Here is a 142,076-nt window from a genome sequence, read left to right as displayed (position 1 = left end):
TGATCTGGTCTGTTTGGTGTCCTGGAGGCCTCTTGCATCTTTATGGGAATATCTTCTCTAGATTTGGGAAATTTTCTGTAATTATTTTTTTGAATATATTATGCATCCCCTTTGCTTGCACCTCTTCTCCTTCTTTGATGCCCATGATTCTCAGGTTTGGTCTTTTGATGGAGTCGGTGAGCTCTTGCATTTTCTCTATTTCAAATTCTCTATTTTTATTGTCTTGGAATTTCTTGAGTGTCTCCTGTACATTTTGGTTGACCATATCCAGTATCATCTCTATAAAATTCTCATTGAGTACCTGTAGTATTTCTTCTTTTAACTTATTCTTGTGGGCTTCATTGGGTTCTTTGGCATAGTTTATCTTCATTTTGTTGGAGTCTGGATCTGAGTATCTGTTTTCTTCATTTCCCTCTGGTTCCTGTACTAATTTTTTGGTGTGTGGAAACTGGTTTCCCTGTTTTTTCTGCCTTCCCATCATTGCCCTTGGTGTTGTTATTGTCCCAGTACTGTATGCAATTAAGGATTTTCTGGCTTGTAATAATAGCACTAGTGATATTTAGAATGGAAGGGTGAGAGGAGATGAAAAGCAAAGAAGTTAAAGGAAAAGGGAAAAACAAATAAACAAGTAGAAAAAAACAAAGAAACAATTAGGAAAAAAACAAAGAAACAAACAAAAAAAGTTTCAAAGATATAAACAGGGAGAGACAGGGTACTAAACAACCATAAGCTGAAGAGGCATTAGCGAGACAGAGACAGGATTGAAAATAAAAAATAAAAAAATTTAAAAAATAAATAAATAAATGAAATATATATATTTATATATAAACAAAATAAGTAATATAAATAAATAAAAAACAAAAATTTAAAAAATCTTCAAGTTCAAATGCAATAAAGTTTCAGTCTTAATAATTTTGGTGTTCGTCCCTCAGCCTCCAATCCTGGAGATGGTGCCTCAGATGTTGTTCTGTACTTGTCTCATCAAAGGGGAAAAATAAAATAAAACAGAACCACACAAAACAAAAAAAAACCCCACAGTGTCCCAAGTTCAAATGCCATACAGTTTCAGTAAGTTTTCAGCATGCAGGTGTAGTTCAGTTGTTGACTCATCAAAGGTAGGGAGATAGAAAAGAAAAAAAAAAAAAGAGTCTGGAGACAGTTCTATGAATGGCTGTCTGTGACTGTGGCTTGCCTGCCTGCTGCTGTCAGCCTGCTGTTGCTGGAGGCTTTATTTATGCAGATCTCAGGGGTGAGCTTAGCACTCACCTAGCCCCGCAGGCTTTGTTTACTTAGAGTTCTCCTGGGTGCAACTGCCAGTGCTACAAGCTTTCCCCTTTTCAAGCACACTGGAGGAGGTGACACTGCACCCACTTTCTCAGGCCGGCATGTTTATTTACAGCTCACATGGGAAGTGAGTCTTCCCCCCTCTCCTGTGGAGTTTTCCTCCCTCTGCCACTTTTACAAGCTTTCCCACTCCTGGTTGCTGGGCGTGTGCCACCACTCCTGCCTTCTCCATCCCAGCTTGTTTATTTACAGTTCCGGAGGGATTCCCCTCCCCCTCTTCAGTACTCAGGGTGCCCCACCCTCTTTGCTACGTGTCTTTATTTTTCTTATTGCTTATTACTCAGTTTCTCTTTTTTTTCCCTGGGTGAGGGTCGTTCTGTCCAGGGGGCTATGCTGATCTGGCCCGGGTTGTCTATGGGAGTACTGCATACTGCTTAGATCACCTTGTGGTCCGTGTCTTCCCAAGCTGTCTGGTCACTGGCATCTGGCAGTGGCACAGGAGCCCTCCTGGTTTCTCTGTTTAATGTGAAGTGGAGATGCTCTGCGCAGGCTGGAGGTGTGGAGGGGTCAAAGTTTTACCTCTCCTTGATGGTTTTGCCTGTAAGGTGAATCTCCAGCATCTCTCCAAGATTTTACTTTAGGAGGCACACTTTCTGCTTCCTCCCTCTAACCACCATCTTGGAATCCTCCTTGCCTTTTCTTTGAATTAGGTATGTGACCCTTTTCCTAATTTTTTTTTTTTTTTTTGCTTCAGGCCTTTCTATATCCTTTTCATCTCTAATTTATTTTCTTGGCCCAATCTCTCACTTTGGTTGCTGAGCAAATGTCTTCTCACCAATGAGATCTGATCTCCCTAAGATAGATTATTTAGTGTGTGATAGCTTTGCAATGTGTCAACTTGAGTAGGTGGAACAATTGTTCCTGTAATTCACTTTCTTATATGCTTCCAATTAAAGTGGGCCACAGAGAAGTTTCTTGACACATTTGAAGAGCAGTAGAGAAACTGCAGCCATTGTGTAGTTCACACATATATTGTCGATGGTCTACTGACTTCATCGGTATGTGTCTGGTGTGTATGGTAGGCTGGGCAAGAGGCTCAAGTGGTAGAATGCCTGCCCAGGAAGCATGAGGCCTTAAGTTCAAATCCCAGTACTGCAAAAAAAAAAAGCACAAGTATATGAAATCTTTAGGAAAGGAACCATTTTCCTAAAAATTTGTGTTTTAGAAAAAACACAAATTGCAGAGGTAATGGTGGAATGAAAAATTAAATCTGTAGTAGAAGTCAAATACTGAAGGACTTATATATGCCAAAAAGGAATTTAGGCTTTATCTGACAAGTAAGCATTTACAAAAATTTTTGTTCATAAACATCCCTTCTAAAAATGTAGATTCAAAATGCACATTCAGGGCTGGAGATGTGGCTCAAGTGGTAGCACGCCTGCCTAGCAAGCACAAAGCCCTGAGTTCAAACCCCAGTACCACCAAAAAAATGCACACTCCAGGGGCTCATCTTCAGAGATTTTAATTCATTAAGTCTGTCATAGGGACTAGGAATTTGTATTTTTAATATACCATCCAAATGATTCAGGTCAAAGATGATCTAAGGACCAAGAGTTTCTTTTTTCCCATATAGAACTTCTTGTACTATAAATTAATTGTACAAAGGGGTTTCATTGTGATATTTACATACACACATTAATGTACTTTGACCAAATCCACCCCCTCCATTAATCCATCTCCCCAGAAGGATCTCTTGTTGTTAGTTTTTTTTTTTTTTTTGGTGGTACTGGGGTTTGAACTCAGGGCCTCATGCTTGCTAGGCAGGAGTTCTACCACTTGAGCCACTCCAGCAGCCCCAAAAGGATCTCTTGATGAGATCTGAATTGTCCAAAGATCACTCCAGATGCAGTATGCAAAATAGATATGAGGGATATAAACCTGGACACAAAGAGATTTATTAGAAGGTTGTTGTAATAATGTAAATGAGAAGTAATGGTGGCCTTGACTAAGGCAGTAGAAATAGCAACAAAATTTAGGGGATAGTGTATCCTGGTAATTGGGATGTTGGAAAGGCTAAGGAGGATCCAAGGTAAGTCCCTAAATTTTTCCCTCAGTAATTAGGTAGATGGTAAGACAGAAAACATAGATGGAAACAGATTCTGAAGTAGAAATATATTTAAAATTGAGTCTGAGTTCAATATACCATATGACTATTTTGGCAGGGGTAGGGCAATACTGGGGTTTGAGCTCAGAGCTTCGTGCTTGCTAGGAAGGCACTATTGCTTAAGCCATGCCTCCAAGCCTACCTGTATGACATTTAAGCAGATACATGGTTGACACTTACATGTAGAATATTAATCAGGAACAATTTTCCCCTATATCTGTTGTTTCTTTGCTGTGGAACCTATTAGAGTAACACTTAGTTCTCATTTCTTCTTCATTCACTGCTTTCAACAGAGAGAGGCAACTTATAGGTGAATTTGAAGGAAATAATTGAGGTCTGTGTGACTAACCCATTATTTCATCTTTCTTTGAGATCTGCAGCCAGTAAAATGTAAATGTGAATGTGTGTAACTATGGGTAAAAAATAGAATACTGAAGAAGGTTGGAAGACAAAGAACAAAACAGAAGCTATAAGAGTTTCCAAGAAGCCAGTATCTAAAGGAGACGATATCATTCCAGAGAAGGTGCCGGGAATGAAACTGAAAGAGGTCCTTAACACCAGAGGAGGACAAGGTGATTGAGAAGTACCTAGAGAAAACCTCACCTACCATCTCTAAGGCAGAGGCTACCACCTTGATAGACTCAACCTCAGAAATCAGGGCCAGACACAGTCAGAGGGAGAAGAGATAGAAAAAGCAATCCCTGCCTTCTCTTCAACGTGGTCTGTCAGTGTAATCCAGAAGAGGCAGAGAGGTAGAGTGAAAGAGCTGACTTTGAAGGTGCTTAGAACATGAGTCAAACCTCAGATGATAGAAAAGTATAGATGCAATTAGAGTATTAATTGAACTCTACTGGCTTTTTTAATAACTAAAATGATTGACTAAGCTGTGGGATCTTCATGATACATGAAGGACTTACCTTGTAAAGGAGAGATGAGAAAGCACAGCTGAAGACAGAACTGGGAAGAAAATAACACCTTTTTTTGTGATATTGGGATCTGAACTCTAGGCAAGTGATCTACCACTTAAGCTACATGTTCCACACCCCTTTTTTGCACCAGTTATTTTTCAGATAGGGTCTCATGCTTTTGCCTGCCTCTGGCATAGCTGGGATTACAGGTATGTACTGCCATGCAAGACTTGTTTGTGAAATAGGATCTTGATAAGTTTTGCCTGATGCCTAGAACCATGTTCCTCCCATCTCTGCCTTCCAAGTACTTGGGCTTATAGACTTGACCCACCATGCCTTTAATGTTTTTTATCTTATCAAATTCATTCTGTTCAATAAATTAGTGATTTTGGCTGGGCATTTTTATTTAATTTGAAGGTCTTCATGTTTTCAAAAAGCTACATGATCCAATAAAGGTAAAGAATGCATTGTGAAAAGAGAAAACTCAGAAACATACCAATATTAAAAGGGTCAAGAATGGGAAGAAGAGTCAATAAAGAACACTGGACAAAAAAAACAGAAGAGTCCAGCCAAAAGAAGGGCTCAAGAGGAAAGCAGTTCTACAGTAGTTTATGCCGTATTAGCACCACTGGACTGATCCCAACCCCTACCAGCCTATGGGTAGGCTATGTGATATTAATCTCCAAACTTCTCAGGCTCAGTCCCCATCTGTGCAAAGGCTATCACCCTTGTCCCCCAAAGTCTTCTTTCTATGATCCCTTTAAGAGAATACTGCTGCTTTGCTGCCTGTTAGTGTCCTGTTGCCCCAAAGACAAAATCCTGAATGAGCTAAAAGTATTGAATATTATTTATTCTTCCATGCTCTCTTCCCTACTCAAGCAGGGAGTATGATAGTAGCAGAGACTGCTAGTTTTCCCTCAATGTCTTTTTTGTTTGTTTTCTAGTCCCTGGCCACCAATAATAAAGTCTACATGATCTAGCTTTTCTTGAAGCTAGGTATGGAAATGTGATTAGATTCTAGCAATAGACTGTGAGCAGAAGAAGTGCAGGCAACTATTCCTTTCTTTCCCTTCTTTTGGCTGGCTGGAATATGGATGCTGAGGTTAGAGTAGGCATCATAGACCACAGGTGAACTTAGAAATGGGAGTGCTCACCTCTCCCTTCAATTATAGCTGCTGAGAGAGATGTCATAGTCATCCCACCCATTTCAGGGTGACCCATACCTCATGACATATCAATGTGAGAATATAAAGGCCTAGCCACTTGGTCTGACTCTTGACAACTCTGAGGGGCCACTTCAGCTCCAGTTTCCATGGGGCTGACCCTGGCTATCATTAAGCCTGCATCACAGCTCAACTTTCTCCTCTGCCTGTTCCAGCTATTCCTCAAACCAGGCAAACAGGCCTTTCCATGTGGCAGCTCCTTCAGACAGCAGATCTCTTGCCCAGATAGTCAGAGAGCTAATCTCCTTTATGTCTTCCTGGTCATTGTTCTAAACTCCCTTTTCAATGACACTTACCCTGACCACCTAACAAATACTGTTGACCATCTGCCCCATCAACACTCTTGATCTTCTTCATCTTGTTCCAGCTTTTCTTTTTTCCCCATAAACCTATCACTCTCTATTATGCTCCACAAAGTAGTTATTTGTTGTATTTTTATTTGCTTACTTTCTCCTGCAGTAGGACATAAGGTTCATGAGGACAGAGATGTTTGTTTTGTGCACTGTTGTATCTCATACACATTCAGAAATACCTAGCATAAAGCAGTGAATATTTATTGAATGAAGAAGTGAAAAATTCTGAATGAGAGTTTTGCAAATATTCACTTATCCAAGCCCTTGATTTCAAAAACAGCTTAAAAATAATTCTTTGACAGCAGATTCAATGAATGTTAAATATTTTATACTATCCAATAACAAAAGATTGGTCATATATTTTTATGGAGTGCTCTAAATCTCCTCTTTTATAGTATATATTCATTGACAGGTACACACACATACGTACCTGTAAGAATTCAGATGCCTTACTTCACAGGGGAGCCCTGTGATTTCTAGGCTGATGAGATGGCCATGAAATGAGCAATTTTTCCCTAGAATAGGAAATTTAGAAAAGACAAACCAGAAATTCTCAAGTGTGGTGATCCAGGACAAGTTGCTGGGTAACATTATAGGGTACAGTTACTTCTAACAGGGACTGCCTGTTCTCAAGTACAATTCATTGCAGCTGAGTTGCTGGAAACTTTGTTTTGCTTCATATTACCAGTTTCTGAAAGAGGTCAGTATTTGTGAGGTTTTAGGAAGTTTCCTTTGAAGTCAGCACTCCATAAAAACATGAACCAGATCAACTAAGCACCCACGGAGTCAGCCCATGGATTTATTTTTGTAGTTCTGAATTCTCAGGAGCTTTCCTCTCCAGGGCAAGTCTTTTTTCACTATTTATTAGTAAAGGTTATGTAAATGTCATTATGAGAATTAGAAAGGCAATCATACTATAGCTGAGCATCATTCAAGCCAATCATTTTTTATTAAAAAGAAAATAATTCTAACATATTTATAATTTAAAAAATCATTGGGCAGGTTATAAATAAAATTTATAGTCATTTACCATTATTTATTAACTAATTATTAGTTACTAGTAAGAGGTGATGGGAATATAGTTGTTAATAGTATTATTCTTTATACTTTTTGATATGTTAATGACTTCAAGGGAAAAAGTCAGATAACCCATCACTGAAGATCTTTTGTCACCCTTGGAGCAATGTTGCCCTCAATCTAGTGTTTACTCATTGAAACCCAGTGAATCAAGTAGAGTGCAAAATGTAATTTTAAAATGTTAAATTTAAATACCAAATGGAGTTTATCTTTGGGCAACTTTTTTATCCTTTCAATATATATTATGCAGCAAATAGTAAAGATTCATTAAGAGAAAGATTACCTTCTCTAAAATATATTAATAAGAATCAACTTTTAAAAACCTCAGTGAATTCATTTTGATCATGTGGCTTATATTGGTCTCCAACTGGTTTTCAATAAAACTTGATCATTACCATCAAATAGGTAATCAGAAAGTCATTTAAGGGTAACAACCCTTGAAAACTGTATTTTATTTCATGCAGCTACTATAAATGGTCTCTCCAGTTAAAATCTCAGAGAAGACTTTCTTGTGTTTTCCACCTAGTATCTTCTGGTGTCTTGATACTATTTTTCAAATTCCTTGGCAAGGAATATAGATTTTACTTATCCCCTGGCCTCAATGGACTCTTCTTTCATGAATAATAAATATTTGCCCTATTCATAAAACCATATTACTACTCACAAACCAACTTCTGTAGTATTACTGAATGGATGTATATTTTACTACTGAGATCCACCCTTAAGGCCAAAGTGTTTGTTTCCCTCGTTGTGGGAGCGTTGGCTATTATGTGCTCACAGCTGAGTTCCTCTCCAGGAATTGCTCCACTCCCCTATATCCAGGACAATCCATGTCCAAAAACCAGCCCATGTACAATTGTCCTGCATCTCAACTTGAAACAACTTTTTTATTCATTTTATTTTTAAATGTTTTTATTAGAATATAATAGTTGTACATGGAATTTCATTGTGACATTTCCATATATACATACAATGTACCGCAGTTTGGTTCATCCCTCCATTATTCTCCTTCTTGAAATAACTTTACCTAGCTCTAAAGCTGCCCATGGAACTGTCAGGGTCCTTTCTTGCCACTGTGTCATAATTCAACTTCTTCTGCCCAGTCCTACTGTTTTTACTGTTCTGCTGATACTGATCTCAAAGCCACTTTCCAGGAAATTTCCTACAGGTTAATGTCTACTTCAGAGTTTTCTTCTTGTGAGAAGTCTTTCAGTTACAACAAATCACCACTTTCAGTTATCGCTTAAAAATTTAAATTTTGGGGCCAGGTGTGGTGCCTGAAATTCCAGCTACTCCTGAACTGGAGATAAGAAGTTCAATGTCTGAGGCCAGCCCCTGGGCAAAAGCACAAAACCCTATCTGAAAGCAAAAACCGGCTGGTGGGCCTGGCTCTAGCATCAGAACTCCTACCTAGCAACAGTGAGACCCTGAGTTCAGTACTACCAAAAAAATAAAACAAACTAAAATTTTGATAGCAACTTACATATTGATGGTAGATCAACTTTTATAATAAATATGTCCTAGATGTTAGCAGTTTACCCCAGTAAAATTTTGCTTCTTACTCAATCCCACAGTGCATTTGCAGTCCATTGGAGAGAGAGGTGGTGTGGGGGAAGCTTGGCTCTACACAGTCATCAATCCAGACTCATTCCAGCTTTTGGACCCACTCTTTTGCAGGCATCCTATCCCTTGGCTGACAGATAGGAAAGGACATGAGAAAAGTCTCTGGGAGTTTTGATGACCTGGTAGGGCACACATCAATTCTAATATTCTATTGACCAGAAGTACTCAGTCATTACCCATGCTAAATTAAGGCAGATAAGCACTAGCAGTCTCTCTACATATTTATAAAATAATTGTGATTTTCAAATCTTCCATTATCCATGACCCATGACACTCATATACTATTCTTCAGCTTTTAAGAACTGGAAATTCCATATTTATTAATGATTCAAGCAGAGTAATGGACTCTCCAGTCCAATAAAAGTCTCCATAGGGTCTTCAGATTTCTTTGGTTTTATTGTTGATTACTGTTGTTAGGTCTTTTTGTATTTTTAACAAATACAGCTTTAAAAAAAAACAGAACTACAATATCATCACCAAACCTAATAAAACCAATGGCAATTCTTTAATATGTGTTTATTAAGGAATTGTGTACAAATTTCTCTGGTTATTCCTTTTAAGTCCTTTTTTGTGTTTCTTTTAATTATGGACATTTATGTATGGCATAGTTATCTGATAGCACAACAGTGGTCATGCCACTGCTCCATCTTCCTAAAACTTCTGCAGTACGTTAGTCTATTTTCTGCTCCTGTAACAGAATTCCTGATATGGGTAATTTATATAATAGAGTTTATTTCTTATCGTTCTGGAGGCTGAAATGTCCAAGAGCATGGGACTGGTATCTGGTGAGAGCCTTCTGGCTGCCTCATAACATGTCTGAGGGTGTTGCATGATAAGGAAGTGTGCAAGAGTATGCAAGTTCAAGTTTCTCTTCCTCTTCTCATAAAGCATCTAATTCCATCATTGAGGCCTCACCTCATGATCTCACTTGGCCCTAGTTACTGCCAAAGGCCCCACTCCAAATACCACCATTCGATGAATTTGGAGAGTAAGTTTCCAATACATGAATTTTGGGGGACACATTTAAACCACAGTGCTACAGTTTAAATATGAAATGTTCTCCATAGACTCATGTGTTGAAGACTTGGTCTTCAGCTGGTAGTGCTATTTTGGGAGGTGGCAGAATCTTTAGGAGATGGGTTCTGGTTAGAGGAAGTACATCACTGGGAGTGACATTAAAGGGTATCTTGTCCGTGGACATTTTTGCTCCCTCCCTCCCTCCCCCCCACTTCTTCCTTTCTGCCATGAAGTAAGCAGCTCTGCTCCACAAGCCCATAGCAATGGGGACAACTGACCATGGAACTTCTGTAACTGTTAGCCAAAGTAAGTCTTTCCTCTGTTAAGCTGTTTTACTCAGGCATATGTCATAGAAACAAAAAAACTGAATAATACACACAGTATATTTATCTCTTCATTTTGAACTGATACTACTGACTGTCACAATTATACCACATCATTTCAGATCCATAAACCTTCATGAGTTCTTTGAGATCATCTGGAGGTTTATCTGTGTTTTCTTTTTTGTAGATAGTCTTATTCATTTTCTTAGTTATTATCCTTTTAGCCATAGCATTGGCTAACCCCTAAAAACAACTCTTATAAATGCCTCAAGACCCAGGGCCATTCCTGCTACATTCTTTTCAAGACAAATACAATTTACAGATAAATGCTTCTGCATCCTCAGAGAAAACACTTCTTCAAAAAGATTTTCCAAATCCTCAAGTTCAATAATAAGGATTTGTTTCAAATAGCATCTTATCTCTTTATCGTAGTTGGCACATAATAGAAAACTGAAACTGAAACTAGATCTATGTATATCACCCTATACCAATATTAACTCAAAATGGATCAAGGATCTTAATATCAGACCACAAACTCTAAAGTAGATACAGGAAAGAGTAGGAAATACTCTGGAATTAGTAGGTATAGGTAAGAACTTTCTCAACGAAACCCCAGCAGCACAGCAATTAAGAGATAGCATAGACAAATGGGACCTCATAAAGCTAAAAAGCTTCTGTTCATCAAAAGAAATGGTCTCTAAACTGAAGAGAACACCACAGAGTGGGAGAAAATATTTGCCAACTATACATCAGACAAAGGACTGATAACCAGTATATATAGGGAACTTAAAAAACTAAATTCTCCCAAAACTAATGAGCCAATAAAGAAATGGGCAAGTGAACTAAACAGAACTTTCTCAAAAGAAGAAATTCAAATGGCCAAAAAACACACGAAAAAATGCTCACCATCTCTAGCAATAAAGGAAATGCAAATTAAAACCACACTAAGATTCCACCTCACCCCTGTTAGAATAGCCATCATCAGCAACACCACCAACAACAGGTGTTGGTGAGGATGCGGGGAAAAAGGAACCCTCTTACACTGTTGGTGGGAATATAAACTACTACAACCACTCTAGAAAAAAATTTGGAGGCTACTTTAAAAGCTAAACATTGATCTACCATTTGATCCAGCAATACCATTCTTGGGGATATACCCAAAAGACTGTGACACAGGTTACTCCAGAGGCACCTGCACACCCATGTTTATTGCAGCACTATTCACAATAGCCAAGTTATGGAAATAGCCAAGATGCCCCACCACTGACGAATGGATCAACAAAATGTGGTATCTATACACAATGGAATTTTATGCAGCCATGAAGAAGAACGAAATGTTATCATTCGCTGGTAAATGGATGGAATTGGAGAACATCATTCTGAGTGAGGTTAGCCTGGCCCAAAAGACCAAAAATCGTATGTTCTCCCTCATATGTGGACATTAGATCAAGGGCAAACACAACAATGGGATTGGACTTTGAGCACATGATAAAAGCAAGAGCACACAAGGTGGGGTGAGGATAGGTAAGACACCTAAAAAACTAGCTAGCATTTGTTGCCCTTAATGCAGAGAAACTAAAGCAGATACCTTAAAAGCAACTGAGGCCAATAGGAAAAGGGGACCAGGAACTAGAGAAAAGGTTAGATCAAAAAGAATTAACGTAGAAGGTAACACACATGCACAGGAAATCAATGTGAGTCAATGCCCTGTATAGCTATCCTTATCTCAACCAGCAAAAACCCTTGTTCTTTCCTATTATAGCTTATACACTCTCTACAACAAAATTAGAAATAAGGGCAAAATAGTTTCTGCTGGGTATTGAGGGGGTTGGGGGGAGAGGGAGGGGGCGGAGTGGGTGGTAAGGGAGGGGTGGGGGCAGCAGGGAGAAATGACCCAAGCCTTGTATGCACATATGAATAATAAAAGAAAAAAAAAAGAAAACTGAGTGAGTTGATTTCAAAATGAAAGTTTAAATACCACATTTTTTGCATCTTTAAATGTAGCACAAATTCTTCTCATCAAGAGGCTAGAACATAAACCTAAATTGCTGATTTGCATCTTTAGCACCACCTCTTCTACTACTTCCTTAAAGAGATGAGACTTGACAGATTTCAGAAAATATTCCTAGAAGCTGACTTGTAATATATATACTAATGAGACAATATTAAATTCTTCTGAAGATTCCATGTCCTGTGGAAATTTGAACTTCAGTGATTTTAGTTTCTCCCATAAACTATGCCAACACATAAATTCATGTCCTAACCTAAGATCCATTTATTGTGCATGACACATATTGACAATGTCCTTCAGAGCTCAGGAAAATGCTGATCTCCATAAATGTCTTAGCACTTGTTATTAGTTGAGATTTTTGGTTGCAGGTAGCAGAAAATACAATTTAAACTAGCTGAAACATTGAAGTGATTTATGAATTATCTTGCAGAAAAATAATATAGCTCTCACTTTAGATAAGCTTTCATTAAGCACAGGAGCTCATGTATTCAGTTTCCTTCCCCCCAGTTTTTGGCTCTGCTTCAATTTTGACTCCACTTTCAATAGGCCCTCGTCTTGTGGTCACAAGATGGTTGCGAACAAATTTGTAGCTATTTATTTTCCAGGTCCATTTTGTAGCAGAGAAGAGAGAATTTGCTTCTTCAATAACTCTAACCAGTCTAAGAATGTAGGCGAGTAGTACGGCATGTTTCTATCTATGAAGCAATCATTGGATGGGGAAGATGAAATTTACTGATTGGCTTATTAAGGCCTACTCTTGGAGGAATGGTACAGCTAGGAAAAAGAAAATTATAGGGAAGGCAATAAAAAGTACTCACTATCCAAAGTAGCTGACTTGCCTTTCTATCAAGATAAAATATAATATTGTGTATTCATGTATGAAAATGGAAAAACGAGACCTGTTAAAACTATTCCAGGAATGGGGTGGAGGGGATAAAGGAAAATGATGGAGAGGATAAATTCAGCTATAATATAAGAACTTTTGCAAATGTCACAATGTACCCCCAGTACAACAAAAATATGATAATAAAAATAAATTAAAAAAAGTAAAATACAAAATTAGATGTTGCTTCAAATAATTTGGGTTTTGCTTTGTATGCTATAAATGTGAATGATCCAGATATTTGGTGAAGACATACTTCATTTAACATTTGTTACTGGCAGATCATTTCTTCATGTAGGTATTAAATATGGATATAAAATTTCATGTTATCATCAACTGGTGTTGAATGGCAATATTCAATAAAAATCTTGTCTTCTGACATTGTATCTTTAATAGCTTTCTCTAAATTATTTTTGACTTCCATCTTGCTTTTCAACTACATTTTGTAGTGATGCCAATATGGAGTACTTCCTACTTTGTGCAATTACACACCAAAAAAATTCTAATTATCTGCTTATGATGACTTTCTCAATTTTTAAAGATCAAAGGACTGCATATATCACTCTCCTTTAGCCTCTAAATGTCATATTTTCTGTTTCCATTCTTGATATATTTTCTGTCTTTTGGTCCTTCCTCTTATTTCTTGTTATTCCACTATTGAAACTTCAACAATTTCATGACTGGTCCTCATGAGTCTCCTCCTTTTGGACCATCCTGATCAAAACTTTCTTCCATTGAATCAACTTGACAAAATACTTTTACACTAGTATTTCCTAAATAATTATGGTAACTACTTTTCAAGGACCTACTTTGTGTGAAGAGCTTTGTAATTCTGACAAGGGTATGACTCTCATTTTATAGATAAGAAAACTTATCTATAAGTTAACTTGTCAAAGACCACATGCATTGCAAGAAGCAGAACTGGTATTGGAAACCAGGTCAGTGATGCTTCAAAGCCTGAGCTCCTTCTATCATATCATGCTGCTGCTCCATGACATCATGTCATGCCTGTTCTCCAAGGCGTTCCTGCTGATGCCAGTATCAAGGGCAAGCATCTTTCCATGGTTTTCAAGGCCTGCCATAATTATGTTCTAACTAAGATTTTTCCAGCTACTTTCAATATACACATCTCTCATTAGATATTTCTCTCTGATTTAGTTGGAGAGGCATTTATCATCCTATACTTCTGAGGAAAAAAATCATGATTTTAATTATACATACTAACTCTCAAATGTCAATGTAACTAAAGTAGAAAATAGAAATCCACCATATTTGGAGTGAGCATTGGGGATGGAATATAAGTGATAGATTGTGATTGCACATGTTTCTTTAGTTTAAAAGGAAATGGTGATTTTCACATTTTGATCGGGTAATCCTAGTTGGCATGAAAATGTCCACATCAGAGAGATGATGTAAAAATGTCCTGTTACTGGTTTTTCTTGCCTTGTTTTCTTTTCTTTCTTTCTTTTTTTTTTTTTTGTGGTGCTGAGTTTGAACTCAGGGCTTCATGATTTCTGGTCTGGTGCTCTACCACTTGAGCCACTCATCAACCCTTTGTTTGGTTTCTTTGCTGCAATCTGCCTATTTAGATTGTGTCATCTTTTTCTGCTCAGCTGAAGCCATGGAAGTAGGGTCTCCTTTTGGAAACTGAACTTCCTTACTATCATAAAAAAACATGAAAAGCATTAAGAGAATTTAACACCAATAAATCTTCCCTGACTACTCATTGACTTTCTTCTACTCTTTATTTAAACCCTGTACCACGCAGTCAGTATTTAATTACATATTGTTTGCATAGTTTATTCCACATGTGCTAGAGTAGGTGACAGGATATGGGTGGAATTAGATTATGGGGATCTAGAATAGGGAGTGGACTCACAGAGTTAATGAGTACAAGAGCAGAGAGATGTTGGGAAAACAGTTAACTCCAGAAAATTATAAAAAGTACAATTATGAATTTACAGCATAGGTCTGAAGGAAAATCCCAAGGCAGAATTTGTTCATGAGCTTGAAGTCAGAGCAAAACACTATGTCCAGGTCAAGAATCTGGTTAGAAATTATCTTAATTTGTTTTGTGTTGCTGTAAGAAAACCTCTGAGACTGGGTGCTTCATAAAGAAAAGAGGTTTAGTTAGCATACAATTCTGGTAGCTAGAAAGTCTATACAGCTTGCTGCTAGTACCTTGTGAAGAACCCCCTGGTTCCATCAAACAGACCCAAACTTCTCTCTGAAGATCAGTATTAATTCCTTCTGAGGATGGTGCCCTGTGATCCAGTCATCTCCCACTAGGCCCACCTCAGTGTTTCTACTACCTCAATACGGTTACATTGAACCCTGGGGGAACAAACCATATCCAAACCATAGCAGAGATACAGAAATCCACAGGGAATGAGAAGGTATGGCAGTATGGGAACTAATAAAATATATGTGAAACATAATTGATGAATAACATTAAAAACATCAAAATAGTAGTAGGATGTGGTAGCCCATGCCTGTAATCCAGCACTAAGGAGGTTGAAGCAGGAAGAATGCCAGTTCAAGGCCAGGCTCAGCTACATAGCAAGAACCTGTCTCAAAAAATACATCAAAATATCAAAGCCACATTTCAAAAACTCTCAATTTTACTAAAATTATAAATGTGCTTATATTTTGGCTCTACAATTTCAGTTCTAGGAAACTATCCCAAAGAAATATTCATAAGAAACTATACAAAATATACATATTCAATATTGTTTATTGTTGTTTTTGATTTTCTTAGCAATAGTGGGGTTTGAATTCAGGGCCTTGTGCTTGCTAGGCAGGCGCTCTACCACTTCAGCCATGCCCCCAGCCCTTTTTGCTTTAGATGTTTTTTTAATAGGGTCTCACGTTTATGTCCAGGCTGACCTAGATGGAGATACAAGGACATAGTAGGCCTCCTTTGTAGCTGGGACGACAGTCATGCACCAACATGCCCAGCTTTTATTGATTGAAAGACTGTCTCAAAAACTTTTTGCCCAGGCTGGCCTCAAACCACTATCCTCTTGATCTCTGCCTTCCAAGTAGTTAGGATTACAGGTGTGAGCCACTGTGCATGGCCAATGTATTTCTTGTATGAGTTACAATTTGTGTGTGTGTGTGTGGTATGGGATTTGAAATCAAGGCCTTGCACCTGCTAGGCCTTGAATCACTTGCCCTGCTCAACATTGTTTTAAGAGCAAAAGACAAAATGGAAATAACCCAAATAGCTGTTCTATAAATGTTTTCTTATGCATTCCCCTAATATCTACACATACAGTAAAATAATAGCCATGTATCAAAACAGACTTAAAATCCATGAACACCAGCATGAAAAGAGGTTCAAAATATATTTTTTAAAGTTTCAAAGCAAAATTTAAAGGAATTTTTAAAATATTTTTTAAAGCATTGTCACATGACAACTTATATCAAAATGACCTGGAGGGTATGTTAAAAATGCATATTCCTAGACTTCAAACTCTAACGACAGGACCTAAGAATTTCTGGTGACAGGATCTAAGAATCTTCATAACAATCAATCCATATGAATCTCATGCCCAAAAAAGTTTGAGCATTGCTGGATTAACATGGTATGTAGCGGCTACCTTTAGGAAATGGAATTTAAGGGCCAAAGGGCTTTCCTTTTCAACATATTTTATACTCTTGTGTTTTTAAATTTTTATAAACATATGTTACATATATCATGACTTATATCCACTAGAAATTTTTGAGGTTTAGAAGATGGAAATGTTAAATGTGGATTGCCTTGAACACAGAAATTAGGAAAAATATTTCCAATTTAGGCCATTCAGGAAGAGGAAATTATGAGCAGATTTATGTGGGGAGCAGATTATGAGAAGCCTATGAGAACCTGACATAAGCACAGCTGTGCACAATGATCTACAGGCTGAGTTTGACACAGCCCCAGCTGCAGAAGGGGTGAAGGCAAAATGCAGCACAGCTGCTTTTCCTAAGTTGTTTATGGTCATAGAAGTAGAGAGCAGATGTCTCTTGTTACAGTGCCATGTCCCTCCCCCAGAACTGTTGCTCCACCTCCTTGTTTACCACTGGCTACAAAGGACTTGTTTAAGGAGGACAAGAGTTTTTTTTGATGGGTTGGTTGATTGGTGGGCTGCTTGCAAGAATGATGCTATTGTTGCTGCTGCTGGCTGTTTGAGTATATGCAAGTCTGAAGGCCAAGATTTTAAGAGAGATTAAGGAAAATATGGGACAAAGAGAGTCTAAGGAAAGAGACTTTAAAGAATAGAAAAGAAGAAAGACTTTAGAAGTGAGGTCTTAAAGAATAAGAAAAAAGAAGCAAAGTAAAAGAAGAGTTAATTCAAAAAATGTTTGCCAAGCCTTTGTATCTTAGGTATTGTTCTATGTGCCAAAGATATAGTGAAGAATACTACACAAGGTTTCTACCTTTGAGGGGAGGAGACAATCAAAACATAAATGAGCAAGGTAGGGATGTGGTAAAGTATAAAATGAGGGTGAGGGAATGAGGGAAGGGAAGGTTTTTCCAGGAAGTTTTTCACTGAGACCTAAAAGAGGAATCGGGCCTATGAAAAGTCAAACTAGAGCACCAAGCCCAATTGTAGAAGAGCCTAGCATTTGGAGTTTAGGAAGGTATTCTGTGAGACTACAGCAGGTGAATAGGAGAACGGTCCCAGATAAGGCTAGTGAAGACAGAGCTAGACCATATACAGCTCAGTAATTTAGATTTTATTCTAGAAAGCCAGTGATTGGTTTTATGAGGAAATAATATTAGCTCTTTTGTATTTCTACCTGATCACTTTCATGGCCTTTGACATTTTTTTTTTTTGGCGGTACTGGGGTTTAAACTCGGGGCCTCATGCTTGCTAGGCAGGTGCTCTACCACTTGAGCACTCTGCCAGTCCTTCTTTTTTGTGTTGGGTAGTTTCAAGATAGGGTCTTGTGAACGATTTGCCTGGGTTGGCTTCAAACCATGATCCTCCTGATCTTTGCCCCCTGAGTAGCTAGTAATACAGGCATGAGCCACTGGCACTCAGCATCCTCTGACCTTTGACTTAATGGAATTATGTCCACAAAAAAAAATGGTTTTACAATGATGTTCGTGATGAGGATTTTGTGTATAAAATTGAAGACAACCCAACAAAACAAGCAAAAAAATTAGAAATAATGGAATATTAGATGGCTATTAAAAATGTGTATGTGGATTATAAAACACATGGAAATAGTCCTAAGAAATGAAGTCAAGAAATGGGGAGATGTTGCTCAAAGGGCACAAACTTTCAGTTATAACATGGACAAGTTCTAGGAATCTCACATACAGTGTAGATGGTGATGGATGCATTAAGACAACATGATGATGAGAATCATTACAGTGTATATGTGTTAAATCACTATCTTGTACACCTTGAATATATGTCAATTATACTCAATTTTATATGTGAATTTCAAAAGAAAAAAGAGACGAGAAAATTCTATAAGTCAAATATGCTGGATTCTTCAACAGAAGAAAAATTGTAAGAAAAAATAGATGGAGAGAGAATACATAGACTTAAGTCAACTAATTAAAACTTGGAACAGAATAAACTTAAATACTTGAAGATGGTCATTAGGAGACAAAATTATACAGAAATGCAAAGAACTTACAATTATAAAAGTTAGGTCAATTGATCATTTTGGAGGAAAGCAGAGTTGGAATGGAGCTGGAGGTGCTTCTGGAGTGTCCAGCAAAGTTCATTTCTTAGCATATGTGGTGGTTAGGGGGGTTGCCTTATAAAAACTTATTAATGTACACATTTGTTTTAAACTGTTTTCTAGTTTTGTATTTTTAATTTACACTAAACAGTTTTAAAGAAGATAGTAGATAAATGTGATGAATATTATAACAAATATTCATGTGTACAAAATTCATATTAAGAACTAACAATTTACATTTTTAAAAATAAAATATTGTAGAATATATGGAAGTGAAGAAAAAAATCCTTTTGGGGGGCAGTATTGGGATTTGAACTCAGTGCCTTGCTCTTGGTAGGTAGTACTCTACCACTTGAGCCATGCCACCAGCCCCCAAAAACCCTTTAAGGGAATAAATATATAATGTTTAAAATATGTTTACATTGTTGTAAAATGTATTTACTCTATGCTTCTTATGTTCCATTGATATTAGAGACATGTTTTCAATTTTAAAAAGAAATTCAAACATTCATAAAAAGTATATGTATGTACATACACTAGGAAAACAAACTGTTTTAGATTTTAATATTTATTTGAAATGCTTTGTATAAAATGGCTTAAATTAATAACAAAAAAATCAAGTGTTACCCTTTAATAAGAAATAATTCAGGGCTGGGGTTGTGGTTTAAGTTGTAGAGCACCTGCCTAGCAAGCACAAGGCCCTGAGTTCAAACCCCAGAACAGCAAAAAAATAAAAGAGAGAAAGAATTCACTGAAACCCATTCTCTCTAGTTGAGCTTGACTTGGAACAGTACATTAAACAGAAAATTAACATTGGTCATAGTTTTCAAAAATGACAAAGATGCAAAGTACACAATTTTTTTTCCACTTTTTTTGGCAGTACTGGGATTTGAACTCAGGGCCTCATGCTTGCTAGGCATGCACGCTTAGCACTTGAGCCACTCACCAGCCCTAAAGTACATCATTTTATATCACTGATGCTCTATGACAAGTCTTCAACCCAGTTTACTAGGCTCCTGAACTAATCAAAACTACTGGTTTTTATTTTGACTACATTACTTCCACTTGATCCCAGGTCCACAGACTGTGAAGGCAATTTAGAATAAATTCAAAAATTGAATGGAAATGCTTCAAATTAGCAAGATACAGACAAGTAAGTTTAATCTAGGCTAGAAGTAGAGCTAGGTACTGTGTCTACTCCTCTACAAAGCAGGTAACTGGTTAAGGTGAGTACCATTTTTGGCCTCAAACCTCACTCACTAGCTTACTTGGAGGAATCTGTCAAAACTTATGTACTAATAAACCCAAAGCAGAGTTTCTGGGTGTTTTTTGTTTTTTTAATCTAAGCATAAGGAAATTGACTTGGTTGTATTACAATAACTATGATTTTTTTGAGATGAGTTGTCGTCTCAGAATTGGTAGGTCAACAGCAGCCACTTTAAATTGAACATGACCAGACAGAAATGATCCTTGAACAAGATTTTTCTGTCAGTTAAGAGTGGAGTGGACAGATTAGAGCGGGCAAAGAATGCAGAGAGATCTGTACAGTTGTCCTTATCCTTTTAACGTGAAGTGGTGAGGGCCAAACTGACAGGGTGTTTAATTTTTTATCACTAGACATAAGATTCTAATGAATAATTTGAGGATTATAGGAAAGTACTGGATTGATAGAATGGTAATTTTTAAATTGTATTTTACTTACAAATATTGAAGGATTACCCCATTTTATTCATTTGTCCTCACAAAAACTTTCTGGATTGGAGAATCAAAGTTACTATTCCAGGTGGATCAAAGAGATAACCGAAATACCATGTACTTTAAGTTAACTCATAGAACAAACACCTGAGTAGCTGCTATATAATGTCAACTAGAACAGTCGTTCTTAATAGAATTATGTATCTTAGTTATTAGTTCTAGAACTTAGTAATAGCAATAGTTCTAGCTGGTGTTACATTTCTTGCTAATGCCTGAGTCAGAATCATTATCTTTGAATGAGGATGTTGATGGCAACCCAGCCATGCTGTGTATTTTATGGCTACTCTTCAGAAGGTCACTTGAATACAAAGCTCATGATGCAAGTCTTGGTTAAATACATATGCTGTACCAAAAAACATAAACCTGTTGGGTATGACTTACACAGGAAAGGTTTTGGTGTTTAGTTTAGCAAGTGTCTCATACATTTTTATGGAGTAAGATGATGTACATATTTTAAAAATACCTTGTGTAAGGATTAAAGGTTAAGACTTTTTAATTATATAACCCACAGAGTGCAAGGTATATATATTTTATGAAGCAATTTTAAATTTAATAGCTGTATAGCTTGATTTCTTTGCATTCTTTAAATAATTTGCAAGCAAATAAATAGATGCCTTGTATCTTAGTCACAAAGAGATGAGCCCTACAAGACAGGAGTTCAAAGAGTTCAGATGAAACTCTTAGTACTGTAGAAAAAACCGGAAACTTCATTTGGTCAACCCTTATTTCCAAACAGAGGTCCTGACATGTGATGTCATTTCTGGAAGGTAAAAGCGTAAGTTATTTTTTACATAGTCTAACCAGTGTTTTTGTTTTTTTTTTTTCTATAGAAATTATGACACTTTAGCGGGGATTTAAGAGGCTTTGTTCTTTGATCTGTTCAAGTTACAACGTTCAACAGTTTTTTTTTTTTTTTAATCAGAGGCAGATTAACAATGACTAGAGAAAATTGGTCATGAAATGTGCTCAACACAAGAAGTCACAGGACGGGGGCTGGCAAGAGTGCCTGCCTACCAAGAGTGAGGCCCTGAGTTCAAACCCCAGTGCTGCCAAAAAAAAAAAAAAAATTCACAGGACTGGAGTTTTAAGCACGGCATTGCCCAGTTTCCGAGGTCCCTGTCCACATGGCCTTGCTAGTGCAATCAGACCAGTCAAGTGACCGCAGATAAGGCACATTCCTTTTCAATCGTACATCTCTGCCCTCGGTCCCTCAGTCAGTCGCTGCTCTGAACACTGCAGGTTCTTTCTGGGTGGCGAGGAGCCATGAGGTAAAGTCACAGAGAACTGGGTCTTCGCTCCAACTGAAGGTGTTCGTCACCCCAGTGGCGACTCATCCCCTCCCTCCGAAACTAGATGGGAAACCAAATCAGGTATGCCTCGCTTGGGAAAGTGACTTGGCCCAGCCACCTCTAAGTGGCAAACGGGGCGCCACCGACCAGCAGGATTAACGGCAGGTTCCTAAATTCGTTCCTAAGCCCCACGCGGGGACTCGCAACGCCCAGAAACCACGCGACCCGGCAGTACCAAAAATCCACACTAGTCCCAGCGAAAAGAGGCAGCGCACCGCTTCCCGCGTCTTTTAGGCCGCGCGCGGAAATCAAACGCCACGCGGGCTCGTTGGGGGCCTGGCCGCCAAACCGCGGCGGAGCTGGGCGGGGCCGTCTGGAGGCGGCGGCGAGGGCGAGCTGGTAAGACGCCGGCGGCGTGATCTGCGCAGGCGCGCGTCACCCCGCCCCCCCCCCCCCCCCCGCCCCAGCGTCGGCTCCCGGGCGGGTGGCGCGGGCCCTCCCACTCTGCCCAGCGCCTCCTCACGGCCCCGGCCGTCGCTTCACCCCGACGCCCCGGCGTGCACATCCTCCCACCCGCCTGCAGGCCCCGGGCCTCCGCCTGCTTTCCCGGCTTTGGCTCCTCGCGGCCCCACTTTCAATTCACGCTGTCTCCCGGGCCGGCGCGGCCGCGGGCAACCGCTCCCCATCCTGCACCTACCCCGCCCCCTCCCCGCCTTTTCCGCCCTCCAATCCCCCTCTCTCGGCCCGCTGCCGCTGCTCCAGATGAGGTGATGGCAACGGCCAACTTCGGCAAGATCCAGATCGGGATTTACGTGGAGATCAAGCGCAGCGATGGTGAGCCGCGCGTCGCTGACCCAGCCCGCCCGCCCAGGCCCGTGTCGGGCTGTGAGCCGAGTGGATGCGGGCGCCGGCCGCCTCAATGATTGCTCCGCGGGCTGTGGGGGCGGGAAGGCGGCGGCCGCGGCGCTTTTGTGTGTGGCGAGTGTGCGGGTGAGGCCGGCGTGGGGTCCGCCTGGGTGCCGCTGCAGTGCGGGGGGCCGGGCTGCGGGCGAGGCCAGGAGGGGAGGGGGCCCGGGTGTCGCGGCCGCGCCTCAGGGGCCTGGGCTGGGCGCCGCGGAGGGTCTCGGGCGGGGCCCCTCTGTCCTCCCGGGGACGCCTGCTCGGGGACGCCTGCTCGGCCGGAGCGGCTTCGTTAGAGACGACCCTGCTTCGCGCTCCGGGCCGCTGCGTGTTACCGGTCGGGTCCCTGGAGGGTGGGGGTGGGGAGCGTGCAGACCAGTGATTTCAGTATTTAGAGGACCGACCTCCCCGCCGAGGCCGACGCGGAGCGCCAACCCCGTTGCTTTACGCCGCTGTCTGGTTGTCAGGCCTCCCTTCCTTGGGAGAAAGCAGCGCTCAGCCATGAGTCGGGGTGGGGGAGCTTCGGGCTCCCAGGTGATGGCACCGAAGGGGATGGAGGGGTCCGCGCGAGGCACTGCTAGAGGGTGGGGGTGGCGGCCGGATGTTGATGTCCACACATTGGGGAGAGCTAGCTGGGAAAGTGTAAGGCAGGTGAAGACACAGGCTCAGGGTTTTTGGGTTTTGGTGTTTTTTTTTTTTTTTTTTAAAGCCTATAGGCTTCTGTATGTTTCTGTAGGTTCCTCTTAGGGAATATGTGTATGTCATTAGCTTGGGGTGCGGAATGAGGTAGACCAGGTTTGGAAATCATTTATATTGTGAAGGAGGTGATGCATAGAAGGAGATAAGTAAAATTATTTTCCTTCAATCGAATATTGAATGAACTAGACATGTGTAATACGTTACAGGCTCCATCTCTCTTATGCCCATTCTTTTTTTATATGACTCATTGATTATCCTTTAGTTAGTAATAACATGGCTATCACATCCACACCCTCTTGGTTTCTATCATGTTTGACCAAGTTGTGTGAACTGATTGACATATGTGAATTTCCATGTTACCTGTGATATATCAAAAGACCCTATAGATGCATTTTCCTTTATTGTATTTGAGCCAGTTTGTGGTAACAATTAAAAACATCATTATCCTTTATGTGAAAAGATAAATTATACCACTTAGAGCTTTTGAAAGTTACCGGTAATACTAGTAGAAAAGGGATAGTTCCTTTACTTTTTATTTTAAATGTTTCATCCTCAGATTTCTAGATTATTCTCATGAAAGAGTGTCGTTAATGCCATTTTATCTTTAGGTGAATATGGATTCCCTGGATACCAGTGAAAATTAGGTTTTCATATTATTTTTAAGACAGGTTGCAATACACTGTAAATTCTTTACACTCTTAAAAGCCTTTATGATTACAGATGTTAACTGAAATCTTGTAAAAATAGCATATGACATTCAAGAGGTTTCTATATTTTAATTTTTTCTAAGCTAACATCTTTTATTTAAATGTTTTGTACTTGAAGCAATTTTGGTTTGTTGGTGGTTCTAGAATACAGGCTTCTAAAGTTCTTTCATCCTTTACCTTCAGTCCATACCAGAAATTTCCAGACATACAAGAACTTTGTGTTCTTAACATAAAAGTTTGAGTAAACCTAAAACCTCATTTCAAAAACAGTTTTTCTTAAGAAATAATGGACGTCATTACAGTGCATATTGTTCTAATCTATAGCTATACATAATTAGTGCCTTGGATGTGAAAGGGAGCTGGTGGAAGGCAAAAGTAGAATTTGCATTGGATGGTAGTCTTCTACAGTTGAAACCGATGTCTTAGGGGATTCCTTCCCTCCACTTTCCTTTATTCACTTTGAAGAAGCTGTTTTGCTTCCTCCCACTTCTATAACAGATCTGTATTGAATAAAATTCTAAGTGGTTATTGTAACAAAAACTTTGTAGTTGGATGACCAGTAATGTAATTTCTGAGATGTGAAGTCACAGGAGTAAAGAAAAGCCACCTCAGACTGCCGGTAACTGGTGACTTGATATTTTTTCTGCATGCGTGCTAATGATGATCCTTGTCTCTATTTCAGACCATGCTTTTCCCATCAGTAATGCACATATATTGATTAAAAAAACATGTTCCAAAGGCAAAAGAGTAAGCCAGAACAGGCCTTATCTTTCAAGACCCTGCAAAAATATTAATCCCTTCTCACTGGTCATTGATAACATGACTAGTAGGTTTTAAATTCCTAAGTCATCCTGTGTCATCAGTGAGATAGCATATTTCCTTAAGTATTTATATTCAGATCCATAACTCTTAATAAGATATATTTGAACTGCACTGGGGAGATGTGATGTAGAAAATACAGTGGAGGGATGTCAGGATACCCACACCTACTTCAACCACAGCCTGCATTTTATAGGATTAAAATACTTAACTAATAGGCTCTTAAATACCCTGAATTCATCTGTGTATCCATTCTCCACCTTGTGCCTACCATAGTTGAGTGAATTATTTATTACTAGATTTTTTGTTTTCAAACATTTTAGTTAGCCATTCAGGCAAAATCTTACCAGGAAGTGACACTCTTCTATGAATGATCATTCTGTGCTGCACCTCTCTACTGTGGATCCCTTTCTTAGAGTCGATTGAAATGGAGTGGTCTGTTGAAGCCAATCTGTTTTTTCTCATAATTTAAGGTTAGAAGTCACAGGAGTTTCACTTGTACTCCCAGATTGTTGCCAGTCTTAGGAGATAACCTAGATATAAAATTGGATTAGCTTTTGGAAATGGATACTTACATATTTTCTTGCATATGTCTTGTTATTGCCTTCTGATTCAGGTCCATTTTAGAACCCAGTGATTCTTAAGAACTACAATCTTAGAATTGTGTATCTAGATAGCCTTTATTGGGAGACTTTTGAAAAGCTTCACTGTTAAAAATACTTCTTATCAGTTCCACCATAGCTGTGTCTATCTTTTAAGGACTGAGATAGGGATGAGAACTGTTGAATATTTGAAAGCTGCAGGTAAAATGACATTGGTCTTTGGGGTCTTTTAATCACATTGATATATGTGACCTGAAGGTAACCTTAAAATGTTTCAACCGGAAAAAAAAATCCTTGGACATGATCTAGTTCTCTCTCTCTCTCTCTTTTTTTTTTTTTTGAAATATGAAAATGAGTTCCAAGTCATCATAAGAATTTATCACTTTGTCACTGGCGACCAGGAACCTTCCTTGCATAGCATAGAAATCTTATCTATCAAGAACTTTGACCGTAAAGGAGGAATTCTTTTACTTTGGAACCATCTGCAACCTGATCAGAGATATAGGGAATTGCTTCTCACTCATGGAAAACACACTAGGGAACCATAATAGAGTCACATAGTAATGATCACTGATACAGTATAGTTACTCAAATGTCATGGGTCCCAAAATTATGGGAGGAAAATATTCTTGTTTCTTAATTAAACATTGGTGAAGAAAAATGTCTTAATTAAAGCATCTGAAAACCAAGAGAAATCGAAGGACCTATCAGAAATGTTGGAGTTAAGGCAGGCAATCTTTGTAAAAGATTTTAAGTGGCTTGATTTTTTTTTTTAACATGCTTTGCCACATGGGCTTCTGAGGAATAGTCTGAATTTAGGAAATAAAAATGAACCACATAGCAATACAGTTTTTCTTTACAGTTTTGTGACTGATGTAAGGGTAGGACAGAATGGAGATACTGCAGATTAATGATTTCCTTCGCATGGTGACCAGGATGAAAATGGTTTTGTATTATGTGTTTGTTAGGCATGGTTTTCCAGGTGCTTCCAAACATCATATAATTGGATCCTCACAGAAATGTTATGAAGTAGATATGGTAGAAAGGTAGTGGGTGCATCATTTCACAGGTGCAGAATCTGAGGTTGGATTACTTGCCAAGATCACATGGTTCATAAAGAACAAGAGTCTGGGCCAAAGCCTAAATCCATTCACTCTTAGCTGTCTATTTAAGTGCCAGCAAATATTTGCTGTTGATGGTATAAAGTGGCATACTTTGTGTATATTAATTTTCTTTTTGATACACACAAGCTCCTGTAATAAAATTCTTTCCAATATTACCAAAGAAGCTCAGAAAACTATTAATTTATAACTTAATAAGTTATTTATTTGCTTAATTTTAAAAATTGCTTAAATTTGCCAAATTGGTGAAATCAAATTAAATTCTTATGTTTTATCAACCTTTCAGCCAAGATTCAGCAATCACTCACTTGTTGCTTCCAGCAGTACCATAGAAAGCCAGGAATTAATATTCATTGTCTAGCCACTTGCTACTTATGACAGATTTCTAGGGAAAGGCTGTGTGTCAACTTTTTCTGTTTTCATAATTTTTTAAAATATGTTAGAGAAAGCAGTGAAGAGCCATTTAAGCCTGTGTCAGTATAAGTAGGGAAAGGGATGTGTGTATGTTTATAATCCAGAACAGGTTGGGAGACCGAGACCCATTCTTTTTAGTTGCAAGTATACTTGTCATCATCAGTATATTAATCTTTTACAAAGCTTAATTCTTAGGTTCGGCTAGCTACCCACTTTAATTTTATTACCTCTGTTATATAACATAAAATAATGTTTCAAGGTATCTGTTTTGAAATAATCATTCTTAAAGAATAGATGTAATTTTAAGTCCTGAATAAAACCAACTTTTACTCTTTTTGTCCACTTGTGGAGCAAATATAGGCCAGGGTCCTACCATCATATACCAGTTCTTTTAGCTAAACTAACACTAATAGTATACAATATAATAAATATAATATACAATATAACATAGATAGTATTATAATAATAATATAACAAAGGTCTTATCTTTAAATATGAAATCTTAAATGCTCCAAAAAGGGCCTGATGTGATGCCACAAGTAGAAAATTCTACATCTGACCTCGTGACTATTTGCAGTCAAAATGCAGGCACTAAAGCTACTGCATAAAGCCATGTATGTAATATGTATACAAAACAAATTTCATGTTTAAGCTTGGGTCCTAACCTCAAAATATGTCATTATGCATAAACAAATACTCAAAAATAAAATCTGAAACATTTCTGATTCTAAGCATTTCAGATGAGGCATACTTCTTGAGTAGTGCATAAGTGAAAATAGATATTAGAATTTCACCATATTAAACATTTAAGTGTTTAATTACACATAGTTGTTGTGGTGTATAGGTAATACAGAGAGAGCTAAGTAAGTTTTAAGTTCATGGGCATTGGGATCTTGTATTACACAAAATTGTATTCACAACACAAAAGGAAATGAGGCATTATCTAATTGTTAGTTAACCCTGTTTACTTTTTGTTGCCATCTTCCAAGAGTAAAACGAAGGAGCCAAGTGTCTTTTCTAAAAGTTGCATTTCCAAGTTGTGGTGTAGTTCAGTGGTAAGAGCACTTGTCTAGCATATGCAAGTCCCTGGGTTTCATTCCCTAGTACTATTGGGGAATTCCCAGTGGTAGAAAGAAAAACAAACAAACAACTAAAGTCATATAGTAGACCCTAGGTGTCTGTGGATGTATGGATGCAAGGAGACTTGTTGAGGAAAACCCGCAGTGCATAGAGCTCAGTACTATGCTGTGGATGCTGAGTTCGTTTGTCTCACAACACTACTCAGTTTCCTCTAAAGTGCCTTTCAGCATATCTGAAATTTTTACTTTATCATTTAAATTGAGCACATTAAATTCTACCTTGATTTGGGAACACCATTTGCTTTTTAGGAGACATATTTTTTCAAAATTAAGGGCAGAGAAACACTCAGCAGATAACATGATTTAAATACAACTGATGATGATGTGGGACTGACTGAGAGCTTCTCACCAACTGAACTGCATTGTGTGTGTGTGTGTGTGTGTGTGTGTGTGTGTGTGTGTGTGTGTGTGTGTGTGAATTTAAACTTTGTTCTTATTTTTATTTTTTGAATGCTTGGTAAAAATGCATGTAATAAATCCATGAATAAGGTAGGCTTACTATACTCCAAAATATGACTTTGCCTTAGACCTTTCTCGTTTTTTGTTACTACCTATTTTTATTCACTATAATGAAGCTTGCAGTTCAGACACCAGGATGTGGGATATTTTGGAATATAGACCTTAATTGATAATGGCATATCAAAGTAATGTCTCATCGTCTTGTTTTCTTATTACAGATTTCATTAAGTAAACTTTTATTCATAGCCTACTGTATCAGGCATTCTGATAGCTGTTAGAGATAGAAAATAAAAGAATAAAGCAAAAATAGTTCCTTCCCTCGCAAAGCAAGAAATAAATAATTCATATATAGGGTGATTAGTACTGGTTGAGTACTAATCTTCCATTCCATGTGTATATTACCATTTACCTTTTTGGAGTTAGACTTGAAGTTATTCTTCTAAATGGAAAATGTATGTTACATATGCTGTCCCTCTCACCTCCTCTAACCATTTACCATATCTTTTATCCATCATGGTGTGCTTTCCTGGAAGAACCCATAATCAGCTCAGAATTCTTCTTAATATAGTGCTATCAGTCCTGATAGCCTCTGTCACTCAGATGAAATTGGCCTTATTTGTCATTATTGACCTATTTTCTAATCTCTTAATATCCATTTGAGTTATAACTTGGTATCTTTCTGTTTTGATATCAAAAGGAGTAAAGTTTCTTCAGTTTTAAGTTTCAGGCAGACCAGCCCTAACAATAGGTTTCTGGATTGGGATGCTTATCAATGCAGAGACCAAGGAAGCTGAATATAAAAACAGGTAGAGCTGCTCAACCAGGTACTGGTACTTGTGTGTAGTTTGGGAATAACTTCCCTAGCATGGCCAAGGGACTCATGAGAATGAAGTGTGTCCCTGGGCTATGTTTTATTTACTTTCAAAGATTTTTTTTTTCTCTATATGTTAAATGGCTTTGCATTTATTTTAGACAGATCTCACCTAGGGTAATATATCTTAAAGGAAAGACAGGACTAGGAGGAGGTTATGTATAAAATTTGCTGAATGTGCTAAGAATGATCCTTTTGATCATAATTCTTGGCCAGCAACTATCTACTCAGCCTCACCCATATAGCTTCTATCCTCCACACTGCTATTTGACTTCTGTTTCTTATAAAGTCAATCCAGTTGTTACTCTTGATACCCGAAGAGATTTAACATGTGTGTTCTTGATAGGGTAGTTGCTTTGTTAAATGTATAATATATAGTATTTTGTTTGATTTTCATGACAACCTTATAAGATACACATTATCTTCTCTGTTTTACAGAAGAGAAGCTTAACCTCACACAGATTCCTATGTGAGCCAGGATTATGATTTTTTTGAGTAGCATCTCCTAATGGAATGAACTGACAAGGCCTAAGTGTAAAGTGGAAGAAAGATTATCCATAGATTGATTGCCTTAGGGGAAGGGGCTGCACTTGGCTATGGCACAACATGGGAGAAGTTTCTGAGCTGCAAACAGAGGATGGTCAGGTAAAGGGCATTTAAAACAGGCAGGTGGGAGTGTGACAGATAAGGAAGATAGGACAGGGGTAATCTGGGACACCTTCTTAAAGACTTGGAAACAAAGGTAAGAATCTTGGAATCATTTTCTAGGACACTTGGAAACTACTATGGGACTTAATCTCCTAAAAGCAGTAATAGGAGTTAGCTATGATTAGTGATAGATTAAGAGGGAGAGTAGTACTGAAAACAGAGCTGGCCTGGATAAGATTGCATCAGTCTAGGAGGATGAACAGTGCTTAAGGAACAGATAAAATGCAAAACACACTGCAAAAAGAATTGGTGTTATGGCAATACATCACTTATGCTGAATAAAGGACAATTGGAAAGGAATGGATTACATGTTTGGGAAGTCTGAGTGTAGGTTATAAAGTCTCTTCAATTTTGTTTAATCAAGCTAATCCTATTCCTGAATAGTGTAGAGGTCTGTAGAGCCTGTGTACTATATAATATCAAAGACACCACCCAACTCAAGTTGCTTATTTGCCACTTAAAAGTAAGTGAGTTTAAGTTATAGGGCACTTCCAATAAATGTGTACACGCAGCAAGGATTTACTTAAGCTATAACTAACTGTTTTGTCTTAAGACTAAGCCAAGACTGTCTTAGAATTCCTGAAACAGAATGAGAAGGAAACACAGTATTTAAGTAATCTGGCTTCAGCTCTATAAAGTATGAAGTATTTTGAAATGGGACAGGGAGCTGAGTGTGTAGTTCAATGGTAGGGCACCAGCTGAGCATGCATCAGGTCCTGGTTTCAGTTCCCAGCCCTGGATTCGATTCCGCCTTCCCTTTTCTTCCCCAAAAGTGGCTGTCTTTACTTTTTTCATTGCTCTTATTTTTGACCTCTTTTTTTTCTGTCCTGCCCTTTTTTGTCTTCAAGATTCTGAGTGCCATTTCAGTGTTTAGAATCTCTTAACTGCTATTTGCAATTTAGGAAGGAAAAGGAAATAGAGAAGGGATGAATAGGTAGAGCACAAAGGATTTGGGGGCAGTAGAATTCTGTGTGATACTATAATGATGGATACATGTCATTATATATACATTTGCCAAAACCCATAGAAGGGTCATCACTGGGTGATGATGATGTACATGCTGCAGGATGCTGATAGTAAGGGAGGTGGTAGGGATATGGGAAATCTCTGTATATGCCACTTAATTTTGATATGAACTTAAAAAGGAAGGATGGTATCTGCAAAGTAGGCATTGTAAGTGTAAGCCACTCTTGAAACAATGGACCAGTTAATGATAAAAACTTTAATGTTTTAATGCAATTAAGGTAAATTTTGCTCTCTGTTATTGTCATGTGTAATCTTTTGACCAATTCAAAAGATTTTGGGTATGCTGAAAAGAATAATTTTTAAATGAGCTGTGTAATGCAGTGAAAAGGATTCAGATAATGTTTGGCAACCTTAACCCAATTTCTTTACTTTACTTTATCCTATGGATGTAATGAATTTATAGTTCAAATGCTATGACAAATTTCCAAGCAGTGTGTCTAGAACCATCATCCTTGATATCAGCTAAGGTCTCATTTAAACAAGATTACCTATTCTAGTTGAAGATTAGGGAATTCCTTTTGTAAGATATGCATATGAAATCTGTTTAATGTCATGAGAAGTGAGTTGGTTGTGCAAACAAGCATGAAACTTGTGGAGTATTTTTGTTTCATTTTGCTTTATTTTTGTGACTTTTTTGTTTTTGCTATAGATTTTTGGTAGTAGTGTTAATTTTTGGTAGTAGTGTTAAGCCTGTAATTTACTATGGACCACTAAACAGAAGTAGATATAATGATTTACCTACAATATTTTTAGGAAATGAGATCAAGGTAGAGGTCCTAATTAGTGAGGTAAGCCTTGGAATTTAACCAGAGATGGCTCTTTGATGAAATACTGTTATTGGTCAAAACCTGCTTGGACTGTTACAATAAGGAAATTGACTTGTTCAAGGTCATCATAAATTAAATAGCAAATGTGAGCTTTAATACATGGGTTGGTTGTTTGCTTCCAAAGTTCTGCACTCTGATTCCTTTTTGAGTTCTTTGTGTGCTATGACTGTTCAGGCTTTGGAAGTCAGATCATTAATTATATGATGCTTTCTAGGGTATAGTTTGCCTTCAGGTGTTTTTTAGTTAATCCTACTAGTATTTGCTGGATGACCATTATGTGTCCATTCATCTGATGCCTAAAAGCTATTAAATAGCTGTTTCTCTAGTGTAAGTATTATGTAAATGTGTAGTTTCTTTTGAAATAGAAATTCTAGGGCTGAGTATATAGCTCAGTTTATAGAGCAATTGCCTAATATGTATCCAGTATGAGGTTCCATCCCCAGTACTTCAAGAAACCAAAAAATAAAAATTCTAGTTTTCTCCAGTCTCTTTGCCATTGCCTAAGTTTAGGCCCTTCTGCTAACAAGACTTTGGAAAGTGTAGACAGGAAGATAGCTACCATGCGAAAGGATGCTTCTTACTAGATGAACAGGGTATTATCAGGAAAATATGTTAGATTACAGTAGCAACTTGGTAAGAGTCTGTTTGTATAAAGAGTTTGGGAGCCTGTTCAGCTTTAGTGATCTTTATTTTTATAAACCTCTTTGAAATTATGTATGGGGTTGTGTTTTTACTTATTTTTTCAATGATAGCTGATACTGAGCATTGATTGTAACATAACCCTAAATACAGAGGTGTTTTCTTTATGTGTTCTTTAGGTGGCACCTTTATTGAAAGTGACACATTGCTTTTAACTTAACATACTCTTGGTTTCTATTAAGAGCCATTATTTAATTAAAAGTAAGTAGAACTTCTTGTTTTCCTTCTGCCCTTCAGCCCTTTCTTTCCTAATCTCTGCAGGTGCTTCTTTCTCCATTACCTTAGTAGTGTTGATGTACCTTAGCTCTTGGTCTTAACCCTGAAGTACTTTTCACATAGTATTCTCTTTGTGGGTAAACTAAATTCTTCTTTCAGCCTAGAGTGGCTGCAGACATACACTGTACATCTCATGGATTACTATCTCCACTTGAATGTCTCGTAAACACCTCAAATTTAGTGTGGCCAAAATTGAACCCATCCCCAAATCACTTCAGTATCATTCATTCACACTGTTGCCCAACTCTGAAACCTAGGTGTGTTTCTTGACGCTTTGTGCTGTGTTAACCTTAAATGCTGCCATGAGGTTCTGTTAATTTAACTACTCAAGTACCTTTTCATACACCTTTCCATCCCTACTACTTTAAGTTTGGCCAGGTTAGTATTATGTCTTCTTTGCGCTGTTGCAATAATTTCCTCATAGTTCTCTCTACTTTTGGTTAATAACTGTTTTCTCAGTAACTGTGAGCAATCTGACCTGCCTTTCCAGAATAATTTTTGCCGCTTATTTGAGGCACACTATACTCCAGACATACTGAACTTTCTTGGCATAATTCACTTCTTTCTAATCAGGCTAACAGCTTTTTTTTTTTTTTTTTGGCCTTTGTCAAACCATTCCATCCTTCTTTGAATCTTAGACTAGGATGAATTCCCTGTGAGCTCCCTCTATTCTATCAAAATGCTCATGAGATTGTATTAACTGTTTATAGCCTGGTCAGACTCAAGTTCCACTGCATAACAGAGGGCTTCTAGACAGTTTTTATATATTATGTATTTGCTGAACCAGTGATTAAATGAACTAACAGTGCTACTCTTTTTCTACTCTGTTCAAGTTTTGACATTCTAAAAACAAAAAATTTGATGTGTGTTATTCATCTCCAGACATGAAGACTATAACATGACAAAGTGGGTGTCATTGCTCTTAATGTACACTTAAAATTTTCTTCTAAAATTTAATAAAGTCACATAGATAGAAGTTAAGTTCCAAAAAGAATATATATGTATTGAAAAATCTGTATTTTGTGCTTCGCCTGTCCTCCCATCCAGCCATCAATTTCTCCTTTCAAGAGACTGGCAGTATTATCAACTTCTTATTTATTAACACAGAGCTCTTTTATTTTCAAAAAAATGTGTAATTGTGTGTGTGTGTGTGTGTGTGTGTGTGTGTGTGTGTGTGTGTAAATACACACCTCCCTACAGATAGTATGTATATACTGATTCTTAGTTTTTATTTTCACTTAATAAGAATATCTTGGAGAACCTTTGAGCAGTTAAATAATAGTCTCACTATTTCTCGTGGCTGCATTTTATTAGTGACTAAATATACCAAAATTTATATTTTGTATAAATGTATATAAAATATATTTTGTATATATGTAATTAATGCATAATACATGTGTCATGTCATACATAAGTATTTCAGTGGAATTTGCCTATTTGTCTTCCATAGAGTATGAATTTAACTTCTCATCTGCAAGAATACGTTTCCTCATACCCTTATCTACACAGTAATACATGCTTTTAAGATTTGCTAGCTTTGATTATGACATTCACTGTACCATTGTATAATGTTTTTTTTCTAAAGTTAACTGACCCATAAGAGATAACGTGCCTAATTTTAAAAATGTTTATGAGACCTAAACATACAATGGAAAACATTTAAGTTCTCGTGTTTTAAGTTAAAATTTATCTATGATAGCTATTGTACAAAAATAAAACATTCATTATGCCTTGACTATAAGAAAAAAGTGTGAAAAAGAATAAAACAGAAATACAAAACACAATGGAAGGCCACTCCAATAAACTACAAGCGGAAGACAGAATCTCAGAATTTGAAGATAAAATGAAAATTAAAGGGAAAACTGAAGAGCTATTAGTCAAACAACTCAAGACCTGTGAAAGGAATATGCAAGAACTTACCAACTCCATCAAAAGACCAAACCTGAGATTCATGGCCATTGAAGAAGAAGAGGTCCCAACAAAAGGGATTCGTAATATATTCAACAAAATAATGACAGAAAATTTCTCAAACCTAGAGAAAGCTATGCCCATTCAAGTACAGGAAGCCTCCAGGACACCAAACAGACTTGACCAAAATAGAACTACCCCACAACATAATATCATTAAACCAACAAGCACAAAGAATAGGGAAGAAATATTGAAGACTGTAAGAGAGAAAAAACAAATAACATACAAAGGTAAACCCATCAAAATCACAACAGATTTCTCAACGGAAAACTTAAAAGTTAGAAGGGCATGGAATGATGTATTCCAGGCACTGAATGAAAACAACTTTAACCCTAGGATACTCTACCCAGCAAAACTATCATTCAAAATAGAGCAATAAAAGTCTTCCACGATAAACAGAAACTAAAACAAAATATGACCACCAAGCCACCACTACAAAAGATTCTTCAAGGAATTCTGCACACAGAAAATGAAAGCAAATAAAACTATGAGAGGACAGGCAACACCAACCCACAGGAGAAGAAAAAGGAATCAGAGAGTAACATTAATTTAGCTGTACACAATTAAACTCTTAAACAACAAAAACAACTAAATGACAGGAATCACCACATACCTATCAATATTAACACTGAATGTTAACAGACTTAACTCCCCCATCAAAAGACACCATCTGGCAAGCTGGATTAAAAAGGAAGATCCAACAATCTGTTGTTTACAGGAGACCCATCTCTTTGAAACAAGCACTGGCTTAGGGTGAAAGGCTGGAAGATTTACCAAGCAAATGGCCCCCAAAAACAGGTAGGAATAGCAATACTTATCTTGGACAAAGTAGACTTCAAACTTACACTGATCAAACAAGATAAAGAAGGACACTCCATACTAATACAAGGGGAAATACACCAAGAGGAAATAACAGTTATCAACCTATTTGCACCCAACGTCAGTGTACCCGGTTTCATCAGACATGCTGTGAAGGACCTAAAAGCATATATAAACTCCAACACAGTGGTAGTGAAAGATTTTGATACCCCCCTATCACCAATAGATAGGTCATCCAAACAAAAATAAATTCTGGAACTAGATCACACCATAGATCAAATGGACCTAGCTGATGTCTACAGAATATTTCATCCAGCTTTGCACATTCTTCTCAGCAGCCCATGGAACTTTCTCCAAAATTGATATGTTTGGGTGCAAAACAAGCCTAAGCAAATATAAGAAAATAGAAATAATCCCATGCATTCTATGTGATCACAGTGCATTAAAAGTAGAACTCAACAACAGAAACAACAATAGAAAACATGCAAACAATTGGAAGCTGCTTAATGACCAGTGGGTCATTGATAAAATAAAAGGAAATTAAAAGGTTTCTGGAAGTTAATGAAAGTGAAAACACGACCTACCAGAACCTATGGGACTCAGGAAAGGCAGTCCTAAGAGGAAAGTTTATAGCCATGAGTGCATATGTTAAAAGGACAGAAATATCTCAAACCAGTGACCTAATGCTACATCTCAAACTCCTAGAAAAACAAGAACAAGCAAATCCCAAAACAAATAAGGAGAGAAATAATAAAAATAAGGACTGAAATTAATGAAATAGAAACCAAAAAACCATACACAGAATCAATGAAACAAAAAGCTGGTTCTTAGAAAAAATAAACAAGATTGACAGACCCCTGGCAAACCTGACTAAAATGAGGAGAGAGAATACCCAAATCAGTAAAATCAGAAATGTGAAAGGGGAGACAACAACAAACACCCTGGAAATCCAGGGAGTCATCAGAGACTATTTTGAGAACCTATATTCCAATAAATTTGAAAATTTTGACCAAATGGACAAATTTCTAGATACTTATGAGCATCCAAAATTAAACCAAGAGGATATTAATCACCTGAATAGATCTATAACAGAAAATGAAATTAAAGCAGCAATCAAGAGTCTCTCAAAAAAGAAAAGTCCAGGACCTGATGGATTCTCAGCTGAATTCTATCAGACTTTTAAAGAAGAACTAATACTAACTTTCCTTAAACTTTTCCACGAAATAGAAAGGGAAGGAATACTGCCTAACTCATTTTATAAAGCCAGTGTTACACTCATCCCCAAACCAGACAAAGATACCTCCAAAAAGGAGAACTATGGGCCACTCTCCTTAATGAACATCAATGCAAAAATCCTCAACAAGATAATGGCAAACTGAATCCAACAACGTATCAGAAAGATCATTCACCACAACTAAGTCGGCCTCATCCCTGTGATGCAGGGGAGGTTCAACATACACAAATCTATAAATGTAATACAGCACATTAATAGAAGCAAAGACCAAAAACCACTTGATCATCTCAATAGATTCAGAAAAAGCCTTTGATAAGATACAACACCACTTCTTAATAAAAGCTCTACAAAAACTATGATAGAAGGAATGTATCTCACATTGTAAAGGCTATATATGACAAACCTATAGCCACCATCATACTTAATGGAGAAAAACTGAAACCATTTCCCCTAAAATCAGGAACAAGACAAGGGTGCCCCCTCTCCCCACTCCTGTTCAACATAGTCCTGGAATTCCTAGCCAGAGCAATTAGGTAGGAAGGAATAAAAGGAATACAAATAAGTAAAGAAACTGTCAAAATATCCCTATTTGCAGATGACATGATCCTATATCTTAAAGACCCAAAAACTCCTAGATACCATAAACAGCTACAGCAAGGTGGCAGGATATAGAATCAACTTAAAAAAATCATTAGCTTTTCTATACATCAACAACGAACAAACTGAGGAGTATACAAAAACAATTCCATTTACAATAGCCTCAAAAAAAATCAAATAACTAGAAGTAAACTTAACAAAGGATGTGAATGATCTTTACAGGGAGAACTACAAACTCCTGAAGAAAGAGATTGTGGAAGACTACAGAAGGTGGAAAGATCTCCAGTGCTCATGGATTGGTAGAATAAACATAGTAAAAATGGCCATACTACCAAAAGCAATCTACATGTTTAATTCAATTCCCATCAAAATCCCAATGACATTCATCACAGAGATTGAAAAATCTACCCTAAAGTTCATTTGGAAACCCAAGAGACCACGAATAGCCAAAGGAATAGTCAGCAAAAAGAGCAATGCTGGAGGTATCACAATACCTGACTTCAAACTATATTACAAAGCAATAGCAGTAAAAACAGCATGGTACTGGCACAAAAACAGATATGAAGACCAGTGGAACACAATAGAGGACCTGGATATGAATCCACGCAGCTTTGCCCACTTTATTTTTGACAAAGGCGCCAAAGACGTACGATGGAGAAAAGACAGCCTCTTCAACAAGTGTTGCTGGGAAAAGTGGTTATCTGCCTGCAAAAAACTGAAACTAGATCCATGTTTATCACCCTGTATTAGTATCAGACCCAAAACTCTGAAGTTAGTACAGGAAAGAGCAGGGAATACTCTGGAACAAATAGGTATAGGCAAGGACTTCCTCAATAGAACCCCGGAGCTCGGCAGCTAAGAGAAAGGATGGACAAATGGGAGTACATAAAATTAAAAGGTTTCTGCACATTAAAAGAAATGGTCTCTAAGCTGAAGAGACCACCCACAGAATGGGAGAAAACATTTGCCAGCTATGCATCAGACAAAGGACTGATAACCAGAATATACAGGGAGCTCAAAAAACTAAATTCTCCCAAAGTCAATGAACCAATAAAGAAATGGGCAACTGAACTAAACAGAACTTTTTCAAAAGAAGGAATTGAAATGGCAAAAAAAACCCATGAAAAAATGCTCACCATTTCTGGCCATAAAGGAAATGCAAATCAAAACCACACCTCAATCCCTGTTAGAATAGGTATCATCAAAAACAGGTGTTGGTGAGGATGTGGGGAAAAAGGAACCCTCGTACACTCTTGGTGAGAACGCAAGCTAGTGCAACCACTCTGGAAAACAATATGGAAGTGTCTTAAAAAACTAAACATAGATCTGCCGTATGATCCAGCAATCCCATCATGGGGATATACCCAAAGGAATACATCTCAGGTTACTCCAGAGGCACCTGCACACCCATGTTTATTGCAGCGCTATCCACAATAGCCAAACTATGGAAATAGCCAAGATGCCCCACTACTGACAAATGGATTAAGAAAATATGGTACTTATACACAATGGAATTTTACTCAGCCATGAAAAAGAGTGAAATCTTATCATTAGCAAGTAAATGGATGGAATCCACAGGAATACAACTCAGGTTACTCCAGAGGCACCTGCACACCCATGTTTATTGCAGCGCTATTCACAATAGCCAAATTATGGAAATAGCTAAGTTGCCCCACTACTGACAAATGGATTAAGAAAATATGGTACTTATACACAATGGAATTTTACTCAGCCATGAAAAAGAGTGAAATCTTATCATTAGCAAGTAAATGGATGGAACTGGAGAACATCATTCTGAACGAGGTTAGACAGGCTCAGAAGAACAAAAATCGTATGTTCTCCCTCATATGTGGACTTTAGATCTAGGGCAAAGGCAGTAATGTTGTTGGACTTGGGTCACATGCTAAAGGGAGAGCACATACGGGAGGTCTGGGGATAGATAGGAAACCCAAAACTTGAAAGTGTTTGATGTCCCCACTGCAGAGGAGCTAATACAGTAACCTTTAAAGCGACAGAAGTCAACATGGGAAGGTGGCCAGGAAGTGGTAAAGAGGTCAGGTAGAGATGCATCAGTTCGGGTTGTAATACACTTGTGCATGGAAGCAATGCTAGGAATCTCTCTGTATAGCTATCCTTATCTCAACTAGCAAAAACGCTTTGTCTTATTATTGCTTATGTCTTCTCTTCAACAAAATTGGAGAAAAGTGCAGAACAGGTTCTGCCTGGAAGTGAGGGAGGGGGTGAGGGGCAGGCAGGAGAAATGACCCAAACAATGTATGCCCATACGAATATATGAAAAAAGAAGGTGATTTTTTAATTAAAAATTTTTTTAAACAGTAAGCATTATAGTTTTAACCTAATAAACTTGCAACCTGGGCACGGGGGAGAAATGACCCAAACAATGTATGCACATAGGAATATATAAATAAAGAAAAAAAGGGAAAAAGTGATTTTTTAGTTAAAAATTTTTTAAAAAAATAAGCATTATAGTTTTAACCTAATAAACTTGCAACCTTTTAAAGTACACAGTTTTAAAGCATGTAGTTCAGTGATTTTTTTTTTTTAGTGAATTCATGAAGTTGTGCAACAATGACCACGTCGTATTTCAGATATTTTCATTACCCCAAAACCCATTTAGTAGTCACTCTGTTTTCCCTATTCCAGTCTCCAATATCTGTTAATCAGCCTTCTGTCTTTGCCTGTTGTGAACATTACTTATAAACAAAACCAGGGCTGGGGATGTAGCTCAGTGGTAGAGTGCTTGTCTAGCATGTGCAAGGCCCTGTGTTGAATCCCCAGAACTGCAAATCATCATCATCATCCTAAAATCATACAATATGTAACTATTAATATCTAGCTTTCACTTAGCATAATCCATGCTCAAAGTTTATGTGTTACAGCATGTTTTGGTGTTTTATTGTTTTTATGACTGAACAGTATTCCATCTCATATATCCATATATCAACTTACAGGTATTTGTGTTATTTGCAGGTTTTTTGATCTTATGAATAGCATTCATATATACATTTTCATGTGGATACATCTGTTTTCTTGGGAATATACTTAGGAATAGAATTGTTTGAGCATATAGTAGTCTCAATTTAACTTTTCGGGAGCTGCCATACTGTTTTTCAAAGTGTCTACACCATTTTACACTCTATCAATAATATTTAAGGGTTCCAGTTTCTCCACATCCTTACCAGAATTTACTTATTTATTTATTTATTTATTTGGTTCTGGGGATTGAACCCAGGGCTTCACACATTCTGAGCATATACTCTACCAGTGAACTGCACTTATAGCCCATTTGTGTTTTTATTGTGGTCATCCCAGTAAGTATACGGTGGAATTTCATTGTGGTTTTGATTTGCGTTTCCCTAATGACTAATGTTTAGCATTTGTCCATGTGTTCATTGACCATTTGTATATCTTTTTTGGAAAAATGTGTTTACATTCTTTGCCCATTTTCTAAATTGGATTATTTGTCTTTTTATTGTTGAGTTGAAAAAGTTCATAAATGAAAGGTTCATTATGTATTTTGCATTATATTCCCTTCTCTCCCTTGCAGATACTTTCTCGCATTCAATGGTTGTCCTCTCCACTCCCTGCCCTCTAGCACTGAGGTTTGAACTCAGGGCCTTCACGCTTGCTAGGCAGGGCACTCTACCACTTGAGCCATGCCCCAAGCTCCCTTCTTGATACTGTCCTTTGAAGCACAAAAATTTTAAATTTTGATAAAGTCCATTTTATCTGCTTTTTACTTTGGTTGTTTGTGGGGGTTTTTTGGGTTTTGGTTTGGGTTTTTTTTTGTTTGTTTTTTATTTGGTGGAACTGGAGTTTAAACTTGGCTTCACACTTGCAAAGCAGGCATTCTACCACTTGACCCACACCTCTAGTCCGTTTTGCTCTGATTATTTTGGACATGGGATCTCATGAACTATTTCTCTGGGTTGACCTCAAACCCCAGTCCTCCCAATCTCAGCCTCCCAAGTGACTAAGATTTATAGGCATGAGCCATAGATGCCCAGGTGCTTGTGCTCTTGTTACATTTAGATCTAATCCAAGATGAGATCTAATTTATATCTTTCATGGACATAAGTTCTTCCTTGATCTTAGCATTCATTCTTGATCTTTTAACATAGAAAAACCAGTTAATTTAGTGTTTTTAACAAACATACTGCAGTTCTTTTGTATAGGGTGAGTAAGGCCTTGGAATATATTGGATTCCTAGTCTTGAAGTCATCTTTGTTACCAGAGTTGAGGGTGTGGGAAAGTTACTTCTTATCTGTGAAGATGTGTATATGTGGTATAATGTGTCAGGATTAAAGAGACCAAGGTAGCACACACAAAACCAAGCATAAAAGGATGCATGAGAAGTTAAGTGTGGGAGACTGAGGCAGGAAGATCTTTAGTTCAAGGTCAACCTAGGCTACCTTTTCAAAAAAAAAAAAAAAGAGGTACATGAGAAATGGAGTTTAAATTTGAACTGTGGTAAAGATTTTTTAATAATGATCATATCTTTGATGTTATTTAAAACATATCAATGATATGATTCAACTTACTGAAAATTGCACCAGCTGTACTAAAATATGTAGAAAAAGAAATACACTAAAAAGTTATGATTTTTTTTAAAGAAAAATGTTTAAGCTCCATAAAATTCTAGCTCTGTAATACTGAATTGATTGTGTGGATGAATTGATACACTATCTTGGGATTTGCTTCAAAATAATCCAGTTGGGGTACAAGGAGTAGCAGTAGGGTTAGCCATGTTTTCAAAATTAGTGAGGACTTAAAAGTATATTGTGTAAGTTTTCAATTTTTAATAGCTAAAAAAATTTTAGTGAAAACAGTTTTTTAAATGCTTCTGTAAACTTTTTTTTTTTTTTAAGACCAGGGTCTTGCTATATAGTTCAGACTGGCCTCCAACTGGTGATTCTTTTGCCTCTGCCTTCGAAGTTCTAGGATTAAAGGTGTGTGCCACCAGTGCCTGGTCCTAATTTTTCTCTTGAGTTTCAGATTTTCCTTCTAGATGTTATCACATGGATTTCCTTCTTTAAAAATTTTTGGCTGTAATGAGGTTTGAATGTAGGACCTTGTGCTTGCTAAGCAGGCACTCCACTACTTGAGCCATGCCCCAGCCTTTGCATTTCCTGTATTCCATGTGTACTTGACTTCACAAGGTACCCAACAGACATTGCCAACTTCCCTCATTTTTTGGAGATTTTTGCTTCTGACTCACCCTCACTCTTAGTAAATGACTTTGCTTGCTATTCCACCACTGTAAAATACAAGTGACCAGAAAAGAACTACCAGCCTCCAGCACCTGTCCAATAGCCAGCATCTGTTGCTGAACATCTGCATTCCTTACTTTGCTGTGGATGTGCAGTTCTGTTCTATTTTAAGTCCATTTCTTCCACTTACACACTAGAACCTAGCTCACTTTACCTGCTCAGAGTCACCACTTCAGTGGGTCTTTCTGTGTTGCATCTTTGGTTTTGTTTTGGTTTTTTTTTTCCTCCCCTTCTCTACTGAATCATTTCAGTCAACATGGTAGAATGCTGGTATTTTTCCTATTAAAAACAAAAACAACCCTTTGACCTCATTCTCGCTTTTAGGGTTTGCTCTTTATTGAGTTGGTAATAGAATTTAACAGTTAATTCACTCTTTCTTCCTTCAAATACCTTCTTCACTTAGCTTCTAGGACTGTTCTGTTGTTTTTCTTTTTCTCTGACAACTTCTAAATCTACTTTGCTGATAATCTTATTAGCTGCCTGACCTCTATACTTTGAAAGCTAGGGACTTCTACTCCCTCTCTTGGTGATCACATTCACTTTCATTGCCTTAAGTGTGGAATTTTTTCCTAATCACCCCTTCTTAGTGAAATTTTAATACCATAGATATACTATGCATCTGCTTATGTGCTATGGGCCTTTAGAGGGCTATAAACCAGTGTAACATCTAAGACCTCCCCCTCCTAAAAGCCAGTTTTTGTCCCTTTGTGACATTATCACCCTTGCTAAGAATGTGTGATCTAGATGTTGACAGTTCCCAATCTTCAGCTTGGATTGTCTTCAGAATATCAAGACAGTCTACTTGTTACCTTCACTAGATAGATACCTTTTGATACGTACGAAACCAAGCTCATAGTTTGACTTTAGCCTTTCTTTCCACACGCTGAGCTTCTATGACTCCACTCTTCTTTGTGTACCTTTTGCTGTAGCCACACCAAATTTGATATTCCAGCTTTTACTCTAGTGATAAAAGGAATTAAAGGTGTGATCATCAATTCTCCCAAGTCAAATTGACCAGACACTGAAAGTAGAAATTTGAGGGACTGGCTGCAGCTCTCACAGCTATCCATCCCATCTACTCTGGAGGTAATCAGGAGGACCACAGTTCAACCTAGGCAAAAAGTTAGCAAGACCCCCACCCCCCATCTCAATACACAAAGCTAACATGGTGGGGCTATACTGTAATCCCAGCTATATGGGAGGAATAGGTAAGAGAATGGTGGTCTGAGGCCAGCCCTGGCAAGAGTGAGACCCTATCTGAAAAATAACTACAGCAAAAAGGGCTGGGGGCATGGTTCAAGTAGTAGAGTACCTATCTAGCAAGCACGAAGCCCAGAGTTCAAACACTAGTACCGCCAAAAAAGAAAGAAAAAAAAAAAAAGAAATTTGAGAAAATAGCTTAGAGCCACTACCATTACAGGCTTTCATCTGTAGAGTATACAGATGTTAAATTACTGGGGGAAATAGTGACATTATAGTAACTTAAAAAACATTCCGCAAGCTGCCCTATCTCTTGTTAAAATGTATGTTAAGCATAAGAGAAGATGGTAGTTACATATAGCTATGAAAATTTCATAGAATAGCACTGTTGTACTTGTGTGGAATTTCCTTTTGAGTAAATAAGAATTTAAGCTGGGGAACAGTTAGATAAAAATCACTCATACACCCAACAGAGCCCCTGCGAAAGGCAGTTCTTCAGAACTTTGGGCTTCAGCAATGTTTTAACAACACCAGTATAAAAAAAACTGTGGCATTATAGATGGCAAATCTTTTATTCTTTAACAAATAAATAAAGTTATATTCTGGATACTCTATCACACAAGGGAATGTATATATGAAGATAATGTTTTAAAGTTCGTAAGTGTTGATACTTAGTTAATATGCTTTACATAGTTAATAAACTGAATTCTTTTAATGCTGTGTGTTTTTTTCTTTAAACTTCATTTCAACAAGAATCATAATCACATAAGATCATGATTTTAGAATTTCAGTTTTTATATTCTCTGTACAAGTAGTTTTGAACAGTTTTTTAATCCCAACTTTAAATACACACACACACAAAAATCAGGGAATTATAGTCTTTAAAACTTATTAATGGTACCATAGCCCCTTTATGAAATTTATCTTATTATCTTATGCAAATTCAGAATAGAAGTTTTCTAAAAAGCTGCACAATGAGCTTTTCTAAATGATAATTCTACTCACATTTTAGTGTACCATATGGTTCAGTCATCATAAAAAAAAAAAAAAACAGGTCTGAAGTTCTCTGTCACCCCAGAGGATCTGTGCAATATTAAATTTGTATATCCCTTTTCAGAACAATAGGAGATAAGGTAAGACTTTGAAAATTTGTATTTGTATGCAATATGAGTAGTTTGTGCCATTTTTCATGTTGTATTTTCTTCATGAAATTCTGAGCTCATCATTCCCCCTTTTCTCTCATCAGAATTCTAGTTTCATATTTAAAGTTTAAGAAAGAAAATGTTAGATCTTTAAATTTAGTTACAACAGTAACATCTAGAGCGTGATAAACCAAAACAGAAAGATCTCTATGTTTGACAAAATCACGTTCCCCAAGGATTTACTAAACAGCAACAGCACTGTTAGCAGTGTCAGCTGAGGCATCACGTATGTCCTTCTCTAATAGATCCTTGTTCACCAAGGCTTGTGAAGGTGTAATGCTTACATAGTCCTCATTGAGAATTCTTTTCATTGCTGCTTAGACTAGCTAAGAGAGTTTGACTTCTGCTGGATCTGCTATTCATCTCTGCTGTATCATACCCAACAAATGAGATTTCTCTCTGTTTTACTAGTTAGTGGCACACAGTAGCACACTGATGTTTCCTGTTGGAGCATAAAGTAGTAGCTCCTTTAAGGCATTTAGCAAAACCAAGATGTGATGTACGACTATTATTATTTTAACAGTGTCTTCCATTTTTTAAAAATAATGCTTATTGTAATAACATCCTTATATTTTTAAATCTCTATTTACCCAACTTTCCCCCAACTTACAGTTATGATTTTAGATCATTATATTGAAATTTATTAAAAAGGTAGATTGACTAGGGGCATAGTTGAAGTGCCCAAGAATGGGGGGGAAAAAAAAGCAGTGGCTTGTTTTCATGTTCCTGAATGAGCACCTTTTTAGAATCCTTTTAATAACTTGGGGAAAAGAATTACATCTTTTAAAAGACAATCTTGAAATAGACTGCCTTAGACAAAAAAAAAAAAAAGCTACTTAACATTTTGTTAAGGCTCTTCTTGGACAGATGCACTCAAATTTTTGAATTTGCATTCTAATCTACACTGGCATTTAGTTCTTGTAACTATATATATAATTGATTGGGATCAGTATTTTAGCCAGTACTTAATTGTTTATGAAAAATGAGAAGTCAGGCATGGTGGTACATGCCTCTAATCCTAGCACTAAGGGAGGCTGAGGCAAGATGACCATGAGTCCAAGGCCAGGCTAGGCTACATAGCAAAACCATATCAAAAAAAATAAATAAAAAAAGAAACTTACTGAATCAAGACAGTTTTTTAAAATCACTCACATGATAGAAAGTGGCAAAAGTTTTTAGGTCGGAGTGTTCTAAGGTAGTTTATCAGGATTCTCTTCTGGTAGGGACTGACTTGGAAGAAAGTACTTCTTCCAGATACCTGTTAACCAGCTACTTTGAGTAGCATGTGTATTTTATTCACTTTCTAGAAACAACATTGTTATGTCAGGTACTTGGTCTGAATGTGTGGTTATAAGATTATAGAATTTCATGATAAAGTTTAATTTGTTCTGAGAATGAGCATTTATGCATGCTTTCTTCCTCCTTAGTCCTTGCTTCAGAGGAACAGAGGATATAACTAGGTTTTATTAGCATATTTTTAAAGTCTATGCAAAAATTCTTTCAAATTATGCAGTTGTATTCCGATTGAAAATTGAAGGGATTAAGAATAGATAACACTGATGACATAGTGGCTCAAGTGGTAGAGTGCCTGCCTAGCAAGCCTAGCAAGCATGAGGCCCTGAGTTCATAGCCCCATTGTCACCAGAAAGAAAGGAAGGGAGGGAAAGAGGGAAGAAGGAAGGAAGGATGCACTAAAGAGAACCTTATATTTAAATTTATTGGCACCTAAACTAGATTTTTATATTAAGGTTTCATTACACAGCTATATATACATGAATCCCCAATGACTGGTTTTTTTTTTTCAAGATGTTGTAAAAAATTTTATTAAATTATAAATCATTTTGTCATTATTAAATTTATCGTACCTCAAATAAAACAGTAGATTTTTAACAAGTCCAGAGGATTTGAAAATCACCATTATAAACAATTTTATAATTCAAGTTTTATTTTTGCTTATCATTTAGTTACTTTTTTCCTTTTCCCCAATTTTTTGAGATGGGATCCGACATGTATCCCAGGCTGGCCTTGAACCTCTCAGTCTTCCTCTCTTAGGATGTGCTGGGATTGCAGGTATAAGTCACCATGCTTGACTTAGGTTATTCTTACATATTTTGGTTTTGCGAATTTTATTATGGTCTTAGTATATTAAAAGCATGAAAAAAGAAAATTTCATAAAGGTATCTCGAAGTACTGATAAAAATGTTTACTTTTTTAGGAAGACTTGCCATTTCTATACTCATTTATACCTCAACCCTATGATTAGGGTAGTTAGAAACAGAAAAAAAAAATTGAGATTGTAATCCTAGTTATTTCAGAAACAGCTGTAATCTTTTTTTAAAAAGCTGCTTAAATTAGAAAAGAATTTTTTATATTTGTCTTAGTGTTCTATTTTTATAAAATAAGATACTAAGTAAAATAAAGTATTAAATATTCTGATTTTTAAATACTTGTAATGAAATTTTATTAGTATTCTTGGCTGGTTTATTTTAGTTCTTGTCTCTCCTACATTTGCAACCAAATTATACTTTATATGCTAGACAAGGTTTATGCCAGCCTAATTGGTTGCTGGCATTTCTTAGCCTCACAGCTGCTGTGAATTCAGCCGTGAACTAGGAAACATATAATAGGATTCTGTTTTCAGAGAGCAAAACATAGTTGTCAGTGTGTAAAACTTGATTTTGACAGCTCAATAAATATACGAGCTCTTACAAATTAAATAGCACTAAAAACAATCATAAGTATATTAATTTTAAAGATTACAAAGTCCTGAAAAATGGAATCCATATATTTTTAGTTTTTTCCACTTGGACAAAGATTGGCTTGAATTTGTGTAATGTATACTTCTGATCAGTCATTTGTGGTTTTCTTTTAAAAAGAAATTATTTGTCTTAATATTTATTAATAGATATTTAAAAGTTAAACTATTCCCCCCCTTTAATTTCACCATAACAAAATTGAACCTTGGGTAATATAAAATTTTTTAAATGCACTAAGCATAAAATGACTTTGAAGTAATGGCTATGATTTCAAAATATTTTGCTATATATTTATATTCTTTGACTTAGCAGATAATTTTCTAAAGTATCTTAACATCTAGTTTTTTTCTTTTTTCTTTGATTTACTTACTAGCATATATTAGTTGTTCAGGGGGAATTCATTGTGAGTTTGCTTCTAAATTTGGGGTGAAATTTACTATCCTATTAGGTTGAACCATATGAAGTTTTGTTTTTTTGTTTTGACTTTGTGATCTTTCTTCTGAGAAAAACAGTGGGTATATGCAGAAAAAGAGGTCACATGATGACAGAGGGAGCAAGAAAAGGCAGAACAAGCTGAACCTATTTTTTAAAAACCCATTCCTGCAGTAACATCAGTCCTTTGAGAGAACCTACTCCTGAAGATGACAATGTAGTCATGAGGGGAACCTTCATGACCCCGACTCCTCCCATTAGACTCCAACTCTGAACACTCCACATGAGGAATTAAGCCTAACCATGAGTTTGGGGAGGACAAGACATATCCAAAGTAGAGCAAGCATCATCTTACATCTACATTTTGTATCACTTTGGTAATTTGCATACTTTTTAAAAAATAAGTCTGTATGTGATTCTGACAGTCTGAATTATATTGATAGAACTTTTCTCACACACTTTTGTTTAAAATGCCAATTGAGTTTTGGCATCTACAGATGTGAATGTTTTATGTAAATATTGGCCAAAACTACTTGCATTGAGAGACAAGTATGTTTTATGAAATTTGGATATTAATAAGCCGGAGGCATTCTTTTGGGGAAAAATAGTGATTGTGGACAATCATTATTGTAAACCCTCTGCCAGAACATCAAATAAATTGTCATACATCTGTATGACCCTACCCAATTCAAAGCAGTTCTAGAAAATGAGACCTCCGCCCCACTTAAATCAGGATTGGTTTTGTTGTTCTGTTGGGAAAATGTGGAGGAAAATTCTCCTTAAAGAGGTAGAGTGGGAACAAAATTCCAAAAGCCAGGCCAAATAAGGAAGTATAAGGGGTGAGTGACAGGCATGAAATTCAAACCATGTTGTAAGGAAGAAACAACCAATCAAGGCCCATGAAAAAGAAACAGCCAATCAGCAAAATCTCAAATAACACCCCCAAAGCCTGTCCCCAACCCTGTATCTGCGCAGCAACATTCTGGTTTTGCTAGACTGCCTTGGTGCTTTCCTAGCAGTGTATTAATAAAGCTTTGATTAAAAATTGCTACTGATCTGCTTCCTGGAGCTAGATTTATAGTTCATTTTCTTCCAGGGGAAAACAGTCCAGTGTAATTGAGGTAGAAAAAATCAGGATATTGAGCTAAGGCTGTGGCACCAGTGGCAGAGTACCTGCCTAGTAAGTGTGGGGACCTGAATTCAAACTTCAGGGCTGGGAAGGAAGGAAGGGAGGAAGGGAAAGAGGAAAGGAAGGAGGGAAGAAAAACCATGATGAATGTTTGAGAAGGATATTCAGCCGCTATACTGATTATTTGTGGCTTTTCTAGTCTGATTGATCAGGTGTCTCATGTTTAGAAATCATTAATAAGATACCTACCTACAAACCTGCTGTGTGTTTAAAATTTGAGAAACAGATAACTCATGAGTGAAGGAGTCAGGAGGAAAATTAGAAGATACTTGGAACTGAACAATAACAAAAATACTTTATATGAGAACTTACAAGATGTTGCTAAAAAGTTCTTGGAGAGAAATGTGTAGCTTTAGTTGCTTATGAGAATAAAGAAATGATAGTTGGGTATGGTGGTGGACACTTACAATCCTAGCACTTCAGAGTAGAGCCAGAGGCAGGAGGATTTTCAAGTTCAAGGCCAGCCTGGATCACATAGTTCCAGGCCAGCCCAAGCTACTTAGCGAGATTGTTTTTAAAAAACAAAAAAGAAAAAGATCAAGATGAATGAATCAAGTATTCACCTTAACATTTTTAAAGTGGAAAAAACCAGCAAAATAGGCCCAAAGTAAGTTGAAGGAAAGATAATAATAAGAGCATAAATTAAATATTGAATAACACAATCAAAGGTCTCAACACAACCAGGTATTCATTCTTAAGAAAGACAAAATTAACAAATCTCAAATGAGATTGATGAAGTCAAAATACAAGTTGAAAATTGTTCAATTAGGCCCTCCTGCCTTCTAGTCAGTAATCAGTTCCATAATAGTAACTAAGACAGTACACATTCAGAAATAAAGAAATAGACTCATGCATTTGTTTTTTTTGTATGAACAGAGGTAGTATTGCAGCTAAATAGGGGAAGAAAGGGCATTTTAGGAGATGATGCTGAACACTTTGTTTTCATCGGGAGAAAAAAAGGAAATTGTATTACTGTATGCAAATACCTAAGTGCCAGTAGATGAAAGCCCTAGATGTGAAAGGTTTTGTAAAACTTTAGATGAAAATGTGAACAACATCTTAATGATCTCAGTTTTGGGAAGAATTTTATATGCAAAAAAGGACATAATTGAAAGATATCTATTTGGCTGTATTAAAATTTTAAATTCATCAAATGACTATAAGTGAAAAGGTGGATAACAACTTTGAAGAAAATATTTGTAGTACATGTAACAATATTAATGCCAAGAATATAGAGAATTTCTGTGGAGAAATAGCAAGAAAAAAACAATAGTCAAAAGATCTGAGTGGCCAAAAAAATAGCTACAACCTCATTCAGTCAGAAAAATTAGAAGCACAGTTATGACACGTTAAATCTAACAAATACTGTGTTGGGTATGAGATAACTGCTGTGGGATTACAAATCATTACAAGTACGATCGCTAGGAAGCATCGTGACAGTAGAAAAATTATGTATGTCCATAATTGGTTATTCTGTAGCTTCTTTTATGTGAGAAATTCTTACACGTTTGTATCAGTACACATGTTTAAGAATGATTGTACCATTGGTCTTAATAGCAAAAACTACAACATGAATGAATCTTAGAAAAATGTCAAGCAAAAGAAGTCTTAAAAGTAGCATTAACTTATACATATGAAGTTAAAAGATGAGCTGTTGAGATATTATATGTATTGTATTTGTAAGTGATATAAAGAAAAGCCTGCGTGTGACAATCTTAAATATCAGAGTAGTCATCTCTTAGGTGGGGAAAGGAAGAGAGGGAGATTCAGTTGAGGAGGGGACATAAGAGGTTTCAGAAATGTTGCTTCCTACTACAGAACTCTGCTATAATTTCAGCTACTCCTTGAGGCCAGGGCTCCAGGTCAGCCTGGATAACACAGCAAGAACTTGTCTCAAAAAAAAAAAAAAGGAAAAGGTGTTTATTTGTTTGCTTTTTTTAACCTGGCTGTTGTTAGATACACAAGTGTTGGCATTATTTCATTTTTTTAATGTGGAAATATGTATAATATAACTCAATAATATAAATGGACAATCTGAGTAAATGGAATACAGGAATTTTCTCAAATGAACCAGAGAAATGGGGTGGTATTGGGAGGGCCATGTAGGAAAATTGGCCAGACTTTCCAATCCTAATTTGTCCGAGCTGTAGTTCTATTATCTTTTGTAGCCTTATTTACATTGGTACATGATTCCTATTCACAACTGAAACTTTGAATAAAGTTTTATTATTGTGTTGAGGCCTGCGCAGGTCCCAGCCTATCCATGGTTAAGGGCTGCTATCTGCCTCATAAAGCAAGTGGAGAGTTGTCTTCTGGAAAGACAAAATCGTCTTCTCCTCTGAAAAAGCCTCCTACATAGTTGGCTTTGACATTTGCCAGGGATAGAGACCACATGAGTTTGGGTTTTCAATTGAAGGTAAGAGACAAGACAGGAATTATGACCAGAAAATTCAGGGTTAGGTATAGTTACCTCCAGAACTTACCACTGTTAACTCAGCCTGGGCTTCATGACTGCCATAGAAGTAGATTCCTTACTAATAATAAATACCTAGTTTACAAATGTGCTCTTGTTCTCTTTCTCCCTGTTCCCCCTTTTTAATGTGGCCCCAAAGAACTTTCAGACATGATCAAATCATAAGAGAGGTATAATTGTGTTTTGAAAATTTTGCGACTTTTTGTATCTTTAAAATGCAGTTCATCTTAACCCTTGAGTGAATCTCTAACGAGTATGCCCCCCTCCTTGTGGCTGAGGCTCTCATCCCAACTCAGAAAACCCATCCTTGCTTGGAATATGCTGCAGGGCTCCACAGTGATTGCTATGGCCAAGGCACAGAAGCCTTATGGGGGAGAGGAGGATGTGGGTACAGTGGGCCTGGTTTAGGGCTGACAAAAAGTGTTTAAGTTTTTTTTTTTTTCCCACATTTTGCTTTCACATGGTCTCTGGACCCCTAAACCAAGAATTCTCAGCCCTATCCCATCCAACTTTCTCTTTTTTTTTAAATAGCAATTACTGTGAATCCCTCCTTTACTATCCTGAAATGAAATTCATAGCTAATATAGTGTATTTAAACATGTCTTGCCTATACTGTAAAAAAAGAGAATTAAAAGGAAAACATTTTTAAAGTCATCTTATTGTTCTACCTCTAGTACCATCATTCTCCCAGTCATCGAGGCTTGAAACTCCTTTTGTTAATGCCATATATTGCCACAATATCATAAACTTTTGCTTTGAAAAGTCTCCTATTTTTATTTTATTAGGTAAGACCATTAGCAGATGCCTAATAGCTGACTTTTGAAAAACAAACTATAAGTTTTCTTTATAATTAAAAAGGTATTTGAGCTGGGTATGGTGGCTCATTCCTGTAATCCCAGTGCTGTGGAAGGTCTGCTGAGACAAGAGGATTTGGAATTTGAGGCCAGCCTTGGCTACCTAGCAAGACCCTGTCACAAAAAAAAAAAAATTAATAAAAAGAAAGAAAGAAAAAGGGCTGGAGGTATGGCTCAAGTGGTAGACTACTTGCTTAGCATATACGAGGTCCTGGGTTCAATCCCAATCCCCAGTACCACAAAAGAAAAGAGAAGAGAACCTTTAACAGCATATTGGAAAAAAAGATTTAAAAAAAAAAATTCTTAGAGACATCTTTTGTTTTGGGGGTTTTTTTTTGTTTTTTGTTTGGCACTGGGGCTTGAACTTGGCCTCACACTTGCTATGTAGGTGATCTTACCATTTGAGGCACTCTGCCAGCCCTTAGAGACATCTTTTTTTGAAAATTAAAGCCCCATGCTACATAGATATTGCACATATTTCTAGTTATCAGCTAGCAAAAAGCAAACACTGACTTTATTTTACTCCAGCCTTTTTATTCATTTCTTATTGCTGGAGTTTTGTATTTATTATTCTTATATTGGATGAGTAAACTGGACTACCTATATACAAAAGCCAATATATTCTCACTCCTGCCCCTGCTTGGCATCTAGAGTTTAGTCTTTCGGCTGGTGGAGTGGCTCAAGTGGTAGAGCGCCCACCTAGAGTTTAGTCTTAGCTGATAAATCAGTCCGTTTTTGACTCTGCTAACTTGTGATTTAAGGCTTTCTGAGTGACCACACTGGCAATTGAAATTGTGGAGGTTCCAGTGTTAAGGAGACTGCTGATGCTGGTGTTCTTGGCTTTTTTTTTGTTTTTGTTTTAATCCTTGTATTGCTTGGTCTTTCTAGATTGTTTTTGAAGGTTGAAGTCTCTGAAATTGTGACCTATAGCCTTAATACTAGATAATTTGCTCTACTAGCCTACTTTATTTTTTTTCACATCTAGTTGTCAGTACACTAAAACACTGTTCCTTACTCAGGAAAGTTGGAGTACTGTGGTAGCTGTCCAACAGTAGAAATAGTAGCATTGGTCTTGCTTTTTGGAATGTGCATGTTTCACCATGATGTGAGCTGCTGTGCTCTGCCACGTCCTCCCTACCTCAGTGGACTAAAATCACTGAAACATAATAAAAATCTTTCCTCCCGTAAGTTGTTACTGTCAGGTATTTGATCACAGCCATGAAAAAAGTCTTGACTAACACATCCCCCATTCTCACTGTTGTGCTTATTGTGTTGCAGATTTCATGAAGACTTATCTCCTTACTCTTTTTTTCAACAACTTCCACCATAGCCTGTCCATTTTCTGCTGGAAGTTATTCTTTAGGGGAGTCTGGTATTCAACACATCTTTTCCTGTTGATGAAACAGTTACTTTTTTTTTTTTTTTTTGGTGGGACTAAGATTTGAACTCAGGGCTATTGTGCTTATAAAGCAGGCGCTCTACCACTTGAGCCACACCCCAGTTCTTCCTATTGACGAGACAATTATCAATGTCTTAAATTCTTTTACTTTTCCTGAAATTGTATTGCAGTAATATTCTTGTCCCCACTAGTGTTACTGTTATAAGGCTCTCAGGGCTAGTGGGGTGAGGGTAGCTGCCAGGTCTCTGTCCTGCTACTCACCTCATAGAGATAGTGATCGATCAGGGCTTGATGCAGCAGTGATAGCTGGCTGTGGTGATTTTCCCCAGCATGGCTGCTCATGGCTCTTTGTGAACCACTTTTTATTTCCACTAGCAGTTAAATTCATTTTCTTTCTTTTTCATGTCCAGTTACAGCCGTGTAGGAGCACTGCTTGACATCTCTCTAAGAACTCTTTCAGTTCCAGGGAGAACAGTTAATTGATAGCCTCCAATTGTTAGCTACAGGATCCTTATCTACATACAGGAATCATATTCCTCAAATATGATACTAAAAAATTTAGGTTTTGGCAGTACTGGAGTTTGAATTCAGGGCCTTTTGTTTGCTAGGCAGGCACTGTACCACTTGAGCTACCCCACCAGTCATTTTGTGTGTGTGTGTATGTCTTAGGTATTTTCAAGATAGAGTCTTGTAAACTATCCCTGGGCTGGCCTCAAACCACGATCCTCCTGATCTTTGCCTCCTGAATAACTAGGCATGGGCCACCAGAACCTAGCTAGGAGGATCCTTATCTTTTGAACTGTGACATTTCTTACATTTCCTATGAAACCTCTACCCAGTGGCAAAGTATGGCATGGATAATTAGGCATGCCTGTTTTAGCCAAGTACAGAACTCCTCTGGTGATCTCTGCTGTGGAGCCCACTGATGGGTTAGCCACAACCTTTTTGGGTCTACATCAAGGTCTGAGGCTTTCTCTGCTCAGTCCTCCTCATACCCCTTTGCTTCATGGATTTGAGCTTGTATCCTGATCTGCAAATTTTTCATCCCTGGTCCTCTTTTCTTCCTCTTTTTAGCTTTCACAATAAACCTCCTCTACTCTTATTTCAACTTCAGTTTCTCAGCAGACCCAACTGAAACATACCATTTCTGGTTATTTACCTAATTTCTCTCCAAATCAAACTGCAATAGGAATCCTCTAATTTCTCTTTTAAGCTTATCCCTTTTGATTGCTTCCATTATTTTATAGCATATCTCCCTACAATGTTTACTTATCTCAGTAAATGGCATCATTTACTCAGTTGCTTTCACACTTGTCTTTCACACGTAAGTCCTTCACTCCTCTTTTATGTTTATGGAGAGTGAAAGCAATATTATGTGAGAAAGGGAGAGTTACTCTGGTAAGGAATGAATGAAGTCATGTAATGAGGTCATTAGGAGATCATTGGAAAGACTTTGGCTTTGACTTTGAGAAGAGAAGCTATTGGAAGGTTTTGAGCAAAGGAATAATGTAATTTAACTTAGTTTTTAACCAGGAACATTCTGGTTGATGTAATGTAACACATAGTTACAAGCAATAGAATTGATAGTTTAAAGTGAGATCTGGCTTATCAGTCAGATTGATAAAAATTTTAAGATTAATAATGCCCAGTGTTGAAGATACAGAGGAATAGATCTCACTGTTAGGAATGTAAATAGAGGGCAATTTAAAATAGTTAAAATTCTGACATTCCATTTATGAAATGCTATGCACTTGTTAAAATTAATAACTAGGTCAAAATATATTGTCATGGAAAGATCACCTATGTGTGTATATTAGGTTTTTTAAAGCGGCAACAGTATATCAATTTTAAGTACTTATATCCTTAATATTTAAGGGTGGACTGTTTGAGTTTTATAGCATTATATTAATTTATTACTTTTGCAGATTTTTATATGACTCCATATTAGAAGAGGTAATGATTGACAGTAATTTCATACATAAATACTTTTCGAACTTTTATAGTATGCACATTTTCTTTCATGATATTCTATTTGTTGCTAAAATAATAGTGTTTGTCTTATATGTGTTTTGTTTTAGATATTTAAAGAGATATAAATTATCTTAAGGTAAATTACAGATGCTCCAGGAGTTTCATTTAAGAAGTACATATTGAAATTCTTTATTTTATTAGGTAATATTGATGGTATCAGTATATTACAAAATAGGTTTTATCCTTGACCAATAAGCAAATGGATAGGTAAAATGAAATAAGCAGTAAATATGTGTGTATGTATATACATACGTACATGTACAGAGAAACCTATTGGTCTGGTTCTAGGAATCTGTCCTTGGGAGATAATTATCATAACAGATATATAGTAGTATTCATGGCAGTAATTGTAATAGTAGAAAATTGCATAAGGCCTGGGGACATGAATTAAGTAGTAGAGTGCCTCCCTACCAAGCAGTGTACCCTGGGTTCAAATCCCAGTACCCCAGTACTATCAAAAAAAAAAAAAAAACAAATGGGAAGAAAAAAATGCACGTAACCTAAGTGACCATCAAAACATATGATAGACATAGTAAAATACATATTAATTTAAAATAATTTAACTCTGTAGTTATTAACAGGTAAGATCCAAAATCCATTAAGTGGGGAGCTGGGGCTGGGGGATGTGACTCAAGTGCCTAGCCAGCGCAAGGCACCTGAGTTCAAACCCCAGTACCACCAAAAGGCGGCAGGGGGCCGGGGAGGAAGTTAATGCATTCTGTATAATGCCCTCTTAGAATTATAAGAAAGACAATTATAAAAAGTAATGGAAAAACTAGAATGGTCATGGGAAATAAGAAGTAGAAGAGATTTGGGTAGGCAACATTTTAGATTAGCATTACCCTGCCTTTTTGAATTCAGATTCCTTTTCTCAGTTTAAATATAATTTCATCACTTTGTACAGTCTATGATTTAAAGTGATGTTTAAGTTAATATTTTATATTACCATAGTATTTAAATTGCCTTAATGAATGAATATTGGCTCTGTGTTCCACTGAGTTAATTTTGACTTAGTTAGGAAATTTTCTAATAGCTGAAACTGTTTAACAGTATAAAATTTTAGGCATTCTTTATCAGTTGTTTTTCAATGTCTTGAATTCCTGGACTTAATAAGTAATAAATTATTTTATGGATAAGTAACAAATTGATTTTATGACCCCACAGACAAAGTACATTCCCTAATCCTGAGTGTCTGGAATTCTCTTGCAAGAAAGATTAGGAGCTGAGGTATGTGGCGCAAGTCCTGGACTAATTGCCAAGCAGGCACAAGGCCCTGAGTTCAAAACCCCAGTACTGCCGGGCACCGGTGACTCACATCTGTAATCCCAGCTACTCAGGAGGCAGAAATCAGGAGGTTCATAGTTCCAAGCCAGCCTGGGCAAATAGTTTGCAAGACCCTATCTCAAAAATACCCATCGTAAAAAGGACTGGGGGAGTGGCTCAAGGTGAAGGCCCTGAGTTAAAGCCCCAGTACCACAAAAAAAAAAAAAGTACTTCCAAAAAAAAGCCAAAAGGAAGGTCAGATCATAAATGTATGTGTGCAAATAATATAACTTACAAATTGTACTTGACAGTGTTTAGGATTGCCGTAATTCATTGCTTTAGAAATTTGCTTTATTCTCACTTAGGCCGAATACACCAAGCAATGGTAACATCTTTAAATGAAGACAATGAAAGTGTAACTGTTGAATGGATAGAAAATGGAGATACTAAAGGCAAAGAGGTATGATCACTGGGTTAAATTTTATTTCTAGTTCTGCAAATCAAGATTCCTAATGTAAAACAAAACAGAAAACTACATAATGTTTATATCATGCATGTATTCCTTTTTTTTCTTTTTGTCTTTTCTTTTTTTTGATACTAGGGATTGAACCCGGAGCCTTGCACATGCTAGGCCAGTGCTTTACCACTGAGCTACATCCCAGCCCTCGTGCATGTATTCTTTATCATTTCTTGAAAAACTTTCAGACGATTCAAAATTTTTACTCAAAAAGTAGTCAAGTCCTTCTTACATGCCTTACATGACTGCACATGTCAATCCTGTTCATTATTTTGTTTTTTTTGATTACTGTGTTACTAGTAATTCATATAACGAAGAGCACAAGATGTTATTTTAATAGATTCTTTAAGATGAAATCATTTAAGAATTATTTACTTTGTAAACATATTTGAAAAAATGAAATATTCTTTCAAAATTCATGTATGTGTTTTAAACAGATTGACTTGGAAAGCATCTTTTCACTTAACCCTGACCTTGTACCTGATGAAGAAATTGAACCCAGTCCAGAAATACCTCCACCTCCAACATCCTCAGCCAAAGTAAACAAAATTGTAAAGGTTAGTGATGAAAATTTAGAGCACAGAGCTGGGCCTTGGTGGTACGTGTCTGATATCCCACCAGTATAGGGAGGCTGACGCAGGAGGATTGCAACTTTGAGCCAGCCTGAGCTACATAGCAAAACTCTTATCTCAAAAAAGGAAAATTTAAAGATGTTTGCATTTGTAGGTTATGGTTTAAAATCAGTAGGCTGTGAAGAGCATATTTTAAGTATTGATTAGTTTTCTTTTTTAAAAAAGTTCTTTTCACCATACATTCATGTAAATATATGCATATCTTCATGGATCCGGGTTGTCCAATTCATAATTGTAACAAGCATTAAGTAAGATCATAAAAATTCCTTTCCTAATTAGAATTTTTCCTGACACTGAGCTATCAGTGTTTTTTGAGTGAATACATTTGACTTTGACAAAATAGTTGTTTATTATAAATAATAAATACCTGCTCCCATAGTCTTTCAAAATTGTAATTCTGCTATTTATGTTTATTAGAGATAGATGAGAAATGGTTAAAAGTAGTGTAACTACTTGTGTATTGTCATTGGTAAAGATAAACTTAAAATGCAAGCTATATCCTCCCTAGCAGTTTTATCTTTGCAAAAGTTAAAATGCATTCTTTTTAATTGTTTTTAAAGATAATTCCTCTTCCATTCTCTCAAAACCCTTTACTGCTAAAACTTCATTTGAAAATATAGTTCTTAGTTGGGCATGGTGGTTCAAGCCTATAATCCCAGCTACTTGGGAGACTGAGGCAGGAGGATCAAGAGTTTGAGTCCAGCCCAGGCAAAGTAGTTTCCACTTGTAAATGGACTGTTTTTTTGTATTCAGCTTTGAAACCTTGGAGGATCTGCATAGTTTTATTTCCTCTGTGCCCTTGCTGAGATCAAACTCAGGTCTTCTCCCATGCTAGGCAAGCTATATCCCCAGCCCTACTTTTCTTGGTATAGCCGCCTTTGTTTTACATTAAAGTGCAGTTGAAGGATTTTTTTAAATACTTATTTTCAACCCCTACTTCCAGAGATTCAATTTTATTTATTTAATGGGAAGTCCTAGTATCACCATCCTTTCAATGGTACCCATTTGATTTGATTGTGCAGCCAGGATTGAGTATAATTGCGATTTGATAGTTTTTTAAGTGAATTGAATAAAATCTTAGTAAATAAATAATAGGACCAAAAGTTTGCTGACTGAGTCTGTTTCAAAGACACTATCCAAGTCTTTGAAACTCTTAATGGAACCTGTTTAGGATAATTGACAATGACTGTTTCATAGTATTTCGATATTTTAGTTTAACAGGGAGCTCTACTTTGTCTAGAACTAATATTGTGTTAATTACCTCCTGATATCCAAAGATGAAACTTACTACCTAGCCCTAAACTCCGCAAAGTTTCCAAGCACTGACATGATACAAGTGGAAAATTCCATACCTCTTGTGATGAGTTGCAGTCAGAATAAAGGTGCACCACAATATAGACAACAGTGGAAACCCAAATTCCATGTCTAGTGAGCAAACGCTCATAACCTTTATTATATTTCCTTTGTCTTTTTTCCTGTGTACTTTTTACATAGGTGATAGTGCATGTAAAAGCAACTTTATGATTTGCTCTATTTCCTCATGGAGTTTTAAATATCAAACATTAGGCAAAAAAAAAAGAATTAAGTTGCACCAAAAAACATTAACATGTTTTCCATTCATGGAGTATGGAATATAGTTCAGTGGTAGAGCCCTTGCCTAGCACACCTAGGGTTTTGTGTTTGATTACCCAGCACTGGAAGAATTACCTTCAGGCTATGTGTGTGTAATATATCCATGAAATATAAATAGATTTTGTGTTTAAACTCAGGTTCCATCCCAAAGATAGCTCATTATATAGAGAGATATTCCAAAATCTGAAGAAATCTGAAATACTTCTAGTCTCAAACATTTCAGATACGAAATACTCAAAAAGTTTTACCAGTATAGCTATAGTGAAGTTACTTTACTTCTTTTTATCCCAGTTTCCTCATCTATAAAATGGGAGCATGAATAATCACTTCATAGGGTTTGTGTGAAGATGAAATGAATTTATAATGTCCTCAGAGCAATGCCTTGCTAATACTAATTCCTGGATATTTTGTGAGAGGATTGGGGGAAGATATTATCTCATACAGGAACTTGAATATTGATAACATTAGTAATTCATTAGAGTATAGTTGTGTGTCTGCCTACTTTTGTTTAATTAAAAGAAGTTGAGATCGTGATATATATGTGAAGAGAGAAAGCACAGTGAACATTTTTTTCTTCTATAGAATCGAAGGACTGTGGCATCTATTAAGAATGACCCTCCTCCAAGAGATAATAGAGGTAAAGTAAAAGCTTTATCCCTTAATCTTGGCTAGTCTTTTTTTAGTATGTATTGGCAAGGTAAATCAAAAGTAAATATTATTCTTGATGTTATTCATTTAAACTTTACATAGCTTTTTTTTTGGACAGGCTTGCTATGTAGCCCAGGTTGGATTTAATTTTTTTTTTTTTTTTTTGGTGGCATTGGGGTTTGAACTCAGGGCCTTGTGCTTGCCAGGCATGCACCCTACTACTTGAGCCCCTCCAGCAGCCCTTTTTTATGTTGGATATTTTCGAGATAGGGTCTTGCAAACTATTTGTTCAGTCTGGCCTCAAATCTCAATCCTCCTACTCTCTGCCTCCCAAGTAGCTAGGATTACAGGTAGGAGCCACTAGTGCCCAGCTTACCTGGTTAAGTTTAAGATTGGTGTTTTCCTAATGTAATAATGTCAATAATAGAAAAAAAAATTGTCAGGTGCCTGTGGCTCATGAATATAATCCTGGCTACTCAGGAGATAGAGATCAGGAGGATTGCAGTTCAAAGCCAGGCTGGCCAAATAGTTTGTGAGACCCTTTCTTGAAAATAACCCAGTACAAAAAAGGGCTGATGGAATGGCTCAAGTGATAGAGTGCCTGACTAGCAAGTGTGAGACCAAGTTCAAGCCCCAGTACCGCAAAAAAGAAAAATTGAAATATGTGTAGTAAACTCCATGAAATATGTAATTTTTATTCACCTCAATAATTTTGCAGATTTGAAGAATTAGGAGAAAGAAGGAATGAGAAAATAGCAGATTGATTTCACAAGGTTGAATTTAAAAGGGGAAAGATTTATATGCTATGAAGAGAAACCGGGGTAGAAGGATAAATTTAAGTCATGTTTCTCTGTCCGTGTGGATGGTGGTACAGCATAGGCCAGAAGTATCCAAGAAGAGACTAGAGGTAGAGGATAAAGTCCTTCCTTTAAATACTACCCTTTGAGTCTTGTGAAAATTTATATTTCTTGGCAAAATTTGCTGTTCATATTTAACTTTCTGTTCCTTTTCCATTTTTATAACATCTACAATGGGAAAAATCTCTGCTGAATTTTTACATGTTTGATGAGCAAAGAATGGGATTTGGATAAAAGGAGGGTTGGAAGGAATTTTTACATTTTTGTTTTTGTATATGAGAATAGTGTGAATTTTTCAAAATGAGAATGCTCTTAAAATTTATGTTTTATACACACACATTTTAGGGAATTTCTTTTGTGGTCCAAAATCTTAAGACATGGAAGGGTTTACACACATATTTTTAAGTGACTATTAAAAACCAATATAGATCCAGGTGCTAGTGACTCACACCTGTTTTCCTGGCTTCATAGGAATCAAAAATCAGAAAGATCCCAGGTCTCATCCAGCCCAAACAAATAGTTTATGATGCCCTGTCTCAAAAATACCCAACACAAAAAAGAGCTGGATGAGTGGCTCAAGTGGTTGATCACCTGCCTAGCAAGCATGAGGCCCTGAGTTCAAACTCCAACAAAAAGAAAAAAAACACCAAGTTTGGGACTGGGGTTGAGGTTCAAGTGGCAGAATACCTGCCTGGTAGGGACAAGTTTAGCTTTGGTTTTTATGTAAATTGTTCACCTTGAGTTTTATAGCTAAAATTACATTGGTGGAAGCTAAGTCTGCACATACTACTATCAGTTTTGTTGAGGTGTTTGTTCCTTTTACCAAGGTTAACTTTTATTGATTGGCCATTACAAATTTAATTTTTTTTCACTTACAGTTGTTGGTTCTGCACGTGCTCGGCCTACTCAACTTCCTGAACAGTCTTCCTCTGCACAACAGAATGGTAGTGTTTCAGATATATCTCCAGTTCAAGCTGCAAAAAAGGAATTTGGACCCCCTTGTATGTAAATCATGTATCAAGGATTTAGTCACTTTAGGCATACATGTATTCTCTCTTGGTCATCCTTATAAGTCCCTAAATGATAAACAGCACTCTAATTAAAAGCAGATTTCATTTTTCACTTTGGAAAAATTAATTTTGTTCTTACTATGTTAGTCTGTTAATTCAATTTTTCAGTGTATATTTTGGAGAAAAATTTTATGAGTTTAAGATTAAAACAATGTTTTGGTTGTTTTAAATTTAAAATTCCAGCCAGGTAATAATTTGTCAGATGTCATAGAAAATAGTTTGGTACTTTCTGATCCTTTGAATTCAAAGATCTGTGATTCTAAACCAAGAGATGACATGTATCAATATGTTTGAGTCATTTTTCTGACTCATTTGTATATTGTCCTGTTCCTAGTTTCATTAAAGCAGCTCATAAGTAAAGCTCACATGGGTATTACAGGCATGCTTTTTGTCATGTGTACCTTTTATAGTGTATGTGGTGAAATTATAAAATTTCTGTGTGTGGGTATAGTCCTCTAAAAAGACAAGTATACTTCTACAGCTCATGTTTTTCTTTCAGCACGTAGAAAATCTAATTGTGTGAAAGAAGTAGAAAAATTACAAGAAAAACGAGAAAAACGGAGGCTGCAACAGCAAGAGCTTAGAGAAAAAAGAGCCCAGGTTTGTAACACAAAGATATATTTTGTTTCCAATCAAAAGTTAGACTATATTGGTGAAAGTGATTGACTTGTGAAAAATTGGTAGAGGCATTCATTTAAAATTTTTATTTTATTTTTTTTTTAATTTTATTATTCATATTTATATACAAGGCTTGGGTCATTTCTTCCCCCCTGTCCCCACCCCCTCCCTTACCACCCACTCCGCCCCCTCCCTCTCCCCACCACCCCCTCAATACCCAGCAGAAACTATTTTGCCCTTATTTCTGATTTTGTTGTAGAGAGAGTATAAGCAATAATAGGAAGGAACAAGGGTTTTTGCTGGTTGAGATAAGGATAGCTATACAGGGCATTGACACATTGATTTCCTGTGCGTGGGTGTTACCTTCTAGGTTAATTCTTTTTGATCTAACCTTTTCTCTAGTTCCTGGTCCCCTTTTCCTATTGGCCTCAGTTGCTTTTAAGGTATCTGCTTTAGTTTCTCTGCGTTAAGGGCAACAAATGCTAGCTAGTTTTTTAGGTGTCTTACCTATCCTCACCCCTCCCTTGTGTGCTCTTGCTTTTATCATGTGCTCAAAGTCCAGTCCCATTGTTGTGTTTGCCCTTGATCTAATGTCCACATATGAGGGAGAACATAGGATTTTTGGTCCTTTGGGCCAGGCTAACCTCACTCAGAATGATGTTCTCCAATTCCATCCATTTACCAGTGAATGATAACATTTTGTTCTTCTTCATGGCTGCATAAAATTCCATTGTGTATAGATACCACATTTTCTTGATCCATTCGTCAGTGGTGGGGCATCTTGGCTGTTTCCATAGCTTGGCTATTGTGAATAGTGCCGCCGGGTCTCTAAACTGAAGAGAACACCCACAGAGTGGGAGAAAATATTTGCCAACTATACATCAGACAAAGGACTGATAACCAGAATATATAGGGAACTTAAAAAACTAAATTCTCCCAAAACTAATGAACCAATAAAGAAATGGGCACGTGGACTAAACAGAACTTTCTCAAAAGAAGAAATTCAAATGGCCAAAAAACACATGAAAAAATGCTCACCATCTCTAGCAATAAAGGAAATGCAAATTAAAACCACGCTAAGGTTCCACCTCACCCCTGTTAGAATAGCCATCATCAGCAACACCACCACCAACAGGTGTTGGCGAGGATGCGGGGAAAAAGGAACCCTCTTACACTGTTGGTGGGAATGTAAACTAGTACAACCACTCTGGAAAAACATTTGGAGGCTACTTAAAAAGCTAGACATTGATCTACCATTTGATCCAGCAATACCACTCTTGGGGATATACCCAAAAGACTGTGACACAGGTTACTCCAGAGGCACCTGCACACCCGTGTTTATTGCAGCATCATTTAAAATTTTTAAAGAATTCCTTTAATTAATATTGAGGAATAATGTAAGTTTTTTTGAAAATAAATTACTGTAGCAGATTTTTATTGCATACATTTTTATTTTTATTCATTTTAATGAGTATGTAACCTTTGTTCCATTTTGAGTAATATGCCATTGTGTATAGAATTCTGATGTGTATGATATAACATTTAAGAATATTAGGTTTTGATCTTAAAAAGATCTAAAAATACATTTGGAAAAGTACCCCCAAAAGGTACATGAGTATATTTTGAAGTTTATTATTTTTTTTCCCTATGTTTAAGGTCAACATGGCATAGTGAAAAGGCAGGAAATTTCTGTATTTCAGTTTATACAAGATATCCTGAGAGTCAAGTCTCCTATTGTGTCCCTCTTTTGTTCCCTTCTTGTGGTAGCAAAACTATTTAATAGCAATGAAGAAACTGCATAGAAAACTGTTGATCTTTTATCCTTGTTAGATCTTCACTTACTAGAAATTTTGTTATTGTACCTATAACTTGTCCATTGTGCTTGTATTGTATTTATTTTAATCTCAAAACTTGCTTCCTATAATAAAACCTCAGGTTGTTTATTTAGCAGTATATTCAAATGCCCTTAATCATGTTAGGTTACCAGTTCATATGTTATATGGTAGAATTGTGGATCCAGTATAATATTCAACCTGAATAAATCAGCTTATATCTGAAAGTTACTTGAGAATATCTAGTTGAGTTTTGAAATAAATAATACACAAAGCAGGTATTTACTGATAGTATAGATGCCACCTGGTGTTTCTTGTGGGTACTTCATAATACTTAAACTTCTTTCTCTTCTCCCCTCTGTCCCTCTCCCTCCCTCCCTCCTCCTTGCCCACTCCATGCCTCCTTGCTCTGTCTTTCTTCTTCTTTCTTCTTCCTTCCTTCTTCCTCCTCCTTCCTTCTTTTCCTTTCCCTACTCCCCTCCCCCAGTTCTCTCTCTCTGAATGGAACTGGGATTTGAATTCCACCTGGCACTTGCTAGGCAGGTGCTCTCCCACTTGAACCACTCAGCCAACCCTTTCTGTGATCCCTTTTAATTCTCATTTTATATTCTGCTTTCAGTTGATGTAATTGGTATTATTTCCTAGAAGGTAAATTGAAAGTAAATGTCTGTAACAGTTTTGGAACTTATATTCAAAACAAATCTGAATATGATCTATGAAAAAAATCTGACTTAAAATGTTTAGTAATTTACTGTTCATGGCTGGGAGAGGCTGTTGACTATTACTGTTTGTAACTTAATCTGAACTTTGCCAATTTTAGAGCAAGAAAGTAAACTACAGTCAGCATGTAATCACTTATTGCTTTGTGGCTATTTTGCTATGCCACAAGATTTTTCACTGTTTTTTGAGTTTGCAAAAATAGGAAATGATCATAAGTGAATATGTGCTCTGCTTTGCTAAAACACTAGATGAAGCAATTTGAAGAACGTGAATCTGGAATGCATTTTTCTAGAATTTCAGATTTTTTAGACTTCTTTGCTAGTGTTTATATGAGTGCTGTTTGTCTTGCTCCATTTTCTGAGATAAAGTATATATAATAGATGATTTTTAAATAGGTACAGGTTAGTTTTAGTGAGGAATTTTGGAAGTTAGCAGGATGTGTGCAGACTAACAAGAGTTATGTTTTTACTATGAGAGTGATTGTTAACACATGAAACCTGAACTCTGAAACAATCACATTTTTCAGTTTAAGCTTTTGCATGGGTATGACAAATAGTACTACTTAAATTGCAATTTTGAAATCACATGCAATGTAAATGTGCAATATATTAGCATTATTGTCAATTATAGTAAGTGGAAAATTCTCTCTTGTTTTCTAATAGGACGTTGATGCTACAAACCCAAATTACGAAATTATGTGTATGATCAGAGACTTTAGAGGAAGTTTGGATTATAGACCATTAACAACAGCAGATCCTGTAAGATTCTTTGTAAACTGTTGCTTTGTAACTATTTATACTATAAATAAAAACACGTTGATACCTACTAAATTCATATTGTATTTAGATATATGGTTTTTCCTTTTCTCATGAGGGCTCATGCCCTGTATTATAAGAAGAAAATCAAGAAATTCATCTGCTTTTATGCTCATCTGCTATAATTTCAAATATTTGAGGTGTTTCCCAAAGAGGTGTTCTTTATAAAGCAAGCTTCCCTGTCTTTAGCAGGGCAGAGCAATAATAGTTACGGAGTGACATAAGAAAACCCAGTTTCCTTTCTGACCATCACTTACGCTGTGATCTCAGTCCCAAGCTCATTTTCTCTTTGGCTTGGACTATAGATCCATTCAATTGTCATTCCAATTTATTATTAGTTAATTTGTTATTTTTAAATAAATATTATTTGGGCTTCAACAATAAGTAATGGTTCTTGAGGGTTGCAGTGGACCAGAAATCCAGTGCTGAACATATTCTGTAGTCATTACTTACCTCCTTTGCTGTTGAAGAATGAGAATTTGTTACTCAGAAAATACTTTTGTGAGTAATGGTACTTGTAAAAAGTAATCCATCTGACCTTGCATATACAGAATGCATTGGTTACAAAATTATTTGTGTTGTACAGATGTATTACACGTGATTTAATAGAATGTGTATTCATAACACATGTATCCTGTATATTTTTAGGTCTTGCTATACCTCCATATGTTTTACTTACTGCATATGAGCTAAGATTTTAGGACAGGCAAAGTGGCAAACACTTTTTTTTTTTAAATGGGCTTGTTGAGAATAAAATTTTTTGACTTTCAATCCCTATTTTATGTTAATTATTATTTCATTTATTTTCAAAAGTTATTGAGAGCATAACTTTTATGAAAAAATATTTGTACATAAGAACTAAACTGTTCAAGCTATTTTGTTTAGTAACTTAAGAATCCTATTTTTTTGCCTACAGTGGTCTTTGCCAACAACTTTCCCTGTAACCAACTTGAATATATGTCATTTTGCAGAATAGAAATTTTTACTTTTGTACGCACCTTCATTAAGAACAACAGTACCTTCTATAAAATTATTTCTTAAGGTGGTAGTTCACCAAAAATAAAATAAACCTGTTTGACAACCATTAAAATTTGTACCAAACTAGTTTTTTAAGCTTAACTATCATATTTGTTCTATGCATAAATTTTTAGAAACCCTGGAAGAAATATTACATAGTTTATTTCCATTATTTTATGTACCACTTATTATCACTGACAGAAAGTATTTTTTATTTCTAGATTGATGAACATAGGATATGTGTTTGTGTAAGGAAAAGACCACTCAATAAAAAAGGTATGCTGCTTAATGAGCTTTATAAAAAGTTGAATTTAGAAGCCCAGCATGGTAACACATGCCTGCAACTCTAGCTCATAGGAGGTGGGGCAGGAGAATTATGAGTTCCAGGCTAGCCTAGGCTACCAATAAGACCCTTATCTCAAACAAAAAAGAATTTTAAAAAAATTTTATCTTATTTGTTATATGCTTTTATAACCACATAAACTGGTTAAGCGAAGTTAAATAATTTTCTTTCATTTATACATTGACTGTTACACAGATTTCTGACTAGACCTGTTGGATTGTTACTGCTCTATAACTCATTGCCTTTCCTGGTTCTTATTTTACAGAAATTTTGTTTACTTTTTCATTTTACTGACTGGCATGTTTGTGGGATATTTTATTTATATTTATAGGTCTTTCTACTAAGTTCTGAGTTCTTACTACTTAAAATAAATTTTGTGTATTAATTTAAATGTTATGAAAAATACTGGGCATTGATTTTCATTCATTTTTTTAGAAACTCAAATGAAAGATCTTGATGTAATCACAATCCCTAGTAAAGATGTCGTGATGGTACATGAACCCAAACAAAAAGTAGATTTAACAAGGTACTTAGAAAACCAAACGTTTCGTTTTGATTATGCCTTTGATGATTCAGCTCCTAATGAAATGGTTTACAGGTAGGTAAACTTGTTTTAAATTAGGATATTTGTTCTTTTACTGTCATCACCACCATGAAACTTACATTGTTCTTGATACAGCTCTCTGGAGGTATGATACACTTCCAAAAGTAGTTTTCATTGCTAGTTGATAATTAATTTGTTATGTACATATCACAGACACACATAGAGATTTCTGGAAGATGTTAAAGTAATTTGGAGGAATGGGGGAATTCTAATTTTTACATTTTAAAGTCTACTGGTAAAGAAACTTGAAATATCTGTTATATATCAGTCATTAATTTGCCCAAGTCCTTCTTTAGCATATATTATCACTTAAGGCAAAAAAAAAAAAGGTCTGTAAATCTACTTGCATTTGCTTAATTTTTACCTGTTTAAGCCTGGCGATAATTTAAATACCTTAGATTCTTAGGTTTGCATATTAAATTTATAAACAATTCAAATTTACATTTATTAAATATGTTAACAGCCCTAATTTTTATGTCATAACTAGATTTCTACACATCAGTTTGCACACATGTTCATTTCTACCTTTCTGGTTTTTTTTTTTTAAATGGTGCTGGGGATCAAACCCAGGGTGATGCTAGGCAAGCACACTACCACTGAGATATATTCCTCCATGGATATTCATCTTTAGAAATTACAACATCCATTTTACCAGCATTGCTATTTTATTTTATATAGAAGTTTTTGCAAATATTTGGATGCTGTGTTTTACTGCCTTTTTGTTTTATAAAATTACCTAGAAAACAGAAGCTTAGAGCTTATAAGAATCCTAAGAATTGAAAGTGTTCCAAATGAAATATAGTTAGAACAACTTCACTAATCTTAAACTAATAAACTGGGAGTTCATTTGTAAAGAAAACAAATTAATGAATGCTACACGGACATAGTGTGAAGAATGAATTTTAAAAGGGAATTGTAATCATAAATTGTATTTTTTAGCCTTTGGCAAACTGAATTCTTTCCTTCTCACTCCTTTTACCTACTCCTTCTTCATAAAATGTCTGTTTGACTTTTATAATAGTTTTCAAATAATCATTATGAAGGTATGTTTCTGTGTGTATAACAGATTTAGTTAATTTTCTGTTTTACCCTGTATTTATATTTCTTAACTTTATCAATTCTTTTCTTATCCTCTCTCTTACACTTATTGAGGAAATAAATTTTTTTTTGGTCCAGTCATTCTGCATACTCAGTTCTGCTTGATCAGAACTTTTTCCTGTATTTGTTGTTCTGTACCTTCTCCAGTTTTGCATTAAAAAAAACTTTAGCAGAGCTATATGAAGTGTTCTACCTATAGATTTGTTTTCTGGCACACTTTTTAGTTCTCTGATCAATGAAGTATTTCTTATTCCTTCCCCTTTTTATTTTAACTGTTACTTTAAAAAAATTTTTTTTGTGGTACTGGTCTCTGACCTTGGGGCCTACACCTGGAGCCAATCTACCAGCCCTTTTTGTGATGGGTGTTTTTGGGATAGAGTCTCCTGAACTATTTCCCCTGTCTGGCTTTGAACCTCCAATCCTCCTGACCTCTGTGTCCTGAGTAGCTAGGATTACAGGCATGAGCCACTGACACCCAGCTTGTTTTTGTTTTTGCTTTTTTTTAAACTGGAGTTTGAACTCAGAGCCTCATGCCACTTGAGCTACTCCACCAGCCCTGTTATTTTGACAGTAGATCTTACCAATATGTTTGAACAACATCCCAAGCCATATTTTAACATTCTTTTCCTAAACTGAGACATTCAGCTTAGAACTCAGTGTCCTGTAAGTTTTAATTTTCCCAAGTATAAATTGTCCACATGCAAGGTAATCATTGTTTTTCTACTTATTTAGAAGGTCTAAAGATAAGTTTTGGTAGGGGTGTTTTCCCTTTATTAGTTCTTCTGTATTGAGATTACACTCTTTTGATTCTGTTTCTGCTGAAACTATACTTGATATTTTTGTTTGTTTTCATCATACCTGCATTAGTACTGTGACCATTTATTACAGAATTTTAACTCAAAATGATGCTTTAAATAGCTTTAAGCAATTTAAGACATTTATTTAAAATAGTTAACAAAGATTTGTTTAAAGTCTTGCCATATGCTTTAAAATTAATAAAATACACTTTATATTGTTTGGCATTGCTTTTATTTATTCAACTTAAGTATTTGCAACACCCTTTGACATGCATTTTATTTTTAAGGTTTACTGCTAGACCACTAGTGGAAACTATATTTGAAAGGGGAATGGCTACATGCTTTGCTTATGGGCAAACTGGAAGTGGTAAAACTCATGTAAGTTAACTCATTAAAGTTACACTCTAGTATGATGCTATTGTTTCTTTCCTTAGAAACCTTCACTATAGGACCTAAATTCTTTATTTTTTTGTTCCAAAATGTAGACTATGGGTGGTGACTTTTCAGGAAAGAACCAAGACTGTTCTAAAGGAATTTATGCATTAGCAGGTAAATGTCTTTTTATATATAGTTTGTAATATATTAAGTCAATTGTAGGTTATCAGATTATTTGAAAAGAAGAAAAATCTTTATTATATTTGTGTCAGTATAATCTGGCACATTGTTGAAAATTAGTATAAATTATTGAATGGCTACATTGTGAAAGCTTCTGTGGGAGCGTGGCTCAAGTCACAGGGCATCTGCCTAGCATGCTTGAGGCCTTGAGCTCAAACCCAAGTACTGCCAAACACAAATAAAAATAATAAAAAGCTTCTGTTTGGTATCATTATGAGAATGATCTTGTTCTGACCACCTATAATTTTATGTTATTTGTAAGGATAAGTAGTAGCATCCTTTTATGAAATACAAAGAAGAATATAGCTCCTATTACAACTTTTTTTGTCAAGTTAATAATGAGTTGTTACTGATGCTGTCATCCTAGGAAAGGATTAACTGATTCTCTTAAAATTAGAAAAATTAAACTGCATTTTAAAGATTTATATTTGATGCATCTTCAAAATGTTCTTTATATGAAATTTTTTAACAGCTCGAGATGTCTTTTTAATGCTAAAGAAGCCAAACTATAAGAAACTAGAACTTCAAGTATATGCAACCTTTTTTGAAATTTATAGTGGAAAGGTATGTAGGACTTTTGATTTTTATTTTAAAAAATTGTAGTAAAATATAGGGCTGGATGTGGTGATACATAACTATAATCCCAGCCACTCAAGAGGCCAGCCCCTGGCATAAAACATAAGACCCTATCTGAAAAAAACACTAAAAGGAAAGGATTGGGGCATGGCTCAACTGTTATAGCACTTGTGAAATCCTAAGTACAAGCCCCAGTTCCATTTAAAAAATAAGTTGGTACAATACATGTATTATTGTAACCATTAAGTGTGCAATTCAGTTACATTAAACATATCCACATTGTTTTACAACCCCTACCACCTCAAACTTTATGTATATTTAGAATATTCTTTTAGAATTTATGTCTTGAGATTTTCAAATGTCAGTTAAAGCTCCCAATGTTGTGCACTATGAATATAATAATAAGGACCTTTATTTTCATCTTTGAAATAATTTTCAGGCTGTGACTTTATTTTTATAGAACTGATTTTTTTAAGCTAGTTCTCTAATTTGAATATGGTTTTTCATAGGTGTTTGACTTGTTAAATAGGAAAACAAAATTAAGAGTACTAGAAGATGGAAAACAGCAGGTTCAAGTGGTGGGATTACAGGAACGGGAGGTGAAATGTGTTGAAGATGTACTGAAACTCATTGACATCGGCAACAGTTGCAGGTAAAGCTCAGGAAAGGGAACCTTTAGCTTTAGATACTGTGGGGTTACTGTCAAAGCAAAGCTAAGATGTGCTTTAATAAAATGTCTTGGAAGTAAAAATCATTGTTCATAAAAACTTTTTGTTACATAGTGATTTATGTGATATCTATTATTAATACCATGTTACAAATAGATTAGAAGGGTATAAGATTAAGTTTTATGGATCTGGTTATATCTGTTACCAAATGGTTTCAAAGGTGAAAATTGGCCAACTAGATTTTGTGTAGTTGATTTTTTATAAATGAAAATATCATGGTTAATATGTAAACTAAAGTTTTTATGCATCAAGATGTCCTTAACCACATTGTAGAACATCTGGTCAGACATCTGCAAATGCACATTCATCTCGGAGCCATGCAGTGTTTCAGATCATTCTTAGAAGGAAAGGAAAACTACATGGCAAATTTTCCCTCATCGATTTGGCTGGAAATGAAAGAGGAGCTGATACTTCCAGTGCGGACAGGCAAACTAGGCTTGAAGGTGCTGAAATTAATAAAAGCCTTTTGGCACTCAAGGTAAATAAAATGTACTTAATGGTGAAAGGTCTTTGGCTTTAGTTTTGTTTGCTCAGTTACAAAAAAAATAGAGCATGTTTTACCTATTAAGAAAAGAGTTTTTCAAAATTCAGTGTGCATTATACATGAAGTTACAGATTTTATTGTACCTACAGTTTTTCTTTACATACAGTAGTCATTCTTTATAGATGGGATAAAGGATATGCAATTTGGCAGGCCAATTCTGAGGCTGCTCTCAGAATTATGGCCTAAAGAGCCATAATTAGTCATATTTTCTTAGGCAAGAAGGCAAGGGGCCACAGAATTGAGCTAAGAAATAGTTTCTTAGAAAAAATGTCAAGTGGCCACATTTTTGGGGACCAGGTAGGTCATCATTATCTTTTCCTTTACTAGAAAAGCAAAGGTTGGGAGGATTACAATAAAGGATCTGTACTTTTTCTTTTGGAATGCACTTTAAACTTTTAACTTTTATGGGCTGGAAGTGTGGCTTAAGTGGTAGATTACCTGCTTAGCAAACTTGAGGCCCTGAGTTCAAACTCTAGTACCATCAAAAAAAAATAACTAAAATAAAAAATAAAATTTTAATGCTTCACAGCTTTCCTATTGCCTGTCATCCTTGAACACTAGTCATAGTTTTCAGAGGTATTTTTTGGAATAATAAAGTAGGTTTTGTTTTTGTTGTTCATTTTGAATTAACATTTATGAGAATATGTTTAAATGCTGTAACCATACTAGAATTTTTAGAACGCATTAGGCCTTACCTGTTAGAGTTGTAGTAAGAGAGCTCTTAATATTTATTTAAGATCATTTTTTATAAGAAAGCCTAATCTCTCACACCTGCTTTCTTAACTTTCAGGAGTGCATCAGAGCCTTAGGTAGAAATAAACCTCATACTCCTTTCCGAGCAAGTAAACTCACTCAGGTATTAAGGGATTCATTCATAGGTGAAAACTCTCGTACCTGCATGGTAGGTATATTTTTGTTTTTGTTTTATTTTATTCCTTAAGAAATACATAACATCTGTGGAAAAAAATTTTGAGTATATGTTAATTCTAATAATTTCAATCCTTGTATTGTGAGAGTAGGGTGATGTTTAAGATGGGTTCCCTGCCAGTCTGACAGAAAGGATTATATTGCATTTATAATGCATTGTACTAATTTCCACATCAAAGTTACATGTATAAACATTATGAAGAAATACCTTGTAGAAGCTCTTCTGTTAATTTCCTCTTAAGATTATTGTCTTTACTTGTTTTAATAGACATTAACATGACAGAACTTACCCCAAATTCTTGTTTCCCTGGTTTAGGCAGCAGTTAAAATTGTAATCTTTTTAGACTTAGCTGTATTGCTTGTAGTTTGTCTTGTGAATGCCTACCTCAGGGGTCAGCCAACAATTTGGGCAGTTACATGTAAAATTTGGGTTTTCCCTATCAGTGTTTCTCTCCCTCCTGGGAAAGCTGCTGTGGTCCCCATACCCATATTATGCCCTTTAATTTCTTAAGCAGTAATACTCCAAGTTTCTGCTAGAGTTTTAGTTGTCATATGTGACAGCAGCCGAGCTTGCCCTCTGGCAAAAGGCTATTAAAAGAAAATAAATTGGGGGACTGGAGGTGTGGTCAAGTGGTAGAGCACCTACCCAGAAAGTGTAAAGCCCTGAGTTCAAAACCAGTACCACCAAAAAAAAAAATTAGACCAAAGTGCATAGTCACTCAGTGCTGTTCCCTTGTAAGTATTTACCAGCATTGTCTGCTGGATTTTTAATAATAACTGGTTTCTTCAGAGGTTTTTATTTTTAAATGGACTTCTTAATTATATGTTTACAGATAAGAGATAGCAAATTAGAGAAAAGAAATCACTAACAAATATTTTTAAATAACCACTATAAGATTAGACCTAAAGGAGTTATTTGTCAGGACTGTTGTCGTAATTATTTACATTTTAACTTTGCATTTTTTACCTTATAGATTGCCACAATCTCTCCAGGAATGGCATCCTGTGAAAATACTCTTAATACATTAAGATATGCAAATAGGTATGACAGATGTTTTTTCCGTTTTGAAATTTGAAATCTAATACTAAATTAGTGTAGTATCTAGTATGATTTAATATCTAATAGGCAGCCAGGTGTGGTGTAGTGCATACCTGTAATCTTATAGCCCTGGGGAGGCTGATGAGGCAGGAGGATCTTGAGTTCCACATCAGAATGGACTGCATAGTGAGATCCTATCTCAAAAACAAACAAGAAAAACCTAGTAGGGCAAACTTTACTACATTGTTCTTCGAATTTTCAAAACAAAATTTTTACATATATTTATGATGACAGTATTTAGACTCATTTTGTAAAGTTGTAACGAGTGAGAATGTATTGTGTGATTAGGGAAGTGACTGGTATCTTTAGTAAAATTTACCTTCTGTTCTAGAACATGATTATGTTTTTCCATTTCAAGAAGTTTTGTTTTATGTTTTACTACATTTGAGTCATGCATATTCTTCCTATTAAGACTTTAAAATGGACTGGTGGAGTGTCTCAAGTTGTAGAGTGCCTGCCTACCAAGCAGGAGGCCCTGAGTTCAAACCCCAGTGCTGGGGGGAAGCTTTTGAAAATAAGGTGCTTATTCTGTATTTCTTAAATTGTTTTGTTCTATGGGGAACCTAGAGTTTTAGTAAAAATACAGTATAATTGTATTGTATTTTATTATTCATGTCAATAGTATTTTCAACTTTAATAAACAACTAGATCATTACAGATGGAAGGACAAAATGCATTGTACACATAAGGCAGATTATTCCTTACAGTCATGAATAGCTTCAAATGCCCTGGGACTGGGCATTTATTCCATAGAGTTTTTGTACTCACTACTCTTGTTTTGAGTAGCTATTTACATAGTTTTAAATACATTTATGATTATAATCTAAAAGTAAAAATCTTTGTAATCTAATTCTAAAATTCCTCAGAATTCTAAAGTATACATTGTCTTAATTTTGCTCATCAGAACGTGTCCTGCTTCTTCATTTTAATCATAATGAAAATTTTATTTTCAGTTTTCTTAAAATGTAAAATACATATACATGAAAACTACTGTCATTAGATCAGGAAATAAAATATTACCAGTCTCCCAGAGTTTACTGATCTAAATTCAAAATAACTTGGTCCAAACCTGTTAAATCTACCCTGCAGTAACCTGACTTCCTTAGAATAATTTTCTCGTTTTTCTTTTTCACGTTTTAAAAGTAGGCTTACTACTGAGCGTATCCTTGAACAACATATGTAGCTATTAGATAATCCCCTTTGTTCTTTGCTTCTTTTGTTTCAACTGAGGAGAGGTGTGTGTGGAATTGGAATTTGAATTTAGGACCTCTTGAGCTATAGCTCCAGCTCTTGAAAGCTTTTTAATGGTAATAACACTGTTGGAAAGTATAAACCTATTGGCTAACTGATGCATAGCTCAGTGGTGGAGCATTCACCTAACATACATTAGGCCCTGTGTTCAATCCCCACCACAAAGACAAAACCAGAACATCCACAAAAGTGTAAACCTATTGACCTTTTGTATCAAGGTATTAAAATATAATAGCTTCTTCAAAATGTAATAAAATTTAGCAGTACTCAAATTTTAATTAATCCTTTTTAAAGTTTGAATTATAAGATCCTAGCTGCAAACCTTTATTGTTACTTCTGATTTGTCTTTGTATTAATATTTTTGGTATATGGGATTTTTATCATTAATTTAAAATGACTCTTACTTCAAGGATTATTCATGGGAGAGAAGGAATAACTTAATGTGGTATATTTTTGCCATGTTACAGAATTGAAACAAAATCCTCCTGTGTCCTAAAACTTTTAACTATAAAGAATTCCCTCTAATATGAAAGTGCAGTACAGGTCAAGCATTTGATTGAGATCACAGGTATTTCAGATTTTTTTTTTTTTTTAAATTTTGGGGTCTTTGCGTATACATAATGAGATACTGTGAGGACAGGACCCAAGTTTAAACACAAAATTCATTTATGTTTCATATACATATAGCCAGAAGGTAATTTTATAAAAATATTTTTAACGTAACTACATTTTGACTTACTCATCACAAAAGCTCAGGTGTAGCATTTTCTACTGGTGGTTGTCCTGTTGGCACTGAGAAACCTTCAGGTTTTGAAGCATTTTGGATTTCATGCTTTTTTGAGTTAGGGATTCTTAATCTATATCTAATTGTTCCTTTATTTCATTTAGGTCCAAGTATAATGTTTTGTTAGAGTTGACCCTTTTTATATGACTTGTACAAGAAGGTATCAGATACAAGAAAAAATTTTTGGATGAGCCTAATGTAGAGTATCTAAATTAGGAGATTCTGAGGCAGATGAGAAATAGGTTTGGGAGTAAAAAGTGTTTAAGTTAGTATTAGAAATTCATATTTATCAGCATGTGTATGGTAAATACACTTTCCAAAGTGATTGTGTTAAAGGATCTAGGGCTGAGCTAGGTGTGTTAGCACACATCTGTAATCTCAGCACTTGGGAGGCTGAGACCAGAAGGATCTTGAGTTTGAGGCCAGCCTGGAACACACAGCAAGACCTGTCTCCAAAAAATAAGGATGAAAGGGCAGATGGAGCTAGTATTGAACCTTTGATGGTAGATATTAGCAATAGATCAAAGAAAAATTGTAAGTAGAAAATATGTATGTGTCTATATAAATTTAACCTGTGTGAAGTTACTAGTATTTCACTGAATTTTGACATACAAAGTCAAAATTGCTGATATGTTCGGTTCAGCCTAAGAGAAGTCATGAGAAAAACAATTTAGTTAGTATACTGAAGTGTTTAAATAGCATAGGATTTATACTCAGGGCTAAGTTTGAATTTCAGTTACACCACATTTTTATTGAATGAGCTTGGGTAAGATACTTTATTTCTCTGAGTCAGTTTTCTCATCTAAAAACTGGAAATAATACTCTGGTTTCTCTTCAGATCATATAAATCTTTCATCTTTTTAAAAGCTAAATAATATCACAAGATTCTTGTAAGGTCTGCATTAATATACTGCCTAAAAAATATTAATTCTAATACCTGCTAAATAGGAAGTATTTAATAAATATTGCCTACTGATATGAAAGAGGTTAGACCAAAAGAAGGACAATAGGTATAGGAAATCACTTAAGATGGGGAGAGGAAAGTCACAGTTTGGTTAAATATAACTATTGCAGACATTAACAAAAACAGTATAAATTCCTTCCCCAACAGCTATTCTCAATCATGGTTCTTCATCTGAATCAACCACAAAAATTTGAGCTACTAGTTTCTCAATCATATGAAGGCTGTTTTGTAGCTAAACATAAGCAGAAGTTAATTCATTGTAAATAATGGTGGTCTTAAGACATTTAGGACTTAGTTCTCTTGTGTTCAATTTGTGGACTCCAAAAGTATTGAGGACTCACTAATGCTAACAAACAAAATATTCATGAGAAAATTAATTTGAGTGGTCACGGAGTTAAAATAAGAGGCGTTTTTAAGTAATGGCCTAGTTAAATTTCTAGGAAGCACTATGAGAAAAGGAGAAAATATACCAGAAAGGAAGGATTTAGGTTCTTTGAGTAGGAGATCAACAGGACTAAAAGGTTCAAAAATGTCTTAAAATGGAGCATTTGTAAAATAATGTTCTAAATATATTGTTACAATCATATTAATATCCTTTTCTAAACAAAAGAGTATTAAATGAAAACTTGAAATGTGCATTGCTGTCTTGACAAGAACATTTTCTTTTAATTTGTTGCTGTTTTGGTACTGCAGAGTAAAGGAGTTTGGAATTAGTCCATCAGACATTCCCTTCTCACAGGGTAGTGGCAGTCGCCCTGATCTCTCTCCTTCTTATGAGTATGACGACTTTTCTCCTTCGATTACCAGGTCTAGTTCTTTCTGTACATAAGATGTTTATTTTAATAGCGTCTTTGGAATTGTCTGCATACACACATTTCATTTACTTCTTTTGTCCTGAGCCATTTTTCATTTTCATTTTATTTGGCAGGTGAATTGTACTGCATGGTCTGCATTGTTATGTCCTTTATTAATTTGTGTGCTTTAAAATGTTGATTTATAATTCAAGCTTCCTATTTCCCTCATTTTTTGAAGGATGATGTCACTTTTGCATATTTACTATTATCTGCAAATGAAATTAACAGGAGTCCTCTTGTTTGTTTCCCAAATGTGTAAATTTAATATGATGAGTAAATGTTTTCAAAGTGACAGAAATTAAAATCGTATAATGTTTAAAACATTAAAATTTCATGTTAAGCTATTTTAATTGAGCATTAGGGACTACCAAAAATCTGTAAGGTATATTGAGTTCCCTGATTTGGACGTGCTCTATTTATGGATCTAAATGCATTTCTAACATTTTTGTCTTATACAAGTAAGGCAATAATAATTTGTCTGAAATACTGAATCTACATACTTTTTAATGTTCACTTAGTATATACAATTATTATACTTGAATTGTAAAGTTGCTTAAGTAAACTCCTAGAATTAACCAAATATCCCCTTAGTGTTTTCACAGAGTTCAGATAAATTTGATGTAGAAAGGTGACATCATCAGTCTTAGTATGTTAATTGAAATGCTTTTATATTGAATAGGTTGATATTTTCTAGTTTCTTTGCATTGGGTCGTAATTTTAGATTCTTATATATTTATAGGGTGAAAGAACTGACTGTAGATACTACTGCTGCTGGTGATGTCCGTCCAATAATGCACCATCCACCAAACCAGATTGATGACTTAGAGACACAGTGGGGTGTGGGGAGTTCCCCTCAAAGAGATGACCTGAAACTTCTTTGTGAACAAAATGTGAGTGACATAATTGTAACTGATGTAACCTTATTATCAGTAACAGAATGTAAATGAAAACTATCACCTAAAAATTAAGAAAGAAAGAAAACTATCCTGTAAAGCAGGGGTGAGTAAACTGTACCCTGTGGGCCAAATACCTGTTTTAACAAATAAAGTGTATTAGAACATAACCATGCTTACTCATTTATGGGTTGGCTTTCTTACCACAGCAGGGCAGAGAACACACGAATCCAAAGCAACTTTCTGGTTTACCAACACTCTAAACTATACTTTTTTTCAGATTTTATATCAGTATTCAAATTTTAATAACAAGTTTAAGATAAAACATCATTTACAAGGCTTAACAAAAATTATGACCACATGCATATGTGTTAAATGGATGAGAAAAATCAGACATGGCAAAATGCTGACATCCATTAAATCTGGTTGCTTTTCCATGTTTGAAATTTCTAAAGCATGATTTAAATTTTTGGTTTCATAATTACTTAAATAATATTTGCCTAAGAAAAGACAAATACATACTTTGATATAATTGCTTTTAATATACTGACAGGATTCTTTTCTGTATGGAATATAAAGTTTTCCTATGTAGTTTAATTTCATTTTAGAAATGCATATTCTGTATCATTCTTTTCTTCCCAAAATAATACTATGGTATTTTCTCATAATGTTAAATTTACTAGCTGCTTCTACATGACATATATTTGCTATGCATTTTATTTAGTTATTACCTAACTCAATATGGTGGTGCTGTATTTGCAATTGACATTTGAAGAGGTGTAAGCAATTTGGCCAAGATTTGTGCAAGTGGCAATTGCTGAAGCCTGAATTAAAACTTACATCTTTATGCCAGATACTATGTCAATTAAACTCATTGCCATCTGCAATACAGTAGTATTTGAAAACAACCTAATTAGTGGTTATGTTGTGATATTTTCTAAGTAACAAATGAAAATACTACTTTTTACTTTTGGTTACCATGTTCCACATTAGTCCATTACTAAAGCAGGGCTAACAGCATCTGTTCTCAACCAGAGGTGATTTGGCCTGGCTAGGGCAGAATGTGTGGTAATATTTTTGGTTGTCACATTGGAGTGATACTGCTGGCTTCTAGGCTAAGGATGCTGTTAAACACCATACAGTACAGTGTCCCCTACCTTATAACTTCCCCAAAAAATGGTCAGTAGTTGTAAGGTTGAGAAAACCTGGTTTAAATGAATTCTTTGAACTATGAGCTTAGAAGACAGTAAGTTCCTAGCCTTAGTCCATCTACCTCCAAAAGTTTTGAAAGTGACTGTAGTCATTCTTAGAATCATCAAAGCTGATTGGGCCTTCACAGCCTTAATTTGGAGAGGTTGGCTAGGTGACCAGAACTAATGCAGGCATTTTAAGTATGACATAATGAGTTTTTGTAGACTCATACTGCACAGAGTATAAATTTCTTCAGCTTTGGCACTTCCAGGAAACTAAACTTGAGATGATTTAGCATTAGACTTTGTGGCAATATTCTTTTAAAAAGGTATATTAAAATGGAATAGAATCTAAGACATTGCCAGAGATGAAAGCAATATACATGGATAATCAAATACATTAGCATTCCAGAAGTAGAAGTTTGTATAGACAAAAATGAAGTAAACACTATGTAGTATAGGAATTTGTATAGTATCTGTAAGCAAAGGAAAGGCAGAAGATACTCTGGGCTTAAAGAGGAAATAGTCAGAAAAAAACAAGTAAAGGTATGTTTATGTGTTTTTCAGAGAGGGAAAGAAAATATGAGAAAATGCCAGTGTGTCCTCATAAAAAGCAGATGCATATTTTCCCTAAGAAAATATAAAAGGTTTTTGGCTAACCTGATTGTGTAACTTTTTAGGATGATAACTTACTGATGAAAGAGTCAAATATATACTTACAATATGTAATCAAAATTTGTACATACATTTGGAATCGTATTTTATTTGAAGAATGCTTTTTCTACTCGTATTTTACAAAACAATTTTAGGCGGTCTTCTACATAGTTGTCTTTATCACTAAAGGCACATTTTGAGAAAATAAAAATAACTCATTGAGAAGAAAACTCCAAAAGAAAAAAACTTTAAGCCAAAAAATTTTTGACTTATTGTAAGATCATAGTACATGTTTTGTTTTTGTTTTTTGTGGGTGTGTGTCTGTCATTGTAAAATTTTGATTTGTCAATTCAGTAAAAACTGTCAAGCATGCCTGTAGTCCCAGCTACTTGGGAGCTGAGGCAGGAGGATTGTTTGAGTCCAGCAGTTTGACTTCATCCTAAGCAACATAGCAAGACCCTATCTTAAAACAAAATTCAAAGTCCAGTTTCTGAGTGCATACTTTCTTTCATGCCATCATAAATCATCAAATTTTAAGACAAAACATCCTTAAGTCAGAAATTATGTGTATATGCAGTAAATTGTTAATGAAAAGAAAGCATCTCAGGATACTTATAACCTGCAAAAAAAATTTATTTTTGAAAAGTTGGACTATTCCAAAAGAGATTGCTTTTTAGGGTAATTCTGCAGCAAAGCCTGGGCAAAATAAAAATTATTCCTTGCTCAAGGTAAAATTTGGGTTGTCTTATTCAGAGTTAACATTATTTTGACCCTGTGGCTTTTTCTCTCATGTATGTGTATTTTAGTAGTCTGCCATTCAAACTTCCTTATTCTAAGTGACCTTTAAAAATTGACACTAAAAAACCACTTGAGGGACTCAGTGCCAGACTGTGTGCTTTTTAGCATCCCCCAGGTTTAACCTCTAGCCACCCCGCCAAAAAAAAAATGCAAAAAAGATACTTTAATAACTCTCTGAAAATACGAGCTTTATATCATAATTTTTAAACTTTTTATTTTAAGGAAGAAGAGGTTTCTCCACAATTGTTTACTTTCCATGAAGCTGTCTCACAAATGGTAGAAATGGAAGAACAGGTCGTAGAAGATCACAGAGCAGTGTTCCAGGTAAAGTAAGAAAGGACCTTTTTATTAAGATATTTCTTGACAGACACTAATCAAAAGCTTCCATAACTCTTGCAATATAACATTACTCTTAAAAATTATTTATGTGTTTATGTAGTGTATTTGTAGGACATATGATGGAATTTTTTGCACATAGTATTTTTTTAATAGACTGACTCCAAACATTTCTCTGCACCATATGAAAATATCTGCCATCCCTTTTTAGCTCCCCTTTCTTTCTTTTGCAGTTGTCCATTTTTAGACAAGAGTTAAACTTTTGACCACCACTACTATTTTCTTTGTTAGCTGTTGAGGAAATGTCAGTCTTTGAAGAAAAGAGTTCATGAGGAGATGGAGGGTTACTGCTCAGACTGAACTACTGGTGGCAAGCTGAATGAGGGGTGTGTGTCCCTGCTAGAAGGGTTCAATTTGTGTTCACCCTATTAAAAGTGCTTTTATTGTATGATCGTCCCCTCTTTTGGTTTGTTTTTTGACATAGTCTCACCTCAAATTTGCAATCTTTCTTTTTCAGAGTCTCCCAAATGCTGGAGTTACAGGCATGCACCATCATGCCTGGCTTGATGTTTTTTTGTTTTGAGACCAGGTCTGGCTGTATTACTCTAGCTAGCTTTGAACACATAGGCTCAAGCAATCCCTCATTCCTCATCCTCCTTAGTAGACAGATATGTATTACCATGTTCTCTTTCTGTGTTTTTAGCAAGAAAATACCCTGGTGGTAGTACTTAGGAGGAAGTAAAGATACTATGTAGACATTTTTATGAAGACTGTACTGTCGCTTGTCTCTTCCCACCCCCACTTCTTGTAGTTTTTGATTTCCTGAGAAAAAGAACAATAACTCAGTCTTCCTTATCAACTTTATTTCTTCTTTGGTATTGAAAAAAATCTTTATCTGTAAACAAAATTATAGTACCTCAGTGCAAGGTCATTCAAGCATTTGGATGAAGGGCTCGATTCAAATTAGGATACACATTAAGACTGTCAGGGGTTTAGTGAAGCGCTATAAGAATGCTTTTAGAGCCCTAGGTATTTGGATTAGGTTGAGAATGGACAGTTGTAATTTAAAGTTATGTGTGCTTTTGGAACAAGTTATCATATAGGACCATCATTTCTTGCTGAGGTTTTTGTTTTTCCTTTCCTTTTTTTTTTTTTTCAGACCAAGCTTGACTGTGTAGCATTGGCTAGCCTTAAACTCAACAATCCTCTTATCTCAGCCTTCCTAATGCTGGGATCCTGCTTCAATCTGCTACCTTTATAGATGAAGTCTTGTATTTGCTTAATGACAGAATTGGTGTTCTGACTTTCAATCCAGTATTCTTTTTACAATTCCATATATTGTTCCTCTAAACTATGATCTGCCACTTCTCAAAATAGGGTTTTATTAAATAAAAATTAAGTGTATAGCTGAAGGAAAAGGGAAAAAATGGTAGTATATTTCCATTTTCTAATTGATACATATAGTTTTTCTCAGATACTTAGACCTAGGTTTGTCAGTTGTCTGTGGTATAGTTGTAATTAACCATTAAGGTGAATTGGTAGGTAAAACTTTGAGATCTTATATACCCTAAAAACCTACAAAATGCCTATTTCTATGTCGAAAAAAACCTTTCAGTTCAGATCCATCTGGCCTTGTTGACAATCTGTATGAGTTTACTACATTGATAGAAACTGAAACATACCCCAAATCAGTCAAGGATGAGTTCCTTGGCTGGAAGTGTGCCTCAAGCAGTAAAGTACCTGCATAGCAAGTACAAAGGTCTGAGTTCAAATGCCAGTACTACTCCCCAAAAAAGAAGGAATTCCTTGAAGCATTTATGAATAGTAAGTAGCTACTATTTAGTAACACATTTGAATCTTCTAAAATTGACTATCCATTGATCTCTTTTAGTCAGAAATTTTGAATAAGTAGTGTTTGGTATTTAAGATCACATCTTGGTCCAGAGACTTGTGAGGCTCTGTATTAGTCTTATTTTTGGTGCTGATTAACGTAATAGCACAAACTGGGTATGTTATAAAAGAGGTTTGTTTTGGCTCACAGATCTGGTCCAAGACTGATTTGGTAATGGCATTCTTGCTGGCAGAGATTGGAAGCAGCATAGGGCATCACATGATGAGAGACATTTGTGTTCATGTTCTTTCTGTCTCTCTTCTTATATAAAGCCACTAATATTCAACTATGGGGATTCCACCTTGATGACTTTAATCACCTCCCAAAGGACCCACCTCTAAACACCATGTTTGGATTAAGTTTCCACCCTCTTAATATCTCAAAATGGTTATTCAACTCCAAAATGAGTTTCGTAGGAGACAAACTATATCCAAAACATTGCAAGCTCCTCATTCCAAATGCCTTACAAGTTCTAGACTACCATAGCTCCCATCAAATTGCTCAATAGCTTTATTATGCCCATTCTTTCCTCATTTTAGAGACAGCTGTTAAGGTTTTGAGACTTACTTTGCTTAATGATGATTGTCTTTGATTCGCTCTCAGATCCTTACCAGGGTAGACTAAAGGCAGAAAAATGAAGCCATCTTGCTCGGCCCATTATATGTGTTTCTGTTTGAATTTAAGGAAAGACTTCTTAATTTTACTGTCTGTGAATAAAGATATTTTATGTCTGTTAATATATTAGAGAATAATAAGTTAAGTGTATTTGATTACATTTAGCAGGATTTGTAAATTGGTATGTGTTTTACGAAGTTTTTAGAATATTATTCTTTTTAGGAATCTATTCGCTGGTTAGAAGATGAAAAGGCCCTCTTAGAGATGACTGAAGAAGTTGACTATGATGTGGATTCATATGCTACACAACTCGAAGCTATTCTTGAGCAAAAAATAGACATTTTAACTGAACTGCGAGGTAATTCTTCTATCTTAGTATTTGGTACAAAAATCTGCTTGGTCTTGGGGTAGATACTTGTGGGGAATTTTTATATTGCAAGAGGACATCTAAAGTGAAAATATGGGCACCATTTAGTAACTTCTTTCCAGAGATATAAACCATTGTTTTCTTTCTAAACATTTTCATTTTCAGTTCCCCCTAGTCATGTTTTCTTTTAGTCTTTTAAGATAAAAATACCTTATAATTAGGAGGATACATGTATTTTAACACTCAAAAATTTTATATGCCCATTCAAGTCTTTAGCTTGATAGGCCTGTGCTTGTCAGAATTATTCTGTTTTGATTAGGCTTATTCAGGGTCACTTTTCAATAACCTATCTTCATCTTTCAGTGCTGTCTTGGGTCATGTTTTTTTCTTAAAACAGTTTTTTAAAAAAATTTCTGAAAGGGAAGGTGTCAAGGTGACTACCCTTTATGTGTTACTCATGAAGACAAGCATGTGGGTTACTGACACACTGTTTCCTTTTGACTTTTTTTTTTTTTTTTTAACTTTGAGTGGTACTGAGGTTTGAACTCAGGGCCTCCATGTTTGCTGGGCAGGCACTATACCACTTGAGCCACTCCACTAGCCCTTCTTTTGGCTTTTTAATTCGCTAATCTGCATATCTTCAAATACATACTTTTTATACATACTAATATCGGTTCTGTGTGAGTGGGCATCTTCTGTGTTTGTACACAATTCATCATGAAACCAGATTGAAATTCCTAGTTTTTAGCAGCAACTAGGCTACTTAATTTTTCAAAAGAGGCCCATCATAAAGTTGGTTATTAGAAATCAGGTCCTGTAAGGCTCAGTGACTGTTGTCCTGAAGTTTACATTTGTTTTTCATGTTGTTCATATTCAAGACTTGATCTAAATTTTTGATGATTTTCCTAATCTATAATTCAAAGTCAGCTTTTCTGTATGCATTTTAGAAGATCATAATGTACCCTACGCATTCTAATATTTTTTTCTTATAATGTGTGGCATTCAACTTTAATTTCTTTTCCTTAATTTTCTCAGATTCCACGTATGTCAAGCATATCCACAACTTTGAAAAAATTATTATCTAGATAATGCATTATTTGGTCTTTGAATTTTTTTAACCATATCCAGATAATTTTGGATTATTATGAGAAGTTTAAGAGCTATTATATTAAGAAGCACCAGATACAGAAGTCTTTAAATTTCTTTCTAATTCAGAAGTTAACTTTGTAAAATAACATCATTGTTCTTCTGAAGAGAGGAAAGAAATTGAGCTTCTAATTTGCTATCTTCCTTTTCTTCTGAAGGTTAGAGTACGGTTTTCTGTTTTTGGGGTTTTCTTTGGTTTTTTTTTTTTGGTTTTTCCAGTGCTGGGGAGTGAACCCTGGGCCTCATGCATGGTAGGGAAATACTCCACCACTGAGCTCACTACATCCCCAGCCTAGAGTAGGAGTTTTATATATAACATTGGCACTATGAACATTGTGGGCCAGCAACTGTTTGTTGAGGGATGGTCTTGTGCATAGTAAAATGTTTACCAGCATCCTTGGTCTTTATCCACTAGAAGCCAGTGGCACCACCACACCAGTTGTGACAAAAAAATCTCTAAACATTAATAAATGTTTTCTGGGGAGGGGGCAAAAATCACCTCCAGTTGAGAACCACTGTTATAGGAAGATGTCTTATCTTTTCAGTTCCCTAAAATTTGCCTCTGACAATTTGCTAATGTATTTCTAATTCTCATGACTCTAGATTAGTATATGGTAGACGGCAGGACAGAATGTGTAAAAGTGAGAAAGCATTGCCTGTCATCTCATTTTGCAATCCCTGATGAATAAACAAGTGTCTTTTAAATTCAGCTATCTTTCAAAAAAAAAGGTGAGGTAGAGGTAGGTAGGCACTGGTGGCTCACACCTGTAATCCTGGCTAGTTGGAAGGCTGAGATTAGGATTGCAGTTCATGGCCTGCCCAAGCAGGCAGTTAGAGAGACCCCCATCTCCAAAATAATGAGCAAAATGGGCTAGGGGTCCTGAGTTCAAATCCAAATCCCACCAAAAAAAAAAGGTGAGGCAGGAACTGGGACTAGGAATTTCCTAATATTGAGAGAAAGAATATCTATTTTACAGTTTAATAAGACTCTGTTCTTTTTAGATAAGACTATACATGTAGGACTATACATACTATATATACATATGTACTCACACACATACACATATGTAAAGCACGTCTGTACTCTCAAAATAATTCAAATTAAAACTAAACTCTGTAAAATGTACCTAACAAAGGAGAAACATATAGAAAAAATAGGCTTTTGCAGGAATATATCATGAAACGTCATACAGTTGATCAACGTATTTAGTTCTGAGATTCTAAACACAGAACAAAAGGAAAAATAGTAAGTTATTGTTCTAAGAGAGTTACTGATAGGACCAATAGTTATATATTGTGTATATGTACATATATGATGTATACATATGATACTTATTCTGTTTCTTTGCTTTTTCCAAGATAAAGTGAAATCTTTTCGTGCAGCTCTACAAGAAGAAGAACAAGCCAGCAAGCAAATTAACCCGAAAAGACCCCGTGCCCTTTAAATTGGAATTTATTGCTAAAGGATCCCCGAACCCTCACTAGTGTAACATACAATGGTTCAGCTGTAAGGGCCATTTGAAAGTTTAAAATTCAAGTATCTGTGAGAAATGTCCTTCACCTAAATGACATTTCAATTTTGTGAAAAAACTCCTTTGTCTACAAAATGCTTATAATCCAGGAAGTACAACCAAGAATTGGGATTAGTGAAGTATTTTGTTTCATTTACCCAAATAGTGATTTACTTTTGGAGCTCCTTGCCAATTTTATTTTCCATTTGATTAAATAAGATTGTGGACTTGATCCAGAAGTGGAGGGTAGGAGAAAGCCTCAGCATTTCCTTTTAACTCAGTTCAATTTTCATAGCAAGACTGAGCAGTTTTAAATACTTTGCGTGCATGCATACCTCATCAGTGATTGTACATACCTTGCCACTCCTAGAGACAGCTGTGCTCATCTTCTTGTGCCTTGACTAAGGCTACTGACCCTAAATTTCTGAAGCACAGCCAAGATAAATTACATTCCTTATGTCATTGTAAATTACCTTACTGTGTGTACATTTTTACTGTATTTGAGACTTTTTGTGTGATTAGTTAATTTTGCAGGATGTGCCATATCATCGAACGGAACTAAAGTCTGTGACAGTGGACATAGCTGCTGGACCACTCCAACTTACATGTAAAGAAATCTGGAATTATGATTTTTAAAACCATATAACATGTGATTATAATTTTCTTAGCATTTTCTTTGTAAAAAAACTAAAATATAAACTAGTTGGTGTATAATAAAAAGTAACGAAATTCTGAGAAGAGTTTTATCTTAGGATAATACATATATGCAGTGTGCGTGCCAGTGTGGTATTAAAAAATTTAATAGTTCAGTTTGATCCTTACCAATACCATTACTTAAGTTGACGTGTTCATTAGCACCTCAGAATTTACCTTCTGTATGTACTGTTGAAGGAAATTGGCTTCTGATGCATGAGCATATATATGTACATTGAAAGTAATTCATAATAGAAGTTAGTTTAAATGAACTGTAGACAGTACATAACTCCCTTGGAAGAGAATTAAGCTGAGAAAGAGTTGACATTGCCTTAAAAGGCAGGTCTCACCTAGCTCCATCCAGTACCTAATGTGTGATGTTTCAATATGGTTTAGGGAGAACACTGCATTCTCAGCAAAAGTCTGGTGGTCTACTCTTTAAATGACAGCACTGATTTTTACAAATTGCTACTCTTAAGAAAGAAAACTGGCCATTTTTCATGTAAATAGTGTGTTTAAAGATTTATATATCTCTCTAGGAGTATTCCCTCAGTTCCTAGTCCAGGAGTAGATTAATAAAAAAAACTTCCCAAGGATATCTTATTATTGTTTACTCAAGGGAACTACAAGCTTATTCATGAACCAAAGGGAAGCTATGAATAGAGAGTCACATGAGCCAAATTCTCTACTTCACTGTTTATAACTCAAGAGGGTAGCTGTCAGAAATCCTAATACCATGGTGAAAAGCTCTGTAAACATGAAATCTATAACAAATGTAGATTTTTTTTCACAATATGCTTATTAATAAATGAAATGGAATGAGTTTAGAGATAGTTTAATTCAACACAGACACTTTTGTTTTGGAAGGAACTCAGGTTTTCTTGCAGTTGTAAGATACACTATGTTTATTTCAAAGACAAAAGGAAAAAAATGGAGAACTGTTTTTATTGTCCTTACATAGGCTGTTTAAAAATGTAGTTTTTAAGACTGACCAATCTGTAAGGGGCAGTAAAGATGTGAAATTTGCTCCCTGTAAGCACAACAGATTAGCTCTATCTGCATTAGGTGGGTACTATCTTTGAAAGATCTTTTTTATAAACAAATATGCTGCCTTAAATACTATGATGACTTCATTCTGATCAGTAGTCAAGACATTCAAACATTAGTACCAGAAAATATCTTAGGAAGTAGTATAATGTGGTCCTTCAGATTAACCGAAGGCCAGAAAAAGAGAATAAAACTCAGCAGCAGCTCACAGGGGATAGGGAAACAACCTAAGAAAGCTGAATTAAATCTTAAATTTTGTTTTCTGTAAGGATACAGATGGTACAAGTGAACTTTGCAAAGTAGTTTTGTGAGATTTTTTAAAAAATATCAATCCTTAAGTATATTTAACATTCACATAACAAAAGTAGCTTGATGCAGCTAAGTCAGTTTAATTTTTTTGTTCTGGATTAAACATTCTTTAGTACTTAGACTTGAAAGCTGATGTCTGTTAAGAATATGCGTTGTTTTAATTATACAGTAGCATTTACTGTAAGTTTAAAGTCAGATTTCAAAAAACATCTATTTAGGGCTGGAGGTATGGCTCAAGTGGTAGAGAATTTACTTAGCAAGCACAAGACCCTGAGTTCAAATCCCAGTACTGCCCCCAAAAAAATCTGTTTAGGCAAACAATTTACCTTCTTTCTAAGTTTACTCAATGCACGTTTGCTAAACTATTTGGAAACACTTCTATTAAACTTTAGGTATAAAACAAGCCAAATATTAATGAAGATATAATTTTCTTACATAAATGAAATAGCTACTATTCTTTATTAGAATATGACTGTGTAGTATTACATTGATTTTAAACATAGTAGCTAATAAAATTTGTTTGTGACATTGACTAAACTTCTCAATCTGACAGTTTTTAAATAGCTTAAAAATAAGCACTAGGTACTGGAAATTTTAATTATCCAGAAGTCATAAATAGCAGGAACCTATAGTTGTGGCAAAGTAGCTGAAAGCAGAGGTTTGGAAACCTATTTTGATTTTTTTAAACCCATTGCAATTTTTCTAAATTTAAAATTAGCAAGTGACTGTCTCCCTAAGAAAAGACATAATTTTGTTAATTTCAATCCAGTTGAATTCCTCATTTTAGGGAGTAAGGAGTCACATCCAGAACATGCATGACACCACATGATGGCAGCAGGCTTATACTTATCCAGAACCCTCATGAGTTTATGCTGCAGCAGGACAGCTGAAGAGACAGGTAACTAATAGAACAAGTTATATAGGATAAATGAGGAAAAAAACAAGAAGCAAATTAACATCAAAAACTATTTTACTATAAATGTGAGCAAGAACAAATGATACGGGAAAATATATGACTAGCTGAACATACTTTCACTTTACTTAAGGGATTGAGCTTAAAGGCCTAAAGGATCTCACAGCATATATCACAGTAAGTAGAAAAAGAGCAACATCTTTATACAATAAACTGTCAGGAATGATAAGCTTAAGGTTGTGCGTACCTGTGGCTCTTGAAGATTTATGTACAGATTGGATCCTGCCCTATGTATTATATTCGAACAAACCAAAACCAAAAAAGCTTGGGTATTTATAACTGACCACCTTAAAAATACAGGAAAGTCAGTGATACAGCAGTAGTAGTAAATGAAAAATAGACAAGCAAATAATGACCCAGTGGAGTAAAGCATAGTTATCTTCTCAAATATTAGAAACAGATAATCCTTTTTATCTTGACCTTGAAAAATTCTGTTTTCCAGACAGCTAGGAAAAATGGATATCTTCTGCATTGAATCTATGTAGCAACCTGCCAGGGAGAGAAAAAGCCAAAAAGGGTGGTATTGAAAAGCTAAATTGTAGCATGTAATGATATACAGATCTGTAAATTCTAATACATGAATATATGAGCCTACTTACACACCCACCCACTCCGAACAGTAATCTACAGAAATTATTCCCCAACTAAATTTATAAAAGAAACCTTAGTTAAGGTTTCTGGTGCCTTTTGTCATAGCCTACGTGTCTTAAATTAGATTTGACTTAAGTTATCTTAAAGATTTTTGCTATGCCAGGCTTCAGAACTCATTGGCACTTCTTCCATTTCAACATGTTGATTCAACAGGCTGTCTGGAATTTCAGATAGAAGAAACCAGTCTTCACATACCCATTCTCTGAGCTGTTCAAATCAAATATACATTGTTTCTCTCTGTGGAAATCAGTATACTCTACTTGTCCAACTTGACTTCTTAGCCAACTGCCCCTTGAAGAAATTTAGTAAGATTGAAGGGAAATAAGGTATAACATTTCTGTTTAGATCTGAGATTATTTTCAGGCTGGCCCAGAGGAAGAGGTCCAGATGAATTAAAATGTCTGAAAAATCAAACTGTAGGTAGTTATGAATAGTGTTCTACTCCTAAGATTAATATCTAATAAAGACTTAGTAGTCCTGCTAGCCAGCCAACAAAACAAACTCGATTTGTCCTACGTTATATGTTTCCAGCTTCAAAAAAGTCAAACCAAGGACTTTCATAACAATCTACCCCCATTCTTAATTCAAGCTATAGAACATAGATACTTTCATGAGTAAACTAGCTAAATAGCCAAAAACTGAAAGTGTCATATGAGTAAGAACAAGGAACACAGATTGATGTACCTGAGTAACACTTGAAGCCTTACTCCATTTTCATAATACTTGTTTAGGTCAAGGAAAACAGATTTCGGTCTAAATAGCCCAGGTAATTATGACATCCTTTTACTCAAGATGTATAGAACTTGCCTCAGGCTACAAACCAACTATTACTAAATAGGTAATCAGTTATTAAAACTGACATTCCATGCTTAAGATCTATTTAAAGCTATTCCCAGTAAGGAAATATAAAGAACCAAATCCAGTTACACATATTAAGATTTCTCTACCTTATGGGCTATGAAGGGGCAAGCTAGAATTGGGTTGAAGGAAGAGAGGAACTTGTAAACACCACAGTACACATTAACAAAGGCAATCTTCTGGCTTGGACTGTTCTTAAAAAAAAAAAGAAATTTCATTCTGCTGCAGCTAATTTGCCTCTACACCAAATACTATTCCATGCCATGGAAAGTGCTATGCAATAACTCTTCCAGGTAGCACCTTATACCGCTTAAAAGCCTTTAATCTGAAGGTATCACAGTAAAGAAATGTGAACACTTAGAAAAACAAAAATGTACTTACCTGATAAAGTAATCCATGGAACGGGCCCATTTGTCACTAAAACCTTTGCTGGTTAGGATTTGCTGTATATTATCTGCTATGCTGAAAATCGTCTGATATTATCTATCAATATAAGATTCAGAATAAATGAAAAACATATCTTTAATGAAGTCACTTTGGCTGTTTTTTTTTTTTTTTAAGTTTAGTATAGTCATCTTTAAAACATCTTTTAGGGGCTGGGGGCATGGCTAAGCAGTAGTGCAATGACCTGTACTAACCAAAAAAAAAAAAAAAAAACCACATCTGTTAATGACAGCTGGGAAAAGCCTGAAAGTTTGGATAAGACTTGAATCTCTAAATGGTTCATTTTTTTCCACATGATACAGATACCTTGAATAAGTAATCAGGTATACTGTCCTTTTTCATTTTTAAAATTCTGAAATACTATCAGTTTTAGACTAAACAATTAAAACTGTAAATAAATTTTAAAACAATTGTTATCCTTTCAAAATAACTCACATTTTCTTGCCCAAATTTCACCACCTGATTTTTCTCAGAGATGACCTCTCTAACCCATAAGAATAAGTATTTCATACTTGATTAACATCTTTTTTGCATTTTCTTTTGGGTATGCTGCAAACTGCATAATACATGGTTATTAGTTTTAAAAGTTTCAAATTACACATGGGCCCAGAGGTAGGTGTGTAACAGTTAACTATGTCACCACTTCTGGTGCTCCCCATTTCTCTGTAGATCTACATTTCTAGCTGAAGTTGATTCACAGCATTTACGCAGATTCTTAATCCAGCTTAATATTTTTCTACTTAAACTGGTATTTAGGGACTTTGCTCATAACAGGGAGAATGGAGACAATATTGTGGTGCACTAAACCATACAAAATCTGACCCATAAAAAATACAAGGAAAATTTGTCTTTGATTCATTTAAACTGAAGGACCTAAAAAGTTAGCAAAGAAATTCTTAAAAAAGCGTATATGTGTGAGCACTCCAACACTTGTTTAAAGGAAATTGTGAAAAAGCATGAGGCTCACAACTTGAAATCTGCTATTCACCCTATACTTTTTCTAATTTCAATCTCTGAGTGTTAAAACAGTAACTTTAAATTTATAATTGCTATATGAACAACAAACAAGGAAAGGACACAAAAAAGACAGCAAATTGTACATAATATTTTAAGTTGAACAAGCTACATATCCATAATTTTGAGGAAACCCTAACTCAGATAAATCTGATTATTCTTAGGGTAGAAAACAAATGTCAGTAGTTAAAAAGAGAACAAGGCCCACAGAATACACAGCAGCATTCAAATCAAAATTAAGGATCCTATAGAATGTATATAATTAAAAAATCTCATAATACTAGATCAAAAAATAACAGCAAGACATTTTAAAAGAAATTATCACTGAAACAGCATAAGCAATTTCTATTTACAGTGTTGTGGACTGAACAGTGAGTTCTGTAGTTTTTTTCCCAATAGCTGTTGCACTGCACTTGATCTATAAGGAAGTGATACCACTATCCAAAATCAGAGATTACACATTTCATTTCAATTTCGGCAAGATTAAACCTAAATTCCATTTGGTGAAATTAAGAAACTTTTAAAGTGCTGAATATTTAAGTTTATTAAGCAAAAACTATATTAAAAAATGGAATCCTGATAAACACCTCTTAAATTCTTCTTTTAAAACAGATCCAATTTCTTATTATCTCTTATGTTTTCTCCTAACAAAATTGGAGAACAAGAGAGTGAAACAGGTTCTGCCCGGAAGTGGGGGGGGGTTTCAAACAATGTATACACATGTAAATGAAAAATCAATTTAAAACATCCAATCAAATTCTACATTCTGGTTTTTTTTTTTTTAAAGAACTGGGGTCTCACTATGTTGTCAATGCTGGCCTCAAAGTCCTGGCGTCCAATGATCCTCCTGCCTCAGCTTTCCAAGTAGGCATCTACCCCAACTTCTTAAGTTGTAAAGAGAAATTATGCTTAAACCCTCACAAAACATCTCATTAAAAAAAATGTCAGGAACCCAAACACTAGGTCTGCAGGCCTTTTCCTGTAAAATTCTGGGTTCCAGTTACTCCACCTTCTTTACTTTGTTCCTCCAGGCCTAGAGGTAGTCAACTGCTCTTTGCAATTGTTTTTGGGTTATTTCAGTGTTCCCACTTTGTTCTTTTAGTTCTCCAACACACATGTAACTAAATCCTGTATTAAATTCCCTGTCAATATTCCTATTGTAGTTTGTTTTCCTAATAGAACTCATATTTTCAAAGATAAAACTAATAAGAGATCAAGAATCACTATGAAGAGCTGGGATGTAGCTCGGTGGTACAGCGCTTGCCTAGCATGCATGAGGCCCTGGGTTCGATCCCAGCACCAAAACAGAAAAGAAAAAAAAAAAAAAAAAAGACTCACTATGAAAATAATAGCAATAAATTGGAACAGGTGCATATTTATAAAGAAACTGAGCTTGCTCACATAGTCATTTCTGATACCAAATCTCCCTCTTTTACCTTTCTTGCGTTTTCTGACTTTACAGTCATGTTGCCAGTTCCAGGTCCAACTTCCAGCACCACATCAGTTGGTCTTAAAGCAGCCCAAAAGCAAGCACAACTTTAGATCTTCTGCCATATCCGAACACACAGTTTACCTGAACATCTTTGTCTATCAGTGCTCAGTTAAGAGATCTTACTCTACTAGCCCTCAGGTGGAGTCAGGAGGCACTCAAGTTCAAGGTCAGCCTGGGCTAAATAGCAAGACCATCTCTAAAAGAAGCCCCAACAAAAAAGAATGGGATGGTGGGTGCATGGCTAAAATGGTGGAGCCCCTAGCAAGTGTGTGGCCTGGAGTTTAAACCCCAAGACTACCAGAAAAAAAAAAAATTCTTAGAGATCTTACTGACTTCGTTTTTAGACTTCATGATATATGTGGTTCACAAAATTACCTCAATTGGGTGCAAATGAAAACCTAAGACATCTAATGTAAGGAAGTACTTCTCAACTTTAGGAGTCAGAAAAGCAGGTATAACAGATCTTGCTATGATTGGTTTCCTGCATTACACCGTGGAAATGATTCCAAAAGCCTCTTGTGACCAATTCTGTCCCTATCAAGTTTAAGTAGTAAAGGACTACATAAGATGAACTTGCCTGAGAATTACAGCAAGCTGGACCAAGTTTCAATCCTTAGTGATATACAGGTTCAGGAATGAGGATTAAAAGAAATAGTACAAAAAACTGGTCTGTGTGTGTGCATCCAGCTGCCAAAATTGATAACTATGAAGAAAGATCCTTTAACTATACTCTCTACATCTCCAGAAAAAGTAATTTGCACCACCTATATTTCATTTCCTAGCACTCAATCATCCATAACACTAAAGAGAATCACCAATAATCCATATACAAGGAATACTTGAAAGAATTTATATGTAGTGTTTTTGGAGAACAAACATACTAATGTGTGTGGTTTAGATATAGTTTAAACCCTGACTTCAAAGAAAACTAGCCGTGATAGAGTACTTAAGGAGTGATGAGGAGAGATTCCAAGATGGCGGCTAGAGGTAGGAAGCAGAAAGCGAGCCTCCTATAGTGAAATCTTGGAGAGACGCTGGAGACACACTTTGCAGGCATAATCACCGAGAAAAGGCATAACTTTGACTCCTCCACATCTCCAGCCGGCGCAGAGAATCTCCACTTCACGTTAAACGGAGAACCGAGGAGGCCCCCGGGGCCGCCAGTGGCCGGCGCCCATACGGCTTGGGAAGCGGACCAGATGAGAGAACAACCGAATTACACCTGCAAGCCGAAAAACTTACTGAAACTATTGCATTTGAACTGGGGACACTTGGTGGGGCTTTTTTTTTATTTTTTCTTCTGTGTGTGTGTGAGTGTAGTTTTGTTCTACTTTATGCATCCCCTTTGATGAGACAACTACAGAACAACATCTGAGGCACCAACTCCAGGACTGGAGATTAAGACGGACATCCAAATTATTAAGACTGAAATTGCATTGCATATAAACTTGGAAGTTTTTTGGTTTTTTTTTTTTTTTTAATTTCCTATTTTCCATTTTATTTTAATTCATTTTTATAAATAGATATTACTTTCATATACTTATTTTTTATTTTTTTTATCTTTGATTTTCAATCCTCTCTCTGTCTCTCTATTGTCTGTTCAGCTTACTGTCGATTAGTACACTAACACTCCCTGTTTATACCTTTGAAACTCTCTTGTCTGATACCTTGTTCTGCTTTCTCCCTCTTGTCTGTATATTTGTTTTCCCCTTTTCTTTAACTTCTTGCTTTCCATCTCAGCTCACTCTTCCGTTCTCAATATTACCATTGTTATTATTACAAGCTAGAAAATACTTAATTACACACAGTACAGGGACAGTAACAACACCAAGGACAATGACAGGAAGACAGAAAAAACAAGGAAACCAGTTTCCCCACAGCAAAAAATTAGTACAGGAACCAGAGGGGAATGAAGAGAACAGAAACTCAGAGCCAGACTCCAACAAAATGAAGATAAACTATGCCAAAGGACCCAATGAAGCCTACAAGAATAATTTAAAAGAAGACATACTACAAGTACTCAATGAGAATTTTATAGAGATGATACTGGATAGGGTCAACCAAAATGTACAGGAGACACTCAAGAAATTCCAAGACAATAAAAATAGAGAATTTGAAAAAGCAAAAGAAGAAATAAAGGAAACCATAGAAGCACTGTATAAACACCAGAGTGAAAGAGAGAACACAATGAATAAATGGATAAATGAACTCAGGACAAAAATAGACAACAATAAAGAAGAAAACAGCCAGGATATGGAAGACCTCAGAAAAAAGAACGAAACAGAACTGCAAAACAAAACGGAAAGCCAATCCAGCAGAATAGAACAAACAGAAGACAGAATCTCAGAACTTGAAGATGAAATGGTAATTAAAGGAAAAACCGAAGAACTATTAATTAAACAACTCAAGACCTGTGAAAAGAAAATGCAAGAACTCACTGACTCCATCAAAAGACCAAACTTGAGAATCATGGGCATCGAAGAAGGAGAAGAGGTGCAAGCGAAGGGAATGCGTAATATATTCAACAAAATAATAATGGAAAATTTCCCAAATCTAGGGAAAGATATTCCCATACAAATGCAAGAGGCCTCCAGGACACCAAACAGACCAGATCAAAATAGAACTACTCCACGACATATCATCATTAAAACAACAAGTTCAGAAACTAAGGAAAGAATATTGAAGGCTGCAAGAGAGAAAAAACAAGTAACATACAAAGGTAAACCCATCAAAATCACAGCAGACTTCTCAACAGAAACATTAAAAGCAAGAAGAGCGTGGGGTGAGATCTTCCGGGCACTGAATGAAAATAACTTCAACCCCAGGATACTCTACCCAGCAAAGCTATCATTCAAAATAGATGGAGCAATAAAAGTCTTCCATGATAAGCAGAAACTAAAACAATATGTGACCACAAAGCCACCATTACAAAAGATTCTGCAAGGGATCCTGCACATAGAAAGTGACACTCAACTTAACCATGAAAAGGCAGGCAGCACCAAACCACAGGATAAGAAAAAGCAAGACAGTAGAGAGTAACATCAAGTTAGGTACACACAATCAAACCTTCAAACAACTAAGATAACTAAATGGCAGGAATCACCACATACCTATCAGTACTAACACTTAATGTCAATGGACTTAATTCACCCATCAAAAGACACCGTTTGACAAAATGGATTAAAAAAGAAGATCCAACAATTTGTTGCTTACAGGAGACTCATCTCACCGACAGAAATAAGCATATGCTTAGGATGAAAGGCTGGAAGAAGATTTACCAAGCTAATGGCCCCCGAAAACAAGCAGGAGTAGCAATACTTATCTCTGACAAAGTAGACTTCAAACCTACATTGATCAAACGAGACAAAGAAGGACATTCCATACTAATAAAAGGGGAAATAGACCAAAAGGAAATAATAATCATCAATCTGTACGCACCCAATGTCAACGCACCCAATTTCATCAAACATACCCTAAAAGACCTAAAAGCATATATAAACGCCAACACAGTGGTTGTGGGAGACTTTAACACTCCATTATCATCAATAGATAGGTCATCCAAACAAAAACTCAATAAAGAAATCCAAGATCTAAAATATGCAATAGATCAAGTAGACCTAGTAGATGTCTATAGAACATTTCATCCAACCTCTACACAATATACATTCTTCTCAGCAGCCCATGGAACCTTCTCCAAAATAGATCATATCCTAGGGCACAAAGCAAGCCTCAGCAAATATAAGAAAATAGAAATAATACCGTGCATACTATCTGACCACAATGCAGTAAAAGTAGAACTCAACAACAAAAGTAAAGACAAAAAACATGCAAACAGCTGGAAACTAAATAACTCATTACTTAATGAAGAATGGATCATCGATGCAATAAAAGAGGAAATTAAAAAGTTCCTAGAAGTCAATGAAAATGAAAACACAACCTACCAGAACCTATGGGACACAGCTAAGGCAGTCTTGAGAGGAAAGTTTATAGCCATGAGTGCATATATTAAAAAGATTGAAAGATCCCAAATCAATGACCTAATGATACATCTCAAACTCCTAGAAAAACAAGAACAAGCAAATCCCAAAACAAATAGAAGGAGAGAAATAATAAAAATAAGAGCTGAAATCAACGAAATAGAAACCAAAAAAACCATACAAAGAATTAATGAAACAAAAAGTTGGTTCTTTGAAAAAATAAACAAGATCGATAGACCCCTGGCAAACCTGACTAAAATGAGGAGAGAAAAAACCCAAATTAGTAGAATCAGGAATGCAAAAGGGGAGATAACAACAAACACCATGGAAATTCAGGAAATCATCAGAGACTACTTTGAGAACCTATATTCAAATAAATTTGAAAATCTAAAAGAAATGGACAGATTTCTAGATACATATGATCATCCAAAACTGAACCAAGAGGAAATTAATCACCTGAATAGACCTATAACACAAAATGAAATTGAAGCAGCAATCAAGAGTCTCCCCAAAAAGAAAAGTCCAGGACCTGATGGATTCTCTGCTGAATTCTATCAGACCTTTAAAGAAGAACTGATACCAACCCTCCTTAAACTGTTCCATGAAATAGAAAGGGAAGGAAAACTGCCAAACACATTTTATGAAGCCACTATTACACTTATCCCAAAACCAGGCAGACACCTCCAAAAAGAACTATAGGCCAATCTCCTTAATGAACATTGATGCAAAAATCCTCAACAAAATAATGGCAAACCGAATTCAGCAACACATCAAAAAGATTATCCACCACGACCAGGTAGGCTTCATCCCAGGGATGCAGGGGTGGTTCAACATACGAAAATCAATAAACGTAATAAACCACATTAACAGAAGCAAAGACAAAAACCACTTGATCATCTCAATAGACGCAGAAAAAGCCTTTGATAAGATCCAACATCATTTCATGATAAAAGCTCTAAGAAAACTAGGAATAGAAGGAAAGTTCCTCAACATTATAAAAGCTATATATGACAAACCTACAGCCAGCATTATACTTAACGGAGAAAAATTAAAACCGTTCCCTCTAAAATCAGGAACCAGACAAGGATGCCCACTATCTCCACTCCTATTCAACATAGTACTGGAATTCCTAGCCAGAGCAATTAGGCAAGAAGAAGGAATAAAAGGAATACAAATAGGTAAAGAAACTGTCAAAATATCCCTATTTGCAGACGACATGATCCTATACCTTAAAGACCCAAAAAACTCTACTGAGAAGCTTCTAGACATCATCAATAGCTATAGCAAAGTAGCAGGATATAAAATCAACATAGAAAAATCATTAGCATTTCTATACACTAACAATGAGCAAACGGAAAAAGAATGTATGAAAACAATTCCATTTACAATAGCCTCAAAAAAAATCAAATATCTAGGTGTAAACCTAACAAAAGATGTGAAAGACCTCTACAAGGAAAACTATACACTTCTGAAGAAAGAGATTGAGGAAGACTATAGAAAGTGGAGAGATCTCCCATGCTCATGGATTGGTAGAATCAACATAGTAAAAATGTCGATACTCCCCAAAGTAATCTACATGTTTAATGCAATTCCCATCAAAATTCCAATGACATTCATTAAAGAGATTGAAAAATCTACTGTGAAATTTATATGGAAACACAAGAGGCCACGAATAGCCAAGGCAATACTCAGTCAAAAGAACAATGCAGGAGGTATCACAATACCTGACTTCAAACTATATTACAAAGCAATAACAATAAAAACAGCATGGTACTGGCACAAAAACAGACATGAAGACCAGTGGAACAGAATAGAGGATCCAGATATGAAGCCACACAACTATGAGCAACTTATCTTTGACAAAGGAGCTAAAAATATACGATGGAGAAATAGCAGCCTCTTCAACAAAAACTGCTGGGAAAACTGGTTAGCAGTCTGCAAAAAACTGAAACTAGATCCATGTATATCACCCTATACCAAGATTAACTCAAAATGGATCAAGGATCTTAATATCAGACCCCAAACTCTTAAGTTGATACAAGAAAGAGTAGGAAATACTCTGGAGTTAGTAGGTATAGGTAAAAACTTTCTCAATGAAACCCCAGCAGCACAGCAACTAAGAGATAGCATAGATAAATGGGACCTCATAAAACTAAAAAGCTTCTGTTCATCAAAAGAAATGCTCTCTAAACTGAAGAGAACACCCACAGAGTGGGAGAAAATATTTGCCAATTATACATCAGACAAAGGACTGATAACCAGAATATACAGGGAACTTAAAAAACTAAATTCTCCCAAAACTAATGAACCAATAAAGAAATGGGCATGTGAACTAAACAGAACTTTCTCAAAAGAAGAAATTCAAATGGCCAGAAAACACATGAAAAAATGCTCACCATCTCTAGCAACAAAGGAAATGCAAATTAAAACCACACTAAGATTCCACCTCACCCCTGTTAGAATAGCCATCATCAGCAACACCACCAACAACAGGTGTTGGCGAGGATGTGGGGAAAAAGGAACCCTTTTACACTGTTGGTGGGAACGTAGACTAGTACAACCACTCTGGAAAAAAATTTGGAGGCTACTTAAAAAGATGGACATCGATCTACCATTTGATCCAGCAATACCACTCTTGGGGATATACCCAAAAGACTGTTACTCCAGAGGCACCTGCACATCCATGTTTATTGCGGCACTATTCACAATAGCCAAGTTATGGAAACAGCCAAGATGTCCCAGCACTGACGAATGGATTAAGAAAATGTGGTATCTATACACAATGGAATTTTATGCAGCCATGAAGAAGAACGAAATGTTATCATTCGCTGGTAAATGGATGGAATTGGAGAACATCATTCTGAGTGAGGTTAGCCTGGCTCAAAAGACCAAAAATCGTATGTTCTCCCTCATATGTGGACATTAGATCAAGGGCAAACACAACAAGGGGATTGGACTATGAGCACATGATAAAAGCGAGAGCACACAAGGGAGGGGTGAGGATAGGTAAGACACCTAAAAAACTAGCTAGCATTTGTTGCCCTTAACGCAGAGAAACTAAAGCAGATACCTTAAAGCAACTGAGGCCAATAGGAAAAGGGGACCAGGAACTAGAGAAAAGGTTAGATCAAAAAGAATTAACCTAGAAGGTAACACCCACGCACAGGAAAGCAATGTGAGTCAATGCCCTGTATAGCTATCCTTATCTCAACCAGCAAAAACCCTTGTTCCTTCCTATTATTGCTTATACTCTCTCTACAACAAAATTAGAGATAAGGGCAAAATAGTTTCTGCTGGGTATTGAGGGGGGGAGCGGGAGGGGGTGGAGTGGGTGGTAAGGGAGGGGGTGGGGGCAGGGGGGAGAAATGAACCAAGCCTTGTATGCACATATGAATAATAAAAGAAAAATGAAAAAAAAAATAAAAAAATAAAAAAAATAAAAAAAAACAATAAAAGAACTTGTTTTTAAAAAAAAAAAAAAAAAAAAAGGAGTGATGAGAATAATAAACTGGAATTACAAAAGTCCATCTATGAAGTGGGTAATCCGCAGAAAGACAGGATTTGGGGTCAGAAGAAAGTGAGACCCCCATAGAGTGGAACATATCATGCAAAAGACAGCCTGTGAGTCCTAGACAATTCTTAATTAATTCAACCAATATTTACAGAGCATTCATTTTATTTCTTGAATTTACTACAGGCTGGCCTCAAACTAAAAACCCATACCTGGGATTACAAGTGTATCGCCATGCCCATGTCAAGTATTATTTTTCTTTACTCAAGTATTTATTGAGCACGTATGAGGCAATACAGACTGCTATAGTTCTGGGTACAAGGTATTAAACAAGACAGACAATACAAGGTCTATGCACTTATGAAACACATTTTAATGGTGATGATGGGAGGACAACTAACAAACCACCAAGTAGGAAAGAATAGTTAGTGCTGAACAGAGACTTAAAATAGGGGACATTAGGTTGCTACTTTACACTGGATGGTCAGGAAGGCCCCTCTGAGAAGGTGACTTGTAGGCTGATACCTGATGACCCAGAAGAAGGCAGCCATACAAGTATCATAGGGAAGGAAACTTTGGGAAGAAGAAACTGCTAAAACCAAGGCTTTAAGGTAATCACACAAATTCACATGAACAATTCTAGTAACAGGGAGCTCGTGACTTCACAAGACACTGCATTCTGTAATTTACACTATCTTTGTGCTCAGCTGGTATCTGCCTCCCTGGGACTCTGACTCACAGGTTACACACTCTGGGGCCACACCGGAGTCTTCTCCCTCTGCTTGTGACAACCTGTCAGAGATCCAGAAACTGCATTCCCTGGAGTCTGCTCTTTAACTCTGGCTAGGGTCACCTGAGGCTGGGGGACACACCTAAGGGGCGAAAAGTCCCTTGCCCGAGAAGGCTGCCGTCCGGAAGGCTAAGTAGCCTAAAGAGTAAAATGAACAACCCAATCACTTTCTCCCTTTCCTCTCGCACACCCATCTTATCGATAATGCTGTTAACAATGAGAGGATTTTTCAAAATGTGCTGCCCAACCCCCGTGTTGAACATGAGTCCTGGAAGAAAACAAGAAACAGCTTCATTTCCCAACTACGATCGACGCCGTCCCACAGAAGAAAGCGGATGGTAGTGGGGAGATTTGTGCGCCATTGAGGCCACCGATCAGCCCCCTGCAGGCGGGGACAGACAACTGTCTTAAGTCCATCCCTGCTGCATGCGAGGAAGCCCCGGCCTCCCGCGCCTCCCGCTTCCCGCCGCGCCGGAAGACCCGACCAGACCCCGGTTCCCTCCCGGCTATCCGCACCGCCGGCGCGCTTCAGCTCCCCGCGCTGCTCCTGTCGCGCGCGGCGGCGGCCGCTCGCCCCGGCCTTAACCTTCGGCATCTCGGCCGGAAGTGGGCCCAGAGGCCCAAAGACTCAAGGAGCAGCGAGGTGGGCGAGCCGCAGTCACCAGACCACGTGGAACTCGTACCACTCCGCGACCCACAGTACCCCTCACAGCGAAGGGGAGAGGCAAGGCCTGTTTCCCCACCCTCGCACTCTCCAGACTCCTCCCTCGTCAAATAGCTGGGCGCGGGGGCCGCCGGGAATTGGAGTCCCCAGCAAGAGGAACGCCTATCCCCGGGAGCCGCAGATCCCAGAAGACACCGCGCCGCCGAGTCCGCTAGCTTGGATTGGCTGGTTTCGATTGGGGGCGTGACCTTTCGGCTGTTTGCAACCAGCTGACTGCGAAGGCGTGGGATCGTCTCTCCGCCTGCAAGGTTTAGGGTCTTCATGTGATGAATCCTGTGGATGCTTTCCCAGTCTGGGATGGCTGCAATCCAAAGACTGGGCCTCTCACGTGTCTCTTTCACCGTTTCCCTGCAGAATGTGGGTTGGAAACCCAGGATTTGTGGTTAAGGAGCTTGCTCGTTTGAGGGAAGAATTCTCAGAATGGAAGGAATTAGCCTCCACTTCCGCTAGGGCAACTGGTTACTTTGCTTTGTGCTTCATCATTCGTTCCCTAAGCATTTACTGAGCTCCGGCTGAACGCTGCTGGAAAGTCAGCGTTACATAAGAAGCTTCCCTGAAAGTTTATTCCTTTGAGATAAGTCCAAAACCCAAATGTGATGATGGGTGTGTATTGGATATTGACTGTAAGCTCCGTGAGCACAAGACCCACGTCTGTTTTGCGTGCCAGTGTAATGGCCCTCGGTTTTTAATGTTGCTGTGTGCATTCTGTCTTTGGAAAAAGTCCCTCCTGTCACTATTAAAGCTGACGCTTTGCTCAGCAGTTATTTGTGTGCACTCTCAACCCTTGGTTTTAGTACTTCCTTTCTTTGCTGTTAATTCTAACTCTCCGGGGATGGGGAATCTGAGATACCCTAAAGCATCTTTAGCGTTCTACTTCATTCCATTAATCATTAATTTATTCCACATTTCTGGAGAGTCTGCAACTTGCCAGTCACTGTGTCAGATGTTAGAGATGAAAGGATAAACATGACACCCTCCTTGTGGCTCACGCCTGTAATCCTAGCTACTCGGGAGGCAGAAATCAGGAGGATGGTGGTTTGAAGCCAGCCCGGCAAATAGTTCCCCGAGACCCTATCTGGAAAAATCCTTCACAACAATAGGGCTGGTGGAGTGGCTCAAGGTGAAGGCCATGAGATCAAGCTCCAGTAACGCAAAAAAAAAAAAAAAAAAAAAAAAGAGAGAGAGTGAGAGAAGAGGGAGAGAGAGGAGGAGGAGGAAAAAGGAAGAAAAGAGAAAGAGGGAGGTTCAGAGGGAGAAAGATAATTATAATAATAGCATTACCAGTTGCTGAACAATTATATACCAAATACTTTATAAGTACGTTATCACATTTAACTCTTCTTACCAGTGTATAGATGAGGAAACTGAACGACAAAATTGTGTAATACCTTGCTCAAGATCTCGCACTAAGCCTAGTGTGGAGGCACATGCCTAAATTTCCAGTACTCTGAAGGTTGAGATGAGAGGATTGAGAGTTCCAGCCCAGCCTGGGCTACATAGACTTTGTATATAAATTTAAATTCTTTAAAAGAAATAAAAAGAAAAAAAAAATCACACAGTAAATGATACCTGCACCTTGAAACTAGCTCTGTTTTGCCTTTTTTTTTTTTTTATTGGTACTGGGGTTTGAACTCAGGGCCACATGCTCGTTATGCAGGCACTCTACCACTTGAGCCACTCTACCAGCTGTGTTTTGTGTTGGGTATTTTTGGTCCCGCCAACTATTTGTTGGGGCTGGCTTCAAATTGAGATCCTCCTGATTTCTGCCTCCCAAGTATCTAGGATTATAGGCCTGAACCTCCAGCACCAGCCAACATTGTATTTTTGTAATATGTATTTTATTTTTATGTTGCAGTTTATGGTTTTCAAAGTGCTCTCCACATCATTTCATTTTCAATGAAACCCTATCAAGTTGCTAGGGCAAATATGATTACCATGTTTTACATTTGAGGAAAAACAATCTCAGAGAGTGGTGGGTTTTGCTCAAGGTATCAGGTGTCTGATGAAAGTTGAACCCCAATCCCTTATCATAATAGGACATCAGACTGCTTTCTGTTTGCTTTATTGGTTTCTTCTTCTAGGTGATGTTGGTATCACAGTCAATTGCCCTCATCATTGTTCAGTAGAAATGTAAGCAAGATACCAGCTAAGTAATTTTAACTAACAATTTAAATCAGCGTCACTATGTAGCCCAGTCTGGTCTTGAACTCATGGTCTTCCTGCTTCCACCTCCTGAGCACTGGGATAACAGGTGTACATTACCTCACCTGGCTCAATTTTACTTTTTAATGACAAGCTAAACAAGATTCAAATGATCCAAAAGTATGAAGATAAAAATTAAATCTCTTTAAAGACTTAAAATCAAATCTTTATGAAGGTCATAAATATTCTTTTATTAGCATATATTAACTGTGCAAAATAAAATGTTTCATTATTATATATTCATACATGTGTACGATGTACTCTGATCATATTGACCCCCTTCCCTCTCTTGTCCCTCTCCTGCCTTCTGTTGGTACCGTTTCCCCTCAAAATAGTTTTCTTCTCCTCCTCTTCTTTTTCTTCCTCTTCTTCCTTCTCTTTCTTCTTCTCTTTCCCCTATTTTCTAAAACAAGGTCTTACTATGAAGTCCAGGCTGGCCTAGACCTTGCTATGTAACCCAGACTGACCTCAAACTTGCCATACTAGTGCCTCAACCTCCTCAGCGCTGGTATTACAGGTGTGGCACACTTTCTACTTTCATGTCTTTTAGAAAAATATCTATATTCTTCATATGTGAGGAAGCTTGTGATATTTGTCATTCTGAGATTGACTTATTTTGCTTAACTTGATCTCTAGTTCCATCCATTTTCCTGCAAACAACTAAATGCAGTCTTCTTTAAGGCTGAATAATACTTCATTGTGTATATCTATCACATTATCTTTATTCATTCATCTGTAGATGGGCACCTAGGCTGATTCCATAACTTTGCTATTTTGAATAGAACCACAAAAAACACGAGTGTGCAGGTGTCTCTATTGCATGCTGACTTTGATTCTTTGGGTATATACCCAGGAGTGGTATAGCAGGATCTATGTGAGTGCTATTTTTGTGGAACCTCCAAATTGATTTCCATAGCTACTGGACTAATTTACCTTCTCACTACAAGTATATATAGGTTCCTTCCCCCACACCCACCCCACGCACACATCCATGCCAGTATTTGTTGGTGTTTGCTTTTTTAAACATAGCTACTCTGACTGGGGTGACATAGAGTCTCAACATAGTTTTAATTTGCAACTCCTTGATGACTAAGGATATTGAACAATTTCTCATGTATTTGTTGGGCATATGTACTTTTTTCTTTGGAGAACTGTCTGTTTAATTCATTTCCCATTTATTGACTGAATTAGTCTTGTTTTATTTTCCTCTTTTTCTTTTTTGAATTATTTGTTCTTTTGGTGTTTAATATTTTGAGTTCTTTATACATTCTGAATATTAACCCCTTGTCAGGTGAATAGCTGGCAAAGATCTTTTCCCATTCTGTGGGCTGTGTCTTCACTCTGATAATTGTTTCCTTTGCTGTGCAAAAACTATTTAATTTGATATGATTCATTTGTAGTTCTTGCTATTATATCATGAGTTATTGGAGTTCTATTCAGAAAGTCACTGCCAATACCTATGTCTTAAAGTGTTTCCCCTTTGTTTTCCTCTAGTAGTTTTGTCACTGGGAGAGTGTTTGGAAAAGAGGAGATATTATGACCCCTAGAATCTTGGAATAATGACAAAATGAATTTTGACATAATCCATAAAGAAGGCACACAAGATTGCAGGACAGCAGAGATTTATTCAGCATTCGAAGATGGAGAAGGGTGCAAGGACAGAAGGAAAATAGTTAGCAGCGCCTTCTGACAAGGCTGTCAGAATGTGGAAGCAAAGGGCTCAATGTGCAGTCTTCATTCAGAGTATCTGTGTCCTTTAATAGGGCTGGGAGACAGTTCCAGAACAGAACTGGTCACTGAATGTCAGAACTGGTTACCTAGCAACTTCCCAATTATCCTACTTTGATGTTAACACCCAAGCCTGGAGCAAAGGATATAGCTTGCCTTAAATTCAAAAAGTCTACTGACAAGGGTGTCTGCTCTTTATGGTCCTTTTGTAAAGACGCTTCCTGATCATAGATTTATCTTTTTAAAAACAGGCATTTTTCTATTCCAGGACCTAATGACTCATCTAGGGACAGTGTGTTTCATTTAACATGTAAAAGAAAAGGGAGGATGATGGAATAGTGCAGATCTGTACATTCTTGATTAGTTGATTTAATTTCTTGCTATTATAGTAATTTTTAGTCTTATTTCCTCTGTCTGTCTCTGCTCCTGACCCAGGCTTAGTTTCTGATAAATTTTCTAATTTCCTGGCCATCTTAGCCTAGCTATCCTTATCTTCTCTTGTTCAAAGTTTAAGGTCTTACATTAAGATCATTCTTTTTTTTTTTTTCAGCACTTGGGTTGTACCCTAGGCTTGAGCATGCTAGCACTTTGCTTTTTGGCAGTACAAGAATTAGTATTCAGGGCCTTCTGCTTGCTACACAAGTGCTCTACCAGTCGAGCCATGCCCCCAGTCCTGTTTTTTACTGTGGTTAATTTTGGATAGAGTCACATTTTGCTTTAGGCCTGCCTAAAAGCAAGATCCTCCCACCTCTGCCTCTTAAGTAGTTGGGATTACAGGCAGGTACCACTTGAGCCACATCCCCAGTTCTTCTGTTTGTATTTTATTTTTGAGATGGGATCTTCCTGACTTTGCTTGGCTTAGCCTCAAACTTGCCAACCTCCTGCATCTGTCTTCCAAGTTACTGGGATGTGCTACCAAGCTGAAACATTGACCCACGTTGAATTAATTTTTATACAGGGCAAGAGGATAGGAATCTAGTAGTGTTCTACATGTGAATATCCAGTTTCCCTACCACTATCTGTTGAAGAGACTGTCTTTTCTGCAACATGCTTTTCGCACTTTGGTGGAGAATCAGATGGCTGTAGCTATTTGGGCCTATATCTGAGTCCTCTATTCTATTCCACTGAGCTACATGGATTTTAAAATTTTTGTCCCAGTACCATGCTGTTTTTATTAATATGGCTGCATAGTGTGATTTGAAGTCAGGTACAGTGATACCTCCAGTATCACTCTTTTTACTTAGTATTACTTTGGCTATTCAGGGCCTTTTGTCTTTCCATATGAATTTTAGGATTGCTTTTTCTCTTTCTGTGAAGAATGTCATTGTAATTTTTATGGAGATTGCATTGAATCTGTACATCACTTTCAGTAATATAGACATTTTCACGATATTCATTATGCTGATACATGAATATGGGAGGTCTATCCAACTTCTAGTGTCTTCCTTAATTTCTTTCTTTCTTTAGTGATTTGTAGTTTTCTTTGGAGAGGCATTTCACCTTTTTGTTAGATTTATTCCTGAGTATTTTTGAGGCAATTGTGAATGGGATTGTTTCCTTGGTTTCATTCTCAGCATGTTCGCTTTTGGTATGTAGAAAAACTACATACCAATTTGGTATCCTGCTACTTTGCAAGAAGTGTTTATCAGATCTGAGAGTTTTCTCATGGAGTGTTTAGTCTTTTGAGTACAGGAGCAAATAGTCTGCAAATAGGGGTAATTTCACTTCTTCCTTTGCAGTTTGTATCTCTTTTACTTCTCGCTCTTGTCTTCTTCTTGTGAGTAAGAATTCAAGGTCTGGTGGAGTGGCTCAAGTGGAAGAGTGCCTGCCTAACAAGCTTAAGGCCCCCTAGTTCAACCCCCAGTACTTCAAAAAAACAAACAAACAAATAATTCAAACATTTTCATAATTAAGAGTGGAGAGAGTAAATGCTCTTGTCTCATTCCTGACTTTGGAGGAAATGCTTTCACTTTTTTCCCCATTCACTACAATGTCAATTATTGGTTGGTCATATGCAGTCTTTATTATGTTGAAGAATGATCTTTCTATTCAAAGTTTCTTCAAGGCTTTTATCATGAAAGGATGTGAATTTTGTCACAGGCTTTATTCTACATCTATTGAGATGATCCTGTGGTTATTTAATTCTGTTTAATGTGCTGTATTATGTTTGTTGATTTTTTTTTTGTCAACACTGGGATTTAAACTCAGGGCCTCACACTTACTAGGTGTCCTTACCACTTCAGCCACTCCGCTATCCCTTTTTTTGTGATGGGTCTCGCAAAATATTAGCCCAGGGATGATTTTGAACCAAACTCCTCCTGATCTCTGCCTACTGAATAGCTAGGATTACATGCATAAGCCACCAGCACCCAGCTGTTTATTGATTTTGTATATATTGATCGATTTTTGCATCCCTGGAATGATGAAACCAACTTGATCATGATTTATCATCTTTTTAACATATTGTTGAATTCAGTTTGTGAGTATTTTATGAGGACATCTGTATCTATTTCATCAAGGAATTTGGTCTGTAGTTTTGTTTTCTGTTGTATCTTTTTCTGGTTTTTGTATCAATGTAATCTTGGCTTTGTAAAATGAGTTTGGTAGTATTCCTTCCCTTTCACTTTTAGGGAAGTTTGAGGAGCATTGGCATTGGTTCTTCCTTAGAGGTCTGGTCGAATTCAGCAGTAAATTCACTGGGTCCTGGTGTTTTCCTTGTTGGGAAACTTTTTTTTTTTTTTTTTGGTGGCACTAGGGTTTGAACTCAGGGCCTCAGGTTTCCTAGGCAAGTGCTCTACCATTTAAGCGATCTGCTAGCACATTTTAGTGTTGGGTATGTTTGAGATATGGTCTGGCCTCAAATCAAGATCCTCTTGATGTCTATCTCCCAAGTAGCTAGGATTACAGTCATGAACCACCAGTGCCCAGCAGGAGACCTTTTATTACTGCCTCAATCTCATTGCTCATTATAGATCTGTCTAGGTTGTTTATGTTTTCTTGGCTCAATTTTGACAGGTCATTTGAATCTAGAAATTTTTCCATTTCTTCTAGATTTTCTGTTCTTAAAATTAGAATGTCATACAGTAGATTTACTTTTTTGTTAGCATACATTAACAATAAACATAACAGTGTTTCATTGTGATAAATCCATAGATACATACAATAATTCCATAGATACATACAATATACTTTGAATTGGTTTATCTCCTCCATTATAGATTTTCTAATTTATTGGAATAGAAATTTCAAAATATTCCCTAATAGTCTGGATTTCATTGGTATCTCTTGTAATGTCCCAGTTTTCACCTCTAATTTTATTGATTTGGATATTCTCCTTTATTTGGTTAAAGGATTGCCAATATTGTTTATCTTTTTCACAGAACCAATTTTTTGCTTATTGATTCTTTATATTGTTCTTTGGTCTTCATTTCATTAATTTCTGCCTTGATATTTATTATTTTTTTCCATCTACTAATTTTAGGTTTGGCTCATTTCTTTTTCTTCTGAGACCTCAAGGTATATCATTACGGTAGGCATTTGAGATCTCTGATTTTTTTAATGTAGGCATTCATAGCTATGAACTTCTCCTTAGCACTGCCTTTGCTATATCCCAGAGGTTCTGGTAAACTGTATTTTCATTTTAATTTTATCCTAGGAATATTAAAATGTCCCCCCTGATTTCTTCAATGACCCTGTAGTTTCTCTTGCTATTGATTTCTAATTTTGTTCCATTATGATCTTATAAGATACAGGAAATTATTTCAAATTTTTGTATTCATGAACACTTCCTTTATAACCTAATGTGTGATCTATTTTGGAGAATGTTCTACGAACTGCTGAGAAGAATCTGTATTCAACATCTGTTGAATGTGGGGGGAGAGGAGATAAGGAAAAAGGGTGGAGGGGTTGAATTCAAGTATGATATCTTTGATATATTGTAAGAAGTTTTGTAAATGCCACAATGAACCCCCAGCACAATAAAAAAATCTGTTGGATAGAATTTTCTGTGGATGTCTAGTAAGTGCATTTAATTATCTAGTTTAACTATGAAGTTTCTTTGTTGATCTTTTGTCTCAATTATCTACCTATTGACAAAAATAGTATTGACATTACCCACTATTATTGCACCTGGACTTATCTGTCCCTCTATGTCCAGTACTATTTGTTTTATGTAATTGTTTCCACCCATATTTAGTACATATATATTTAGATTCATCATAACTTCTTGACTGATTTCTCCCTGTATTAGTATGTAATGACCTTCTTTATCTCTCTTGACTAATTTTGGCTTGATCTACTTTGTCAAATATGAATATAGCTATGATTGCTTACTTTTGGCTTCTATTTGCTTGGCATATTGTTTTCCATCCTTATACCTTTAGTCTGTCTGTGTCTTTGCCAATGAGATGTGTTTCTTCCGGACACCAAGCAGTTGGGTGTTGTTTTTGTAATCCAGTCAGTCAGTCTGTGTCTTTTAATTAGAGACTTCAGAATGTTAATATTTAGGGTTGTTATTGAGAAAATCAGAAGTATTCTCTAATTCCTGTTTGTTCTTTTCTTCCTTATTCATTTTAGGATTTTCTGGTTATCTGAGTTGAATATGCTTGCTTCTTTCCTAATTCTCATTTATTCATTTAGTCCTCTCATGAAATTTGTTCTTTCCTGAAGTCTCTTATTTGTGACTGTCTGTCTACCTTATCTGTGTGTAGAATTCCTTTAAGTATCTTCTTTAATGCTGGCTGAGTGATCATGAATTGCTTTTATTTGTGCTTATCTTGGAGGGTCTTCATTAATCCATTGATACTAAAGAATAACTTTGATGGATATATTAATCTTGGTTGACAACTCTCAGGACTTTAAATATATCATTTTATGCTTTCCTTGCTTTTAGAGTTTCTGCTGAGAGGTCTGATGTAATTCTGATGAATTTGCCTTTGCAAATGAGTTGGTGCTCTTTCTTTAAGCTGCAGTCTTGGCATTTTAACTATAATGTGACATGGTTCTTTTCTGGTCATGTCTATTTTGAGTTCTAAATGCTTCTTGTGTTCAGATACCCATATCTTCCCATAGATTTAGGAAATGTCTGCTATAATTTCATTGAGAAGGTTTTCTATGACTTTAGTTTGTATCTCAGCTCCTTCTTCTACCCCATAGATTCTTAGGTTTTGTCTCTTTATCATGTCCCAAAGTTCTTGAAAGTAGTGGTTAACACTTATTATTTTTCTTTATTGCTTCTGAATGTAGTATTTCCTCATCCTTATCTTCAGTCCCTGATATTCTTTCTTCCATCTGATCTGGTCTGTTGATTATGCGGTCCACTGGGTTTTTTATTTGATTTATTGATTTTTCCATTTCCAAAATTTCTGACTTGTTATCGTCAGAATCTCAATATCCTTACTGAATTTCTCATCCATATTGCTGACTTTCTCAACCAGGTGTGGAGTTGGCCTCTATACTCTGACAAAAAGCCCTCCCCCTTTATAGAGCAATGGCAGGAACAAAATACCAAGAGCCAAATGAAATGAGGAAGGGGGTACCAAGTACATGGAATGCTGGGATGAGGAACTAGGGTCTGAAATCGTGAAGTGTTCCCATGCTTCTGAAACTCAAACCACAATTTTAGGAAGACACAAGCAATCAATAAGATCCACAAAAAGGGAGACAGCCAATCAAAAGGAGCTTAATCCAAAGTATAAAACTTACTCTCAACCCTGTCCTTTGCCTAATAGCCCACTGTTCCTCCCTTTTGATGGAATCCTAATAAATCTTTGGTTTCTCCACTTTCCTCTCTCAGTAAAATGCTTTTACTAACCTCCAGCTCCAAAATCCAGAACATCATGGTGGCTTGTATGGGAAGATCTTGTCTTTCCAAGGAACTTATCTTTCATTTTCCACATCACTATGCCCCGTAAGTGTGAATAAACTTTCCATCCTCTCGTTTGCCCATTTCCACTTCCAACCTTGGTGCAGTAGGAAGTAGTCAGTTGGGAAACCTTTGTGTACTGTGGGTGACTTCTCCTCTGTCTTTACTTTCACTTTCAAATGCTTCTGACCTTCCTCAGAGATTCCATCTCTCCCTATTAGAGGATGATTAAAGCCAGTAGTGAGTTATCCCTTTTCCTTCCTTTCCTGATGTCAAGTCCCCTCATTTCTGAGTGTCATACTCAGTGTTTGAAGGTCTTTCTGCTTAGATGAGAATTGCCATCAGTAGTTGCACCTTTGACTCCTGTGGACATCTAGGTTGAGCCCCTTCTCTCTCATTTGGACACCTCAATGAGACTTTGGGTGCAGAATCCCCTCCCCGCTAACCTGCATCCCCTCTGACTCAAACCTGGGCTACATTCTTTTTAGTGTGGTATGGTCACCTTACAAACTGCAAGATCAGCAGGTATAGCTCCAAAACAATACTCTTATCTTACTTGATCTTTTCTGCTGTAATTCCTCTAAATGATACAAGGTCCCTTAAGTCCTGGCCCTCATATTCATCTCACAGGATCCAGACCTGTGGGAAGAATGCTGCATCTGTCTGGCCTGTTCAGGATATTCTAGATGAATCCAGCTCCCTCCTCCTCCTCCTTTTCCTCCTCCTCCTCTTCTTCTCCTCTTCCTCCTTCTTCGTCTTCTTCCTCATTGTAGCTGGGGATTGAACTAGGGCTTCATGCTTGCAAAGGAGGTGCTCTACTGCTTGAGCCACACCTCCAGTTTATTTTGCTCTGGTTATTTTGGAGATAGGGTCTCACCAATTATTTGCCCAGGCTGACCTTGAACCAAGATCCTCCTGATCTCAGCGTCCCAGGTGTCTAGGATTACAGTCATGAGCCAGTGGTGCCAGGCCACCCCATCCCTCCTCTGTTCCAACCTGCTCCCCTATAAAGTCTCATGGCCTTTCTTCCCTTTCCCTTTATTCTTGTGGAGACCGTCTTCATATTTAATACTTCACATTTCCCAATGGGTCCTTTCTTGACTCTCTGATATGTTTCCTGGGGAATTAAGCCCCTCCTCTTGTTTTCTTTCCTCTAGAAACTTCCCACTCTGTGCCTCGAGTGCTCTAACCTCCTGAACAGACCTTACCATTCTACTACACCTCCTTCAGTAGCCCAACTCCACAGAAGCCATCTCTACCATGATGGTGCTAGGGTGCCATGATGGGGATAGGAATGTAGGCATGGGATCTATACCATCTTGTTATCCCCTAGATGAAATTGTAATTAATATATGACTGAACGGCCTCTTTGAGAGCATTCTAAATTAATATACTTGCTTTTATGTATTATTTTTGTAAATATGGAAAAGCTACTGTCTCTTCTAAAAAAATCATTTATCTCAATAAGGTCTAACTAAAATGAAGAAATTGAGGAATTAACTCTCTGACTCCAGACTAAAAAGAAAAAATGGCCATTTACAAAGTGAAGCAACTGTTGGGGCTGCCTAATGAAGGGCTTGTCATAGAGACTTTAAATTTTTGTTATTTCAGCAAAGGATCTTAATCTGTTTCATTCTGTCATAAGTATGATCTGTATTTAACTCTTTTACAATATTAGTCTAGAAACAAATGTATTTTTTAAATTGTTATTATATAGAGAAGTAGTGTGAGATTGTTTTCTGGATCTTTATGGAAATTAAAGGTTACTAAGAGTATTTTATTGAATAAAAAATAGTTTTGTCTAAATTCAAAAATTTTGTGAAAGCTACTTCAAAAATATATAAGCTTTTTGGAATGCCAAGCTTAGGAAACACTTCTTCCAAGCTGCTGTCCACCAAATTAAAATTGTTAGTGTTTGTAGCATTTTATAGACTGTGTCTATGTGCTCAGAGTTGTAACAAGGAGAGGTTGATGGTGTTGGTATAATGTTGTTAAGCATAATTATTATTCTAAAATGCTATATCCAGTGGAAATAACTAGACTGTTCTGTCAATTGCTAAACTTCTTCAGAATTTTAACATGGCTATTCTAAGTCTTTTGTCATTGCAGTTTGATCCTTCTGGAGCATTTGCATTTGGGATCATAGAGGATGACTCTTGCAATACTTATTTCTGAAATAAGTTAGCTTTTTAAATACTTGCTGCTGTTGGGTTTTGTATTGTATTTTCATTGTAAAACTTTGTTTTCTTTTGACACTATGCAGAAGTATTACTTTAACAATAGTGAGTTGAGCCACCTATAAAACAGACAAAATTGAACTTAATGAACTCCAGGTAAGCCCAACATAAGAGCCACTTCTTGTAAACCTTTCTTTGCATGCATTTGGCCAAAAAGGGTCTTATTGGCACTGACTCCCAACTAACCTGTCACTTCCTTTCTGACATGGGATGCAGTCAAACCAATTGGGACATCTCATCTTGGCAATGAGGAACGAGCTGATGAGGGACCATTCAGGGATAAATATTTATAAGAAAACTCTTCAGGTAAGAGGGGAAGCTGTCAGATTCCAAATGGAGTCACTTGTGCCAACCTTTCCAAAAATAATTAAAGTAGAAAGAGTGTAAAGAAATGGTTTATAAACATGGTTACCTAAGCCCATGCCTACCTACCTTCTAACTGGACAAAAAATTGCCTTCCTATCACCTGCTGTTCCTACAACTTCAGGAAAATTCCGGATGCCTTTCCCCATGTTTGGACATTTACAATCTCTTAAAAACAGATGGACTATTCAACTTATAACTCTGCTAATGGGCCTGGAAATTATACCAGGCATCAGGACAGGAGTGAAAAAAATCATTTCTTCCTCCTTGATCTGTAAAAACCTGTCTTTAGAGGTGGCTGGTGCTCTAGATACCATGGCCCAAACACTCACAGATTTACAGAGACAAATCAATTCTTTTAGCAGCCATGGTTCTGCAGAACAGAATAGATTTAGGTACTCTCATTACCACCCAAGGAAAACCTGTGTTATACTTGGGGAGCACTGCTGCTTTTGGGTTAATAGATCAGGACAAATTCAACCAACATTCAAAAATTAACCAACAAGGTCTCAACTTAGAAAACAGGCCACTCAAGAATGACTCTCATAGGAAAAAACTAGTCATAGTTTCTCTGACTTCTCCCCTTCTCGGGACCTCTAATGTCTATTTTAGTCTTTTTTACCATTGGACCTTGCTTTATTAATCTTCTAGCCAGATTTCTTTCTTCCTGCCTCCAGGCCATGAAGTTACAGATGCTGCTGCAATATATGTTCCGTCACATACCATCTGATCCTCCAGTACTTCTAAGCCCCACGGACCAAGCTTCCATACAATTTTATTACAGTATTCAATTAGACCTTGCCGTGTCCCTGCAGAGTGCTTCATAATCCTCAATCAAACAACAAATTCCTAGAACAACAAATACATAGAGAGGGACATCTCTAAGACCCTACCTAGCTTCATGCAATTCCAAGAAGAAATTCCAAGAAGACCTTTGCCCCACTGAAACTAGGACTGGTTTTGTTATTCTCTCAAGAGGGAATCTGGAGGAAAGCTCCCCACTCTTAGGAAGGAATGACAATAACAAAATACCAAGATCCAGGCAGAATGTGGAAGGAGGGGCCAAACACACAGAATGCTCAGATGAGGAAATAGGGGCCAAGCTTGAAAAATGTTCCCTGATGCATGAAACTCTAACCATGATCTGAGAAAGAGACCACCAATCAATGAGGTCCACAAAAAGGGAGCCTAATCCAAGGTGAAAAAAACCTACGACCAATCTTTTATCAGCGTGCTACGCTCCTTTGCTTAGTTGACAACTATCCCTCCTTTTAATAAATCTTCGCTTTCTCTTACTCCGTTGTCTCAGCAAATTCTTTTACCAACCTACAACTCCAAAATCCATAGCACTTACTTCATTCATTTGTTTGAAGCCTCTTTGGGTCATTGATTATTTTAAACAGCATTTCAACCATTTTAGTATCTTTGGATTCAGTTATTGAAGACTCATGAGATTTTGGAGGAGTCATATTGATTTGCTTTCTCTTATTTGTTACGCTCTATGTTGTGGTTTGCACATCTGTTTGGATAACTGTTTTTGTCAGGGGGTGGGGAATCATCTTAGTGAACAACCTTCTCTTGGGGCCATGATCCCAAATACTACTCAGAAAAGAGAAAGTCAACAGCAGTAATAAAAATAACTTAGAAACAAACCAGATATTTGAATGAGTTTAAAAACACAATTGTAAACATCAACTATACCCCCAATAACGTTAGAAAAGAAAGAAACTAGGTACTAATTGTATAAAGTAGGAGTTTAAAAATTAAAGCTAAAGGTGTTGATAAAGTAATTTAAAAAGGGTGTATGGGAAAGGAAAAACATAGAGAAGTAAGATAGGAAAGAGAAAAAATATGGATGAAATTATAAGAAATAATAGTGAGCGAGAACACAATAAAATCAGTACAAAGAAAGAAAAAACAGTCTGATAAGAGGATGGCTTTTTTTTGCCCCAGGATTGTCTTGGGCAGGTTACTTGGTGTGTGGATCAGCTGATTTTCTATCTGAAGATCAAACAAGTTAGGCCAGAAAGGGCTATTTGCAGGCTGCATCCTGTCCTTCCCTACTGGGTAGAATTCCTGTCAGTATTTTCCCTTATGTAGGCCTATTAATGCAGGTAGTGAAAGATTTACCCTGAAACTGCTCCTGCCAACTCAGGCTGAAGACCTCTTTCCACACCCCCACACCCCCCCCCCACACACACTTGGATACCTTCTAGCACCACAGGCTCTATGCCTGTGCCAGTTTGGCATGGAAAATTGCAAGCAGCAACTGCTTTCCACCAATCTCTGGCACTCTGATAGTGTACAAAGAAATGAGACCAAAGCAGTCTGCACTGGTTGGGCAAGGGATGGAGCTCTGATTGATCCTATGTGTCCTGGTCATCGAGTTCTCTGCCCTAGCACCACTGCTTGTTTTCACACACAGATCATCTGTCTCCTCTTTCCAGAGTTCAGGCTGCAGTTCCTCAATGTATTTTCCCTCATTTCCTCTTTGCATGGCTCAAAATTTCCACCCAAGTAGATCTGTGTCTATGAATCTGAGTTCAAGTCATGACCAGTTTCCAGGGTCTACACTGATTCTCAGAGTAGTCATTTGCTTAGCCAGTGGAGGGAAAGAGGCCTTTGGGCTTTGGAGGTTTAAAAAATGCAGGATCTTCTCTCCCTGGCTGACAGGTTTGACTGTAAGACCTCTTCTATGATCATTCCCCTCCATAGCACTAGTGAGTACACTAGAAATTGCAGGGAGTTCATTCTCTAGCATCTGTTTGCTGCACAGGATGCAGAACTCTGTCTTAAAACATATATATTTGCAGAGAGCCAGCTTGTTCACCTGTGGAGTTCTCCAAGGCTTTTCTTTTTTGCATATAACCCTGCTGTAGAGGAATTCTCCCTCTTCTCTACCATTTCATATAACAATCAATGTTAGGATCCAAGTTTTCTTTTATAAATCTGAAGTTTTTTTGTTTGGTTGGTTTTTTTTTTTTGTGGGACTCAGGGTTTGCACTTTCTAGGCAGGTGCTCTATCATTTGAACGAAGTTCCAAGCCCAGCCACACCTTCAACCCTACAGTTCAGTATTTCTGTGTTTTCACCTGCTGTCTTGACTGATTACTATTTACTGTTGCCCTTCATTGCATTTCCAAGCCACCCACCTGTCCCTGCAGCCATGCTCCTGATGTCTTGTTTCAGATGTGTGGAAACAAAGACAGTACTTGATGTCTTTAATCTGCCATCTTCTCTCCCTTCATATATCATTATACTTGTAAAAAATAGAGTCATACTCATTTTAGTGCACACATAAAAAATATTTTCTATATTTTGGATTATTTCCCTAGTATACATTGATTTCCAACAATAAAATTATTTATTCAAACTGTCTGAATATTTTAGTCTGGATATACATTGAGAAATTATTTTATCAAATAGTTGAATCAATTTTCATTCTTACCAGTAGAATATGAAAACAATACTCATTGTATTATATACTTGCTATTCTTATATTTCTTTTTCCTAGCTAGAAATAATTGTATTTATTATTTTTGTGTAATTATTTTAGTAATACTTAAATGTCACAAAAACCTGTAGATAATAGTCAGGCTTTTGTCACTGTGAAGAATATTTGACAAAACAACTTAAGGGAAGAAGGATTTTTTTTTGGCTTCTGAGTTCCTCTAGGAACTTCTTCTAGGTTCCAGTCCAAGTTCAGTTGACTCCATTGATTTTAAGTCTGTGGCAAGGCACAAACATCACTGAGGAAAGACATGGCAAAGGAAAGCTTTTCATTTCACAGTAGCCAGGAAACAAAGACAAGTAACATGAAGGGGCCAGGGCCAATGTGTGCCCTTCAAAGGCACACCCCCCAGTGATCCACTTTCTATAGCCAGACCCTACCTTCCACAGTTCCACCAACTCCCAATGGTCTAATAAAAGTTAGAACCCATCAGTGGATTAAACTATTGAGTAGGTCAGAGCCCTCGTTTTCTAGTGTCTCTGGAAAGGCCCTCACAGACATAACCAGAGGTGTACTTTACTAATCTCCTAGACATTCTCGATCCAATCCAGCTCACAGTCACAATTAACCATCAAAATAATACTGAAAGATTTTATAAAGTGAAAACCACTACCAGAATTCACGTCAACATATTGCTGTGTGTTTTCTAAGACTTTTTAAAAATTATCATATTGTTAATGTACTGGAGGTACATTGGGACATTTACAAAATATATCTTAGTTAAATTTACCCTGACCATTGGTCTCCTTTATCCCCCTCCCCCATTCTTAGAATAGTTTCAAGTCTCATCTCTCCGTTTTCATATATGAGTACATAATATTTCCACCATATTGACAAGACTTTTTGAATATGTAAAATTCTTCTTACTCCCTGTTCTTACTTAAATAAATATTATGGACATCTTTTAATGTTAATGAATACAATTTACATCATCTTTTTTTGGTAGTGGTACGTGGGTTTGAATTCAGAACTTAAAATTTGCTAAGCAAGTTCTCTACCACTTGAGCTATGCCTCGAGCCTCTTTTGCTTTAGTTATTTTTCAGAAAGTGTATCATGCTTTTTTATTTTATATCATTTTTTTTTGGAACAGAGCTGGCCTGGCCTGTGATCCTCCTTATGCCTCCTGTGTAACTCAGATTACAGGCATGTACCAACACACCTGGCTATTTTTGCTGAGATGGGGTCTTGATAATTTTTTGCCTGGGCTGGCCTCAAACCCTGATTCTCCTGATTTCTGCTTCCCATGTAGCTGGAATTAGAAGTGTGGGCTACCATATCTGTCCTCTATGTCACCATCTTTAACAGACAGAAAATATTCCATTGTATAAGTGTATCATAATCAATTCATACCAAAGACACTTATATTGTTTCAAATTTTGGTTTTTGAAAAAAATTAGTTATATTTCTCAAAAGGCAGATGAAATTATTTTGCAAAGAATTAATTTCCTATTCTGCTATATTATAAACATGTCATGAGCTAATTTATAAGTATCTAATGAGCTATATTACAATTTAAATTGTGTAAGACCTAATTTTACACAAGTTGCAATTATAAATGAAGGGCAGCATGCTAGCAAGCCTATGACTCTAGCATACATTAGTTTTCTATTGCTGCCCTAATAAGCTAAATGGTTAAAAATAACTTGAATTTATTATCTTAGTTTTCTGGAGACAAAGTCTAAAATTGTAGGTTTGAATTTCTTCTAGAGGCTATAGGAGAGAATCTGTTTCCTTGATTTTTCTAGTTCCTATAGGCTGCCAGCATTCCTTGCCTTTGACTTTCATTTCTGTGGTCATACTTGCTTCTCTGACACTTCTGATTAAAAACTCCCTTGCAAAGGGGATTGGACTTTGAGCACATGATAAAAGCAAGAGCACACAAGGGAGGGGTGAGGATAGGTAAGACACCTAAAATACTAGCTAGCATTTGTTGCCCTTAACGCAGAGAAACTAAAGCAGATACCTTAAAAACAACTGAGGCCAATAGGAAAAGGGGACCAGGAACTAGAGAAAAGGTTAGATCAAAAAGAATTAACCTAGAAGGTAACACACACGCACAGGAAATCAATGTGAGTCAATGCCCTGTATAGCTATCCTTATCTCAACCAGCAAAAACCCTTGTTCCTTCCTATTATTGCTTATACGCTCTTTACAACAAAATTAGAAATAAGGGCAAAATAGTTTCTGCTGGGTACTGAGGGGGTGGCGAGGAGAGGGAGGGGGCGGAGTGGGTGGCAAGGGAGGGGGTGGGGGCAGGGGGGAGAAATGACCCAAGCCTTGTATGCACATATGAATAATAAAAGAAAAAAAAAAACTCCCTTGCAAGGAAAGAGTGGTAGGGATGACCTAACTAATGTACAATATAAGCCTATTTGGAATTGTCACAATGAATCCCCCCCTCCCCCATAAAATGAATATATCCTAATAAAAATTAATGTATAAATAAAAACTCCCTTGCAAAAATCCTTGTGATTACATTGGACCCACAGCACAATCTTCTTATGTCAGGATCTTTAGTTCAATTACATTGGCAAAATCTCTTTTGTTAAGTAAAGTAATATATTTGCAAGTTTTCGGGATGAGGACATAGACATGTTTTATTGTGTCTTTCACAAAACATGTATTGTTTTTAAATTTTAGACTGTACTCTTTCACTTAAGAATCTGTCTTTGGGAAAATGCTAGTTCTTATAAGTTTCATTTTCTAATCTATGAAATGAGAAAAGCATACTCTCAATAAAGGGGGGTAATAAAGACTTATAAAATAAACCACATAAAATATCTTAAGATCAATGCCAAGTACTTAAAAAACAGAATAGCCAACACATAATTATGTATTAGAAGTTAGTTATATAATTATTAAGATAAAATTGGTAGCATTCTTGCTGAGCATATTTGAGACTAACAGGTGAGGGAAGCCAATGTTTCCTTAATTTGCTTCATCGACTTTCTGCTTTTCTTTTGCAGTATAAATGATAAGTGGGGAAAAACACTGACTTTCTATTAGGATTTCAGATGTATACTGGACAGATCCATGATGAGTTAAATACTTGCCTTTTCCCTAAAAATCTGAGAATATGAAAGTATAGTGATGAAATTAATATGAAATTATTAATCCAGCTGTACATATTTATTTTTTGCATAGTATGTGTCTAGATTTTACATTCATAGGAGCTAAAGTTAGGACCTCCAAAAGCTAAGACTTCTTCTAATTTGGGATCCTAGAATTATAGGCAAAAGTTGTACATGTTCATTTTTCTAAGTTATAGATTTCCTTGTAATTTCTAAAGGATCCATTATCCCAAATAGAAGAGAGCTAGTTTTCAAAACAAATTTATTTATAAATTTTTTTATTAATGTTTTTGTGATAAGGTCTCACTATGTAAGTCAGTCTTGCTTGGAACTCACTATGTAGCACAGGCTGTCTTTGAACTTGTAATTCTCCTTCCACCGCCTTCCCAGTGCTGGATTACAGGCTTACAGCCACCACATCTGGAAAAACCAATTCCTTCATTCTATTTTAAATTAGGTAATTCTTTCCGACATTAAATATTTCCTACATCTTTGTTACTTAACACCTTAACACAGTTTTAAATTATAGACTGGCATACTTAAGATTTGAGAAACAGTATCTCTCAATAAAAACAGAAGACGGATTTAAGCAAAAAGAAAATGAAGATCCAAGTAGTGACAGACTCAGTTATTAATTTAGCATTTATTTATCTCTAAAAATGGGACCTTACTGATATACTGTTTTGCAAACCAGGCTTTTCATGATGCATCACAAATATACTAACATGTCAACAAATACACTTCAACATAATTTAAATGGTCACTTTGCACTTTATTTTGTATGGATGTACTAAGATTTAATCATTCCTGTCTGATGGCCATTTGGGTAATTTTTAAAAATCTCTTTCCTTTTAAAAAAGTTCTTGTGCTTTGAACATCTTTGTAATGAGATCTAACCATTGTTTGGTTTAAATGTTAATGCTGCCATTTACTAGCTGTTGAACTTTAAGTAGTCTACGACTTAACTGTGCTTCAGTTTCTTCATCTGTAAAATGGGTATGACAAAGCACCTACCTCATAGAGCTGTTCTAAGCATTAAAATAGTTGATTCAATGTAAAGATTACAGTGCCCCCCATCTTCCCCCCCCCCATGCCGTAGATCAAACTCAGGGCCTCGCCCATGTTAGGCAAGCGCTCTACCAATGATCCATTTCCCCAGTCCTCAATGCAAAGATCTTAAACAGTATCTGGCGCAATCTGAATGAGCAATAAATGTTTACTTATCCTTATGAGTACAGCTATTTTTCCTCACAAACTCTGTTTTTAAAAGTAAAACTTAGGTCACGAAGCTAGCTAGTAGCAGAGGCACAGAACTGGTCCTTTAAAATCTTTCCACCCTTGCTACTTATTGCTCTGGAGTAGCGTACCAACAAGTTCAAGAAGTTAAAAAAATACTCATGGTGGGAGTTGTCTGATAGGATTCTTTTAGTAACTCGGTGATAAACCCGTAAAACGAGCAGTTGATACCTAGAATAATGAGGATAAATAGGTTCGAACTTCAGCGTGAATCAACCCATGAAACAAAAATTGATTTTCTGCGGGCTGGTACTACGTAGCTACGGTTTCCATGGTTACAGGTCTCGCTAGGACCCGGGCTTTATATACTACGCAAGCGCACACAGTTGATTAACATACCGGGCCCCTTGGGGTTTGAATAGGAAGTCCCGCCTCTCTTCCCGAGGTTAGCCTATTGCCGTCTCTCTTTGCCTATCCCAAGCGCCCTGGGAGTCTGTGACGCAATATTCGCGCGTCTGCGTCGTTTGGAATTGCGACGCGGAATATGGCGCGTTCTTAGGAGTGGTGTTTGGCATCAGTAGGCGTCCGGGTCTGGACTGTCAGCTTGGGCTGCGGGGTTAGCCTACTCCACTTTGTGTTGAAAAGTGGGAACGCGAGCAACGGGCTATTCTGGACTGGAGTGAACGGTGAGGCCCGGCCAGAGAGCCGCTGAGCCCTCAAGAGGAAGGGAGGAGTAGGTTGGGCAGCTTGGACCCGTGAGGCAAGGGAGAAACGTGCGGTTACGTTGATAGCCTTAGCGAGGCGAGAGCGGCCTGCCGTCTTGGGTCTCTGTGTAACCCTAGGGATCCCGGGGAGGGTGGGTCAGCCTGCAGCGGGAAACATGCTTGTGGAGGAATCAAAGGTGCTGGTTGGCAGAGATTTTGTGCCAGGCTGAATGAACAGAGCTATGGGTATCCTTGGTCGCTGGCCGGACTGATTGATGTATTTGCCCTTGGGGGATAGGTGGTGCACATTTTGAGAGAACGAGATTCTATTTCGTGTAAAACCAAGTATATATCGTTATTCTACACACCATATAGTACCGTGGAAGCCTTAAACATTAGACCCTTCCTTGCCTTTAATGAAAAAGTGAAGGAACTTGTGCATTTTCGGAGAGGATATTCATACTGAGGTATGGCCGCCAGTGCTCAAGCTTAGCGAGTCCTGCAGCTTTACATTTGGGGATGTTTGTGATTCAGCAAAATGACTTTGAGGCCACTGTTTTTGTCATTTTTCTTAATTCTTTTTTGACATGGTGACGAATGAGAGAATCTTATCTCAAAGTGATTTGAGTAAATAAGCAGGGATCGGTAAACTCTATTTGTTGCCAGGGTTGTAATTGACTTACCTTCGCCCTCTGCAATTTAAAGTTGCTCAGTGTAATGCCGAAGCGCGGGTGAGATTTGGCTGTTGTTCAAAAGGGAGTAGGGAAGAGCAGTTTGCAGCCAAAATTCCCCCTCACCTCCCCCCCATAGGGATTTCCTTCCTCCATTTTTATATATTTTAAACTTCTCTGCTATGTACAGAGACTTCGTGTTAAGGGCAGAGTGACTCCACTATATGAGACGTGCATTGTATGATATCTTCTCTTAATATCTCTCTTCACTGAGGAAGATACTGGCGAATTAGAAAGTTTTTTTTTTTTTTTTTCTTGCTAGATTCTAGCACAGGGCAGTGGTTTCTGGCCATATGTTATTAACCCCAGGGTAGGAGAGTGTTCTCTGCCTTGGTTGTCCTTTTCTCTTGGTTGCCAAAGAGAATTTTCCCTACAAAAGAATTTGGTTGTAGTAGTACTATCACAAATTCTAAACAAGTATGTGAATATTATTTGGTAATTAGTAGAAATACCATATTACAGATATATTTTCATTCAGAATTAAGCCAGAATGCAAAGTAATCCTTGTAGACATGTGGCATTTAAAATATCCTGAAGGTTTTCTAGAAATAAAAATACCCATGTTTTTGAAAAGATAATATATTTGGCTAATTGGGTTTTGACTTTGTTTTTCACACGTATATTTGTATATATATTTAATCTCATGTCTTCTAATTTAGTGTTACTCATGGTAATTTTTTTTTTTTTCTTCAGTGCTGGGGATAGAACCCAGGCAGGACCTTGTGCATAGTAGGCAAACACTCTACTTCTGAGCACCAGTCCTTTTTCTATTCTTTATTTGTGTCTGATGAGTATTGTCAGGTAATTCCAGAGTGTGTTAGGGGATGGCCAGACACATGTAGTGTGTTATAAGCTTTGTAGCACTTAAGCTGGATCAGTGTTCTCCACCTTTGCCACTCAAAATAAGATATATGACATCACCTGGGAGTTTGTTTTAGAAATGCACAATTACAGGCACAACTCAAAAGCTACTGAATCAGAATCTGCATTTTTAACAGATTATCCAGATGATGGCAAGATAGTAGCCACATGATAGGAATGCTCATTAGTTTGATATAACAATTCTTTGGTCAGTAAAAGCTGAAGAACACCAAGGTCATTATGCAAGTCTGCATGAAAATTATACAATCATTTATTTTATTCTGCAGTGATCTTATTACCAAGTTGGCTTCATCTAGTTGAAGAAACTGAGGCTCAGTAAAGGTGACATTCATGAGGGCCACATATCTCAATTCACAACCCAGGTCTAAATCATTCCAGTGCTTTGCTTTTTTTGTTTTTTGTTTTTTTGGTGGTAGTGGGGTTTTGAACTCAAGGTCTTACGCTTGTTAGGTCAGGGCTCTACCACTTGAGCCACATCTCCAACCCTTTTTTGTTTTAGTTAGTTGTATTTTCAGATAAAAACCTTTAGCAAAAGGTTTTGGCTAAGCTTAAATTATTGGTTATAGTCTACTAAACTTAATTTAGGCTGTGTTATTCCAGAAAAAGTGTTCTATTTGAAGTTAAGCTTACAGCTTTTCTTTTGTATTTGTTTTATATCACAGAAGGAATTTATAAAGCGATAGGCATAATTGTTGTTTATTTGTTTTTATATAGTTAAAGGAATGTCAGAGGTAGTAGTGACCCAGTTGGGGATTCCCAGCTGGGCACAAACTTGATGGGGCAGTATTATTTAGGATAAAGTTTAACTTTTTTCTTTTTTTCTCTTATGCTTATGCTTATCTTATGCTTATCCTTTATGCTAACTGATGTCATATGTAAATGAGTAAGACAAGTTTCTTGCCTTTAAACAACTTGTGGTTTTGTAGATGAGACAGAATGAAGCAAGGAAATGTGTATAATAATAGAAACCCGTGCTAGGTAGAATAGTAGTGTGGAGGAAGGAGTGTTTTACTAGCTAGTGCAGTTAACCATTTCCATAGGCAGTAATGTCTGCTGTGAACAGTAACTAATGATTTCTGTGTCCATTAGCTGCCCATTTAAAAAAATACACTAGATAGAATTGTATAAGGAAGCTTCTTCCACCCATCACCCAGCTTTAAAAATTATCAATGTTATTTCAGTTTACCTTTCACCTACTTCTCTACCTTGGTAGAAGATCTAGAAGCTTAGTTCTTACTCCCATCCCCTAGCAGTTTTTCTTTTTCTTCTTTTCTCTTTTCTTTTCAAGCATGGTCTTGATGTGTAGCTCAGGGTGGCTTTGAACTTACTTTGAGCTCAGGCTGGCCTGAACTCCAAATCCTTCTGCCTCAGCCTCCCAAATGCTGGAATTAAGGTGGGTGCTACTATGCCCAGCTACCATTTTTTCTTTTGAGATTTAGTTCCTCAAAATAATAAAATGTCATTTTCTTTATGTTTTCTAATATGTCAACTTTTCTATTTTGCTTTGAACTTTTCCCTGTTCACAAAAATTCATCTCTTTGTTGTTTTTAGCACATTGCCTTTTCTTTTTAAATTTTATTTATATAATTTTTCAAATACTGGGCATCAAATCCAAGGCCTCACACATGCTAGGCAAGTGCTCTATCACTGAACCTCATTTCAGCCCTTTTTAAAGATTTTGAGACAAGGTCTCTGGTTAAGTTGGCCAAGTTGGCCTCTAACTCAGAATCCTTCTGCCTTAGCCTCCCATGTGCTGGGATTATGGGTGGCGTGCACCACCATGTTTGACCAAACACATTGTCTTTCTCTAGTTTGCTTTTGACACCAGGCAGTTTATCAGTTTCCTAGTATCTCCTATCCATAATTCCTCAGGATTATGTTTTCTACCTTCCATTCTTCTCTTTGTATACTTGGGCTGTGGATCATGATTTAGCTGACAGGAATTCCATTTTTCTTTTTTTTGGTGGTACTATGGTTTGAACTCATGGTGTAACTCTTACTAGGCAGTGGGCTACTGTTTGAGCCCAGCTTACTGCCATTCCAGCTTACAGGAATGTTTGAGAAATAACATTTTTTTTTATCCCTTTGTAGAAAGATCCTATATGCTAAATAAAATACTATATTGCTTTTACATTTCACCAAAAGGCTTCTATCCATTTAAGTTTTATTTATTCAATGTCTATTCTTTAAGAGAGAAAATTGGAACTTTCATATTTTCAATGTCACTTTCTCAGTGGCTTGCATCTGACTATTGCTTTCCCTCTTTCTGAATATGTATCCTCCTCTTACATGTTGTTATAAATCACTTGGGGATTTCATTCCTCATATCACTCTGCCTTTTTTTTTTTTTTTTTTGTGGTGGCAGTGGGGTTTTAACTCTGGGCTTTGCTCTTGCTGGGCAGGTACTCTACCGCTTGAGCTACTCCACCTGCCCACTCTGTTTATTCTTGAACCACAGTTTCTTGCTCACCTTTATGCTAAAATATTGCTTACCTTACTACATTTTGGTAAATTCTTTCATATTTTCTTTAAGTGAATCTTAAAAACATTCAAATTGTCTTAATTTCTGTTGTAGAGTACTTTTAGTGACACAGTATTTAACTATAGAAGGGAAGACTGCTGTAAGGAAGTTCTTTGGTAGTCATGTTTTGTCTCAAGGTGTTTTTCATTTTCGTGTTTGAATCCCACCTTACTTGCATTAAATTATTGTTTAAACTGCCATTCTTTCTTCTCAGGAGCTCAGTATTCTTTGTGCTCAGTATTCTTGAGCTCTGAAAACCCCACTTCATTTCTAGATGGTTGTCCTGGGCTATGTAAGTGTCCACTGAGAATTGTAGTCAAGCTTTTTCTCTCAGCTCTCTTTGAGGGAAATGAATGATTGGACCCTACTCTTTGGGGTGTGGTACTTAATACTTACCATTAGGTGGCACTGTAGATTACTCAAAAACATTTTTAGGACCTCTTTTACCAAAGGTAGACCTAGTAACATTATCTGGTAAAGAAGGAAGTTGATGTGGAAAATGTCACAGAGAATACTTAGAAATGAACGTAAAGTAACATTGCTAACAAGTACAAATTTATTTTCCTTCTACGAGCTGGAAGTGTACTGTATGTAATAAGTGAACTCCAAAGGAAAGGAAATAATATGTTAGAGTTTGATTTTCCCTAAATATCTTAAATTATTGTCTTTTTAAACACCAAGTGGTAAGAATATCAAGTGCTTCACGGAGAATGCTATTTTCAGTTACAGCAGCTGTTTGATTATAAAACTCAGAACCCCTGGGTTAAACTGTCTCTTGGTAAACATTGCTACACAAACCCAGATAATATAATTGCTTATCTAATTTTGTTACTGAAGACCAACTTTGTAAGCTCCTCTCCTGAACTTTTTTGATGGTAGTACAATTATTGGCCATATTATCTCTCTTAATATGGCATATTTTATCTATTGCCATGATTTCTTTTTTTTTGAAATAAAGTTTATTTTTTCAAGGCATTTTTATCAACATACATTAGTTGTACAGGGGAGTTCATTGTGACATTTCTGAATTTGCTTACATTGTACATTGGTTAGGTTTGCCCCATCTCTCTCCCTCATTCTCCTGCCCCTACTTAAAACAATTTCTTAATGTACTTAATAAGAGAAATATGTGATTTGTAGCGCTTGAGAAATTGGGACATTTTAGGACTAGGGAAGAGAAAGCAAGGAAATAAGTTGTTATTTTTATGTTTTGGTGGTACTATGTTTTGAACTCAGGATCACAGACTTGCTACGCAGGTGCTCTACCACTTGAGCCACTTCACCAGCCCTTTTTATGTTGGGTGTTTTCGAGATTGGGTCTCATGAACTGTTTTTCCAGGGCTGCTTAGAACTGAGATCCTCCCCATCTCTGCCTCCTGAGTAGCTAGGATTACAGGCGTGAACCACTGGAACCTGGTGGATCTTATATGATTTGTTACACATCCAGCCTTCCCCCCCAAAAAAAACCAAACCAAACCAAAACAAAAAACAAACCATGTCTTTGACAGCCTGCATGAAATATCTGCATCCGTGGCTCTGGTAGTTCTTCAGCCCATATTGGGAAATACAAAAAAAGGTCTTATATCCTTTTACCTTGCTTTAATTTTTTGAACCAGTGCTGTTCCTTCTCTTGAATTAACATCAGTTGTTGATAGGATAGCTACATTGTTTTATTTTCTTTAGTCACTTTTCCTTTGCCTTTTGTTGATTTTGACATTTTCTTAGTCAAAGTTCTTAAAACAGAGAGATATATGGAGCTGTAATTCACAGACTGTACAATTCACCCACTGAAAGTGTATAGTCCAGTGGTTTTTATTACACTCACAGAATTGTGCAACCACGACTACAACTGGTTTTGGAATATTTTCATCATTCCAAATAAAAAAACATGCCCCATAATAGTCCCTCCATATTTGCCCCCAACCCTGCTACTACTTATCTACTTCTTACTTTATAAATTTGCCTGTTATGCATATTTCATATAAATGGAATAATTTTTTTTGTTTGTGTGTGACTGGCTTCTTTTGCTTAGCCTGATGTTTTAAAGGTTTCATTTGTGTTTTAGCATGGTATAGATTTCATTCCATTTTAATTGCCAAATGATACTCTATTATGTGGAAATACATATTTTGCCAGGTATGTGGTTCATAGCTGTAATCCCAGCTACCCAGGAGGGAGAGATTGAGAAAATCATGGTTCGAGGCCAGCCTGGGCAAAAGGTTAGTGAGACTCATTTCAATCAACAAGCCTGAAGTGGTGGCACACATTTGTGGTCCCAGTTACTGGGAGGCATAGGTAGGAGGACTGTGGTCTGAGGCCAGCCCTGAGCAAAAATATGGAGATCTGATCTAAAAAAATAACTGAAGCAAAAAGAACTGGAAGCATGGTTCAAGTGGTAGAGCTTCTGCCTAGTAAGTGTGAAGCCCTGAGTTGAAGCTGTAGTATTGCCAAGAAAAAAACACAAAAACCAAGAAAAAGAAATGTTACATTTTATGTATGTGTTTATCAATATATGATCAGTATTTGAGTGTCTGCTTTTGGGCTATTCCAGATAATGCTACTGTGAACATTAACATTTGTGTACATTTTTTTTTTTTTTGGTGTGGAGGAACACATTTCTCAGTCATATAACTATAGGTGGAATTGCTAGATCTTGTGGTATCTGTGTTTAATAGGTTGAGGAACTACAGACTTTTTCTTAGAGGTTATGGCATTTTATATTCCCACCACAAGTGTTCCAGTTTTTCTTTCTCACCAGTACCTCTTATTATCTTGGTTTTTCTTTTGGTGGTGTTGGGGATTGAACCCAGTGCCTTGTGAGGTTAGGCAAACATTCTACTACTAAGCTATACCGCCAGCTCATTATCTGGTTTTTGTTTTCTTTTTGAGACAGGGTCTCACGGTATAGCCCAGGCTAGCCTCAAACTCTTGATCCTCCTGTCTCTCTCTGAGTGCTGGAATTGTAGATGGGATTACAGGCATGTACCACCATGCAGGCCCTATGTGTCTGTTTGATTATAATCATTTTAGTGGGTCTGAAGTCATTGTGGTTTTGATTGGTTTGCATTTCCCTGATGGCTAATGATGTTGAGCATCTTTTCATATGCTTACTGGTCATTTCTGTATCTTTTTCATGTAACTGTTCAAATTCTTTGCCTGTTTTTAAATTGAGTTATATTTTTATTATTGGATTGTAAAAGTTCATTATATATTCTAGAGTATTTTTTCACATCCTGTATGTTGTCTTCACTTTCTTGATGATATCATTTGCTGATACTTTGAATTTTGATGAACTTACCTATTTTTTAATTTCCTTTAGTTTCTGTGTTTGGTACTGTTTTGAGAATGCTTGCCTGGCTCAAGGTCATTACTCTGGTTTGGATGTGGTTCAGCCCCCAAGGGTTCTTGTCATGAAAGTTTGGTCTCCAGGGTGAGTGTTGGGAGATGGTGTGGAACCTTTAAGTGATGGAGCCTAGAAGGAGGCCATTAGGTCATTGAAGGAGCTGCCCTCAGAAGGGATTAAGGTAACTCTTGTGGGACTTAAAGGGCTTTTGTAAGAACAAGTTGTTATAACAGCAAGCCTGACACCTGAATTGCTTTCTGGCTCCTGTTGTGTGATGTGACTTCTTGATCCCTCTTGTGGTTCCCTCCTGATGCTGTCCACCATTAGGCCTTTACCACATGCAGAGCCAGTGAGCCTTCTGATTGCACCTTCAGCTTCCAAAACTCTGAGATAAATAAACCTCTTTTTTTGTTTTAGGTACTGGGGTTTGAACTCAGGGCCTCAGGCTTGCTAGATAGGCAGTCCACCATTTGAGCCACTCCAACAATCCACCTCTTTTCTTTATAAAGTTACACAGCCTTGGTTATTTCATTATAGCAATGAAAAATAGACAATACAGTCATGAAGATTTACTCCCAGGTTCCTCTGAGAAGTTTTTTTTTTTTTTTTTTTGGAAGAGGCAGGGCAGGGTTTGCCACCAGTGTCTTGATTAACTTTGTATTAAGTTTTGAAATTGGGAAGTGTGACTCCTTCAGCTTTATGTATTTTTCTCGAGATTGTTCTGTCTCAGACCCATTCACTTCCAAATGAATTTTATTCACCTTTAAAAAACAAAGAAAAGCCAGGGAGGATTTTAATAGGAATTTCTTTGAATCTACACATCAACTTGCTGGGGTTTTTTTGTTTGTTTAGTTTGTTTTGGGATTTCTGTCATGCTGGGCTTTTGAATTTAGGGGCTTCTGCTTGCTAGGCAGGTGCTCTACCACTTAAGCTATCTCCCCTGCCCCAACTTGCTCTCTTAGTAATATTAAGTCTTCCAGTTATGAATTTGCACTTTTTACTTATTTAGGCCTTGAATTTCTTTCAGCAGTGTTTTGTACTTTTCAGAGTACAACTTCGCACTTATTTGTTAAGGGTGTTCCTAACTATTTTATACTTTGTATATTTGTCAATGGAATTGTTTTCTTGATTTGATTTTCTTAGATTATTTCTGGTATATAGAAATATAACTAATATTTGCATACTATTTTGTATATTGCAACCTTATTGAACTTGTTCATTATAGGTTAACGAATTCCTTAGGATTTTCTGTGTACACAATTATGTTATATGCAAAACAGATAGTTTTATGACCTTTCTAATTTGGATGCCTTTTCTAATTTAGTTGGTTACAGCCTCTAATACAATGTTGAATACATAATGAGAGTAGGCAAATTTGTCTTGTCCTTGACCTTGGGGAGGAAGCAGGCAGTATTTAACTATTAAGTATGATGTTTACTGTGGGTTTTTCATAGGTACTCTTTATTAGACTGAGGAAGTTCCCTTTTATTCCTAGTTTATTACGGTGGTTTTTTGTTGTTGTTTGTTAACCCAGCAAATAACTGTGTAACCCAGGCTGGCCTTAAGCTTGTGTTCCTTCTGCCTCTACCTCCTGAGTGCTGGGATTATAGTCAATTCATGTTTTTTAACAGCATTTCCTGAGTATGCTTTTATCTTTAAAAAAAATTTTGAACCTTTATCATTGGTGGTACCAATGAATAAAAGCATTCCTTTTTTAGTTCATTCTCTTTCTTCTGCTCTTGTCAAGGATAAAGTTGGGTGCTAGTATATGCTTAATACTTATGTAATATTAATTTCATTTAAAAATTTTAAAATAAAGACAGAAAACATTATTATGATAGGAGTCTTGGAACTCTCTATAGCCCAGACTAGACTCAAACTCACTTCCTGCTTCTGCCTCCCCAAACAGTGGTATTTAATCAGAGTTTAAAAATTTTGGATTTCGTGTATTGGGGGGGTCTCCCCTCCTCCTAATTTACTACTGTCCTATTTATGAAACAATAAAAGACAGTTTCCTTTAGAAAAAAAGTGATTTAAGTAAAAGTGATTTTAGTTATGGGAGTTTTAAATAAGAAGAGCCTGAATAGTACATAGAAAAGGTGGAAATCAGAACCATGAAAAAGTAGGTAAACAAAGTGAAAAACATAAAAGCTTTTCTCCTCCACTTGTTATTGTTAATTTTTTCTTATATAAAATGTGCATTCAGGTGTGTTAACATATAATTGCAGGTTTCCATGGATCTCAATAGTGCCAGCACTATAGTTCTTCAGGTCTTAACACAGGCCACCAGTCAGGATACTGCTGTTTTAAAACCAGCCGAGGAGCAATTGAAACAGTGGGAGACACAGCCAGGTTTCTATTCCGTATTGCTGGTAAGTTGTTCTAAAATAATTTATTTCAACCAAATGAGACACTATTATTTTAATAGTTATATAAAAGCCTAGATATATTGGCGGTTTCTTTTAACGAAACTGGTCCAAGTGTTTGGCTGCCATTGTATTATCCTTATCATACTAATTTAGGGCATGGCTTGTTGAGGGTGTTTGTGAAATATTTTTTGATGGATCAACATTTGGGGTCTTTCCTTTCTACTGCAATTTAATTATATCTTTTGACAAAAAGGAAGTCATTTGCTTTGGTTATATTCTTAACAACTTTCATACGTTTACTGTTTAAAACATCCATTCTTTATAAGTAATTGAACAGGGTATTCATAGTGTCTGCTCAGAAGGCACCCACTGTGATGAGTTTTTCAAGTTTAGCACATTCATTCTGACATCAGGATTATAGGTTGTACACTTTCATATTGTGTCTTCATCCCTCTCAGAACTTATATTGCGCCATTCTCCATATTGTAGCATCAGGCTTAGGAATATCATGCTCAGTATTTTTTTCACTTTTTCCTTTTCTCCAGTGCTGGAGATCAAATCCAAAGCCCAGTGCATGCTAGGCAAGCACTCACCACTGAGCTACCCCGTAACCCCATATTTCACTTTAATCATTATATTTCCTTTTCTCACCTAGAAATTTCATTTTCTTGACACATCTGATCTTCTCCTGGGTTCTAATGGGAAGTAATAACTTAATTAGCAATATATGCTTTAACTAAACCTTTGTTGGAGTTTAAAAGGTTTTGGTTAGTTAATCAAAATTACCTTTTCAATGCCAGAATAAAAGAAGTCTTTTTGTGTTGAGGGTGGTCACTCTTTGTTTCTTTGGAAAAATTGAGAAGTTTGGTGATTGAGATTTGTCTCTTGTCACGGCAGTGACCAGTGAACCAAAAACTGACTTAGTATTTGTGACTGGGTCATAAATTCAGAGCAAAATTGTTTATTGTATCTTGCAAAATAGAATAATGCAGCCTCTAACATTCATGTTTTGACTTCTTGGCTAAAAAGTTTGAATTGTTTGTTAAATTTAAGAAGATACTGATCATGACTATGGGAGAAGTTAAATGTTTACAGTCATACTTGTTGAAAGTTGACTGTTAGGCTTAGTAACAAGAAGGTAATAAATAGATTGATTTTTAAATGATACTCCACAAAATGTCATTACTCTTACTTTATTATCCCAGCATCATGTTCATAAAGTTTAGGCACAGAGTTTTTTTCTTTAGAAAACTCTGAATATCTTTCCTCTTCATATTTTTACTTAAGTGCATATACTCTGTAATTAGCCTTGTGATTGTTGAGGTCAAAAATGCGATACTTTTGGAATTTGTTAGTTACTTTGGGTCATTAAAACCAATAGGCATTTTAAATTATTTTTTGTGTAATGTATTAATTATTAAGAATATTAACTGTTTGAATCTTTTTTCCTATATTTAATATGTCTTTTGTTTTGGGATACTTACATATTTATTGATAAGTTAATGTTTTTATGTGGTATGTTTATTAGGAATATATGTTTTTGAGCTTGTCCATGTAGACATTTATGTAAAATACTATATATATTTATCTTCAACTGAGTATGGTGAGGCACCCCAGACAGGCAGATGGAGTTATGTAGGTATAATAAATTTCTCCTTTACATACATGTATCTGTATGTATACACACACATATACATGTGTTTCTTTATGTAGATACCAAACAAAGGTAATTTTATTGAGACCGTACAAGTCTCAGCCTACCAAGAAAGACCTTACTGACCTCTGGAAAAACCCTTGCAGGGTAAGGGACTGATGGCCCACTGTCCCTTACCTCAATTACCTAAATTTTTTCTGTTTTTATTTATACTAGCTGTAATTTTCTTTTGAGATTCTTTTAGAAGAAATAGATATTAAGAATAGGTTAGAAAGCTGCTGCGTTCGAGTCTGTCTTGCCACTTTTAATCTATTTTAGCCCTAGCTGTCCATTCTAGTGTGGGGATTCCCAAGTTTATACAAATGTCAGGTTAGTGCTCCAAACGGTTTCTACTTGGATTGGCATCTGTAGCTGAGACTGACTGACTGAAACCCCACCAACTTTCACAGTATTCCTGATTGTTTCCGTTCAGTTACTCATTTGCTCATAGATATTTGTGAAGTTTCTGCTGTGGCTGGCACTGTAGATTCCAGGCATAAGACAAGACTCAGTCTAGTGTGGAAAGTAGATGTGTGAAATGTCAAGATCAAATATGGTTAATGTGGTGAAAGATGTACTTTTTTTTTTTTAAATAATGGAGATCCATCAGGGGAACTCTTACTCAGTTGTCAGGGGTCTTAAGGAGTAAGTAGTAAGTATACATTTTTTTCTTTGTAATTTTTATACATACACAAAATTTCTAAAAGTGAGATTGTTATGTATGTACCCACTATTCTAGATAAGTTTTTTTCCAAAGACATAAAACACTTGTAATGTTTTAAATTACAACATTCAGTAGTACTTTCACTATTTTTATTTCCCATATATTTAGAGCTGACACTAAGGTTGTTTTACTCTTTTGACTAACATTTTTTAAAAGTCATGAAAGAATTCAAATTTCCCCATTGATTATTATGATCATATTGCATGGCTTAACTTACATAGCTACTTTTATTGTCTCCCAGTACTGTGCAAAACAGGGACTGTGTGGATTATTATTTGGATTAACCCAGTGGATAAATTTTTTGAATAATGGCTAATTTTGAATTAAGGTTATTCACACCACACCTGGCTTTATGTCACTTAAAGGTACTATCAAACTTATAAAACAAATGTAGGTATGACTGTTTTTGGGTAAAGAGTGTGTTACTGTGGACTAGGTTGTTTATTTCTTAGCATGTATGAACCCAGCATTTTTCAGTCATTAGGATCTTTGAATCTGTGTTGTGGTATGTGTACTTTTTCTTTTTTAAATTTAGAATGTATTTATTTATTTTATTTTGTATGTGTGTGTGTGTGTCTGTGTGTTTGTGTAGGATTATGTGTGCTTATTTCTGAGTTTAATTTTTTACTAGGGAAAATTTCACACATACCTAAAAGTAGAATAGCATAGTGTATCTTCACGTGTGTTAATTATTCAGCTTATGCAGTGAACACGGTGCTGAGTAGACTATGCTATTAACTAGGCATATTTTCTTTCTTTCTTTCTTTTTTTTTTCTTAAACTTGTAATGTATCTGCCTCAGCCTCCTGAGTGTTGGGCTTACAGGGATAGGCACTGTGTCCTGGCTGAGTGGGTTTGCTTTCTGCATAAATTGTAGAAGCATAAGTATTTAGAAAATATCAATTTGGAATGTAGTGCTGAAATTTAAAAAAATTAATTAAAACCTAGCCAGTGCTTATTGTGGTGATTATTTATTGATTTATTTTTGGCAGTATTGGGTTTCGAACTCAGAGTCTTGGGCTAGCCAGGCAGGTGCTCTACTACTTGAGCCACGCTCACAGCCCTGTTGTGTGTATATTAATTATACTTTAAAATTCTTACATGCTAATTCTAATACATTTTTATCCACAGAATATTTTCACCAACCACACTCTTGATATAAATGTAAGGTGGCTTGCTGTTCTATACTTTAAGCATGGGATTGATCGTTATTGGAGACGTGCAGCACCTCAGTAAGTTCATCAGTTCCTCATTGTAATCGTTTCCAAATTCAAGAAGGGTGAGAACGTACATGCTTATGCAAAAGAATTTGTTAGTGCTTATTTATTCGCACATATACTAAAATTGGAAGAATACAGAGAAGATTACCATGGTCTTTGGAATTTTGCACAGCATATGGTACTTAAAAGGAAAAAACCAAAATAAAACAAGTGTGTTAGCTGATGAAAAAGAAAAATGTTCCACATAGTTAACAACATTATCATTGCTTTTCTCCATGGGTTTTATTTCTCTGTATGTATGTGTGTGGTATGTGGTGTAATCTTCTTGGCCTTCTGCTTGTAAAGATCATTTTGCATATATGAGTTATATTGAACTCTTGTAAAGAAGTAAAATGTTTTGGATTTTCTACAAAATCTTATCGAACAGGAAACACATTATTTCTGAAGCAGTCGAATATTCCTATGTCTTTTGCAGTTTTTACCTCTGTGATAGGAGTGGGGTAGTATACATTTACAGTCTCATTGGAGTTAGTTTTACCTACATTGTAATTGCAATGTGGTGGTTAAATGAACAAATTTATGTTGATAGTTAATTGTATATAATTTTTTTTTTGGGGTGTTATTGGAGTTTGAACTTAGGGCCTTGTGCTTACAAAGCAGATGATCTACCATTTGAGCCACACCACCAGTCCTAATTGCATGTTTTATAATTGATGAGAAGGTAATGTAGACATGACCCTGGAATTTATCTGGTAGAAAAATAATGAACTTTGCTGAGTAACATAATCTTTGCTGTCTTGTAGATGGCACTGTAGCTCTGTACATTTTTATATTTACTAACCCTTTAAAAAAAACTGAGTTTTTCAAAGTACAAATAACAGGCCCTTGGTTAATGTTGGAAGCAAGTAACTACTTGTATGCTACACATTTGATGACAGTACAGTATAAAGCAAACCCTTATTTTAGGAATAGTTCATAATATTGCAGAGAAATAATATTAATTAGTGATGAGAAATTGTGCATTATTGGGTTATAAACAATAGTGTAGCAGCACCTACTTTTCAACTGGTCTGGTTCAATTAAATTTTACGTGGTTTCTCTAAGTCATTTTGTTTTATTGGTTATAATGAAGAATATAATTATAAATGACTGGAATTACTATTAAATACTTCAGATTGTACTTTTACATGAAGAATTAGAAAGTTACATTAGAATTTAATTATTTTTTAAATTAATACCTGTGTTTTGGGTGGGGTGGTACTGAGGTTTGAACACAGGACCTTCCCTGTGTTTGCTAGGGAGTGCTTTACCACATGAGCCACACCTCTCCCCCCTAAAATTTAATTTTCTTCAAATATAAAATGTTAAAGGAGAAATCATAGTTGATAGTTAAATCGAAAGCTGTCTTTTTTAGTAGATATTGAGATAAAAGCTGGAAAGAAGGTGAATGTACTTTAAAAGAGCAAGAATGGAAGATTAGTAATTGCATTTTGTGTGTAAGTTTAAGGCACTTAAAATGTGTTTGTATTCTTATCTAAGTTTCATTTTTTATTATTCCTTCTCTTGAGATTATTTTCACAGAATGAGAATTAACTTTTAAAAGTATATATATTATTACTGTGTGCAATGAAATTTAACTGGGTCCTCATTAATTAAATCCTGTCTAATTTCTTTTTGAGATCTAGTCTAAAGTCATCTAATGATAAAATGTGCATAACATTTAAGGTGGAATGTTAACTATTGACACACAGTAAACATGAATTTTTTTCCACCCAGTGGCTTGTTTCTTTAATATGTACAAATTCTTTTCATGGTACAGATTTCTGTTTTGATAGATAATCATTGTATTTTTTTAAATGGAATTATGAATACTGGCAAACCTGACTTTGGCATAGAAGAAACTTGAATTTCAAGTATGAAATTATAGGAGAAAGAAGCATTAGTTTAGGGAGTTTTGATGATAGCAGGGAGCTCTTCAAGTTGGAAAGTACAGCAGAGTCGAAAGGGTCAGAGAAATCATTTCTCATGGGAAAACAAATCCCTTCATTGTAGCTTACCTCCTAAATGTTTATCTTAATCTTGCTTTCTCATTGCTTTATTATCCTTAAGTAAGTCACTGTCAAGATTAGAAGAAAAAGAACTTTTTATTAAAGTACAATATAAGCTGGCCTTTGTTGTACACACCTGCTTGGGAGGTGGAGGCAGACAACTTCCAGGCTAATTCTGGCAAAATTAGCTAAATTCTATCTCAAAAGCAAAATACAAAAGGGGCTGGGGACATGGCTCAAGTAGTAGAGCATTTGTTTAGCATGTATGAGGCCATGGACTCAAGCCCCAGTACCACCAAAATAAAAAAAAACCCAAAACAAAACTATAATATATGACATAATTAAAAGACACACAAATGGAGAGTATAGTTCAAATGGTTATAATGTGAGTGTACCCAGGTATCTGCCACTTGGAACTAGATAGAATGCTACTAGTACTCCAGTAACTGTTGTACACATATATACATTTTATTGTCCTTTATATCGGATGTATATTCAACTGTAGAACATGCTGTCAATTAGTTTTCCCAACTGTTTGTACCAGTTTGCACTCCCACCAGCAGCCTATGAGTGTTGCCATTTGCTGTACATTTTCATCAATACTTGATCAGGTCTGTCTTTTATCTTAGTCATTC

The 142,076-nt window shown here is 36.4% G+C and overlaps 2 protein-coding genes and 1 long non-coding RNA gene across 10 annotated transcripts in view; 2 read left to right on the top strand and 1 right to left on the bottom strand.

The window, feature by feature from the left end:
- Positions 1-21,549: 21,549 nt before the first annotated feature.
- On the top strand, positions 21,550-89,245 carry Kif2a (kinesin family member 2A). 6 transcript variants are annotated; one of them, XM_074077429.1, is made up of 21 exons: positions 21,550-21,676; positions 57,936-58,030; positions 58,525-58,644; positions 60,934-60,988; positions 62,735-62,857; positions 63,426-63,526; positions 66,759-66,854; positions 68,150-68,204; positions 68,707-68,869; positions 71,058-71,148; positions 71,256-71,319; positions 71,858-71,949; positions 72,471-72,613; positions 72,963-73,167; positions 74,024-74,134; positions 75,135-75,202; positions 78,952-79,065; positions 79,852-80,002; positions 82,870-82,971; positions 85,712-85,847; positions 88,362-89,245. In XM_074077429.1, the coding sequence occupies exons 2-21, from the start codon at positions 57,953-57,955 to the stop codon at positions 88,445-88,447; spliced, it is 2,154 nt and encodes a 717-aa protein (XP_073933530.1). In that variant the 5' UTR covers positions 21,550-21,676; positions 57,936-57,952; the 3' UTR covers positions 88,448-89,245. The 6 variants fall into 6 exon arrangements, with proteins under 6 accessions (XP_073933530.1, XP_073933528.1, XP_073933527.1 ...); XM_074077427.1 differs by lacking the exon at positions 21,550-21,676 and adding an exon at positions 22,084-22,429 and having other exon boundaries at positions 62,735-62,800; XM_074077426.1 differs by lacking the exon at positions 21,550-21,676 and adding an exon at positions 22,085-22,429.
- Positions 89,246-90,001: 756 nt separating this feature from the next.
- LOC141424195 (uncharacterized) lies at positions 90,002-99,869 on the bottom strand. Of its 2 annotated transcripts, XR_012449163.1 has the most exons (3): positions 95,939-97,759; positions 93,426-93,527; positions 90,002-92,024 (listed from the first exon to the last, which is right to left on the bottom strand). It is a non-coding gene; the product is annotated as an uncharacterized lncRNA (long non-coding RNA). The 2 variants fall into 2 exon arrangements; XR_012449162.1 differs by having other exon boundaries at positions 93,426-99,869.
- A 25,862-nt stretch (positions 99,870-125,731) lies between these two features.
- The window catches only part of LOC109700887 (importin-11-like), a 66,450-nt gene continuing 50,105 nt past the window's right edge, over positions 125,732-142,076 (top strand). The window contains exons 1-3 of one of the 2 annotated variants that reach the window (XM_074077424.1): positions 125,732-125,893; positions 135,617-135,760; positions 139,305-139,405. In XM_074077424.1, coding sequence (XP_073933525.1) covers positions 135,623-135,760; positions 139,305-139,405 — 239 coding nt within the window. In that variant the 5' untranslated portion in view covers positions 125,732-125,893; positions 135,617-135,622. Of the gene's footprint in view, positions 125,894-132,168; positions 132,265-135,616; positions 135,761-139,304; positions 139,406-142,076 lie in introns of those variants that run through there. The other variant, XM_074077423.1, reaches the window with a different exon arrangement.

The sequence above is a fragment of the Castor canadensis genome, chromosome 6 (genome assembly GCF_047511655.1).
Source record: "Castor canadensis chromosome 6, mCasCan1.hap1v2, whole genome shotgun sequence".
In the NCBI taxonomy this organism is placed as follows: domain Eukaryota; kingdom Metazoa; phylum Chordata; class Mammalia; order Rodentia; family Castoridae; genus Castor; species Castor canadensis.
Note: the sequence above shows the minus strand (reverse complement) of the source record. Positions and strands in the feature narration are given on the sequence as shown.

Excerpts from the sequence above, each read along its gene's own strand:
- Kif2a (XM_074077426.1), top strand. The coding sequence starts at position 22,366 with ATGGCAACGGCCAACTTCGGCAAGATCCAGATCGGGATTTACGTGGAG. Across the intron at positions 60,989-62,734 it reads TCCTCCAAGAGATAATAGAG|TTGTTGGTTCTGCACGTGCT; the intron begins GTAAAGTAAAAG and ends TTTCACTTACAG. Across the intron at positions 71,320-71,857 it reads AGGAATTTATGCATTAGCAG|CTCGAGATGTCTTTTTAATG; the intron begins GTAAATGTCTTT and ends ATTTTTTAACAG.